Source organism: Balaenoptera borealis, assembly GCF_965194805.1.
Source record: "Balaenoptera borealis genome assembly, chromosome: 15".
Classification (NCBI taxonomy): Eukaryota; Metazoa; Chordata; class Mammalia; order Artiodactyla; family Balaenopteridae; genus Balaenoptera; species Balaenoptera borealis.
Genome location: NC_138871.1, coordinates 33660552 through 33804730, shown reverse-complemented (window position 1 = coordinate 33804730; position 144179 = coordinate 33660552). Strand labels below are relative to the sequence as shown.

The 144179-nt window shown below is 39.9% G+C and overlaps 3 protein-coding genes and 1 pseudogene across 6 annotated transcripts; 1 reads left to right on the top strand and 3 right to left on the bottom strand.

Moving 5' to 3' along the window:
• Positions 1 to 20240: 20240 nt before the first annotated feature.
• Positions 20241 to 25407, bottom strand: LOC309611662 (ADP-ribosylation factor 1 pseudogene; annotated as a pseudogene). The gene has a single exon. The product of its transcript is annotated as an ADP-ribosylation factor 1 pseudogene (transcript).
• A 17772-nt stretch (positions 25408 to 43179) lies between these two features.
• On the bottom strand, positions 43180 to 70294 carry DNAAF10 (dynein axonemal assembly factor 10). 2 transcript variants are annotated; one of them, XM_082356398.1, is made up of 8 exons: positions 69889 to 70194; positions 59459 to 59559; positions 56938 to 57068; positions 54650 to 54751; positions 51744 to 51859; positions 50898 to 51032; positions 48143 to 48240; positions 43180 to 44138 (listed from the first exon to the last, which is right to left on the bottom strand). In XM_082356398.1, exons 1-8 carry the CDS (start codon positions 70069 to 70071, stop codon positions 43931 to 43933), a joined length of 1074 nt encoding a protein of 357 aa, XP_082212524.1. In that variant the 5' UTR covers positions 70072 to 70194; the 3' UTR covers positions 43180 to 43930. The 2 variants fall into 2 exon arrangements, with proteins under 2 accessions (XP_082212524.1, XP_082212525.1); XM_082356399.1 differs by lacking the exon at positions 54650 to 54751 and having other exon boundaries at positions 69889 to 70294.
• Positions 70295 to 70505: 211 nt separating this feature from the next.
• On the top strand, positions 70506 to 80397 carry PNO1 (partner of NOB1 homolog). Of its 2 annotated transcripts, XM_082356411.1 has the most exons (7): positions 70511 to 70802; positions 71037 to 71186; positions 73764 to 73847; positions 74040 to 74100; positions 74330 to 74447; positions 78872 to 78942; positions 79632 to 80397. In XM_082356411.1, exons 1-7 carry the CDS (start codon positions 70596 to 70598, stop codon positions 79697 to 79699), a joined length of 759 nt encoding a protein of 252 aa, XP_082212537.1. In that variant the 5' UTR covers positions 70511 to 70595; the 3' UTR covers positions 79700 to 80397. The 2 variants fall into 2 exon arrangements, with proteins under 2 accessions (XP_082212538.1, XP_082212537.1); XM_082356412.1 differs by lacking the exon at positions 71037 to 71186 and having other exon boundaries at positions 70506 to 70802.
• A 3987-nt stretch (positions 80398 to 84384) lies between these two features.
• On the bottom strand, positions 84385 to 141533 carry PPP3R1 (protein phosphatase 3 regulatory subunit B, alpha). Its single transcript, XM_082356433.1, has 6 exons — positions 140992 to 141533; positions 112480 to 112519; positions 95551 to 95727; positions 94406 to 94465; positions 92630 to 92814; positions 84385 to 86518 (listed from the first exon to the last, which is right to left on the bottom strand). Exons 1-6 carry the CDS (start codon positions 140992 to 140994, stop codon positions 86471 to 86473), a joined length of 513 nt encoding a protein of 170 aa, XP_082212559.1. The 5' UTR covers positions 140995 to 141533; the 3' UTR covers positions 84385 to 86470.
• Between the last annotated feature and the right edge of the window lie 2646 nt (positions 141534 to 144179).

Sequence of the window (144179 nt, the reverse complement as noted above, 5' to 3'; positions counted from 1 at the left end):
CCTTCCCCTGGGTCCCGATGTGCACACTACTTTGTGTGCGCCCTCCAAGAGTGGAGTCTCTGTTTCTCCCAGTCCTGTCAAAGTCCTGCCATCTAATCCCACTAGCCTTCAAAGTCTGATTCTCTTGGAATTCCTCCTCCTGTTGATGAACCCCCAGGTTTGGAAGCCTGACATGAGGCTCAGAACCTTCACTCCAGTGGGTGGACTTCCATGGTATAAGTGTTCTCCAGTTTGTGAGTCACCCACCCAGCAGTTATGGGATTTGATTTTATTGTGATTGCACCCCTCCTACTGTCTCATTGTGGCTTCTCCTTTGTCTTTGGATGTGGGGTATCTTTTTTGATGAGCTCCAGTGTCCTCCTGTCAATGATTGTTCAGCAGTTAGTTGTGATTCCGGTGCTCTCACAAGAGGGAGTGAGCGCATGTCCTTCTACTCCACCATCTTGAACCAGTCCTCGACTTCCAACTTCTTGTATTGTCATTTGGGGAAGGCAGAAGGGAGCTCTCTTGGGCCTTGTTTATAAGGGAGCTAACTCCAACATGAGGGCTCCACCCTTACGACCAAATCAACTCACAAAGGCCCCACCCAGCTCCTAATAACTTCACCTTGGGCATTAGATTTTCAGTGTATGAATTTTGGGAGGGCATAAACATCCAGACCATAGTGCTCATCTGTACCTCACTGTGCTTTATTGTCCTAAATGATTTACATCAAAAAATGGAATAAAGGATTTGAATACCTTTCTAGAAGTAGCCATTTGAAAAAATAATTGTGATAAAGGCAATGTTTATTTTAAAAATTGATGCCTGTCATACTCCTTTAAACCTAGCTGTATAATAACATTCTTCAAAAAAAATCAATGTTTATAGACATAATGAAAATAAATATATGTATTTATTACTCAGAATAAACCCTTCCTGTGATTACATGTAGCTCTGTTCTCTAATATCAAAGCTGCCTCCTGCCATTCCCTCATGAAGAATAACCTGAGTTTTCTGGATTGATGATCAAGGATTCAGATATATATATTCATTTTCATATTCTTTTCCATGATAGGTTATTACAAGATATTGCATATAGTTCCCTGTGCTTGTTATTTACCTATTTTACATATATAGTAGTGTGTATCTGTTAATTCCAAACTCCCAGTTTATCCCTCTCCACCCTTCCCCTTTGGTAACCATAAGTCTGTTTTCTATGTCTGTGAGTCTCTCTCTGTTTTGTAAATAAGTTCATTTGTATCATTTTTTTTAGATGCCACATATAAGCGATATCATATGGTATTTGTCTTTCTCTGTCTTACTTCACTTAGTATGATAATCTCCAGGTCCATCCATGTTGCTGCAAATGGCATTATTTCATTTTTTGGGTTTTTTTTAATGGCTGAGTAGTAGTCCATTGTATATATGTACTACATCTTCTTTATCCATTCATTTGTCGATGGACATTTAGGTTGCTTCCAGGTCTTGGCTATTGTAAAGAGTATACACAGCCAGTCTTATGCTAAGGAGATGAAACTGATTAAAGAATCATAGGGCTAAGATTCCTTCCCACTGACAGCACTCATTTGCACTTACTGTACTTTGTTATTTTCTTCCTTAAAGGTTTAAAGGAGCTCCTGATGCCACTATTTGTTCTTTGTCTTCATGTAGTCGACAGCTCCCTTCCTACCCACACTATTCCTTAAATTCTTGACAGGAAGCTATGGTGTGTGCAGATAAGTGTCAATTCATTTCTGATTCAATTCCATCATAATCATATTGTCAACTTTATAAGATGTTAGTTAAGGAATAAGAGACAATTGGGTGTGTTTTACAAGGCCATTATGACAACCTCATGTGGCCAGCGAGAGAGCCAGCTGTGAGGGTGAAATGCAAGTGTTTCCAGCTGCTCCTCACTAAGTGTTAATAGCTCCCTTAAACGTATCATGATGGGGAGTTTCTTCATGTCCCATCATCAGTGTTTAATCATCTCTTTTGTTTGGGGATTTTGCCCCAGCAGGTCCTCTGAGGCTTCAGGAATTCTAACGCTCTATTTCCCAACTTATTCCCTGGTTCCTCTCTCTCACCCCCTCAAGGAAGGAGTATCTGGAAAAGCTTCCACTGCAGTCAGTGGCCTTGATTCCCAGGACCACTGAGAAGCCAGGGCCATTTTTAAAGGAGCTCCACAACTGCCTTCTGAAGGCTCTGGAGCACCATAAACTGATCTGGACAGCAGAGACACACTTGAAGAAATGCCAGAGTGTCTTATTTCTTCACGAAGGATATCTTTACCATTTCACTGAACATTTTTTTCATTAGTCTTTGCTTCGTAGGGCAACATTGGTTCTGTTCTCACAACTGAAATTCACCCAACTGCATGATGAGTACATGGGGATTCATCATACTATGCTTTTTAATATAAGCAACAGAAAAATACAGTTTCAGGTTGTTTCCAATATAAGTTCTTTTTTAAAATTAATAATTACATAATTAAATTGAAATGTCATTTTTAAGGAGAAAAAAAATAAAAGAATGATGTAAGTTCCTTCTGAACTTAAACGATGTGTTCGCCATCTAGTAAGTATTTGGATTGGAAAACTTTTGTCACCTATCACATTTGATAGTTGCCCTGTCTTAGCCCCAGCATCACACTCGCTACTCAGGATTCCTCACCGTTCTTCAAGGGGCAGGAGGAGACCTTTTCTGTAGAATAGACTGCTTGATTTTACCCCATATTCTCCACCCATCCAGATGGGGGCCATGTTGGAAGTGTCAGAACTTAAAGCACTAATTTGAAACAGAAAATATAAACACCTGTTTCAGAAGCATAATTTAGAAGCCACGACTTCTCACACTGCTTCTAGTTCCCTGTCTCTGAGCTGTCAGTCCTTGAAGCTTATTAAACTACATAAAGTACCCACTAGCAGGCAACCAGAATCTTACACATGGACTTGCATCCAGCCCTCACATAACCTTTAAGGGCCTTATTCATGGCATCTCATTTATTGAGCACCTACTATATGCAAAGTCTTCTGTTATAAGACTCCATGTGGTAAGAGACATGGAGATGCTTTGCCCTCCTCTCTCCTCCTCTGAAGTTCCCAAAACAAGTTGATGTGTCAACTTTGGTACCACCCTTACATCTTTGTCACTAGGAGACCTTCAGCAACATATCCGGTTTTTCTTGGTAGTTCTGTAGAATTCCCACCTCTTGGAGCTTTAGTGTCCAAGTCTTGCAAGTGGTTGTTTAAAAGACCTAATCATTTCATTTCTACTTCAGAACTAAAAGTAACCCAGCTGGTTATAGACCCCAAACTGCTGAAACAATGGCTGTATTAAATAACCCCATTAATAGAATATCATGCTGCATTTCAATATACTAAAACAACAAGAACAACAAAAAACCTGTTTTATTTGGACTTGAAAGTCTACTGTAAAAAAAAAAAAAAACTCAAGAAGAAAATTAATTGGACAATTGACCAGGTTATGCATTCTCATGTGTTCTTACGTATGCGTAAGAAATTCTTCAACTTCTGTTAAAAAAATTAAAGTAAGTTCCTCATTGCCTTGCAGTTTTGATACTAACTACGCAGAGTTAGGTCAAATTTTAGCTAAGGACACAGTAAGCAGACTCCTCTCACCTCAGACACAAGCCCAAGCTCCTGGGTTCTCTGGCCACGGCATTTCTGACAAACTGGCCACAAATTTGGAGGTTTCCACTACCCCCTCACACTCAATAATTCACTAAACTAAACTGACAGAAGTCAGGAAAGTGTTATGATTTCAGTTTTATTATAAAGGATCCAAATCAGGACCAGCCAAATGAAGAGACACATAGGGCAAGATCTGAGAGGCTCTCAAACACAAACCCTCCGTGTCCTCAGAACAGGTCACCCTCCCAGCACATCAATGAGTATAACCAACAAGGAAGCTCACCTGAGTTCCAGGTGTCCAAAGTTTTTTATTGGGGCTTCATTACCTAGACACGAATGATTGAATCACTGGCCACATGACTGAACTCAATCTCCAGTTCTCCTCCCATATGGCACTGAAAGGGCCTGGCTCAAAGCCCCAACCTTCTAATCACATGGTTGATCTTTCCAGCCTAGCCAACCCCCATCTTGAAACTATCCAGGTGCCCACCATGAGTCACCTCATTAGCATAAACTCAGGTAGGGTCTGAGGGGTTCACCAGGAACAACAAAGACTCTCCTACCACTTGGGAAATTCCAATAATTTAGAGGCTCTCTCCCAGTAACCAGAGACAAAAGCCAGCCAAATTCTTTGTTATATAGCACTAACAACAACTAATAAATAGTTCAAATAGCATTTGGAACCCAAGTTTCAAGCAAGGCTGGAACTGTGTACTGAAACTCTCTTCTGTTGACTTCGTATGACTACTTTTAGCAACAGTGATAGGACAACAATCCCAAGACCTGGCCTGGTGAATTAACTCATGATGAGAAAGTACTTTTGGCTCCCAAAGTGAATGGAAAAATAGGTATGCTGCTAATTATAATTGTGGTTCAGTAATTGGGCTGATTTAGACGGGAAGGTTGGGTTATCCAACAGTTTCCACAAGGAGGATGAATTTAGAGGAAAACTTCTGGACTGGCAAAGCTCACACATCCCATAACTTGGGCTTGGGGAATAACCAAGTGAAGACTGCTGGTCAATACAAGGGTCCTCAATATAATGGGAATTTGGAGTGTCCATGCCTGGAACTCAAGCCCCAGAAGCCCTTATCAAGCCAATTAACTTACAGGATTATAAATCACAATGACTACTTGAAGAAGTGCTGAGTCCTGCCCTTTCCCAAAGAAAGGCTGGGACCGCTACAGGCAAAAGGAACTTGGAAGGTGAAAAAATTATCCAGACAAACTCAAAAACCTGTTTATGCTAACAAAATAAACTAAAACATGGAAACAATTATCCTGACGCAAAAGAGACTGGAAATGTTTGAGCAGAGACATTTGTAGTAATTTGCACTATTTTGGACTTGCTCTATGCCATGACTTCTGCTAAATGGAAAATAAATAGCTCTCTGTGGAGAGGACCCTGCTTTTTGGTAAATCTTCTGTAAAACCCCTGTCCCTAGAATGAAATATTTGCATCTGGATACAAGAGATAATAAGCTTGAAAATCCAAATTACCAAAATTGGCTTAATCTCAACAATATAATAAATGTTCCACATTCAGAAATTAAGTACTTAATATAAAAGAAGGGTAGGGTGTTGCGAGGTTCTATTGCTTGTTTTCTTTGTTTTACAGGGTGGGTAGTAGAAATTTCTCATTTTCATTAGCAACCGCTCTTGATGTATGTTTCTTTCAATCCAAATGGGAGAGGAATCTCTGTTTTTATGTCTTATGTCAATAGCATATTTTTCCTTTCATATTAAATAATAAATGATATCTCACTACCTTATTATTATCATTCCCCCAACCACCTGTTAGCCTCACTGAGCAAAAAACTTGAAGAAATCAAGTCACACTGAATCTCTTCCCTTGGCAGCCGACACACAATGGCCCTGGGGGAGCTTCCCCAGGCATAGAAGTATAATGTGCACATCAACATAGTAAGGAATTTGATCTGCGTTCAGATCTGGCACCTCTTTTGTAAATTCATCGGCTAGATTTCCAGTTCTTAAGGACACTGACCTCTTTTCTCCCTCCCTAACCTCTTTTTCAGTGCCTGGAACATTACTATAACCCTGTCTAGTCATTGATTAGCTAGTTGGTATTAGGTTCATCTTTTTACCTATTACATAAAGAAAAGGCTAGGAAATGTGTAAACTGGTTAGTATAAAGAAAGAAATCTGACATTGTTTTCCTCTCAATGAACAAAAATACAGTGGAAATGTTATACTAACAAAGTTATTAGCAGGAAGAAGCACATCTATATTTTGAAGGGAAAAAAAATATGTTCTGTTCAATCGGTACATCTAAATGTAATGTGTATAGAATTTCAGGAAAAAATATATAGCTATATAAGGTAATGGCATTTGGGTGAATTTTTTATTCTATTTTCCAATAGAATTATTCTTTTCTGTGAAAATTTTATATTATGCTGAAACTAAGAAATACAAAGAAAAAACCAGACAGATACAGTTTTGTCCATTAAAAATGTCTTAACTCTTTAATTAGAAAATTTTAGAATAAAGTATTCCATTTAAAAATAAATGGACGGGGCTTCCCTGGTGGCACAGTGGTTAAGAATCCTCCTGCCAATGCAGGGGACACGGGTTCAAGCCCTGGTCTGGGAAGATCCCACATGCCGTGGAGCAACTAAGCCCGTGTGCCATAACTACTGAGGCTGAGCTCTGGAGCCCGTGAGCCACAGCGACTGAGCCCACGTGCCATAACTACTGAAGCCCGTGTGCCTAGAGCCCGTGCTCCGCAACAAGAGAAGCCACCGCAAGGAGAAGCCCGCGCACCCCAACGAACAGTAGCCCCCACTCGCCGCAACTAGAAAAAGCCCTCACGCAGCATCGAAGACCCAACGCAGCCAAAAATTTAAAAAATAAATAAATTTTAGAAAAATAAATAAATAAATGGATGGGGAAAGAGTCAGCCTTTAGAAATTTTACACTCTGAAAAGGGAAGTAAAATTTTATTAATAAAAATAATTTTTACCTTTGGTTTATTGGTAGCACTTATGGCTCTGACAGCTTCAGAAGTCTCAAAAATAGACTTTGTAAAGGCAACTGCGGCTGCAGCCATACTATTTTAGATAAAGTAACTTTTCTAAGTAGGTAATATTTACTTTAAGGCCTTAACGTAAATCAGTGAGTGAATAGTTTAGCTGAATATTGAGTACATGTGTTTGTCTTTTCTCTGTTTAAATGTTTGCCTCAAACCAAATCAATTCAATTATGCTTACCCTGTAGAACTTGACCTAGATCAAGATAACATGATAGACAGGAAAGACAGGCAAAGATTCCAAAGACTCATGGCCTAAGGAAGAGAGGAATTTGTTGAGATGACCATGTTCATGAGGCCAAGTCCTACACCTCTATATTAATTTGTGAACAACTGTTATAGGTTGACTTATGTCCCCCCCAAAAAGATGTTACAATCCTAACCCCCAGTACCTATGAATGTGACCTTATTTGATAATAGGATCTTTGCAGATGATCAAGCAAATGTGAGATCATTAGGGTGGGTCCTAATCCAGTAGGACTGATGTCCTTATAAAATGGGGGAAATTGGGACACAGAGTCAGAAACATACACAGGGAGAAGGCAGAAATCAGACTGATGTATCTAAAGTCAAGGAACACCAAAGACTGCCAGCAAACCACCATAGGTTAGGAGGGAGGCATGGGACAGATTCTCCCCAAAACCCTCAGAAGGAACTAACCCTGACAACACCTTGACCTTGGACTCCTGACCTCCAAAACTATGAGACAAATTTCTGTTGTTTAAGTCACCCAGGGACTTCCCTGGCGGTCCAGTGGTTAGGACTCCGCACTTCCACTGCAGGGGGCACGGATTCCATCCCTGGTCAGGAACTGAGATCCCACATGCCCACAGCACTGCCAAAAAAAAAAAAAAAAAATTCCTTGGGCAGTTCACTCAAGCCCCTTTTCAGTCAACCCCCCAGACTGGCCTCCCAGGCAACTAGTACTTTTTTTGTCTCTAGGTCGACATTGCTGGTTCTAGAACCTCATATAAATGGAATGGAATCATGCAATATGTACTCTTCCTTCTCTGCCTTCTTTCACTTGGCATTTTTTTTTTTTTACATTTATCCATGTTGTTGGGTATCAGTGGTTAATTCCCTTTTATTTTATGGATGTATAACAATTTGTCTATCCATCCAGCTGTTAATGGGCCTTTGTGTTGTTTGATTTTTTGGTTATTATGAATTAAAAAGCTATGAACATTCAGGTACAAGTCTTTGTACAGACATGTATTTTCATTTCTCTTCAGTAAATATGTAGGAGCAGGACTTCTGGGCCATATGATAAATTTATGTTTATGCTTTTAAGAGACTGCCAAACTGTTTAAAAAGTAGCCATAGCATTTTACACTCCTACTTTTCCTACAAAGGTCAGCAAACTTTCTGTAATGGGCCAGAGAGTAAATATTTTCAGCCTTGTGGGACACGTATGGTCTCTGTCACACATTCTTTGTTTTATTTTACAACCCTCTAAAAACATAAAAACCATCTTGGCTCAGGAGTCATACAAAAGCAGGCCTTGGGTTTGATCTGGCACCACTGCCAATTTGTATTAGTCAGGGTTCAAGCAGAAGCCCTGGGTGATACAACCATATATAGATGGCCCTTCATATCTGCAGGTTCCATATCCAAGGATTCAATAGAAAAGAAGAAATTTTTTTTTAATTCTGGAAATTTCCAAAAAGCAAAACTTGACTTTGCTCCCCACTAGCACCTGTTTACATAGCACTTACATTGTATTTACAACTATTTACATAGTATTTACATTGTATGTCATATTATAAGTAAATTCAGATGATTTAAAATATAAGGAAGAATGTGTGTAGGTTACATGCAATGTTATATGTCACTTATATCAAAAAATTTTGAAATTAAACAAGAAAAAAGTAAGTAAGGATTTTAATAATGATTGAAAATATGACCCATATGCTAGAACTATTCTGCAGGTTGCATCAGGCAAGGTGTGATCAATCACACCTTGAGGCAGAGACAGCATCAGGCAAGGTGTGATCAATCTTTGAAGAATGAGTGAACTTTTTAGAATATAGTACAACTGGCCTGGTTGGTAAAGCCTATCCATGTGATAAAACAAGATGGTTAGGAAATAAAGCCACCACTGTGGATACACAAATGCAGTGATTCTCAAACTTGTGTGTGCATCAGAATTACCGGGAAGGCTTGCTACAATACAGATTGCTGCTCCCTCTTCCCTCCCCCCAGAATTTATGATTCATCACGTCTGGAGTGGGGAGCTGAGAATTTTCATTTCTGGCAGGTTCCCAGGGGACACTGATACTGCTGGTTCCAGCCGGCATTCTGAGACTCACACAACTCATGGTATTTAAGTGAACTCTGGCAATATATGCCAATCGTATTTTAACAGATATAAGTTCATTTTGGTTTCAGGATGTAAATAACTTCTCTCCCTGATATTGATTACTATTAAAAATAATGGGGGAGATGTTCTCCGAAAGACAAATTTTTTTGCCTATCTGAAAAGTTATTTAAAACCAGTCGAAAGACTTGAAGATCAAACTGCTATTTGGGGACTCCCAGAGCATAATATATAAGCAGTCATGAAGAAAATGATACACACATCTAATGTTGAATGAGTTCCTATTAAAAATCAACTTGTCTTGGGGCTTCCCTGGTGGTCACTGGTTAGTACCCTACCCTTCCACTGCAGGGGGACCCAGGTTCGATCCCTGGTGGCAGAACTAAGATCCCACAAGCCTCATGGCGTGGCCAAAAAAAAAAAATTTTTTTTTTAAATCAGCCTGTCTTTACCATTTAGCCTTGTCTGGACTAAATATTCCTGGGCTACAATATAACTCAGGCCTGAAATAGATTTTAAAAAGATGAATTACAAATCTAAACTGAAACTTGTTTTATTTCCCCATTTCCATCCCTGTTTTTTCCTTTCTCATCCTGACGGATCTTTCTTTTTCTACCCTTTCTTTTTTTTGTTGTTGTTCAATGACTCCACTTTACTAAATACCTACAAATACTTTTTCTCTTTTTGTAGGGCTGCTAAGTACTTCATGTCAAGTGTAACAAGCAGAATAGACTGTACAAAGGAATCTATTATAAATAGCCAGACTTAGTGGATTTGAACTAAATCCAGTGTGTTCTCTACGTGGCTCCAGATAATTTTCCCAAGCTAATGCTATTATGATGTCAAGTGGAAATGGTTCCCCTGACCCCACCTCATCTTATGAAATTATCATCCTCTGTCCTTATCTAATAATGGGTGTAACACAGTTAAGTTTTCTGTGTTTAGCCTACCCACTCATTCAAACAGCAATAGTGAAAAGTCATTGGGGCAGGGCTGAGCTATGAAAGAAATATCAATTCCTCGTGTGTAGAGGAGCCCAGAAATTATGTTGATTTGCCAGCGTGAGCTGTAGTGACTGCATTTTACCATTATCAAAGCCAACTCACAGAAGCTTAGTCTCTCCTGGGGGAGAGGAGTCACTGAAAATATAATACTTTATTGCTTTTACATATTTGATGTCTATACAGTGACTTGGTGGATTTTATGAGACTCACATCAATGTGATTTGTCAGACTCCAAACAACTAACTCTTACAGAGCCATGTTGAAACCTCAGTTTGCTGGAGACGGACGGGGTTCTCGGGATGCAGGACTTTGACTTTTTTTTTTTTTTTTAATTATTTATTTATTTTATTTATTTTTATTTATGGCTGTGTTGGGTCTTCGTTTCTGTACGAGGGCTTTCTCTAGTTGCGGCGAGCGGGGGCCACTCTTCATCGCGGTGCGCGGACCTCTCACTGTCGCGGCCTCTCTTGTTGCGGAGCACAGGCTCCAGACGCGCAGGCTCAGTAATTGTGGTTCACGGGCCCAGTTGCTCCGCGGCATGTGGGATCTTCCCAGACCAGGGCTCGAACCTGTGTCCCCTGCATTGGCAGGCAGATTCTCAACCACTGCGCCACCAGGGAAGCCCTCTTTTTTTTTTTTTTAAGTTTTTTTTTTTTAACATCTTTATTGGAGTATAATTGCTTTACAATGTTGTGTTAGTTTCTGCTGTATAACAAAGTGAATCAGCTATACATATACATATATCCCCATATCTCCTCTCTCTTGCGTCTCCCTCTCACCCTCCCTATCCCACCCCTCTAGGTGGTCACAAAGCACCAAGCTGATCTCCCTGTGCTACACGAGGCTGCTTCCCACTAGCTATCTATTTTACGTTTGGTAGTGTATATATGTCCATGCCACTCTCTCACTTTGTCCCAGCTTACCCTTCCCCCTCCCCGTGTCCTCAAGTCCATTCTCTATGTCAGCCTCTTTCAATGGAAACATTCTGTGAGAATATTGTAACTGAACTTGTATATTGAAAAGGTGCTGGTTTACTATGGTAACGGATTTTTTTCCATCCTACAGACATAATCTGAAACAGACCTGAACAGAAGATACAACTTAGGGCACAGAAACCTTGAGATCACTGAGATGACCCAGATTGCATTTAAAGGGTTTGCCTCAAAGCATTAGACATAAGAGACACTCCCTGACTTATTTACTATGAACAATAAATTGGTGCAGTGGGTGGGAAGTTTTTAAAACCTTTTTTTCTATGAAAAATTTCAAACATGCACAAAAACACAATAGTACAATGGAGGGAGTTGTTTTAACATAGCTGAAGTTATATTGCAACACAGGAAGCAGAGTGATTAAAGGAAAATTTTTGAACCCTAAGCTTATGCCTCCAGTAATGAAGTGATAATTTATTTAGTAGTCGTAGGATTCTGTTTAAAGTGTCATATGATACTCTCTCTCTCTTTCCTTTTTTTTTTTTGTTTTTTTTTGGGTGGGGGTGGTGGTGTTTTTTGTATGATACTCTCTTATCAGCAGTGATTAGCACAAACCACAGTAAAAAAAAAAAAAAAAAAAAAAAAAAATTTTACCTCGTGACTCATACTTTATGTATGACCAAGAGAAAAGTTTTCTAAAAGAATCCTTACCATTTGCAATGAACTCTGATTCATTCACTTATTCCTCCATTTGTTCAGTATATGTTTGCAAGATTATATAAAATAGGTGGATAACAACTGTTTAGAGAACAGGGATGTAGAAAAGAGAACAAATACCCCATTTGTCTCACTTGATCTCCTTTCTGAAGATCTAACTAAAATTATGCAGGAGACATAATTTCTTTTCTGCCATAGGAAGCCCACAAACCTGATGTTCATGTAGCCTGATTATTATCAAGGAAACTTTAAGCATTTTTCTTGAGAATTGGAGAAACTAGGCACATATGTGTCATTTAGATCCTGAGTCAAAATGCATAATCCTAAAGAGACTGCAGAACTTCTGCCCGAGTCCCAAATCCTAGACAATTAAACATATCCTTTGCTTAAGCAGTGGGCAGACTACTTGAACTTTCGTTCACCCTGGACCCAGAAGAAAAAAGAAAATGAAAAGAATAAGGAAAAAAGAGAAGAAAACATTTGGCTATGTCTAGCTTTGGTAATTCCAATTAAATTAGAATTATTTCTCCTCTACCCATCTACCACTTAGTTTCTTTTTCTTTTCTTTTCCTTTTGTTCTTTTTTTCAAGAAATAAACACAAAATAGCTCATCAGAATAGCAATGACTAAGGGGTTGGGAAGAAGGAGCCCAAGTTTGATGTTGCTTTGTCTCTAACAGAATGAAAAAAAATTCTAAACCCAAACCCTATAATTCAACCCAACTTGTCGTGACCCTCTGATTAAAGCATTTTTTAAAAATAACAGATAGAACTAGAGATCTGCACTGAGATAAGGATGGTTAGCATAGATCAAAAGGAATTGTACATATGTCAGTTAGATTAAGTGACAGGATGTGGGGAAGTGGTGAGTTCCATATCCAGTTACTTCATGCAAAAGTACATTTGCTGAATGCAGGTACTCTAACGGGAGCTGCACATAGACGGAAACCGGGGAAATTAAGGGAAGACCTATAACGGTTAGAATGTTTGTTCTATACGGATCCAGGACCACATTTCTCCTAATTGGTAATACTACTGTAATTTTTTATAACTGTCTATCTTGCCCTGCCCAGGATAGTAAATTATCTTTGAAGCTTTCATCTGGCATGTCTGAGAGGTCAGCATTATGTGGTAAGTACTCTATAGCCCACGTATATAAACTTAGTCATCAGATATAGACAGACTACTTCCCCAAGCCTATGAGAAGGAAAAATATTTAAAATCCTCCCCCTCTCCACACACACACAAAGATTCCATCTATGGCATTTTAGAGAACAAAAGGGGCAAGTAATGTAGAAGAATGTCAATATCAATGGATCCTGAAAAAGAATAGTCAGGAGGCTTTGTGGTGAGGTGGGGCTGGGAGACGAGAGGATGAGACGGAGAAATAGTAAAATGGGAAAGTCACGCAATGTTTATTTTTCTGACAGGGAAATTTGCAATAGCAGAGTGTTGCTAAAGAGTATAGTTAATGCCACGTATTTCTTTGGGATGCCATTCATACATTACATTTTATAATGAAGATGATCTTGGCTAACTGAGGCCAGGCTATAAATCAGAGAAGTTAGAAAGCCATGTTACAGAAATTCTGTGCAGCTTAACATAGGGGCTGCTTCCTTATTTAACTTAGTCACCAAAATCTAAAATTCTAGAGCTGGAAAAGACCTTCTCATTTACCTCCACCAGGCTTAACTATTCCCCAGCTTAGTAATACTCAAATCAAATCACCTTTTAGCTGAAACGATTCCACACCCTTGATAATCCAACAGGTCAGGACTAGAGTGAGGGGACTGAGGTCCTTGCCTGGGGCACAAAATTTAAGCGAGATGCCCCAAACCTCAGTAATCAAGATAAAAAAGATTTTAACTTCCTCTACCCAAATCCCATCTCTGTTGGATCCTGTCTTTATTTAAATTTTTGATACACTGTTCATCATAGATTTTTTGCACTGATTTTTAAAAAATATTATTTATCTTGATTACTGAGGCTTTTGACCCTCAAATTATGCACCCAGAGGCCAGTGCTTTACTCACCCCACAGTAGTCCTGGACCTGTAAACCCATTCCGATACTTATATAACTTCAAGTTCAGAAATTTCTTTCTTACATCAAACCCAGGGTTTCTCAACTTCAACACTCCTGACATTTCTGGCCCAGATAATTCTTCGTTGTGGGATTTTGTCCTGTGCATTGTAGGATGTTTAGTGGCATTCTGGGCCTCCGCCCATTAGATGCTAGTAGCACCCTCCCTTTTCCCTCTCCCTACCATCATTGCCAAATCACCCCTGGTTGAAAGCCACTGATCTAAGCAAAGTCACCTCATTTCTTCCCGTCGTGTTCTCAGGAGAGACAGAAAGCAGCTTTTCATCATCCTCTAAATAACAACCCCATGAAAGTCTTTGCTTTGTAGAGTGTGTGTTTAATTTACAATCTGATTAAAGTGATGATAATCATATTAGTGTGTCTAGACTTACCAAGGTCAAACCCCTGGCCTCTGTAAGGTTTATTCCTATCTTATATCTGACATCTCGGTAGACCACTTGGCCATCTGAAGCAGTAGCTTCTTCCAGAAGTTCAGAGATGCCTTGTAATTATAAACCCCTTTGTCAAACGGCAAATTCAACTCTCTCATTGCATTAGGCCAGAGAGATTCGTTACCCACCAACCACATTTCACTCTCTTCAAAGTGAATTCCATCTTGGAATTTATCAGTAACTTTTTTGTAAGCTATCGTATCTTCTTCCATCTCAGAAGCTAAGCCTCTAATGAGTCAGATTACTCTGAGTTAAATAATTCGGCAGTTCAACTTCCCCTGTGATCTTAGTTTTGTAAGTACTACAATTTGAGGAAGCCATTCCTGCCTATAATAGCAGGAAGGATATGTAGTAATTTTCTTTCATATTATTCAAAGGCCAAATTCATCACAAATTTTTTAAAGCACAGAGTTAGACTTGGAAGTCAAATTACACTTGGAAGGTAAAAGTCCACTTCTGGACACCGGTTTTGTAACAACATGCTGAAAAATCCCATAATCATCCTTGCAAACTGCAACATGAATCATAAATAGTCACATCAATGAGCTAGAAATTGTTCCCAATGATCCACCATCTTCCACCTTCACCCTCTACTCTGTTGAACTTTCATAAAACTCTGGGTCCATGTGTGTTTTTTCTTCCAGGTAGGGATGATGTATGTTGGAGTCAACCTACATTAAAGATAACGAGTCTATATATTATACCAGTCAGGGTTGTTGGCTGCAAGCAACAGAAACTAATTCTGGTTGATTAAGCAGAAAAAAAAAAGCATGCGTTGGTGAGTTGTGAAATAGTTCCAGGACTTTCCAACATGATTGGAACCAGGCAAGAAAAGGAAACCAGATGAGGGAAGCTTTGCCGCAGGTGGACCCCAGTCAAAACACATCACCTAACCCACCTAGTAGGGAAACCACCGCCACTGACCCCCCATTGAAAAATGGAAGCCACAGATTGCCTGGCAACCACAGACACCGGACTTTGGACGCTGCTGCTTCTGCTACCACCCCCTTGGTGCCTCTGGATTCTCCACTGTCTCTGCCTCTTTATGTCACCAGCTCCCAATTCAGAGTCTCTAGCAGAGGCATCTGTTTAGTCAAGCCTGGGTCACCTGCCTGCATTCTAGCTGCAAGAGAGGATGGGACAATGTCTGGGCTTTTCAGCTTCTAAAATAAGAGGCAGGTCGCCAAGGAAATGACAGGTGTCCATTAGAGGTGTGATAAAGGGAGGTCGTTAATAATAACAGATGAAGTCTTGGGCTCTGGAGTCAAGACTATCTGAATTTGAATTTATGCTCTATTACTAGTTATGTGACCTTCGGCAAATTACTTAAACCTTTAATCATTTCTCTTTCCTTATGAGGATTAAATTAAAATATCCATGTATGTACAGTATATGGTACATAGTAAGTAGTTCTATCTATCTGTATATGTATGTGTGTGTATAGACACATATGTGTGTGTATGTGTGTGTGTGTGTATATGCCAGCATGCAACATTGATAACAGAGATAGAGTTTCTCCACCCCCATTCCCTTCCCTCTTTTATAAACACCTACCAGATACTGAGACCGTACTTGTTTATCTTAGACTTTTCATTTAGTTTAATGCAGGACAAGGCAATTCAGTTTAACTTTGGTCTCCCCAGTTAAAGCATACGTGATCTAGCAGAGTGACACCAATGAAGGAATAATTATAATTCAACATATGCTATAGTAGCATGAAAATGAAATTTCAGAGAAGGATAGGGTCAATTTTATCTGGGGAGCTAGAAAAATCATGATAGAAGGAAATTGCCTGGGAACATAATGAATGGGTAATAAGACTTTTCCAAAGAGTTGAGAGAGAAGGATTTCTACCAGGCAGTGAGAATACCCTCAGCACAGCTGTTAAGTGCAGGATGTGCCTGGGAATTGGGAAGAGTTCAGAAGGACAAAAGCAAGGAATTGATGGGAAGGTGGGGAAAGGTGAACTGGGAAAGACAGACTGGGGCCAGATGGTCAAAACCCTCAGGGTCACACCAGAGTGGTATCTTTTCTTCTGCTAACACACATGCCAGCAAGACCGCTAAGAACTGATCAAAAGCCCCAGCAATGTGTCTCATCACTGCTATCAGTATGTTAGGTCAATATTTATTCCTGGTAAGATTTTTAATTCATTATTCAGAAGTTCAACCTATCAACTGAAAAAAGATGCACAACCTAAAAGTTGAGAATTATATTTTATTCAGCAGACTTGCTGAGGACTCAAGCTTAGGATACAGCCTCTCAGATAGCTCTGAGGGAATGTTCCAAAGAGGTAATGGAGGGGCCAGGATATACTGGAGGTTTTGCAACAAAAAACGGGTGGTCAAAATTAATCAAAAATTAATTACTGTTAATTAAAGAAAAAGCAGATATCTCAAAGTAATGAACTTAGCACTTTTCTCTGTATGGGAAGATGCGAGAGTCTGGGCTCATTGAAATCATTCCTTTGATATGCACCTTAACTACCTAGGACCATTGTCCTGCTTTTCTCCATCCTGAATCCCCTCAGGGTGCAGTGGGGGGGGGGCAGCTGCAGTGGCTGATAGTTTGATGGCTGCCCCATCCTTTGTTTACTGATATGGCAGGTGACATTTTTCGTCCACAAACCCCAGGGATTAAGGTTGGCTTAAGGGAGACAGGGGAACAGGCAAAGCTTGTCCCAGTCCTTCATTTTGTTGAGTCCCCCTGTCCCTCCTAACCTAGGTCCCCAAGGCCACCTGGAAGCCTCTGCCTGTACAGGACACCCAATGCTATACTGCCAGAGGCTTCAGGCCCTCACTTGTGCTCCCAGCTCCATGCCCTGCCATTCTTCTTCCCCCACCACTCATCAGAGCCCCAATTTCTGTTCAGGACGAGACTGAAAATGGGCCAAACAGATAAACCAGCCTCCACGGCACCCCTGGTCCACAGCCATTCTTAGTAACACATTGTGCTAATCGCACAGGACTCCCCAGAAACACCACGAACAGTTCTCCAACCTCAATTTCTGTTTGCTCCTAGACGTACATTTTTCCCAACCTCTCTTCCGCCCACCACTGCCACAGTTAGAACAGATGCTCTCATCAGATAGAATAACTTCTATCCACCACTAAATAAGGGTGTTCAAAAGAGGATTGCTCCAGAAAGTCTGAAGAGAGTGGTTGTTTCTTCGTTTCTTCTCAGGAAATAGAAGCAGCTTTGGGCTGGGTCTGAATCTGCTCTTTCCTTCTGGACCTAGAGTTTGGTCTCAACTTCTCCAACCCTATTAACCAACAGATCTGAGCCCAGTGGCTCTAGCCTCCGCAGGACTGGAAATGGGAGGGTTTGGCCCCTTGCTATGGACGGGGGCTTCAGCACACTGATTGCAGAGCTGAGTGGGTTTCTTTCAGCTTTTGTTTCAGCTGCCGAGAGCCCGGGGGCTCATGACCTGGGAGAAGCTCAAGAATGTCAGGGAGGAGGGGTCAGCCCAGCAAAGGCAAGGAGGCCTGGGGATGAGGGCCATCCGCAGAGCCCAGGCTGAGAGACCTCTGTGCTGCGGGGCCCGCCTCCTTAGTAACCTATTCTGGTAAGACACGAGGGATGGATAAAAATGAGCCATTATGCGTAAGACAGATCTGTTCCTCCAGTGGCAATATATTTTCCTCACATGCTTTTCTCTTCACAGCAAGTAAATGCATGAGAAGCCAGTGACTCTGAAGTCGGTCATATTGAATTTACTCAGTTTTCTTCAAGTCTTCAAGCGTGAAGTGTTGCAAACCTTCATATGTACACTGGGGAAAGAAAGGATGAAAAAAAAAGCTCCAAGGCAAGGCCTAAGGAAAAGCCTGTGAAAGGAAACGGTAAGATAAAGCAACACAATTTCAAATCTTAATCTCTTGAAATGGTGCCTCGAAAGCCGCACTTTCCACATTTCTGAGTGGAGCCTTCAAAACTCCGTGTCAAATCACGTTATAACCTTGCTTCTTATCTGTTTGTGAGAGATTTCAAGGGCCAGTAATTCCCCCAGATGTGGCAGAAAAGTTCACAGTAGAGATTTGCACACTTGACTAAGCTTCCTGCATTGCTTTTTGTGAGGGCTGGTGAAGGAGAGAGATTTGTTCTCCCTTTCAGAACTAAATCATGCCACTGCCAAAGACACAGTCTCGAAGCCAACTCCCTTGGTCAGATAATCTCCAGGACAATGACTTAATATTATATACTCTCTGCTTTGGTCCAGCAAAACACATAGCCTGGGAGAATGTCTCTGCATTTTTTTCTACCAGTAAAAACTAAGAGACAAGACCCCTCCTATGAGGGACGCCTTTGGGTGCCCTCTCCCCAGACACTCTCCTGTGGTACCCCATCCCATAACCAGTATCCAGATGGCCAAATATCCAGATGGCCTGGATATTTGGGCGCTGGCTGGAGGCTGAGGTGATAACAGTGCAGGGGGGCTCAGGAGAGAAGAGTCACGAAAACACTAATAGCTGTGGAGAGAGGGTGTCACCTGCCATAGGAAGGGTGGGAGACAACTTATTTTGTCTTCTCCCCTACCTGCCTGGTGGCACTCTGACCGGCCTGAGGCTTCCACAGGAAGAGGCAGGCGTGATGAGCTCTCAACAGCCTCCTCAGGACCAGCGGTCCCAACACAAGCATCGACTGGGGTCAGGCAGGTAATGTCAGTGAGTGACTCACCTCAGTCGGTGAGGTGTAAGGCTGTAAAGATGGCTGGGGTCTAAGAAGAGAAAAGAAAAAAAAAGACAACATCTACTGTGTTATTTGTTTGTTTGTTAAAATAAAGACAACTTTCTGAAACAAAACCAAAATTAGTGCTTCTTGGCAAGCTAATATACTTTCTTGTAGACATGACATTCGTCATTCCCTTTTCCTCTTGACTAGAGGCTCAAAGCTATATTTTGTGCTTCTCTTTGATTTTTTGATTTTCCCTTTGATTTTTTCCCTCTCCTTCCCATCCTTTTCCTCTCCCATACACACACACACACACACACACACACACACACACACACCTGCTTGGTAGTCTGTAAAGATGTGACATAGATAACATAGGAGTAATACTGGTTAAGTATTTTAGCAGAGTTCTTAATTCCTTTTTATTAAGCATTAATATATGCCAAGGTCCTGTTTTTTATTTTCATCTGTTTTATGTATTTTCATGTAAAACTCTCTACTGAATGTCCAGACTCAGTAGAAAAGACTGTTAGGTTAATTCTAAATTCTGGCTCTGCCAGTGAACTCCAAGGGATTCTAATTTTAAAAACATCCTGTTATCTTCATTTTCAGGACTTAAAGTATCTCCCTTTGGAAGTTTTCTCATTTTGTTGTTTTTGTTGTTGTTGTTGTTTTCTTTCACTCACTATCGTCTCTGTCTGCAAGCCAAGACTATGAATAGAGATAATATATTTTAGGGAGGGGCCATAGATCAAAAATTAATCTCTACCAAAGTTAATTCCTGCATAAATTAAGCTGAATGTGTTTTTCAACACCATAAATCCTGTGTAATAGGTATAAATAAAACATGAACGTGGGTTTCCTTATTTATAACTTCATATCTATGACGCTCCAGTGTAGAAAGGGCAAATTTGTTTTTTCTTTTTTAGAGCTGTTGGGCTAGCCATCTCAAAGGTGGTAGCAGACAGTGTAAAATTAGATTTCCTCTCTATGGCTGGAGCAGCTAATAATCAGAAGCTCACAGAAAAATTTCCTGTGTGTACTTGTGCAATACCTCATGACCCTCCTCTTGGGACCAGCAAACCAGTAGAGCTGCCAGGGATGATTTGAGAATGAGGTGGGACAGAAACCAACAGCTCTGGGGACTGGGAAGTTTGTTCTGCTGCATGAAGTCAGTGGCCAGTTGTTGGCTTCACGTTATTCTAGGACTGTAATTCAGTTCTCAGAGAATCTGTGAGGTGGGATGAAAATAGGGCGTCAGGATGACCCAGTTGATCATCCTGTGACCTGCAGGGGGCGCGCTAGTGCCTCATCCGCTTTACTTGGCCGGAACGCACACCCCACACCCCTCAACTGTCTGAATGTCCACTGCTAACAGGTTTTTAAAAAAATTTTTATAGAAATAGAGTTGATTTACAATGTTGTGGTAGTTTCAGATGTACAGCAAAGTGATTCGGTTATACATATATATAGATATACATATTCTTTTTTTACATTCTATTCCATTGTAGATTATTACAAGATATTGAATATAGTTCCCTGTGCTATACAGTAGCTCTTTGTTAGTTACCTATTTGATATATAGCAGTGTGTATATTTGAATCCCAAACTCCTAATATATCCCTCTTCCCCTTCCCTCTTGGTAACCATAAGTTTGTTTTCTATAACTTATTTACAAAACATAAATAGACTCACGGACATAGAAAGGCATCTGTTGATTAAGAAGAGAAATGTGGAGTGAAAAGCACTGCTAACAGTTTTGCCTGGGAAATTATGCTCTACCCACCCTCCCACCAAAGCCAGGGCAGCCCATAGCCAATGAGAGCATGAGATGCTCACCCCTTCTTCTCAATTCTGACTTGAGGTTTATACTCCAGGACTGCGTTGTCCAACAGTAGCCATGACTCTTATGTAACTATTTACATTTTAATTTAATTTAATTAAAAATTGTATGTCAGTTACACCAGCCATATTTCAAATGCTCGATGGTCCTATGTAGACAGTGGTAACTGTACTGGATTGTGCCAATTACATAGAACATTCCCCTTCAGTGCAGTAACTTCTGCTGGACAGTACCGCTCCAGAAGCTACCCCTATGGATCACACAAAGGCCTGTCCTGCTTCCATATCTGACTTCCCTGACTCCCTTGTATTTTTTTATTTATTTTCTTTTTTTTTTAATAGCTAAGAGATTTTATTCTAATAGCTGTAATTATAGTGCTTGTTTGTCGAAATGAAAACTGAAAATAAGTATACGAAACAGTTGATTACTAACTGTGTATTGAAAGCCGTAAGAGGTTCCACGACGCCAAATCAACCAGTTGGGAGGTTTTCCCCAAGATAAAGTTTAACAGCTCCAGCTTCTTCGGTGTTTATCCAAATACAAAAGAAAAAAGTAGAGGTTACCGTTTTCGATGGCAAATCTGACGCTTGCAGCCTGAGGCAGTGAAAGCACATGTAGACAGGGGGTCCCAAGGGCTGGGGCTTAAGGATGACCACCCGCGCTCCTGCTGGTAAGACCCCAGAGAGCCCGGAGCAGGCCAGCAAGGGGACTGCAGGGCCCCCGCTCCAACCAGAGCGTTCCAACCAAAGTGCCCATGCTGACCCCAGAAAAGGCTGGGGTTCCTCCAAGGGGTCTGAGAGCGGTGGCTGCAGCCTCCAGCCCATCTCCTGGGCGGCCATGTCAGCACAGGTACAAGCACAAACGCTGCGGTGTGTGGGATGACCCGAGACAGAGCAAATCACAGGGACCCTATTGTGACCATGCAGAACGGATCATGGCTGGTTCTGCCCCGTTTCACGTTCCCAGCGGGAAGCAGACCACTGGTGGACCGGACTCAGGCCATTACTGCAGAACCTACACTAGGCACATTTCTCCCTTCTGTGTGTTCAAGTCTTCTCCTTATCTTGTATTTGTAACTGTTTTTAAAAATGCACTGAGTGTGGGTTAAAAACCAACCACCAGAAAAGATCTCAACACAGACCTAAACCCCAGAGGAGGAGCATTGGGTTCGTCTGACACAGCAATTCCCAGATGACCCGTGTGCCTAAAATCCCTTCTCAGTACTAAACAGTGGGTCGATTTTCTTTTGACAATAAAAAAAGCTGAGTAATATTGCATAGGAGTACCAGAAACTGCCTCACTGGAAACAAAAACTATTTACATTAGATAAAAACCCAGTTGCGGGCTGCGTCTGCACGTTTACAGCATGGTGAAGCACCCTGTGACCGACCATGGAGACAGCTTCTGGCACTCACACCCCAGGGGCACGTTTGCCACATGAGAATAACGTGAGGGTAGAAGGAGGGAGTGAGAGGGGAGGAGAGAGGAGTCCAGCTCACTTCTGGTTCCGGAGCTGATTGGACAGCCAGTCTGGTCCCTCATAGAGCCCGTCCCCACTGGTGGCACAGGTGGCCTGAATGCACCAGTTCCTGTGGCGCAGAGAGTGTAGGCCCAGCTTGTCGGTGATCTCGGCCGCATTCACAGCATTGGGGAGGTCCTGTTGGTTAGCAAACACGAGCAGAACGGCGTCCCTGAGCGCGTCTTCTGCCAGCACCCTCATAAGCTCCTCTCGGGCCTCATTCACACGCTCTCTGTCATTGCTGTCAACCACGAAGATGAGAGCTTGTGTGCTCTGGAAGTAGTGGCGCCACAGAGGCCGGATCGTGTCCTGGCCGCCCACACAGTGAGGCTGATGTTTCTGTATTCCACGGTCTCCACGTTGAAGCCTGTAGTGGGAACGGTGGTCATGATTTCTCCCAGCTTGTCTGTACAGGATGGTGGTCCTTCCCGCAGCACCTAAGCCCACCATGAGAATGCACATTTCTTTTTTGCCAAAAAGGCCCTTGAAGAGGTTTGCAAAGATATTCCCCACGTCGTAGAAGGATGGCAGCCACAATGGCCGGAGAAACCCTCGGCAGCCGCGGTGCAGCTGCTGCTCTGAGGCAGGTGTTGGTTTCGCTCCCACGAGATGCTTTATTTATTTTCTGAAGAGCGCTCCCTCAATGAGTCATATGCACCCAAATCCCTGTGTCAAGCTCTGCTTCCAGGGAATTCTATCCAAGACGCCATCTCTATTGCTTTCAGCTCTAGGCTCACCGTAAACCAACAGCTAAACATGAACATTTGGAAGCCTTAGATGTCCTTACCCTAAAAGATACTCATGCGTGCTTGCTTTCTAAAGCACAGGCCCATAAGGTCAATGGGCCAGGCTTTTGTAAAAGCAAAAGCTTTCTGGGGCCACAGTGAAGTAGTTTTTTTTGCTGGTTTGTTTGTTTGTTTTTGAATTTTATTTTATTTATTTTTTATACATCAGGTTCTTATTAGTTATCCATTTTATACATATGAGTGTACACAGGTCAATCCCAATCTCCCAATTCATCACACCACCATCTCCCCACCCCACTTTCCCCCCTTGGTGTCCATACGTTTGTTCTCTACATCTGTGTCTCTATTTCTGCCCTGCAAACCGGTTGACCTGTACCATTTTTCTAGGTTCCACATACATGCGTTAATATACGGTATTTGTTTTTCTCTTTCTGACTTACTCACGGTGAAGTAGTTTTAAATTGCCCAAGATTGTGACTGAGGAGTGTGCGTCTGCAGGAGGCATGCGATGCCCGGATGCGGGAGATGCGAGGCCTAGCCGAGCAGCGCCGGTGGAGAACAGTAAGTGCCCTGGGTGTGAGAGCACATGCCTGACTGATGGTTGAAGACGAGCCATCCTCTCGATGTCAACGTTTTCATCCTTAACAGGAACTAAATATCCAACAGAGGAAATCCAGTTGTCCCCTGCGCTTTACCGGGAGCTTCCTTGCTGTTGTTTGGCGTGACTTTTGCCTCCGCTTTCTGTACCTAAGTCTTCCCTGTGAGTGTACCAATGAGTGGTTTCCTCTTCCTGAATATTTCAACACGGAGCTGTCCGATAGAAACATAGTGCAAGCCACGTATGTGATTCAACATTTTTTGGTAGTCACATTTTTAAAAAATAAAACGAAACAGGTGAATTTAATTTTCATAGTGGATTTTAATTAACCCAATATATCCAAAATATTATCACTTCGACATGTAATCACTATAAAAAATTATTAATGAGACATGTTACATTGTTTTTATCATATTAGACCTGCACAATCCAGTGTGTGATTTACATTAAGAATACAGCTTAGGGCTTCCCTGGTGGCGCAGTGGTTGAGAATCTGCCTGCCAATGCAGGGGACACGGGTTCGAGCCCTGGTCTGGGAAGATCCCACATGCCGCAGAACAACTGGGCCCGTGAGCCACAACTACTGAGCCTGCGCGTCTGGAGCCTGTGCTCCGCTACAAGAGAGGCCGCGATAATGAGAGGCCTGCGCACCGCGATGAAGAGTGGCCCCCACTTGCCGCAACTAGAGAAAGCCCTCGCACAGAAACGAAGACCCAACACAGCCATAAATAAATAAATAAATAAATAAATAAATAAATAAATAAATAAATAGAAAAGAATACAGCTCAATTCAGAGTAGCCACATTTTTTTAAATCAAAGTGTAGTTGATTTACAATGTTGTGTTAGTTTCAGCTGTACAACAAAGTGATTCAGTTATACGTACATACATATCTTTTCTTCTTCTTCAGATTTTTTTCCCTTATAGGTTACTACAAAACATTAAGTATAGTTCCCCAGACTAGCCACTTTTCAAGTGCTTGCTGTCACCGTATTGGGTATTGCAGTTCCAACCATGGCCTTAACTTAAAATCTGTCCATCTGTCAGTGTATCAGGAATTAGTTCCGTGAACAAGGACAAATAAGTTTGTCTTCTGGGGCCTCATCTAGAACTACTTGATCTCTAAAAACCCCTCAAGCTCTAAAATTCTTAAGCTCTGTGATGTCTATTTCCAAAATATCCTCCAGCTGATTTAACCAGTGTGACCTACTGCCTATCAAACCAGCAAGATTTGAGGTAGTGAGCTATCCATTCGTGTGTGTTTGGGCCTGTGCGCAAAAGTCGGCCCGTTTTCAGATGGCGTAGGCTGTCTGCAACTGGGAAAGGAGACTGGCCCGTGAAAAGAGTACAGTTTGGTTCATGGCTTTTAAAGATAATTAAATTAATTTTAAAATCATTTTTTAATTTAGTTTAAAAGCAGTGAGCTTTACCCATCTATGTGTAAAATTTAATTGTATATCCACACAAATATTAAGTAAATATATACATACACACAGGGGTATTCATTGCAATATTTTTTAATATAGCAAAATATTGGAAATTAATTTTGTCTACCCAAAGGTAGCTATTAAAAAAAATAATAAGAGGCAGTTCTACAAACTAGTGGTTACCAGTGGGGAAGTGGGGAGGGGTAATATAGGGGTGGGGCAGTAAGAGGTACAAACTATTGGGTGTAAGATAAGCTATAAGGATGTATTGGACAACACAGAGACGATAGCCAATATTTTGTAATAACTGTAAATGGAGTGCAAACTTTAAAAATTGTATTAAAAATTGAACATGCATGAAAATAAAGCCATAAAGCAACTAAAAAAAAAAATGAGGCAGTTCTAGACTGAAGTGGAAAGATCCCCAAGACCATTTCCAATATCTGCTACCGTAAATCAAGAAATCCATTTATTCAAGGTTACTTAAGGAGAATTAGTCACAAAAAATTTTAACAACTTCATTTTCAAAAATTAAAGTATTTTACTGTACTTGGCATTCCTATACATAATGATGTGTGAAAAAAACCAGATGCAGTACAATGTATACTATCACGTATAAGGGGAAAAGAAAATACACACACGTGTTGCAAATGCATGGAACAGTTCTGGAAGGTTGCAAAATCAACTGATAACAGTGAACAGGTGGGTGTCTCTGAGGAGGGCAACTATGTAGTTTCCTAAGGAATAGAAGAGGGGAGAGATTGACTCTTACTCTTGCTGTATACTTTTTCATACACTGAAATTTTGTGCATATATTATCTACACAAAATAAAGTGCAAATGATTAATTTTAAGTGAGACTAGAAACAAAATAATTTAGAACAAATGTTTCCAAACAATTAAACGTGTCCGCCTTACAGAGGATTTTAAGTTCAAATAATATTGTTCACATGAATGCCCTACACAGCCTGCCATGGAGTAGGTGTGAAATAGATCATCAATAAGCGTGAATTAAAACAAGAAAAATTACAGCTACCCTCATTAACATTAAATAGTGAATTGGTTTAAAACCTATGGTTTTCCAACTGTCATGACACTAGTTCTTTGGAAGGAGCATGATGGGCTGGAAAAAAAGAAGCCGGTGGGATTAGGCGGGCTAGACTGGAACCCCCCTCAGCCACTTCCTAGATGGGTCACTTTTGACAAGGTATTTCACTTCCCTTTAAGCTCCACTCCACATTTGGGAGTGGGGCGGGGAGGTGGGTGGGAAGTCTGCCGATCTGTAGATTAACCGATTCTGTGCATGCGTTTAAAAAGACAGAGCCACATACAGAAAATCTCACCCTCTCTTAGGAAAGCCAAATGGGATACACTTAAAATGTTTTCAACGTTGCCCAGATATATGCTGCATTCACTTCTCCCTCTTGCTCTCCCTTACTCTTCTCCAGTGGAGCTCCTTTGCCATCAATCAGGCATCCAGCCTGGGGATTTGTATCAGAACAGGACACTCCATCTGTATGATAACGGCTAGGTTTGTCCATGGAAAGAAGGAAGAAATAGATAAAGCAAGTGGAGTGAGACAAGGAGGGCAGTGTAGAACCACCAATTATCTGGACAAAGAAACTTCCTAGTCACCAGCCCAGGAGAAAAGAAATCTGGATAGGTGGATAGGACAGTAATGAACTCTCCTCCTACAAAAAAGGGTAAAGGAAAGCCTCTGGATTCTCTTTTGCAATGCAGTGAACAGCATTTCATCTGGTTCCGGAGTATCTCCCTTGGGATTTACGATGGCCCTGGGTGTGGCCCCAGGTGTCAGGGCAACCTCACTGCAGAGGCTCTGCCTGTAGACTGGTCCATAAGGTCATGGAAATAAACATATTCTTCAAAGGCTGAGGTCTGAGACCACACAAAATGCAAGGTGTTCAAAAATTGGAAATAACAGGATAAACTTTAAACAGTCATATTAGTTACTTTTTTAAGCATCAGCTCAATATGTTTTCAGGTGAAATATCTCTAAATTTAAAGCAATGGGCCCAATTTTTAAAAATCCGGGGCCCAATTTTGAAAACATTGCAGTAAGAACTCCATTTTTAATGTGTTTCTCAGACTTGTGAACACCCTTTGGAATTTCTGGAATGTATTCACAGTAGTCCCCCGCCTTATCCATGGTTTCTCTTTTTGAGGTTTCAGTTACCTCAGTCACCTGAGGTCTGGAAACGTTAAATGGAAAATCCCAGAAATAAACAATTCCGAAGTTTTAAATTGCATGCCATTCTGAGCAGCATGATGAAATCTCACACCATCCCTCCCCGTCCTGCCCAGGGGTCCCCAATCACCAACGTCATCTGCTCCTGATATGTAACTATCAACAGCATCATGCCTTAATGATCCAGGATCAGCCAAAGTCCATGATCCTCCTTGTGATGTATTTTTAGAAGGTCAATAGTAGCCTAACGCTCCATCACAATGCCTACATCATTCACCTCACTTTATCTCATCAAGTAAGCATTTTGTCATCTCACATCATCATGAAGTACAGTGAGTCCAGTACAATAAGATATTTTGAGAGACCACATTCACATAACTTTTATTACAGTATATTGTTATAATTGTCCTATTTTATTACTCATTACTGTTTTAATCTCTAACTGTGCCTAATTTATAAATTAAACTTTATCATAGGTAGGCATGTATGGGAAAAAACATGGTATAATATACATAGGGTTTGGTACTATCCACGGTCTCAAGCATCCACCAGATAAGGGGGCACTACTATATTACTTTTTTTTTTTTTTTTTAGAATTGTGTTGAATGGTCAGGACACCCAGCTGGTGTCTGGAGCATTGCTTGGTGGTGTGGAGGAAAACCCCCTTCTCATGTTGGAATCGGTAACAATCCTTTTAGTAAATTAACAGTAAGTTTATCCTATAATTCCCAACTTTGCAGATATCCTATTGAACCACTTGGTTAAAAATGCAGACTCCTGTGCCGACTCCAGACCTACTGCAAGCCGAGTTTCTGGGAGGGTAAAACTTTGCATCAGTAGCTGTCCTTCTCCCCCAGGGGATTCTTACATGTACCCAGGTCTGAGAAAAGGACCACTCTGGACGGGCTACACAGGCTATTGCACAGCTGTCAGCTAAGACAGATTCCGAGGGCCGGCCGCAGTCCTTCACCTTTGATGGGCCTCACAGCAGAACGGGCCGAGAGCACTAGCTCTGAAGTCAGATATGCTGGCTTGAATCTTGGCTCTACTGAAACCACAAAACTCAGATGGCATTCGAACGCAGCCAGAACTCAGATTGGGACTTGAACCCACAGGCTGGGACTCAAACCCACTGTCTTTTTTTTTTTTCTTAATTTATTTATTTTTGGCTGTGTTGGGTCTTCGTTTCTGTGCCAGGGCTTTCTCTAGTTGCGGCGAGCGGGGGCCACTCTTCATCGCGGTGCACAGACCTCTCACTATCGCGGCCTCTCTTGTTGCGGAGCACAGGCTCCAGACGCGCAGGCTCAGTAGTTGTGGCTCACGGGCCCAGTTGTTCTGCGGCATGTGGGATCTTCCCAGACCAGGGCTCGAACCCGTGTCCCCTGTATTGGCAGGTGGATTCTCAACCACTGCACCACCAGGGAAGCCCAAACCCACTGTCTTTTAATTCAGCCCCCAAACTTTTTGGCATCAGGGTCTGGTTTCGTGGAAGACAGTTTTTCCACAGATTGGGGGGGGCGGGTGGGTTGGGAATAATGTGAGTGGTAATGCAAGCGATGGTTCAGGCGGTAATGCAAGCGATGGGGAACGATGGGGAGCGGTGGGGAGCGACAGATGAAGCTTCGCTTGCTCGCCCGCCGCTCACCTCCCGCTCTGCGGCCAGATCCCTAACAGGCCTTGGACCAGCACCTGTCCTCGGGCCTGGGGTTGGGGACCCCTGTTTTAATTGAAATCACACACCTGGTCTTAGGACTTAAGAAGTTCAGGTTCTTTATGTCTCAGCACAGAAAGAATTCAGCAAGAGACAAAGTGATAGGTAAGAAGTAGATTTATTGAGAGAGAAACAATCCATAGACAGAGTGTGGACCATCTCAAAAGGAGAGAGTGGCCCTGAAACGTGGGGTGGTTAGTTTTTTTATGGGCTGGTTAATTTCATAGGCTAATAAGTGGGAGGATTATTCCAACTATTTTGGAGAAGGGGCAGAAATTTCCAGGAATTGGGCCACTGCCCACTTTTAGGCCTTTTATGGTCTGCCTCGGAACCTTCATGGCACCTGTTGATGTGGCATTTAACTAATGTATTACAATGAGCATATAATGAAGCCAAAGGTCTATTGGAAGTCGAATCTTCTGCATCTTGTGCCTAATCAGTTCCAACCAGATTTTGTCGTGTTGTCAATGGCTATGTCATTCTTTTCAAGTTTGTGCCCTGCCCCCTTCCCTCCTGTCTCACTACAGTGAGTCCACTACATAAGAACCTTCAAGTTGCAAACTTTCAAAGATGTTAACGTGCATTCTCATGTCCAATCATGTAAGTTAGTTCACGTATCTGGCGTACATTGTCATTTGTGTGCATCCTCTACAAGTGGTTGTGTTTTTGTGTACTTTCCTGTACAGTATTGTATAGAGTACAGTAGTACAGTGTCTTTATTTCAAGCCCAGGATGTCAGGAAACAAGCATAAAAGCAGCAGTGATGTAGCTGGTACTGCTAAGAAGTGCCAGCTGTTGTACCACACTACTGTACTTTTTAAGGTACTGTACTGTAAGATTAAAAATGTTTTCTTTACATTTTGTGTTTGTTTTTTATGTAGTATTTGTGTGAAAAGTACTATAAACCTATTACAGTACAGTACTATATAGCCGATTGTGTTTGTTGGGTACCTAGGCTAACATTGTTGGACATACGAACAAATTGGACTTATGAACTCGCTCTCGGAACAGAACTCGTTCATATGTAGGGGACTTACTGTACCACTTTATAGCTGGGTGACCAAGAGCAAGCTACTTAAACCCTTAACCTTTGTTTCCTCATCTACCAAGTAGGGTTAATGATTGCACCTAACTTGTAGGGTTGTAAGGATGCCATCAAGGGGAGAGATGGTTAATTCTATGTGTCAACTTGACTGGGTGACAGGATGTCCAAATAGCTGGTAAAACATTTTTTCTGGATGTGTCTGTGAGACTGTTTCTGGAAGAATTGGTAGGCTGAGTAAAAAAGGTCATCCTCACCAGTGCAGGTGGGCGTCATCCAATCTGTTGACAGCCTGAATAGAACCAAAGGGTGGAGGGAAGGTGAACTTGCTTTTTCTGCTTGAGCTGGGATGTCCATCTTCTCCTGCCTTTGGACATCAGTGCTCTTGGCTCTTGGGCCTTTGGACTTAGACTGGGACTTTCACCATTGTCTCCCCTCGTTCTCAGGCCTTCGGGTTGGAACTGGAACTACCCCACCAGCTCTTCTGGGCTTCCAGCTTGCAGAGGGTAGATGGTGGGATTTTTCAGTCTCCATAATCATGTGACCCAACCCCTCATACTAAATCTCTCTCTATCTCTATAGATCCTATTAGTTCTGTTCCTCTGGAGAACCCTGACTAATACAGACTTCAACATATCTTTTTTAGGGGGGCACAACTCAATCATTCATTACATGACACATGGCAACAGCCAGAGAAGATAAAAATCTGAGGAAGAGTTGGGAGCTGGAATCCATGGACAGAGGACCACATCAGGCATCAGGCATCAGGCCATGGATCGTATTTCCTGAAGTTAAGGGTTTGAAGGAGAGTGAAGGAGGCTAGATATGAGCTTCTATTTCTGTCTGTCTCCAGCCGAGGAAGCCAACTGCAATTCCAAAGAACACAAAGGGAAGCGCTCTAAAATGTGCCGCAAAATGCCCAGTTCCTGAGCCAGACGCTGTACTGGAGCTAAAAAAAGAAAAAGTGGGGGCAGAGGGTGGCTTTGTACTTATTTTCCTCCAGTCCCAAGGGCACAGACAGTTTTAGCTGGAGACTTTTACTGCCGAGATTCTAGCAAGGTTTTTCAAAATGCCCCAGTCATCGGCACATCCATTATTGCTTGGGAATCCCAATTTCTTAGGCATTTTCCACAACCCATTCAGACCCCATCAGCAACCAAATCCTCCTACAGGGATGTCTCTTGATTTAATTTCATCAGACCTGAATGACTTGGCTGGAGCCCTCAGGATGCTTCACTTAGACATTACGCATTCAGAGTGAACCATCCAAAAACATTCTGACGCACAAGCCACATCTGCTGGGCATTAACACAAAGATTCTGGCCCTTCATACTTAGAATTCCCTTCTTGGCATCCATATATGTGCTTTTAAATGCTTTGTCGGACAAGCCCTGGCTATCGCTCATGCTGATATTTGTGAGGGGGGCGTGGAGAGGAGAGGGTCTGGATGCTGGCATTAAAGCTGAGATGCACTGGGGACCTAGAGGTGAAAATGAGTGGATTACACCCTGACACATGACCATCGATGAACTTGATTGCACACAGTGACCAGAGGGAGGGAATATCCAGAAATAAAAGTAATAATAATAATTGCTCCTTACATTTTCTGAGCATTTACTAAGTGCTCTACAAGTATTATATAAACCTCTAAGAGATAGGAACTTATTGCCCCCATTTTAAGGGTGAGAATACTGAGGCTTGAAGGAGCTAAGTGATTTACCCAAGGTCATACAACCAGTTAAGTACCAGTGGCAGGACTGAAACACAGGCAATCTGACTTTGAAGCCAGCCCTGCTCTATTTTTTATTTTATTCTATAATAATTGATACTTGCAACATATATATATATATATATATATATATATATATATATATATATATGTAAGGCACATATGTTACAAAGTGTAATAGTAACATAAATACTCATAAACCCACCATGCAACTTAAAAGATGTGTCATTACCAATATCTTTGAAGTGAGCCACATATTTCCTTACGTCCCATCTCCTGCCTACCCCCAGCAGAAACCACCATTCTGGGATTTTGTGTTTATCACTCTCTTTGTGTTGTAAAACAGCTTTTATCTAATAGGTATATATCCTTAAAATTAAGTTTAGTTTGGTTTTGAGCTTCAAAACTGGGGTTATACTATATACAATCTTCCGTGACTTGCCTTTTTTTTACTCAACATTGTGTTTCTAAAATTCATCCACATTGTACTGGTTAGCTGCCCTTTCATCATTTCCACTGTTGGGCTCCGTTTGTTTAAATAGACCACACTTTTTTTTGGATGAATAAGTGTTTTATTCACATTTGAAATTATAATTCACATTTAATTGCATGGAGAAACAAGGATCTTATATTGAGAAAGATAATTCAGGATAACCTGCTTGAAACTAATTTACTAAGTTCAACCTATAATCTCTATGCAATTTCTTTTTTTATTGAAGTATAGTTGATTTACAATGTTACTGCTATGCAGCAAAGTGACTCAGTTATACACATATATACATTCTTTTTTATATTCTTTTCCATTATGGTTTATGCCAGGATATTGAATATAGTTCCCTGTGCTATACAGTAGGCTCTTGTTGTTTAGACCACAATTTATTTATACATTCTCCTATTAAGGAACATTTGCACTGTTTCCAGTTTTTGCTGTTACAAACTATGCTGTTATGAACATTTTTGAACTTGTCATCAGGTACACATGTACAAGGATTTCTCTAGGTATTGTAGGGCCAAATTATTTTCCAAAATATTTGCATCAATTTACACTCTTCAGATGTGTATAGGAGTCCTTGTTTGTCCACATTTTCGCCAACGCTAGGTATTGTCAGTCTTCTTCTTAGTGTTTGCTAAGTTGGTGGGTGTGTAAAATGGTGTCTCATTTGGTTTCAATTTGCATTTGTATCTTATTATTATTATAAATCATATTCAGACAATGTTTGTTTACATTTACCTCAATTTAGCCTTCATGTTTAGTAGGTATTTTTGCAATACTATTCCATCATATTAGCACAGTGTTTGAACAATTGGACAATCAATGGACGTTTAGGTTGTTTCCAATTTTTTGATATCATAAATAGTGCTGTGCTGTAATAAACATATGTGTGTGTGCATACATATGTGAGAGTCATCTGCAGAAAGGATTTCTAAGAATAAAATTTTTGGTTCAAAGAGTATGAATACTTCACATTTTGAGGGATGTCACCAATTTGTCTCCCTCCAAAACCGTGCTAATGTAATGGTGCTTGTGACAGAAACTACGAATGCCAACGCAGTATCCATTTTCCCCTAATTCCTTAGTAAGAGATTCCCTTTTTCGTTTCAGCGTGGTGTTTTGCCTAACTAAAAACTGCATTTCACAGCCTCACTTTCGGTTAAGCGTGACCACGTGACTACCTTCTGGCCACGGAACTGTGAGTGCAAGTGTTTGTGTGGAACATTCTGGAATACTGCTTACTGGAAGTTATGCCACTTTTGGCCCTTCTGCCTTTATTCCTCCTTCCAACATGCATGGTGGTTGGATGGTTAGCATCCCCCTAGCCATCTTGGACCATGAAGTGATGAGAACAGAAACCGTGCACTAGGCATTGTGGAGAAGAAAGAAAGGAGGCAGAACCACAGAGCGCCATCCTACCACCCTACACTGCCTACATCTTGACTGCCATTGTACTGAGAATAAACCCAGGATTTTCTGGGTCTGTGTTACATGCAACTGAATGCAATTCCTAAATGACACCTTTCCTTCCAAACATTTAACCAAGAAGCCCGTCTTTACTGACTACTTGCTCTGATGAGCCCAGGCATGTGCTGTGGATTATTATCATCACAGTGCCCTTGCCCATCCCCAAATTGGGCTGTCATTCTTGGAGGGGTAAGTGCCACCAGGTATGTGACCTTGTACATTGACTCCCCATCCTCTCTCCCTCAAAGGTGATCTCAATCCACAGGACTAACCGAGCAAACTTGACATTCTCATCTTTGGCTCAGGTCACCTAAGGAAATCAGTCTATGGACATGCACACACAGATACAGACACACAGACACACACACACACGCACACCAGTGCATACAGAAAACCAAACAGCTTCTCGCAGGATCCACAAAACTTCCTTATCTTCCAGTCTCAGGAATTTTCCAGAATAACCCTTCAGCACTCTTTAAGACATGGGTCCCCAAGCCCCAGTACCGGTCTGCGGTCTGTTAGGAACAGGGCCGCACAGCAGGAGGTGAGCGGCGGGCGAGCGAAGCTTCATCTGCTGCTCTCCATCACTCCCCATCACTCGCGTTACCACCTGAACAAACCCTACCCTTCCACCACACACCCTACCCCAGTCCGTGGAAAGATTGTCTTCCACGAAACCGGTCCCTGGTGCCAAGAAACGTCGGGGACCGCTGCTTTAAGAGACGTCCTGCCTGATGACAAATGTGACGCTCTACGGAATAAAAATGTGCAGAGTTAATAATTCAAAACTACTATTACATCAATGCAATTCTTGTTGGTTTGTCAATGTGGACTTTTTCAATTAGACAATTTTATTACAGTGATGAATATCAACAGCGCAATTAAGAGACTACTGTCCTAACTTATGGTTGGCTTTGCCTAACAATCCGTATTTGCTATTGAATAAATGTGGTGTCTGTGGCCTTCCAAAGATTGACGGGCCTTTATCAGCAGCTGAGCCTCTCCTGTCCCTGGTGAGGATCGGGCAGGAGTGACCTTCCCGGCAGGATTCCTTCCTGACCGTTGTAGTGGCCCATCACATACCCTCCCTCCCTGGGGTCATCTCTACTCCACGTCAGGACCCCCACCCTGCTGGCGACAGGTGTCACAGAGAGCACTGGACAAGTAAGCTCCTAGTCCCAAACCAAATCTCACTTTTCCTGGTAAATAAAGACAGCAAATAAAATTCCTTTTCAATCTCCATGGGGTCCTACAGAACTTGTCAAATGGGGATCACGTGTGGCAAAAGCTCAATCAAACCAAGGGGATCTCTGTTCTGAGTAATGATTCATTGCCACCTGCGTCATTTAGCCTGTTTGTAGGGAAAGGAATGGAGGTCTGGAGACCAAAGCTCACCGGCCTGGCTGGGCCTGGGCCCTCCTGAGCTAATCGGGATGGTCAGAGAGAAGGAGTGCTTCCATCTCATGAGCCAGGCTGATAAAAGAAATGATCACATACTGAGGTCTGGGAAAGTCATTCTGGCTTAGCCATGAGTTAACTTGAATTTTATGTCAACTAAAACAGCCCGTTTGTGGCCTATCAAGCATACGGTGTACATGTGCTTTAATTATTAAAGAAAAGGGCACATTGACCAGAAGTAAAGATTGTCCATGTTAAAGATAAAGATTAAATGCCTCCCTTTCTGGGACACCAATGCTGGTACTCCTTCCATGATAAGACTTCCTTTCCAGGTGCCAAGGTCATACTGACCCACTGTGTACGTGCTGATCTGTTTTTTTTTTTGTTCTGTTTTGTTCTGTTTTTTTGAAACCTTGAAGGAATATATCCCTGACTTGTTTAATGTTCTTTGTTCTGACAACATAGAAAACTGTGCTGGAAACCACGCCTCTCCAGAGCACGTCCTCAGTTACCTGAGAGTTTGTCTCCCAGGCTATTGTCCTCAATTGGCTCAAATAAAACTCCTTCTATTCCTATTATAGATTGTTTATTGATTATTTTCATCAACAAGGCCCAATCATGGGCCCACAAATTCTAAGCAATGTGAAGGTTGGGGTGGTTCCCACAGGAAAGTCAGGCTACACCCGCAGAGAAGCAGGCCGGCAGCTGGACGGTCAAGACCGCAGATGCATGTAGAAGGCTGGGTCACAGTCTGCCCTGTGGACACCAAGCTCCAGCATCAGACCTGAGGACGGCAGCCTTACAGAGACCGCTTAACCAGCTTCCACAATTGCGCATGGTCAAATCCCTAAAACAAGCCCTAGTGACTTTGCTTCTCTGATTGAACACCAACTGATACCCACCCCCAATCCTCCTAATAGAGTCCTCTTTAATATAAGTTATCTAGAGTCTATTTCTGTTGCTTGCAGCCCCCAAATCCCAAACCATACACATTGCATAATACATGTGAAAATGTTTTCAAATTATAAAGCACTACATACACGCATGTTCCTGTTCCTTTTGCTAGTAAAGACTGTGCTAGAAAGACGAAAACTCTAGGGTCAGATGGACAGATGCAAATCTGAACTCTGCCAGGTAATACTTGTACGACTTTGGATAAAGATACTTACTCTTTCTGAGCCTGAGTCCCCCTTTGTAAAAAGTGGGTGAAAGTCAGTAGTTAGCACTAGTATCCATGCATACAAGAAATTCCCAAGCTGTCACTGGCTTAAAAAAGAAACAAGTTCATTTGTCTTCAGGCAGCAGTCAAAGTAAACAGGCTGGGGCAGGCCTGGGGTCTCCCCGGGCATCAGGCCCCAGGGTCCTCACGTTCTAGGCTCTCCCATCTTCCTCAGGGTCCCCCCCTCCCCATGGTAGCCACACCTACCTGAAAGGGAGGCCAGCAAGTGTAATCGTCATCATGTGTTGTAATAAAGACCGGGCTCCTGTTACTGAGGAAGGGGGAAATCGTGGGCACGGGCTGTCGTTAGGTGTGGTGGAAACTGGTGCCAGCGCACCCGTGAGGGGTAGTTTTCCTTCTCCCCTCCTCCCCTTACTGTGCTCCCTGCTCCCTCCTGCTCCCACCAGAATCCCTCCCAAAGTCTCCCTTCACTCTGATAACTGAGGCATCTGAGCAGGCGTGAACATAATTGAGGATGTGTAGCCAGGAGGAGAGAAGAAAGGACCAGAAGGAGGCAGGGGACATGGGTTCAAGCCCTGGTCTGGGAAGATCCCACATGCCGCGGAGCAACTAAGCCCGTGCGCCACAACTACTGAGCCTGCGCTCTAGAGCCCACAAGCCACAACTACTGAGCCCACGCGCTGCAACTACTGAAGCCCGCGTGCCTAGAGCCCGTGCTCCGCAACAAGAGAAGCCACTGCAATGAGAAGCCTGTGCCAGAATCCCTCCCAAAGTCTCCCTTCACTCTGATAACACTTTTTAATAGGACTTATATCCTTAAGTTGAAGTGGCAAAATTGATGGGAAAAAAAAAATGCACCAACAGCTTCCACCAATGTATCAAAGAGGTGAGGTTCAGTTTGGGTTCTAGAGATGGACAAACCATGTTTCTACTTCCTGCTTCCTGGCCGTGGGGCTTTGGGCAAACCTCCTAGCCTCCTGAAGACTGTTCCTCAATTGCCAATGTCCACAACGATAGTGCTGACCTCAAAGTTCTGTGGTGAGGACTGAAGAATCTAATGCAGAAGGGGAGACACTTAGTATAGTGCACAGTAAATACCAGCTGTGTTATTGTCAATATTATTATCTTTATATATGTTATCTCGGTCAAGTCTCTCCAGAAGCAAGCTAATGGTTTCCCCTCTGTGTTCACCCTTTACGGGCTTCTTCAGTTTCAGTAGCCTGAACAGTGAGAAAGAGAACGAGGCTTCTGACGTTTCTCCTAAGAAGCTTTACTGAGCAGATCTGGGAAATCCGGAGCAAGCCTGATGGCCCTTTGCAGATGAGTAGGGACTGTGGCCGCAAGCACTGCCCTCCTGAGACTTCTGGGTATGTCCTCTTAGCCTGTGACCACCCCCCAGGAGCTCAGCACCCCCTGGGCGGGTGTTAACATTTCCCCTCATCTATTGTTCCCAAGTCCATTGTGCAGAGCCATTGTTCTGTGGCTGTGAGGACCAGGCCAGCTCCATTCTTACTGCAGGCACAGGCTTCCTCGAGTGTGAATGTTATCTGTCACCAGATAAGGGATGAGCTCAGCCCAGGTCAAACACTTGCTTATCTGCAGGCTGCTGAGCGCCAAGTCTCTGCTTCCGTTCTTCCAGGTCGTTTATTTGCTACCCTTATCGCCTCTGACCGCGGTGTGGTTTGCACACCGGATCTCAGATGCTGGTCTGCGGCCTGAGAGGTGCCCTGCTTCTAGGGGACTGGAGTGTGGAGCGGCCTCCTCGGGCAGTGCAGGGAGAAGAGCCCTGGGCCAGGGGTCAGGACACGCAGCACCCAGTCTGCCTCTAAATGATCGGATTGGGCTCAGCGGTCTCTGACGCTTCTTCCAGAGCCAACAACGTTCTGATTTACTACAAAAGGCCCAGTGTGAGCATTCTTAGGGCCTGTGGATGAGGAGTGTCGCCTGCCGTATCAGTGAACAACGGATGGTGCAGCCATCAAGCCCTCAGCCACTGCAGCGGCCCAGACTGTGCACCCTGAGGGGATCCAGGATGGAGAAGAGCAGAATACCGGCCCTGGATACTTAAGGTGCATGTCAAAGGAATGAGTTCAGTGAGCCCAGACTCTTGCACCTTCCCGTACAAAAAAAAGCGCTAACTTCATTAATTTGACACGTCTGGTTTTCTTGAATTATCAGCAGCCTTTTGATGCTTCAACAACCGGTCTTTGTTGCAGAACTCCTGTGCATCCGGCTACTCCCTTACCTCTCGGGGCAGAGTCCCTCAGAGCGCGTGAGAGGCTGCCTCCTGGGCTTGAGTCCTCAGAAAGTCCACCAAATAAAACATCATTCTCAAATTTTAGGCGGTGGGCTTTCTTTCAGTCGACAGGTCAAAGAGGAAAAGTTGAAGAAGATTTAAAATGAGGAGCAGGAAGTGTGAGTGCCTTCACCCTCCTAGTGAGGGAAAACCGTGAGTCCCTCTTGACCGCACTGTGGATTTGATGTTGCTTGTTTTAGCTTGTGTGGTCCACGGCACCGAAAGTGGGCAGGTGGAGGCCTCCCGCTCATTGACTTGTTCATTCTGAAATAGCTTGTAGGGAAATTCCCTGGCGGTCCAGTGGTTAGGACTCGGCGCTTTCACTGCCATGGGCCCGTGTTCAATCCCCGGTTGGGGAACTAAGATCCCGTAAGCCACAAGATGTGGCAAAAAAAAAAAAAAAAGAAAGAAATAGCTTGTAAAAACAATGACTATATCCCATGCAAATCCCAAACAAGGTGGGGGAAAATTCTAGAACGATTGCAGGAAGTTAAGTAATGGCATAAAGAACTCCTTAAGAAATACTTCACGTTACAAACAGAACTTACAGAATGAACTGGTGGTGGGTGGCGGAGGCATATACTATTTATTTACTTTATAAGATGATTCCTCACTTTATAAAAAGCCAGATGTCTCCTCTTGGAAGTCAGCTCTCATGGTGCACTAAAAGTAAGGTTGACACTATAATAAAGCTAATTAGATAATTTCTGAGTAATAAACCCATTGTGTAAAACAAACATAGCCATGTTATGCAGTGTTATATACAAAGTGTTTTGGTTTTTTTTTGTAATAAACACACTCACATTTGGGGGATAAATTTCTGTAAGATAATGTCTTTCTCAAGGTCCAATGTGACTTGTGTGCCTACTGTGAATTGAACAGTGAAGATTTTTCCGGTGCATTTGAAGGCAAAATCCATTTTCTTCTATGATGAAAGGTCTGCAATGCCCACCTTTTTCCACAAGGCGGAAGCATGCCACAGGGTAGTTAGTTATAGCAAAGGCCTGGGGCTGGGAATGCACAGCCTTGGGCGAGAGTGCCTCCTTCCTAGGAGAAGACAATTCACTAAAAGTTGAGCAGAGGCAGATCTGATGGTGCCTTGGCAAACCGAAAGCCCAAAGTACAATATTTGCCAGAAAACTTTTGGCTGTTCTCCTGCAGAGAAAGGATGAAATCATTTTGTGTGATGGACATTCCTCAGACAGAAACAAATTATTCTTCCTATATAAATACAAAATTTGTTCACCTAAATCATCAACAAATGTGATTTTAGGTAGATAACCAATACACACTGAATCATAAACATATTGTTTATGTTATTTAAATTAAATTAAATTATTTAATTATTTAATTTAACAAACATATTGTTCAAGTTTCTTCTGTGAATTTATAGAAATGCATGAGTTAAAATAATTCATTCATGTTCTAGTGCTTGTGTCTCTGGACGAGCCCTGGATGGAAAGAGTGCTCAAGACTTGAATTGTTATTGAGTAAAAATAAATTCCCAAGAAAAGAAATTTAGGGTAGAAAATTAGAGTTTTGCTTTCTGGTTTTTTTTTAGGGGGAATTGCCCTTTCATATTTTTGTACTGGGCTGTACTTCCACTGAATGTATGTAAAGGATAATAAAATGATTCAACAGGTCAGGAAAACAAGTGATTCTACTGTGTCTTGTCTTTACCAGCTGAAGGAGAAACCAAAGGGCCTATTAGGTGCCAAGACCCAGATCTGGCCTAGAGCAACATGAATTGATCACTCCATAGTTTTCACTTCATGGGAGAACTTAGCCAGGGGGACTTTACGCTTGACTATGTGGCAGAATCCACTTATGTCTCCTAATGCCCATTTCCCTGTCTTCCTCGGTACCAGAGCTCCCAGCTGTCAGCTGAGTATATCACTGCAGAGAATTAAGTCTATGTTTCTCAGACTTACTCTGTAGGTGTAACCAAACCATGGCCAGTGGGATGAAAGCAGAAGTGGTGTTCTTTAAAGTGGCAGGGCATTACTTTCCTGATGGTTGAAATGTGGATGTGATGGTTGGAGCCGGAGCAGCCACACTGAGTGTTGAGGAGAAAGGTGGATCATGAGGAGGGTGGAGAAACAACAGAGAGAGACCCAGGTCTCTCATCATTACGGAGCCATCATAGCAGCCTGGACTGCCTACCTAGATTTTTATAAAGAAGAAAAATACAAATATTTTGTGTTCTTAGTTACCTGCAGCTGAACCTCTACATCAATAGAGGTATCTTGAGAAAACAGGTCAGAGGTAAGATGGAATTTTTACTCATTTTGTCGTTATTTCATAATTTTTATCACCAATCAACGCTTAATTGAACATTGTGTGAAGGACAATGCTGGGTGACCTGGTGTTATCCTTAAGGATGGAGCTGGATCAGGACACCATAAGCAAAGGTCAGTTGTTAAAAAAAAATCCTTCAAGAAAATTGCTCCAGCACTACTGTATAAATGCAGCTATATGTGGTCACAGCCATAGCTGTGTTTTCCCTGGGAGCAGAGGTTGTGCTTATCCTGAATTTCTCTTTGTGATTTAAGAACACAAAGTCAAAAGCCTGTTCCTCCCTTCAAGGCTGATGTTTGATGCAAAACATGCAAAACCCATGCATACTGCATTAACGGCTGTGGCACTGTGAGGCCAAGATGCATCTGCTCCCTCTGTGCTGTTCTGATTAAGAACCACTTTTCTGGTTCTAGGTTGAGGACAGGCAGGTTGTTTTCCCTCTAGATCCCTACACAGTGTCACAGATTCTAAATAAATGAGTTCTCGTGCTGTCCCTTGTCCACGCTAGCCCCATAGGGAAGATGGAGGGGGGAGTCCACGGGCCAAAGGATTTCTCACCACTCCAGGGGTGTGAGGTCAAGTGAGGCAGGGCACATCTTCTAGCAGCCTTGAGTCCTTAGCAGGCTGGATGAGGGACAGGACTTCTGTCAGCAAGTCCCAACGGATCTGAGAGCAGCATGTGCCCAATGCCCAGGCTCTCTCAGGAGCAGGAGCAGGTCCTTATGGGGACTTAATATACGCCTTACAGGGCCTGCTGGGTCCAGCCTAGCTCTAAGAGAGAGCTCCGTGCAAACAGGGGCCTAGCAGCCTCATCTCATCCAGAGTAACAAGGTGGGGCAGCACAACACGATGACATTCCGGGAGGAGGCTTCCTGGGCAAAAAGAAGCAACCAGTCCCTTTTAGACAGAGCTAAAAGCCAATGGCCCACTTATTTTCCAAACTAGCCACAGCATCTGAATGCAGATGGTGGTATTATACTCATGTTGCACAAGCCAGCTTTATAAAATCCAAAGCCTACATGCTTCACCTACTTCAGGGGACAATCTGGTGACCAAAGGAAAAATATCTCTCTATGAAGCAGCCCTTGCCTGGAAGGGCCTGGGCCCCATGATGAGAATTATTCCTGGGGTTCCTTATCAAAACATTCCATAATTTACCACCACACCTAGCAAAGTGCCACATGTTAACACAAAAGAAGAGTGGAGACAAACTTGCAGTAAAAATGTGCCCGATGTCCAAGGGACTCCCTGAAGACAACAGAGAAGCATGTTTTAAAGAAGTGTTCCATCCCCAACAATTTGACAATATTATAAGAAAAAACACGAACATTAATAACTCAATTCAAAAATTTCTTCCTCTGAATAGGAAGAAATTTGAGGAATACCATATGCAATTTATTGTGTATATATTTTCCTTTTAAAGGACGTACAATATAATGAAAAACACCTACACCTAAATAAGTTTAAAAGAACACTCAATGAATATTAAAGAAATGCTAAGCAATAAGAAAGCTTTGTATCAGTTTCATTGGCAATATTTTTCTCAGTGGTATAACCTCACAATCAATGACATCTTAGATTTAATGAAATTCAAGTGTTTGTTTTTGACTTAAGCTTCTCTAATTATATCAACAAATGTAAGTGTTCTAAAAGAATTTCACAAATTTTTCTTTGAAAATTAAAAACAAAAACAAAATCCATCAGGGATAGGCTTTTTTAAAGTTCCATTTAATTTTTACTTTCATAATTATGTCCATAGTATTGCTCTATAAACACTTTGGGAATTTTTTTTAAAGTTTAATTTTCTGAATTTAATATTCCAAACAAGTGACTTTCCAAGAACCCCCAAAATCACATGAATTTTATGAATGTTTTAGGTGGTTCTGTCTCTTGAAAGGGGGGCGGTGCTTAATTAAAGGGTGATGAATTCAATTCCTCTGAGCTTAGCTATTGACATGGTGGGCACTGGAGAAACAAAGTGACTTAAGAGGTACCTATTAAGCATTTATAAAGCAAAAGAAGGGATTGTGTTGGCTTTATTACTCCTGTTAAAAGAATCAAAACTTCTAGGGCTTCCCTGATGGTGCAGTGGTTAAGAATCCACCTGCTAATGCAGGGAACACAGGTTCAAGCCCTGGTCCAGGAAGACCCCACATGCCGCGGAGCAACTAAGCCCACGAGCCACAACTACTGAGCCTGCGCTCTAGAGCCCGTGCTCCGCAACAAGAGAAGACACGGCAATGAGAAGCCTGTGCACTGCAACAGAGTAGCCCCCATTCTCCGCAACTAGAGAAAGCCCACGCGCAGCAACGAAAACCCAATGCAGCCAAAAATAAAATAAATAAATAAATTTATTAAAAAAAAAAAGAATCAAAACTTCTACAGATTTCAAAAACAAAATTTATTCACAAAATATATCAAAAAGTTTGACAAAAAACAAGGCTACAAAAGCCCCACAATCTTATACATCTCAAACAACATAACCACAGTCAACCACCAGAAAGTCTCAGGAATTCAACTCCTGTTTTTTAAGTTAAAAAAGAGGTCTTTGTCAATCATAGTATTTCATTTTATGAGTTAAACGGTCGAAAACAACGGCCTAAATCTCGGCTGATCATGCCATTTTGGTATTTTATAAAGTAATGTTCTTTACAGAGATTTACTGACACTGAAATGTCTCCAAGTGTATTTATTTATGAAGGTTAGTTCACAATAGTCTTACCAAGGCAAACTATTTTAAACCAAATTAAGTCACTGCTACAAAATTGTAAACTCTAAAATGCAACACAAGTATTATTATAGAATATGGAACTTTGGGGATGCAAAACGAATTTAAAATAATTAAATATAGAAAACTTTCAACTTTTTACTAGAAATGGAGGGGAGAGGAACAGAGTTGGCGCTGGAGACTGTGGTGCCCGCATGTGCAACAGCAAACCACCATCCAGTCAGGTCGCTGGACACACGTGTGGCCTTTTACCCGGAGGGATGCTGGCCAGAGGTTTGCATCTGGGGCCTTTTTTCCTCAGTCAAATCCCACTTTGTTCAATGAGAATCAGAGGATCCCAGAACGTAGTCTAAATTCTCTGAGTGTTGCTTTGGGAGGTTTCAAGTCCAAAGTCTTCAGATCAAATTTTGTTGAGTTTTGTAACAATCAGTACTCTTACCATTTGATCAAATGAACTACAGATGCACAGACCCCTCTTATCTGGACTCCAGTCCAAACTTGAAATGGGCTGGGTAGACAATGTAACATTCTGCAGAAGGCTGACCGAACCCGCAACTCCCATCTCTACACCCTCGGAATCTTTCTTTGACCGCTGAATTGGGTATTCGCTGAAAACAAGATCAAAGTGGTAAGAAGAGATAAATCTTAGCATTCGTCATTTTATTCTTATACATATACTCCAATAACTATTTTTATTTCTCACTTGACTACTGGAACTGATAAATACTTAAGGCATCTTTCTAATATTGAGTTGTATGGAAATAAGGAGACAATATTTCAACCTCAATCCCAACCCCCCAAAGTCTCATAAAGAAGCATTCGATCTACTAAAAACGTTTAAACATCATTTCTGTTCAGCATGAGTAGGTATCTTTTCTTTTACTATGAAAGTTCTAGGTTGATCTAGCATTCTTTAATAAATTGACTTGGTGCTCTAGACGTCACTGCCTCAAAAAAGAAAACAGTGATTCCTAGAACATTTGATTTTCTATCAGCTGAAAATATAAACTTATAAAATAAGAAGGGCTGAAGGTTAACAGCTCATAACTATGACTTGGTCTAGATTTGAGAGAGGGAAAAATGAAACACCCCTCCCCCATGGAGGGATACAGGGGTATTCCTCCTCAGAAGGTCTTTTAAAGCCTGTTAGGTATCAACTATGATACCACCTTTATTTCAAAAGTGCTAATAAAGACCAAGACTTTAAAAGGCATGAAGCAACTCAGAAGGAGAACAGAAACAGAAGTTGTGATAAGCAGATAACATTCTATTCTTTCTTCCTCACAGACCCTACACCTTCTTTTGATTTTTAAAAGGAATAAAACATTCAGATGGATACAGGTTACAGAACATTTTTCATGTCTCTTGGCAAAGGCTGCACTTATTTAGTATTTATAAGATAACATAAAGATTTTTTTTCTAATCCTCCATATCATCTATTAAAGTTTTAAGAGCTCACTGAAAACTAACTGGAAACTGGCAGAAGGGCTCCTGTACAACCAGGGCTGCAAGAGAGATACACAGGTAAGTGGGAAGGGAAGAAAAGCGATCAGGTCAGGACCTGTGCCCCTGGGAGGGGACTCAGGAAAAGGGAGAATACACAGGCGGACGCCCGCCCTGGGGAGTGACTGATGAGAGCTACAGATTGGGCGCCCTCAGTCCCCAGATCCTACGCTGGGGAGACCAGCCCCCTTGGCTGGTTGGAGGGCCGCCGGGACCAACAGGAAGGCTGTCAGAAGCCTAGGCTCTGTTCCTGAGGAGTGTCCACACGCTGGCTTGCCCCCAAGGCAGGGCGGAAAGGTCTGCCCTAGCAGCTGCTGGATTTCCCACAACTGCCTTGGCGTGCGCCCCAGCCCGAGACAAGCGAACACGCCAGCCCCACTGACTCCACAGGACAACACAGCACAGGATCTGGGGCAGCTGTGATCAGGGAAAAGACTGCATCTTGGAACTCAGAGGCGAGCAGCCCCAGGGCGGAGGCCGGTGAGGCAGCACTGCCCCTGGCTGGCTCTTCACTCAAGCAGCACACCAGCAGCGGCCTGTACCTCTGACGGCGGCCGCTGCCCCACACAGCTCACCCCTCCCGACACAGGCCAAGAGTCTACACAGGCCCCTCCTGCCCTGCAGTGCGGCCCCACAACAGCGCGGGGCAGAGGGGCTGGGGACAGTGCTCAGCTGTGAGGGACCAAGGGGACTTGCACCCATGCATACATCTGAACAGAGCACGGGAAAACAACTGTGGGCGCCCACACAGGCAGCGCATGACAGACAGCTTGGACCTTGGTCCGGGGCCAACACAAGCCGAGAGCCCGCACGGGCCGCACTTGCTTCAGCACCTTCCCGCTCCAGGGCAAGGGTGCCGGTGGAGGAAAAAACACACTTAAAGAGAATAAAGCTAGCTCGGGCCGACCCTGCTGGCTTCTGTTCCAGCAACTTGGGATCAGACCCCTCCCCTGATAGGGCAATAATGGCCACTGGACAGAGGGGACATCCGACCTCATACCTGGCTCCAGCTCTAGCCCCTCCATCTCCAGCTACATCTCCGACCAGGGTGACAGCTGCCAGCACACCCCAAAGATGGAACTTCTGTCCACGTCAAATCCAGCTCTCTCACCAAAGAGTCTCCCATATAAGAACACCCCTTTAAGACTTAAATAAGTAACTATTTCAACTAAATTCATAGAGGCAGACAAAGTTAAGCAAAATGAAAAGGCGGAGGAACTGCACTCAACTGAAAAGGCAAGAGAAAACCCCTGAAAAAATAAATAATGAAACAAATAATTTACCAGATAAAGAATTCAAAGCACTAGTAATAAAAATGTTAACTGAATTAGGGAAAAGAATAGATGTACACGTGAAAATTTTAACAAAGAACTAGAAAATATAAAAAGACCCAATCAGGGACTTCCCTGGTGGCGCAGTGGTTAAGAATCCGCCTGCCAATGCAGGGGACACGGGTTTGATCCCTGGTCCGGGAAGATCCCACATGCCACACAGCAACTAAGCCCATGAGCCACAATTACTGAGCCTGCGCTCCAGAGCCTGTGCTCCGCAACAAGAGAAGCCACCGCAATGAGAAGCCCGCGCACCGCAATGAACAGTAGCCCTCGCTTGCGACAACTAGAGAAAGCCTGCGTGCAGCAGCAAAGGCCCAATGCAGCAAAAAAAAGAAAAAGACCCAATCAGAAATTATGAACTCAATAGGTGAAAAAAAAAAAAATACGAGAAGGAATGAATAGCAGTAAGTGATACAAAAGAACACATAAATGATCTGGAAAATAGGATAATGAAAATCACCCAATCAGAAGAGCAAAAAGAAAAACAAATTTTAAAAAATGAAAACAGGGGCTTCCCTGATGGCACAGTGGTTAAGAATCTGCTTGCCAATGCAGGAGACACGGGTTCGAGCCCTGGTCCGGGAAGATCCCACATGCCACGGAGCAACTAAGCCCGTGCACCACAACTACTGAGCCTGCGCTCTAGAGCCCATGAGCCACAACTACTGAAGCCCGTGTGCCTAGAGCCCATGCTGCGCAACAAGAGAAGCCACCGCAATGAGAAGCCGCACACCACAACGAAGAGTAGCCCCGACTCGCTGCAACTAGAGAAAGCTGTGCACAGCAACGAAGACCCAACACAGCCAAAAATATATAAATAAAATAAATAAATTTATTTTAAAAAAATGAAAACAGTTTAAGAGATCTCTGGGATAACATTAAGTGTACAAACATTCTAAAGGCAGCAAGAGAAAAACAAAAAGTCATATATAAGGGAATCCCCATAAGGCTATCAGCTAATTTTTCTGCAGAAACCTTGCAGGTCAGAAGGGAGTGGCATGATATATTCAAAGTTCTGCAAGGGAAGAATCTGTAACCTAGGATACTCTACCCAGCAAGATTATCATTTAGAATAGAAGGAGAGATAAAAAACTTCTCAGACAAGCAAAAACTAAAAGAGTTCATCAATACTAAATCTACCTTAGAAGAAATGTTAAAGGGTCTTTTCTAAGTGGAAAAGAAGAAAGAATCTATAGGAAAGAGAAAATCCCACTGGAAAAGGCAAATATATAGTAAGGGCTGACGCTCAAACGCAATGACAAGGCTTTTCCTGGAGACCAATCAGGGCCCTCATGCTCTGTGTCTGTTCTATCATAGCGATGTTACCTGAACTTGGGCAAGTCAATTAGCAGGAACCAAAACTAAGAATTTCAACCCTTCTCCTTTCTTCTAGAGGTACTGTTCTAATGGCTGAATTATAATATTTCACAAAAGCCTTTGGTCAAAGTTTTCCTATTTTTTAAAAAAAACTAGCAAAAACCATGATTTCAAATCTATAAAAGGAATTGTTCATGAGCTACTCTAATATATGGAAGATGTCACTAAAAAACATATTTGGTGTGTCAAAAGAAGGTTAATATTTACAAAGTATAAAATAAGTATATTAGTAAAAAAAAAAGCCTTCGAGAATAATGCTTACGTAATACCATGAAATTTAAAATCATATCAAAATGAACCAAGTCAAAGGAGGAAACACAGACAAAAAGTTCAGTCGAATCCTACTTTACGCCCACAAGTAACTTAAAAAGGAGTGCTGTGCACTGGTAGGGACTTACTACTTCCAGAGGTGCAGGCTGCCGGCGCCTCCCGCTGTCAGGAAGAGCTCTCTGCTCTGTGGCAGGTGTCGGACCTGCCACACGGTAGATTTATGAGCCTGAACAGAATGAGAGGCACACAAGTGGTTTATAAGTTTATATGATAAAGAAAGACTATCCTACACAGAGAACAGATTTGTGGTTGCCAAGGGAGAAGAGGGGTGAGGGAGGGAAGGATTGGGAGCTTGGGATTAGCAGATGCAAACTATTATATACAGGATGGTAAACAACAAGGTCCTACTGTATAGCGCAGGGAACTATATTCAATATCCTGTGACAAACCATAACGGAAAAGAATGTGAAAAAGAATGTATATATATGTTAACTGAATCACCTTGCTGTACAGCAGAAATTAACACAACGTTGTAAATCAACTACACTTTAATAAAATAGAGGGAAAAAAAAAAGACTGTCCTAGAAGAGAAACCTGTAAAAAAAAAAGATTTTTACCTCTATCACTTCAACAACAATTTCAACAGCTTCTATCACTTCAATTATAGTTGCTATTATAAAAGTAACTATTTTCTGGCACTTCTCTTTATAATGGCTACAGAGAGTTACAGGGGCCCATCAGGAATTAGGAAAAGAACAATTCCTCTTTACTGTCTTACAAGACAAAGTTCTGCTGGATTAAAAAAAAAATTATCAGATGAAAAGTCTTAACATTTAACCTTATAGTATCATACAAATTACACAAATAGATTTTATAAATTTAAATATCTCTAGCTCACTCTAAGGAGGAAAAAGCCTCAAAATATAAAGAAATACTTCTTCCTAAAGGGAAAAAAAGGATAGATTGAACTTCTTTTTAATAGACTTTATTTTTTTAGAGCAGTTTTATGTTCACAGCAAAACTGAGTGGAAAGTACTGAGTGGAGTTCCCATAAACAGAATGAATTTTATTGTAAAGCTCTCAGAGTCTTCTCTTCAATTTACACTATTTGACTTGTCTAGTCTTCAAAATAAGTACCAGGAGGACTTATAGACGGTGTTTACGGTTATAATAAGCCCAGGCCTTTATCAGTCATATTAAACAAAAAGACAGAAATGGCAACTGGATGAAGGTTAACAGCTTGTAAATCAATCCTAATAATGCTACATTCACTGTGGGGAATTTAACAAGACAGGGAGAGGGAGAGAGAGAGAGGGAGGGAGGGAGGAAAGACTTCTGCTTTATAGAAGCAATGAGACCAGCCAACTTGAGCTAAGCCACACATAAGACACTTTGCAATTTAGTTGATGATCAGTCTTGACATTTGATTTTAATAGTCTTTTAAGAGAATTACCATTAGCAGAGAAAAACACATATCTCAAAATGCACACTTTAAGTGTGCGACAGTCCTCAAGCGATTAGGTTCAAGCTGTTAAACCTTAATTTGTTTTGTAACTTAAACTTCTCTTTTTCTCCTGGAAGTTGATAAAAAGCAAAAAGAGGGGAAATGACTTGTTAAAATACACCAGTCATTTATTTGACAGATTTAGCAATTACTGGATTAACTAAACGTAACAAAAAAAATTTGGAGACACACTGTAATTTCCAGTTAATGAGAAATGTGTTGCACTTGTATTTGGAACAATTTAGTAAGTGCTTTATGTTGTGGATAGATACTTCTGAAATGACAAAGGCACAACAATATTATAGTGTATAGTTAGTTACCTTAAGAATACAGTTCATCAGGCAGTAACAGTAATTTACATGCAATAATAATTATTTTAAAAATGAAATAAGACAAAATAGGAAGGTTTGGGAAGTACTACTGACTCCATGACATAGGGAAAGGGAGCAAGGGAGTGAATTTTTATTTCCTGAGCAAATTACATATTTTAGTCTTATGGAAACTGCAAATCTATAACGGATTTTTCTTTATTTTTATATTCAAGAAAGCTCAGAGTGACATTTCCAACCCATCTCTTGCAAATGACAGGATGTTTCAGCATGAATTTTATGCAATCCCCTTACTCCAGACATCAACTTCAGTTTTTTAAACCAGTGTTTTCCATTTGTGCGGCTTTCTTCATCAATTTTTCTAATGTTGTAATACCAAATGTTTCCCTCTAAGCTACCTAAAATACTATTTGGAACAAGGCAAAGTATGCATATATGTATGTATGTATGTATGAATAAATAAATTTATATTTACATTGTTACTATGTACCAATCACAGTGATCAGCACTTTAAATAATCTCATTTAATATATCAAACTGGAATATAAAATAAAATGTGATGAAATGACATAATGTATATATGTTGATATACTTTGCAAAGTATATAATTAGTGTTCAATATATATTGGCATATACCTAAAAGTATATAATTAGGTATTAATACAAATATATATTTATTAGGAAACACCAGGCTAGGTTTTGTTGACCGAATTCCTAAACCAGCTTGTTTTCTTGTGATTGCTCCTAAACTACAAAATAAGAGTCATTACCAACTGAGGCCTTTATTATAATCAAGAAGTCTAGCAGAGAGTGGCACAACATTGTAAATCAACTACACTTCAATAAAAAAAAAAAAAGTCTAAAATTGACAAACTTTAGAAAAGTACTCTTTGCACAGAAAAACTTGTCAAGATCCTACAAGAATATATTAAAAATAGCTCCCTTCATGTAAAAATCTGGAAGGAACTTGGTGACTCATTCTATTTATCAGTCTAAAACAAGCTATAGCGAATATTCCTCTTCATAGAAAGACATTTCCCTCATATTTACCTTTTCTGAAACAGAAGCAAAACCTTTGGTTGGATGCTGTGTTCTCATGTCAAAAACATGAAACTTTCCTTCCAGAGACGTAGCTACTAACTTATTCATACTTATGTCTTTTCTGTCAAACTCCAAGCTACATACCTGAAAATAGAGAATATTTATTAGTGATCATTCATTTAATAATGATTATTATTCAAGAGGTTCTTTCAAACTAAGTAAAACAACTTTAACATTATCAGCTCATGTGAAAGCATTTTAAATAATCACTTTATCTTTGAGTCCATATATCAAATACTTGTAACTATAAAAATTTCTTCTTGGTTAATAAGATCCACAAAATCATCTAGGATACCCTGATCTCGTGGGTACATTTGGAAAGCCATAATTTAACTTTTTACTGTTATTATGTAATTATTTTATAAAGTTAAGTCAAGGCTGACTAGAGAAAACAGGAGGGAACCACATTCTTCACTAAAGATGTACAACCTGGGAACCAAAAACCTGAAAGTACTTGGGAGGCTATTACAAGTTCAAGCTTCCTGATATTAGCAGAAGAAGGCCTCTTACTAGGTCATTTTAATACCACACTGCATGGCCCACAGGAGTCCACAGATGGGCCACAGGCGTAGTGACTCACCTGGTACATCACACCACACCTGGGTGTGTGTTCACTTTCTGAAGAGAGCATCCCTGATTTCTGTCACACCCTCCAAGGTTAAGCCCCAAAAGGTTAAAACCATGCACAGAGGGGTTTTACTGAAGTGAGTTATTAGAGGAGCTTTCCTTTTGTAGTAGTTCAGGGTGGGTGAAAACACATTCAGAGAATCTGGAAAGAATCCAAATGTACGTTACCCCATTTTTTATATTTGCCTCCCACCGTAAAGACATATTTCTGAGATCAAACAGCTTGATATCTCCGTTGTCATAGCCAGCACACACTACACGTTCCTCTTGATTGTAAGCACTGCCTGGAAATCAAAACATGACATTTCAGACCTTCATAAATGCTCATATGGAGACTGCTAAAAAAAAAAAACTTACGAAACTACACAGATAACTTGTACCAAATCAGGTGAAGAAATCACATTAGGTAGAATCTCAGCTCATTTTATTAACCCTGACAGGACATCAAGATTATTAATTTGGTATCTAATACTGTTTACAAGAAAAAGCTCATTCACTGAGATTCTATACTCAAGGGATATATGAAAGTGTTTATTGGATTTCAAATTCTCTCTATTCTCTATTTGCAAAGACTAACAGTTCAAATGGTAGTAGGATTTGGTAGAATAAATACAGCTAGGCTTCCATTGCTTTCTTTGGCAGTAACTATATTTGAATGCCAATAGAAACTACTTTAAACTCATTTATATTTTGCAAAATGTTGCTCTGGTGTTATCTCGCCTTTGCAAGGAAACCTCAGATAAGCTGTGGTGCACTGCGATGTATTTTTAGTTGTATGGATGATCGCACCCAAAGTAAATCTATAATCTGCAGTGAAACACATCCTGCTCGGATCCAGGGATTTTTTTTTCCAGAGTACCTCTTGCTGAGGAAAATGTGTTAGGTGAGAGGGAAGCCCCTGTTAACTGTGCCAGGCTCTGTGGGCATCTTAACCCAATGCCTTTGTTCTCTGCTGCCTGCAACTCCCTTTTTCTTATAAACTCCAGCCCTGCATTTCCACTGTAGGCTCCACCGAGATGACACGACAGCATCTGAAACTCATGATGTCTAAAACTGACCTCACCATCTTCCTTTACAAACCATCATATCCTCTGTGGCACTTCTTCAATTAATAACATCATTCACCCTACATTCAGCCTCAAAATTCAGTCACCTTGGACATAATCCTTTCCCTTGTTCCTCATCTCAAAAAACCTGCCAAATTTTATTTCTTTTGCCACAATATTATCTTCTGAATCGACCCGCTCTGCTCCCTTCTTATTGCATCTAACCTACGTGTTTCCTGGAATATTGCAAAGAGCTTCGGAACTCATATTCCCACTGCCACTCACCTCTCTCCCCTACATGACACCAGTTCAGTTTTCCTAAAGCTCTGATCATATCTCATCCTTGCAAAAGCCTCCAAAGGTTTACCACTACCTCCAGACCATCGAAACACCTGTGGCCATGGCCCTGTGCCAGCTTTAAGGCTATTCCTACCACCATTCCTTCTATGTACTTTCCTCCCAATGCTTGCAATCCCCTCCCAATTTCAGTGGTTCAAATGCTACATATCCTTGGTCTGAGGTTAGTATGTTCTTCCTCTCCAGTTATCACTCGCTTGGGATTCTTTCTGCATTTATCCATGCTTCCGTGACCTTTTCTCACTCCTACCTCGTACTATAATTAACGTAGATAGCATGCCCTCTTTATTAAAATTACAAGCTTCTTGAGGCAAGAATATGAGTCTGTTTCACCTTTGTATGACCATAGCTATGCACATACTTGGCATTTACAAAAACAAACAAACAAACAAAAAATGATCAGATCAATCGATAAATGTTCTTTCTTTAAATTTAATGTCCTATATTTAAAATGGCACTTATGTCCCTTAGATCAATGATAAAAAGCCTTTAATGGACCCAAAGTTAATTACTTTTTAATTATTACATAAATTTTTATATGATTCTAAACACTAACTCTGAAATTTCTGCACAAGTGTGCATATCTTCAGTTTATATTATTGCTTGTAACATATATATACACATAGTAATTATAATATACACACACAATGAAATCTCCTCTCAATTTCAGTGGTAATTTATTTTTAAAATCGGAAACCTAAAACTTTCCTCTGATTAAATAATAATTCAATTTAAAAATAACATAAAAAGCTAAACAGTTCACATATATCATTTAATCTCACTTTTATGTCTGTTATCTACACTGGATTATATAAGAAAAAGGGGAAAGAAAATAAAGGTTTAAAATGAAATATGGCCCATATTCTTTTCTTTTTTTTTTTTTAAATCTTTGCTGCAGTGCATGGCATGTGGGATCGTAGTTCCTGGACCAGGGGATCAAACCTGTGCCCCCTGCACTGGGAGGGCACAGTCTTAACCACGGGACCACCAGGGAAGTCCCGGCCCATATCCTTTATTAGCAAAAATGATTGTAATTTTGGTGCTCAGTAAGAGACACAAGGGCAAAAATCAATTAGTCCTACAAGATCAATATTCATTTTAAGTATATTACTAGAGGAACATGGTTAACAACTTTATAAGAAATAATTCTGTAATGGCATTACTATTTTCTAGAAAATAAACATACTCTGTATATAGTAAAATGTAGGATTTGTTAGGTTACCATTCGCATCTGAGGCTCTACTTAGTTTCACTAATGGCATTTGGTTCTAAACTAGGTCAATATTATCAAGTTAAACAGAAGTACACAATAATAGCAAATATTTTTGAGCACTTAATATCTAAGCACAATTCTAAGCACTTTACATGTATTAACTGAATCCTCATAACAACACTATTAAGTAAATTCTATTATTACTTCCATTTTATAAATGAAGCAAGCAAAAAACAGAGAAGCTTGATAACTTGCCCCAGGTCACACAACCAAGAAATAGCACAGTGAGGATTCAAACCTAGGCCCCAGGGGTTGCCATTAAACACCATGTCTATTTGCCTCAATAAACTGTCAGATAATCCACAAAGCAGACTATAAAGAGACTATTAGGACTTTCTCGAAGCACTGTCCTTTTTACAATCTGAAACTTCAAATGCAAGGGTACTTCAGTAATTTACCAAATGCCACCGTCCAACAGTCTCTCTTGTTTTCTCCTTGTACAGGTTCCATATTAGCAACAGGATCGTCTTTTTGCCTTGGGTCCCACACCTTCACGGTTCCTGACATTCAAAAAAGTGAGTTGGCAAAATTCAATAGTGAATGATGACATTTCTTTCTGCATTCTCTTCATATGGCTTCCTATGTACATGGACATATTACAGATGCTAAAATATCTGAAAAATATTCACCTTTTTCTGACTTCCAATTGGGCAAGTTGCACTTAATATCAGAGATATAACCCACATGTTACTGCCTGATTTGATTTACAATTAAGAGATACACACAAAAGCCAACAACTGTTCCTAAGCCATCATCAACAAGATATGATTGACAAGGCAAACACAAATGTTATGTAATTCAAATCATGCCTTACTTTCTTGAAGACTAGAACAAATGTAGTATTTATTTAAAATAAAGCCAGTGTCATTTTAATGTTTTTCCCTTACTACTCATATAATCATTGCCATTTTTCTTATGCAGATGAATAAAGTAATTTTTACGTCTATGATTTCTTATATGGAGTTTTAGAATACCATTCCATATACAATTAAGTTTAATTTCCCCGTGGCAATAAAGAAGAGAGAAGGAGTTAATAAAAGTAACAAATAATTCTTCTCAATTTAATTTCAACTCCCTCATTTTAATGCAAATTACAGGATAACTAACTAACTAGCGTCACTAACTTTGAGAAACACAAAGACGTAATAAAATGGCTAAAAGGCCTAAGTGAGAACAGGAAAAGGGTAAAAAAAATTATTAAAAAGGATAATAAAGCCAGGAAAAGGGAAGATATTCCACTAGACTTATCATCAGGGATAAAATAAAGTTGGTCATTAAAAAGGCTGCTTCAAGGAGAAATAAATTTCCTACAAATGTGACAAGAGTTACATCATTCTACAGGGTTCATACAAATTGATAACATTTATATTAAGTCTGTAACAGTTAAATGAGAAAAGAACACAAACAGACAATTCACAAAGCAAAATTAACTAATAAACAAATTTAGAAAGAAGTTAACACAAGTAGGAATGGAATACCATTTTATCTCTAAAATTAGGGGGGAAAAAAGGAAATCAATGCTGGTAGGGTAGACTGGAAACCTACCTCATCTACTGTAGCTGATAAGGTAAACAGGTACTTTGGAAAGTTTGACAATTTTTTTAAATCATAAAGTATGATTATTCCAAAAGAGCTATATACATGATACTCATTTCTTCATTATTTGAAAGTCGCTCTCCCAAAACAATAAACAAAAACTTAAAGCAAATTGAATGCTCATTAACAGGGGCATGGCTAAGGACACTGTGACACATCCATAGGATGGAATATTATAAAGTCACTAAAACGATAATTATGAAAACCACATGGAAACAGCAATATTTACATAAGGACAAAACATTAAATAAATAAAAAGGTTAAGATACAAAATCGTATTAACACTGATAATACATGTAAAATTGTATCTATGACTGGAAAGGAAAACAAATCTAATAGTTACGCTGGTGTAGCAGACTGTTATTTTTCCTTCTATATTCCACACTGTTCCTATGATTGGAAAAAAATACCTGATTTCTAAAACACAGCTGCTCTTGAGAAACTGTTAGAAAATTAAATTCCACTTTTCTTTGAAAACAATTTCCTCATGGTCTTGAGCAGCCACTAAAAAACTAGCTGAACCAACTAAGGTACCAAATCACTTACATACCCGTTGTGAAGCAACAAAAATTCTGACTCTGTTACATTCAGAACAGCTCAGGACACCGAAAGACCTGTCCCTTGTTCGTCACTGCAGGGGGAAAAAGGAGAGTTGGCGCTCTTGGAGCTTTCTACAATGCTCAGCAGAAAGACCACAGAACTGCAGTGTTCAACCAGCTGTCAATATGACCATTTTCACAAGTACTAATTCTGCTTTTCAAAAAAAGAAAAAAGCTGCCACCCACAGTATATCATCAGCTGCCTCAAAAACCTGTAGAGACATTTTAAATCCTCAAGGTTCAGAGGAAACTATGGTTGTTAATAGTTGAACTAGCTCAAAACTAAAATAGTAAGTGCTATGCCTCTAACTTGAAATACCCCCAAAGTCTGAAACAATTGAGGGATATGCAATCAAACCTGCCTATCAAAAAAGTAGAATGTTAGATTTAGGGGATCAAGGATTGAGGAAGATTTCCACATAGAATATACTGTTGCACAGAGACTTACCTAAAAATAAAAAAATGAAAATACACAGAATATTCTGACTTACCGTCTCGGCTGCCAGTCACAATTTCAGGTGCCCCTTCCCCGATTCCGAGTCCACCTACACCATCTATAGTATTTATAATTTCTTTATGGCCCTGTACAGAATATACTGGGATCTCTGGAGCTTCCAAATTCCTAAACAACAGAATACAGCTTCTTACTTACACATGCCCCAAATGTTTAGTACACTACTCAAATTTAAGAATGCATGCCATATTGGGATTTTTGTTTAAAAATAAGGGTTTTGCAGTTAAGGTAATTTACACACTTACTTCCAAATTTTCCTCTCCACTTTAGCTTCTTTCAAGGCCTCAATGAGAGTTGTCATCATTCAACTTGGAATTCTAAATCCTGAGCCCACTTTACTCAGTGGTCCTCAAAGATGATCGATCTAGGACCTCTGCACATGAATTACCACGTATGCTTGTTAATAAATGCAGATTCACGGGCTCCTCCCCAGATATAATGAATAAGTATCTCTGGGATGGGGCCCCAAATCTGCTGACTTTCTGGTACACTGAGGTCTGATAATCACTGCTTTAAATACAGAGTAAATGCAAAGTGATTCAGAATATTTCCAAAGTAGTCTCAGTAGTTTGATTTTGGGATCTTTTCAGTTTATCATCATGCTGGTCACAATAAATATTATAGTCAAACTGGATGAAGTTTGTCTAATTCTAGGTTAGTTAAGTGAAGGGAATGCAGAAAAGTACCCACTCCTATGTGTGTCTGAAGACTACACTACAGGGCTGGGTGAGTGGCTGAAGTAGGTTATGCTAATACACCCTTCTCTTGCCTCCCAGCCCTTCCCCGCCCTCTTCTGCTTTTCTGCTGGAGCCTCCTTCCACATTTCTTTTTAACAAGTCAGTTTTTAACAACTTATATTTCTTCTTTTTTAATGAATGTAGCTCTTCATGACACGTAATCCCAATCTATTACTGGGCCCAGGTTTATCAGTAAAATCTTGCAAATCAAAATTTGAGAAGTTCAACCTAGTTTAGAGATGATGTTCATCTTTGTGGTGTAATTGTGAAAGCATCAAGAGACTAAACAGGACTGAGGTTCTATTTAAAAGAACTGTTTTACTGTTTCCACAGACTTTGAAACATCACTTCTTTTAACATGAAATTATGACTTACCAATGAAAATAAAGCAGTAATACGTGCACTATACTAGGAAGCTCTATTAGGGAGATAGTCAACCGTTATATTTGTTGCATATTCTTGTGTTGAAATATATTTATTTTAAAAAATAACACTCAGACTGGTCTCTCTCCCAAGTTCTTTGAAAGTTTATGACACAGCAGGTAAAAACTAATGCATTCTAATAAATGCTAACTTAATTATTAAGTAGTTAAAGCAAGGGGAATTAAAATAGCTTCATTCTATGTTATATTATGACTCTAAGACAGATAAATATGTCAATGTAATTTAATTACAAATAGCAAATTCTAAGTTAGAATCAAGAAAGGTCACAATAGAAAACATAATGTAGGGAAGACAGTTCCCCTAGAACATTACTGTATGCTTTACATGATTAAGAGATATTGTTGAAAAGTAATTACAGAGGAATTTCAATTCATTCAACTCTAATTTAAATATTAGGAAATAACTCTAGGTAAAACACGAAAATTAAAAGCATTTGGGGGATTTCCCTGGTGACGCAGTGGTTGAGAATCCACCTGCCAATGCAGGGGACACGGGTTCGAGCCCTGGTCTGGGAAGATCCCACATGCCGCAGAGCAACTAAGCCCGAGTGCCGCAACTACTGGGCCTGCGCACCTAGAGCCAGTGCTCTGCAACAAGAGAAGCCACCGCAAAGAGAAGCCAACTTAATGAGAAGCCCAAGCACCACAACGAAGAGTAGCCCCCGCCTGCCACAACTAGAGAAAGCCTGCGCGCAGCAACAAAGACCCAATGCAGCCAAAAATAAATAAATTTATTTAAAAAAAATTATAAAAGCATTTGGCACAATTGTGATTTTGCTCATTCGAAACAGGTTTATCTTGATTTACTCAACAGATGTGTTCCTAAAAACTTGTGCTCAGCTAAAGCATTAAAAGAAAAACATTTAATGAATTGAGAGTTCTATGTTAAAAAATTAAAACATACAAAAATACAGTGTTTCATTCTGTAATGTCAAGTATCTTTTCAAAATGTAAATGATATCTAATTTTTTAGTGTTATACACGAGCATTTTTATATACTGTATCCTTCATGGTGGAGGGGAAGAGCCCTTTATTTACAAATATGGATATTAAATGCTAGCACCAAATAGCAGGTGTGGAAATAAATATTAAAAACATTATTTGAAATAGCTAAAGAAAAATATGTTAGTATTTTAAAATGGATACTGAACATGAAATCTAAAAATATATATGAGGTAACTGTCATATTCTTATAAATAGTTAAAATTTAAAATTTAACAAAAAACATTTCAAAGTTAGAATTCTTTCAGAGGAAGAGTACCACGACTATCAAAAAAATTGCTTATCTCATGTCTTAACACTGATGCAATAATCTTACCATATATGAAGGTTCCCAGCAAAATCCCCAGTAGCTAAGTATCTCTGCTGTAAAGATGTGGCACCAAATGTTCCACATTTAATGGGTTTGGCCTTTTCAATCTTGATAGAAGGGAAAGAGAGAGGATACATTATTCATGTAAGCAGCTATTCATAATCCATGATATTTATGGCTCTATTATGGGAATTAAATAAGGCACACAATAAAAAAGGCAATTAAAACGTTTTCTGATTAAAAAAATAATCATGCTTTTCCTTTAGTCATTTTTGTATAGTTTAGAAGTACAGGCAGACCTCAGAGATATTTGCAAGTCCAGTTCCAGAACACCACAATGAAGCAAATGTTGCAATAAAGCAAGTCACATGACTTTTTTAGTTTCTCAGTGCATGTAAAAGTTATGTTTATACTATACTGTAGCCGAGTAAGCGTGCAACAGCATTATGTCTAAAAAGACAATGTACATACCTTAATTTAAAAATACTTTATTAAAAAAAAATACTTTATTGCTAAAAAATGCTAACCACTTTCTTTGCTCATCCATAAGAAGCAACTCCTTATCCATTAATGTTCTCTCGTAAGATTGCAGCAATTCAGTCACATCTTCAGGCTCCATTTCTAATTCTAGCTCTCTTGCTATTTCCACCACAACTGCAATTACTTCCTCCACTGAAGTCCTGAACCTCTCAAGGTCATCCATGAGGGTTGGAATCAACTTCTTTCAAACTCCTGTTCATGTTGATATTTTGACCTCCTTCCATGAATCACTAACGTTCTTAATGGCATTTAGAATGGTGAATTCTTTCCAGAAGGTTTTCAATTTACTTTGTCCAGATCCATCAGAGGAATCATTAGCTATGGCAGCTATAGCCTTACGAAATGTATTTCTTAAATAATAAGACTTGAAAGTTGGAATTACTCCTTAATCCATGGGCTGCAAAATGGATGTTGTGCTAGCAGGCATGAAAACAATGTTAACCTCATGGGTACATCTCTATCAGAGCTCTTGGGTGACCAGGTGAATTGTCAATGAGCAGTAATATTTTGAAAGGCATTTTTTTCCTGAGCAGTAGGTCTCAACAGTGGGCTTAAAATACTCAGTAAAATATATTGTAAACAGATGTGCTGTTATCCAGGCTTTATTGTCCCATTTATAGAGCACAGCCAGAATAGATTTAGCATAATTCTTAAAGGCACTAGGATTTTCAGAATGGTCAATGAGCACTGGCTTAAAATTAGAGTCACCAGCTGTATTAGCCCCTAACAAGAAAGTCAGCTTGTCCTCTGAAGCCAGGCATTGACTTCTCCTTCCTAGCTATGAGAGTCCTACATGGCATCTTCTTCCAATAGAATGCTATTTCATTCTAATGCTGAAAATCTGTTGTTTAGTGTACCCTCCTTCATGAATTATCTCAGCTAGATCTTCTGGATAACTTGCTGTGGCTTCTACATCAGCACTAGCTGCTTCATCTTGTACTTTTATGTTATGGAGACATTCATGTGTTCACCGGAGAACTTTTAATTTCCTTCGAGGACTTTTCCTTTGCGTTCACAACTTGCCTAACTATTTGGTGCAAGAGGCCCAGCTTTTGGGCTATTTCGGCTTTCAACATGCCTTCCTCCCTGAGCTTAAACATTCTTAGTTTTTGATTTAAAGTGAGAGACCTATGACTCTTCCTTTCACCTGAACACTTAGAGGCCATTGAGGGGCTAATTTCAATATTGTTGTGTCTCAGGGAATAAGGAGCCCAAGGAGAGGGAGAGGGACGGGGAAAGGCCGGTTAGTGGAGCAGTCAGAACACATACAACGTTTACCAATTATGTTTGCAGTCTTGTCGGGGTGTGATTCGTGGAGCCCCAAAACAATTACAACAGTAACATCAAAGATCACTGATCACAGATCACCATAACAAATATATTGTGAGAATTACCAAAATGTGACATAGAGACACAAAGTGAGCAAGTGCTATTGGAAAAATGGCGTCGATAGACTTGGTCAACACAGTGTTACCAAAAACCCTCAATTTGTAAAAAATGCAGTATCTGCGAATGCAATAAAGAGAAGTGCAATAAAAGGAGGTATGCCTGTATGTCCAAAGAATGAGTTTTGCCTTTTCTCTCATCTCGCTGATGAGACATTCAAATGCTGGCACCTCTAACATCTTCACTGGTTTGCAAATATGCAGATTTCAGCATTTAATGTGGTATTCTTCTTTAAGATCCTCAAAGAATAAGGACAAAATGAAGGTATTATTCTTTCCAAGTGACTAAAGAAACAAAAATGCTTATGTGTCTCTTATAGTTTTCCCTGCAGAACCCTAAAAACTGAGAATGGTTATGTCCTCTGAGACCCCTTCAGTACACAGAGATTTGTATACCTGTGTGCACCAAAGGCACTGCTATCAGCATGGATTAGCCAATCTTTTGAGGTTTCTTTAATTTGAAAGACTATTGGGAATTCCCTGGCAGTCCAAGGGTTAGGACTCTGCGCTTTCACTGCCGAGGGCACGGGTCCAAACCCTGGTGGAGGAAGTAAGATTCTACAAGCCACACAGTGTGGCCAAAAAACAAAAACAAAAACAAAAACAAAACTATTGCTCCAAGTATTATATATAACCGTTGACCCTTGAACAGCACAGGAGTTAATACGCATATAACTTATAGCCAGCCCTCTGTATCCGAGGTTCCTCTGCAACCGTGGATTCAACCAACCTTGAACTGTGTAGTACTGTAGTATTTACTCTTAAAAAATACCTGAGTATAAGTGACCCGTGCAGTTCAAACCCATGCTGTACAAGGATCAACTGTAATCACATCAGTAAAACAACCACGTGCAAACTCCACCTGCCCAAGTCACTGAAGTCTCTCTTGGAGTCTACCTGTCCGGCTGCCTTGGCCCCCGGAAACTCTAGGCAATATGGAGTTGAGGCGTGCCCCACACTGCACTCTAGATGTATAATAGCACCTTCCACTTACTGTCAGCCTCAACAGGGCAAAACGATTTCTCTTATTTAGTCTCTTACAATCGTTTTTTTTTTAATTTTTAATTAATTTATTTTAATTTTTTTTATTCCTAACGTTTACAAAAGTAACACGTGTTCCCTATAAAAATTCAAACAAAACTGTGGAATCTAGAAAAACAGTACAGATGAACCGGTTTGCAAGGCAGAAATAGAGACACAGATGTAGAGAACAAACATATGGACACCAAGGGGGGAAAGCGGGTGGGGGGGAATGGGAGACTGGGATTGACATATATACACTAATATGTATAAAATAGATAACTGATAAGAACCTGGTGTATAAAATAAATAAATAAAATAAAATAAAAAATTCAAACAAAACCAAAGACTGAAGGATGAAAAGTAAGTTTCCCTTCGACAGGCCTCATAAGTAATCCCCATTCTTCTAGACCCTTTTCTACACGTTGACAACCACATATAGATTTGTTTTAATATACAGAGGGTCATAATATATTGTTCGTTGACTTGATTTTTTTTCAATTAGCGGTATATCCGGATGAACTTTTTTCCCCTCCACAGAGTTCCCCAGTTTCTAGGGCACCTCCTCTTGTAACCCTTCCATTGCTGAGCCAATCTTCAACCCCCACCCCCGCCCCACTAAGGTCGGCCCGATTCACGTACTTTGTGAAAATAATTTCCCCGCCACTTTCAATGTTTGGTTGGGCATTTCCACATAGGATATACATAGCAATTTTCAAGGAAGAAAATAAAATTCACTTAACACAAACTATAACTGAACTTCTCTTTCATGATTCAAAAGACATCAACATATGCTCCAGGGCTTTGGAAACTCCCAGCTTGCTGAGCTTTCTCACTGTTTGGGATCTGGATAAATTAGCAGTTACTATGTAGCCTGTGGTCTAAAATAAAGCATTCACAGCCTCCTTGGAATTGTCCGGTAAACTTTAATTAAATTGTGTTTAATCAGTCGCCTATAATAACATGGTTGTAAAAGACCATATTGATGAGAAGCCCAGAACCACAGAATGTTATTTTTCTCCTTTTTAATACTGGTGGTCCAAGAGAGCATCAGTTATTCACTACACCAGAAAACTGATATTCATTTATTTCGCTATTTTTCCAATTTTATGAAAAACGTATCTCACAATGGGGCAGCATGGAGGATCAAAATTTTGTCAATTTAATAAAGCAGACAGTTTCCAACTCCAAATCACTTATGTTCTCCTCACCATCCCCTCCCCCCAAATAAAAGTACCTGAAATAACATATTAATAGTGATATAGCAGACTTCCCCAGTGGCGCAGTGGTTAAGAATCCGCCTGCCAATGCAGGGGACACGGGTTTGATCCCTGGTCTGGGAAGATCCCACATGCCGTGCAGCAACGAAGCCCGTGCGCCACAACTACTGAGCCTGCGCTATAGAGCCCATGAACCACAACTACTGAAGCCCGTGTGCCTAGAGCCCGTGCTCCGCCACAAGAGAAACCACCGCAATGAAAAGCCCACGCACCCCAACAAAGAGTAGCCCCCGCTCGCCGCAACTAGAGAAAGCCAGCACGTAGTAACGGAGACCCAACACAGCCAAAAATAAATTAATTTTTTTTAAAAAAGGAAAGCTTTGCTTAAAAAAAAAAAATAGTGATACAGCTAATCATTCTTAATTATCTAATTAATCACTTTAGCTAATCACCTAATCACACTATTAGAACACACTTTTTTTGGCTAAACTAATTCAGACTTCCAACTGAGGCCAACTGATAAAATAGCTACCCACCCCTTCCTCCCATTTGTCTCCCCCAGCTCCAAGTCACTGATAATGGCTCCCATGGTCTAAGGCAGAGGGTGAAGACAGGCCTCTCAGGCAAGAAACAGGTGGGTCCTGATGGACAGGAATATGCTTCCAGGGATTCGGGTATTAAGAGCTGCAGGGGGGCTTGCACCATACACTGATATAACTCTCTGGGAAAATTCTTCCCCAAGTAGCCCTGGGAAGACTGGTCACCCATTTTCTTCTCTTCCACCAGCTAGAGCATTCTGCTTCCTGTAATTCCACTGCTATCCCCAGGAGCCTCTGATGGGATCTCTATTCTTCCTAGGCCATGGAAGAGATAAACGCTGACCCCTACTATTCAGTCCCTACAGTAAGCACACAGTTCCAAGAGTTTATTGCTGCTAATAAAAAATTGGGAAGCAAAAGCTCTCCTCTCTGTTACGGCTTTACCTAACTTTTGCCTTTAGGGCCTTTGGAATAGAGAAACCATGCAACTGGAACCACTGATCTTCCAGCACCAACATAAATTCTCTTTCTCTCTCTCTCTCTCTCTCTCACACACACACAGCTAATGGATATGTTTTACTCAAATTTAAGTTTTCTTCAGTAATTTTTTTACCTTGTCTATTAGGAAATACTAGCTAATAAACACCAATAAGAAAACTTGGAAATGAGGATTAAAAATTTTATGTATGGTTACTTCTTGTGATCTAAAGATCAGAGTATGTATAATATAGTCAGATTTTTCTACTGGGAAAACCCTTCCTTGTGCAGAGGTGGAACTGATTATTGCAATATTTCATGGTGTTCCAAAAACAGCACCACAATGTCCAGATGTTCTGACACCTGAACACATCTGAGAATTCCTACCTTAGGAGAAACCAAACTGGGAACCACTCCATTACATGATGGGCCCTATACTAGTTTCACATTTGTCATCACAGATTCTAAAAGTGGGTTTTGTTGCAAATACAATGAATGAAATGAAACAACATGCATCTACATTTAGAGGCACAGACTCACAAGAGGAGCACCAAGGCCTGTGGTATATAAAATGTACAAAGCCCTTTGAGGTCTGGCCTTGCCTGTCTCTTTGACCTCATTTCCTGCTTCTTCCCTTCCACATTCCAGCCACACCTGCGGCTTTTTGTTCTTCAGATTCACTGACGTCATTTCTACCTCAGGGAATTTGCATTTACTGTTCCCATGGCCCAGACTGCTCTTCCCTCAGGTCATCATGTCTTCTCCCAACTCAGATTTCAGTTTAAATGTCACCACCTCTAAGAGGCCTTCTCTACCCTTCCAGTCTGAAGTGAAACCCCCAAATCACTATCACTTGCCCTCTTTAATCTTCTTTATTTCACTTATCAACAAAATTCTTTTATTCATTCAATTATCTATCTCCTCCCTTTCTAGAATGAGTACCAGGGGAACGGGGCCGTGTCCAACTTGTTCAACACGTAGATGGCGCTCACCATTGGTTAAATGAAAGTATAAATGAACATGGATTAATCCCTCAGTCCTAGTGCTGGGGAGAGAGAAACCACTGCCAGAGGTCATGTTCCTATTTCTCCCACCATGTTTTCACCTGGCAGACTGTACAGTTTCCGGTGTCGTTTATATGCAATAATGAAAATGGCCTCCATACGTGGAACACTAATGTATCAGACACTATTCTGGATGCTCTTCTGTACTAGACCATCCCTTCTCTTTCTAACACATGCAACTGCAAACTAAGTGTTTGGGACACCCCTTTTCCCGATGAGGAACAGGTCCGGAGGACTAAGTGACTTGCCCAAGGTCCCCAGAGCCAAGTAGATTCCAAGCTCTTTCTACTAAACTAGGCTGTCTCCAGGCCTGTATGTAAATCAATTAAATAAACATTTTCTTATGTAGCCCCCATTCTGTCAACCTGAGTCATTAGAAATACCAAAGAAATGTTCCAATCCTGAACTAGACTGGTGAAGTAAATGAGGCCTGACTTGAACCTACTTTCAGATTTGTGCCCTTTGGTTTTACCTTCATTCATGTCTTTATAAAATACAAATATATGGTATTCATGCTTCCCTGATGTTCTCTTTCATCCTTAAATCAAATCTCTTTTATCCTTGTATACGTATATCAAAGATTTATAGGTACTAGTGGTCTGTTCTGCAAGAATCAAATTAAACTCAAAATATAGAAACCTACTGAAAAATAAACTCAAATGTATAAGCATCTTGTCATCTGCACTGCAGCAAGGGCTGCACTTTGCTCAGAAAGGCTGAGCTACGCTGGCAAGTGGACTTAAAAAAGCAGAGGTGTTTACTCTTTCCTTAGACATTCATGGAAATCATAATAGTAGCTAAATTAAGAGGACATTGGAATGAAACTAATTTTTTTTATAGATCATAAAAGGGCCCCCTCCCTGTCCTTGTTAAATGTTTTACCTTTGGAAAAGGAAAGATGCAAAGAATTCAGCACTTAAAATTTTTCTTGCTGGAAAACTGGTTAAAAAAAATAAAGATCTATTTTGCGAAATTTGTCCCACAAAGAAATTTAGCATATGTTAACTTTTGCCATATGATACTGAAAATGACCATCAGTGATGAGCATATTTGACCTAGCTGTTGGTTCTCTTTGCTCTAATAAGTTAACCTGATTAAGGAAGCCCAGGATCCATAATTCCCAGCAGAGCTATTTTTGTTCTGTCTGTGGGTGGGTCTAGTACAGCTTGTCAGTGTCTCCTCCTCCACATCCTGGCACTACTTAATTAACGTTAAAAGGTTTAGTCACCCAAATGTTAACAAGCAGTGAACTCTGCGGCACAGGGGCTAAAAAAGCAGAACTTTATTAGCCTATCACTAATTTTTAAAGTGTAAACATCCCCAACTGTGATTCCACTTTGCAGCGCCACCCCTAGTCCTTTGGGCCAATTAGGAAAAAAGGTGCCCGCTATGGGCTGAGGGAAGTCTCACACACGCAAGGCTTGATGAGAGACAGAGATGGATTTCAGCTCTCTCTTGAACCCTTGGCCAGATACCTGTGTGCACTTCAACAAACTGCTTAACTATATATGAAGGCCCTGCCTTCACTCCCTATCTATCTGCTTAGTAACAAGATAAGGAGGCACCAACAAATACCCATTTGCTTCCTTCATTTTATCTTGGACAAGGCTTGAGTTCTACAAGGATATAATCAAGTATGTTTCCTAATATTTTAACAAATAATTCATCTAGCCCAATGACAGTCAACCCTAGTACTTATTAGAATCACCTGGTGGAAGTTTAAAAAATACCGATGTCCAGGACTCACTCTAGTCTAGAGGCAAGAGTCCCAGTGCATCAGAATTTCTAGGGGTGGGACCAAGGCACGAATATTTTAAAACACACACACACACATAGACACACATTACACACACACACACACACACACACACACACACACCCCACAACAGCAGCAATACACATTCGGGTGATCCTGATGCACAGTAAGAGTTGAGAATCACTGAGATTGTATTTAACCTGTATTCCTTCCACTGCATCATCGCAGCTAAATACAATGTAAGCTCTCAAATTTGTTTGTGCACTTGTTTTATCCTCTCTTTAGACAGTAGGTTCTTTAGGAGGAAGGACTCACCTTTCAAATATCTTTGGTCCTTCTTTAGCATAGTACCTTGAAATGATAGGTTCTCAATGGACAGTTTATGGCAGAAAAAGAGAAGAGCCAAAGGATACAGGCAAAAATATAAAAAGTGGTTACTCCTAGTGTTGAGATGGGTGACATTACTTTTCTCCTTTTTCCTATCTATATTTTTGGTATATTCTATCATGAACACACATTACTTTCATTAAAAAGCAAAGTTATTAAAAAAAAAAAAACCTGCTAGAATCTTCCAGAATCTCTAGAACAAAGAGCACTGTTTCTCTTTAGGGAACAAGTGTATTCCTGAAATGTACCCAAGTCATGCAGCCTTATAAAAAAAAGTCAGGAGTCTATACATACTCTCTGGTTAAGCTTTGACTAGTATTTGTTCTTAATAATTCACTTTTAAGTTTCTTTCTGCAATTCCAATGTTTCCTATTTGTTCCAACTCCTAACCCCAAGTGATTAATGATCAATAAACCAATGTTTAAATGTCCCAAGTTATATCTTTTTACAGACATAAATTTACTCATTCTTTTAACAAGTAATTTATTGAGCGGCTGCTCCTTACATAACACATTAAAGAAAAAACTACTGTCCTTACTCTCCGGGAGCTTACAATCTAATTAGAGATACATGGGACAGAATGATATATTTCTGGCACAGATAATAAGTACCATAGGAATGCAATGTAAAGAAAAGTTACTTTGTGTTGACTGGAGACTAAGTGATGAACAACATAAGGAAAGGTAGAAAAGAACAAGCCATGTTTAGGAGTAGAGTGCCTGGCTAGAGAAGATAAACTGAACAAGAAAAGCGGCATTCATAGAAATTTAAAGTGGGATGAGGCCTTATGTACCTTCTAATCTAATCCTTCCTATTGCAAGTGTATTCATCCTTTACCTACCAGTTTAAGCCCTAAAAGCCCTAACTCCTCCAAGCAGATTCTCTCCATAGCTTTTGGTCCCTGGAGTTACAGACTTCCCTGCAGTCTATTAGGACTCTAAACATCTGAGTATGACTGATCTTTTTGTTTTTCAGGCAACCCAAATAAAGGCATTTTAAAAACTGTAAACAGGTATAAAAGTGTTATTTAATATCGTTATTCTCCAATTCTTTCCAGTAATCTTTTACAAAACTTGTAAACCTGATCGTGCCACACCCCGCTTAAAGCCCTTCAGTGATGTCCCATTTTTCTTACAAAAAAAGGTATAAATCTTTAAAATGACCTACAGCTCTTGCAATGTCTGGTCCCTGCTTACTACTCTTTTTGTTTCTGAAGGAGATAAATGCGTCTCCCATCGCTGAGCTGCTTCCTCTGGAACTCCCTCTACTCCTAATTTGGCCTAGTTAGCTTCTACTCAACCCAAATCTGGTTTTTTGTTTTTGTTTTTGCTTACTCTCAAAGAACCGTGTTCCTTTAGGTTAGAGAATTCATCTCGGTTTGTGTTTTATACATCGTTGGTTTGATTCTTTAACTGATTCTCTCTCCCACTAGAAAATAAAGTCCATGATATCGAGGACATTGTCATTTACATGCCTGGGAATACCAGGCAATCAGCTGATACTTGTTGAATGAATAATTGTTGTTAGGTTGTCTCCTCCAATCACATAGCAGACATTCCAGTGCCTACTTTGGCTCTGCTTGCCTGAAAAAACATTCTACTAACTTGTGCCTATTAAGAGACTCTCCACAAACTACTGCGCACTGCCCAGAAGGGCCTCGAATTTAAACAGGAAGTCGTTACGTCACTTCCAGGGGCCTCGCGCTAGACTGGGAGAGTCGCTCGGGGGTGGCTGGAAAAAGGGACCCGCAGGGCGCGGATGAACTAGCCCGACGAGAATTTAAGTGTCCAACCAAAGCGTTTTACCTCCGAAGTATTCCTCAATCTCGGTCAGCTTAGCTACTCCCGCGCAGCTCGAGCGGAGCTCTGGGGGGCTGGGCAAACGCTTTGGCCAAAAGGAATGCAGACCCCGCAACCCCCGAGATCCGCACTCTCCCCACAACGGCAGTCCCAGTTCTTGGAACTGGGCAGTCTCGAGCCGGCACCTACCTCCCGAAGCAGCTTTAGGTCCCCCTGCTGGATCTCGTACAGCTGAATGACGCCGGTGCCGCGTGCGAAGTTGCCCATGGTTACAAATTTGGCGCTGCAGGGCACCCACTTACAGTCAAACACCGTGTAATTGAGGCCCTTCTGGATATGGGTGATGATCTGAGGCTTCTCGAAGGCCGACATGGTCCAGACGATTGATTTCGCCTCCGCCAACGGGCACACTGCCGACAAACCCTAACAAAACACTAACCCGGAAACCAGACTCCAAACGTCAAGGGTAGTTTGTCTCTCCCGCTTGCCGTACCCGCCCCCAGACGCCCTAGCAAGTTGGTTTTAGGTGTCTCAGATAATGCCGGATGCTCTACTGAAGGCACAGAAGAGTTTTCTTCACCAACAACAGACTTGTTTATGCCTTTACCTTTTACCTTTCGTACATATATAGGTTAGAGATTACAAAACGTTTTGGCTGCGAGCGGCGGGGCAGAGGGTGACCATAAGAATCAGTCATATTTTAGGACAGCCCTTCCCCCTCCCCAACAAACACATACAAACTCCTGCTTCAGGTCCCCTGAATGGGACTTCTTAGGGAAGGGGGCGGAGCCCTAGGGCTGGTTGGCGAAGGCTGGGTCCTGCGAGGCGCGCCTGCGCCGTACAGCCCCGCACGTGTTCGAGCCTCAAGCTTCCGCTGGCGCTGGAGTTTGTTGAGGATGCAATCCGAGATGGAGGCACAGAGTCCCTTGGCCGAGGCCGGCTTCACCCAGGTCACCCGAAAAGGTGGCCGGCGGGCGAAGAAACGGCAGGCTGAGCAGCTGTCCGCGGCGGAGGAGGGCGGGGACGCGTCCCGCATGGACACCGAGGAGGCCCGGCCCGCCAAGAGGCCTTTCTTCCCGCCCCTCTCCGGGGACGGGTTTCTGGTACTGGCGGGGACCGAGGGACAGGAACGGGGCAGGGGCCAGAGGCGGGTCAGGACGGTGGCCTCTGGGTGATGTTGAAGCTTCTTCTGGCGTGAAGCTCTTAGAGAGGTGATTCTCCTGATGTTTAATTTGTCCAGTTAAAGGAGGCTTTTTGATAATCAGCTGTTGTTTCATATCTCCACCCACCTCCTATTCCTCCAGACAACTCCTGAGTTGTGTTTTCTTGTATCATAGGGTGGGAAAGAAGAAACCAGAAAAATTCCAGTCCCAGCTAACAGATACACTCCCTTAAAAGAGAACTGGATGAAGATATTTACTCCTATTGTGGAGCATTTGGGACTTCAGATACGCTTTAACTTGAAATCGAGGAATATAGAAATCAGGGTGAGGATAATATTAACCATTTTCAAATATACTGCGGTTTCTCTTTTCTACGGGGATGAAAAGGCATGAATAGACTTTCCTTAATGAGGCTTATTTTGTTGAATGATTTTCTTCCAGTTTTCTAATATATTTTAGTGTTTGAACCTCTCAAATGCCTTCAAAATCTGCATACAACACAATTATTAGTTGAATTCATAAGTTCGGACTGAAATCATACTAAAATACCAGCTGTGTCTTAGAAGACTTTTAATAACGTTCTGTTTTAATTGAGAAAAGGCTTAGTAAAGAGGTTGCCATAAACAGAAGTATTTAAATAAGCAACAAAGTACTTGCTGCAGTACAGGTGCTATATATTTTAGTGGTATTTTTTTGAAAAAAGTATTATTTTAAGAATAAGTGTAAATTATGTATAAATGTGTTTACTTATTCATTTGTTCATTCCATGATGTCAGTCTAGGAGTTAGACAAATAAAATTAGTAAACTTAGGGTTTTTTAAAAATTATTTATTTATTTATTTTTGGCTGTGTTGGGTCTTCGTTGCTGCGTGCGGGCTTTCTCTAGTTGCAACGAGCGGGGCTACTCTTCGTTGAGGTGCGCGGGCTGCTCACTGTGGTGGCTTCTCTTGTTGGGGAGCATGGGCTCTAGGCACGCGGGCTTCAGTAGTTGTGGCGCACGGGCTCAGTAGTTATGGCTCGCGGGCTTAGTTGCTCCGCGGCATGTGGGATCTTCCCGGATCAGGGCTCGAACCCCTGTCCCTTGCACTGGCAGGCAGATTCCTAACCACTGCACCACCAGGGAAGCCAGGGGTTTTTTTTTCAGACTGCCAATTTTGTATCAAAATCAGTGACCAAAAGTAATTATGTCTTCCTTTTTAAGGATTCATTATCAGGACTGGTATAGACTCATCTCTCTTGAAAGACTAGAATAATGGAATAAAGCAAAGAGGCACTGGTTAAATAGTTGGCAAAGTTTAAAATACAGAACTTGACAGTAGAATTCCTCTTTGTTCCCATTGGCACTTTCATTCAGGTTTTTATGGCTTTCTGCCAAAACCTCTTGTTTGCTTATAAGTTTCCTTTACCTCATTGCTTTAAACCTCCTTTCACCACTCTGTCCTCTATGCCAGAGCCAGATTAATTTTCTCAGACCACACGGGTTTTATTGATATCTTGGTATCTTCAGTATTTCTGAAAGATAAAAGTTTTTGACTGAATTTGCCTTTCAAGTAGGAGTCTCATTCCCAAGTTCTCTCACCATCTCTTTGAACATTTTTCTGTCTGTCATTACGGATGGATTTGCTCTCTGAAGGCCCTCTCCTCCCTACTCCCTTTTTCTTCCTCAGTTTCATCATCTTTCAGGGTCTAGCTCAAGTTCTTTCTCCTTTACCATCAGTCCATTTTTCAATCTTGTCTTCAGGGCCTAAACGTTTATTGTGCTTAACTGTCTTATGAATTGCAGCACCATCAATTTGGATTCCACTGACATTTGTTGATACTGCTTTGTGCCAGACACATAGCGGTGTTTGGCAGGCACTACATCATTTTGGTCTTCAGGACAGCCCTGTGAGGTAGATGACATACCCCATCTAACAGATGTGAGGAAACTTGCCAAGGAGTTTCTTGGCCAAAGTCATTAATGCTAGTAGGGACTCTTCCATTCCAACCTCCTTATTTTACAGATGAGAAAACTTAAGACCTAGAGCATTCATGGGACTTGCCTAAAGTCACATATAGAATTGCGACTGGGGTTTAGTTTTAAATGTGCCATTACGCAGCCCTGTATGTTTCAAATTTGTCAAATACGTGGTCTCCTCAACTCGATTGTGAGTCTGTGTGGGGGAGGAGAAATGATGGTTTTGGAATCAGATCTGTGTTCAAATCTTATTTTTTCACTTTTTGGTACTTTAGTTTCCTCAAATATAAAGCTATTTATCTTACTTAAATTTAGGTTGACATGACGATTAGAGCTATAGCGTGTCAAGCACCTTTGTAGTACACATCATTTACAGAGATGGGCATTTTATGAATAGCACCTATATCTGTGATTATCGAATAAACTGTTTGAGGGCAGGATCCCTGCTTAAACCATTCTTGGTAATTAGTACTAGAGTTGTTGCTTTGGGAAAGAAACATCAGCACAGGAATGATGGCTGAAGTCAGGAGATTAGATCAGGACTCACAGGGAGACTGCATTGAAGGAGAAAAGAGGACCAGCTTGGGTGGAGATGGGCCGAGGATGGAGGTCCTTCAGAATGGGAGCCATTGGGGGAATCTTGCTGGTAACTCCAGAGTCAGATCAGCCTTGGAGTACAGTCAGTCATTTGACAGTCTTTAGGGGGCACTGCCCAGTTCTGGAGTTAGCAAAGTTTTGTTTTGAAAATTAAACACAATACTTACCTCACCAAAAACTGGGTCATAGAGAATATATTGGGGAAGGGTGGTGGTGAAGGAAATTATAATAATTGGAAAGGTCAACCCTAGTAGTTTGTTAGAATATTATCTTTTTCATTCCAAGCTATAATTTGTGCTCCCTACCACACCTTTTTTTTTTTTTTTTTTTTTTTTTTTTTTTAACAGACTTGTAAAGAAACCAAAGATGTTAGCGCTCTGACAAAAGCAGCTGATTTTGTGAAAGCCTTTCTTCTTGGGTTTCAGGTAGAGGTGAGTGATTTCATGATATCTGAAATGGGGGCTCGGAAAATACGCCATATGACAGTTTTGATGGATTTGGGCATTTTTTTGTTTGTTTTTTAATTTGAGTGTTGTAGTTCTACAATTTATGAGAGTTAGCTTAACACTCATTCGCAGGTGCGTGAATGGAAGAGCTTCACAGTATGTATTTCTGTATTGTAGGACGCACTTGCCCTCATTAGGTTGGATGACCTCTTCCTAGAGTCTTTTGAAATTACAGATGGTGAGTGTATGGTGGTTTTTTCACATGATCTACTGGGTGGTACTTTTGTATTGCTTTGTCTTGTACCTGAGTCTCAGCTTTCCAGTCACATCAGTTGAGTCGCATTATTAGCAGCTTTTTCAAAAATGCGTGTCTTTCAGTAGGGAAATTTGGCTAATGATTAAACTTCCCATGGAAGTGGGTGATGCTGGGATGGCTTCCCTCCTGAGGTCTTGCTTTTCTCATTTAGTTAAGCCCTTAAAGGGAGACCACCTGTCGAGGGCAATAGGAAGAATCGCTGGCAAAGGAGGAAAAACCAAATTCACCATCGAGAACGTGACACGGACGCGGATAGTTTTAGCTGATGTGTAAGTATGTGATCTTGAGAAAATTATTGTCATAATTTATAGTTGATCGTTTGCTGGTTTCAAGAAGTGATAAAGATTGTATTTAACGTATAACGTAGCCACTAAATCTTTGTCAGGATATGGTTCTGGATGAATAGTTACCTACTTTGAAAACAGATTTAGTTGAGAAAATCTTAGATATTATAGCTTTTTTCTCAATTAGTAATGAAGGAAATGTTTAGAATCACTGTTAAAAGAAATTATATGACAGGTGAAGATTGAAATAGTATCTCAGGAGAATCTATTAAATCAGTAGAGGAGAGCAAGGAGTGTGTTGAATGCCATCATGAGGCTTTCCTTTAAAAAAGAAAAACATAAATGTATATACACACACATGCACGTATATGTAAAGGCCTTTCATAAAAGGAAGGTGAGCATTGCACATTGTGGGAAAAACTAGAGAGCAGTTATATGTGAACATCAATAAGATGATACAGGCTTAAAATAAGGGTGCAGGAAGTCAAGCTGGGATTACCCTTCCCTGCTGGAGGTTGAAGCCGCTGTGTTGCCAGCTTGGGGTTACTGGCAGATGGCGCAGAGATTATTTAATGCCGTGAAGTTGGGAAACGAAGCAGTTGACTGAGAGGAGCAGGGACCTGCCTACTGCTAAATCCAGAAATAATTTTATTTAAAATCATCTCATCTTTGCTCTGAACCAAGGGGCTCACCATTATATTCGAATCTGAATTTTAGACTCTTTTTCATACTGTAAATAGAAAACTATTAACACTACGTTGGTGGCCCTGTTTACCTGAAGACAGGTGTGTTATAATTTTGACCTTTTATGACTTGAGCCTGGAGTTGGGACCACAGAGCCATGGGAAAAGCTCTTTTGAACTAGAAATTTCAAAAATTGAAATGTTTACCACACTTTAAAATATCATAAACAGCCCTAAAAGTTTTTGTTAGTTTAGAAATTTTAAAATGTAACTGATTTGCTAGTCCAATTATGGTTAACACATCATATTAAGTTTATAATTTATAAATGTATCAGTGTATTTCTAAGGGTTAACTTAAAATTTACTCATTGAACTAATTTTTTAAACAGCTGTATTACAGTATGGTTTACATACAATTAAAGTCACCTGTTTTAGGTATATAATTCCATGGGTTTTTGGCAAATACTCTGCAGTCCTGTGATCCCACCGCGCTCATTTCCATGACCCCAAAAGTTCCTTGTGCATCTTTTCAGCCCCTCCCAATTCCCAGGCAATCACTCATCTCCTTTCTGTCACTATGGTTTTGCCTTTTCTCGAAATTCATATATAGGTGGAAATACACAATATGTAGTCTTTGTTACATGGCTTCTTTTAATTAGCGTGTTGTTTCAAGTTTCTCCATTTTGTTGGGGGTTAGTAGTAGGTTTTTTTCAGTGCCAAGTACTGGCAAAGAAATGTACTGTCTTGCAGTTTTTGCTGTAAATAGGCTAATTGGAATCCACATGTTCAACAATTTATATTAGTTGTGATACAGCCATAAGATGGACTGTTATGCACCCATAAATGTTATTTTTGATGAGTTGCTGAAAACCTGGCAAAGATCACAGTAGAATGTGAACAAAATATAAAACTGAAAACCATTTGTTCCAGATACATTCAGGATATCGAATGGGAAAGAATGTTGCCTGTGTGTCCTGAGACCTGTATGCCATTCCAACTACTGCCCCATTGCTTTGGTTGTTTTAGCAGCAAAACTACTCACGCTGTATGTATCCTTGCTTCTGTACCTCCTCATCTTTCATGCTGTACTTCACAGAATTTTGTTTTTATCGAAGTTACACATATGCATACTTTAAAAAAATTCCTCCTGTCTGCTTCCATTTCCCCCTCCTCTGAGGGAGGAAATTTCAGGTCTTCAAGTTCAGCTAGCTAATTTGTAAAAGTTATTTTTCCTCTGTATTTCCAAATATCTTTGTACAGCAGCTTAATTTTTTCCCCTCAGATTCACTGTTGCTTTTCTCCTGTGAAAGATGAAGATTTCTCTTTTGGACTTCCCCACCTCCGCCCGCATGCTCACCCTTCCCAGCGGTCCCGTTTGCTTGCCCCTCCCTCTACACTGTGGGTTTGGTTCGACTCAAGCTCAGTGTTACCTGAGCATGAAATCGGTGCTCAGGGTATTAACAGCTGAGCCAGGTGGTGTACTGTGGTTACTTTATCTGTCCTCTGCAACTTTGTTGTCACGTGAAGAAATAATTCTTATGTTTCTGTGTGCTTTCTCAACATTTCAGCGTACTAACTGAATAGAAAGCCATACATTGTCTGTATCTCCGCTTGGTGGACTCAGATGCGTCAGACAGTTTAGAAATCTCTCCTGGAGCCTTCTGTTCCAGAAGCACTGCTACCCTCTGCCTGGCACACAGCTGCCATCCCGGCTCCTTCTTTCACCATTGCCCCTCTGGTGTTTGAATCCCTCGGTTCTTGGATTCTGTGTCCTGCGTCCTCCTTGTTTTGGTGGCGTAGGTAGTCCTGGAGCTCGCTTAGCACAGGAAGGACATTTTGTGAGACCTGGTTGGGAAGATGTCTTCTATTCTGGCCGAGCATACAAGTCTGTTGTAAATCATTCTCATTCAGAATTCCTTCCTGCAACTTCATCTTCTAATCCTTCTATTCAGTTTTCTTAACATCCTGTTGTTCATTCACGAGTGCCTGAAAATTGCTTTTCTCATCTCACTGGTTTTGGGGTTTCTTTGGTTTGTTTTTCTTCTTTTCTCCCTGCAGTTTCTGTTTCTGTACTGCTTTATTCCGCTTGCTGGTTGTGCCTTCTACTCTTTTGCACTGGATGCTTTCCTCGGATTCTGGTTCCTCAGTGTGGGCGTCACATGTTAAGAGTGGGGCCATAAGGAGCAGACTAGAAACCTGGGCTCGGGATGCTTGCGGGTGGGCTGGGGATGGGGGGCTGGTGGCCTGTCGGCTTCACTTAGGATGACTGCCAGGCTGTGTCTTTGGGGAAACCCTGATGTCGGTCTCTTTAGTCGCTCCCATTGAGCAGGCCAGGTTCCCCAGAGAAGTATTCTCCAGTCTCTCTGCTGACAGACTTCTGGAGCCCAGTTACGGAAGACAGTTGGAAGTCTCACCGCTCATTGTGCAGACGTTTGCTTGACAGTGCCCCCGTTTTCGTCATGGTGCTCCTGCTTCCACTGTGCCTGGTGCCCCTGGCCCAGACCCCAGGTCTTTCCCCTTCTGCAGTGAGCAGCCCCACCCCTTAATTTTACCAGAGTTACAGAGGGGTAGTAGGGCGGTTGGCTGGCTGCCCGGAGTGGGGAAGGAAACCTGGGGATCATCCGGAACAGACTTCAACTAATTCTCTTGTTTTTAGCCTCAGTTTCACCCCAATTTCAGAAATGCCTGAGCCTGTGGAAGGGAGACGGTTCTGTTTGACTTCCCCCCCTGAAGATTTTGGTGTCAGTTTACTAAGTTTACTGATATTTTGGAAGATGGGCTCAGAAAAGCAAAATGCTATATTGTCAGTCTAATTTGAACCATTCGGCAAGGAATGCCCATTAAAAAGGTCTGGATGATCTTCAGAGAGTAGTGAAGAAATTTAAAGAATCTTAAATCTTTTTTTTTTTTTAATGTATTTTTATTTATTTATATTTGGCTGTGTTGGGTCTTCGTTGCTGCATGCAGGCTTTCTCTAGTTGCAGCGAGTGGGCTTCTCATTGCGGTGGCTTCTCTTGTTGCGGAGCACGGGCTGTAGGCACGCGGGCTTCAGTAGTTGTGGCACGCGGGCTCTAGAGCGCAGACTCAGTAGTTGTGGCTCATGGACTTAGTTGCTCTGCGGCATGTGGGATCGTCCCGGGCCAGGGATCGAACCCATGTCCCCTGAATTGGCACGCGGATTCTTAACCACTGCGCCACCAGGGAAGTCCCTAAATAATCTTTAGAAAGCTTTGCAGTTAAAATACAAATATGTTTTAACTAAGTACAGTATTACCTGCATCTGGGTACTTTAATATTCCCAGCTCTGCCAGTGTGTCATCTCGGACAGGTGTTTTGATTTCTCACGAACTTGTTTCCTCATATGTAAAGTGGGAATAACTTCTGCCTGATAAAGCTCATGTGAGGATGAAATGAGAACATGTATGTAAAGCCCTAGCGTATTGGAGAGCACTCAGTGGATAGGAGCCATTGTTCACCAAGCGTCTTAAAGAACTGAGTTTTGTTTTTTAATTTTTCATGTCTTTCCCTCATAATTTTCTACTGGGATCTAATGCACTTATCATTCCCCTTCAGAGTGGTTTTCAGTATACTTACAGTTGTGCAACCATCACCACCACCTTTCTTTAGGCATCTGTATCTATCATGAGTTTCCAGAGTTTCTGGATCATGGGACTTAGTGAAGGAAATGCTTTTTGTTGCTGACCTGTCTCACTTTATCTCTTGCAGGAAAGTTCACATCCTCGGTTCTTTCCAAAACATCAAGATGGCAAGAACTGCCCTCTGCAACCTCATCCTGGGTAACAGCAGTTTCTTCCTATGGTGTTTTCTCTGAAAGAAAAGAACAGGGAATTGAGGAACTCAGATCACATTTGCAGATCACTTTAGGGTCAGGGTGATGATAAAGGTAGCAAGCAGAAACTTGCTTGGGGGTTGGCAAATGTGGGCCCAGAGAGAAAGCAGGAATATCTTTGCTTGGATTCCATCTGCAAGCCCGAGAGAAAGGGTTTATTGGATGACACTGCTTACATCGTCGCTGCGTCCCCTGATGAGGTGCAGTACGGAGCCCTTCCAGGACAGCAGCAGCGTTGTTGTAGGTTCAGCCAAAAGGGAGCCGCTGGGTAGCGTCAGTCATCTTAATCGACCTACTTAGTCCCATTTCCAAACCACGACGTACAGGCACTTGCGCTCAGAGCCGTGGGTTGTAGCGCTCGCTCGGGAAATGTGTGGGATTCACCACGGTGCCCAGGTCAGTTGTGCCCAGGTCTGACTGGCTGCTTTTCGAAACGTTTTGACAACTCAGTGTCTTTGGCTGTTAGGATTTAAAATGTTCTTTGGAGAATATTTATGTGGTTTCCTTTATGGTTCTTTTGTTAATTTAAGGTAGATCCAGTGGAACATGTCCCTGTCCTTTGTAGAGTTGCAGACCATTTTCCATGTAGCGTCTATATGTATACGTGTGGATAAGCTTTTTTATTTTCTCCTGCAGGAAATCCTCCATCAAAGGTTTATGGCAATATTCGTGCTGTGGCTAGCAGAGCGGCAGACCGATTCTGATTTCAAATCAGAGACTTCTTATCTTGTCTTTGAACTCTAGAGAAAAAGCCTTTCCCCTCTACAAGTGGTCACCAGACACCATGTGAAGACCTTTTCAGTCATGGATACCATTATTTATACTAGCACATTAAGTATAATTTATTTTTTCCATTTTAAATCACATGTAGATTTGCATAGTTTATAATCCTCTCATTTGGAGGGAAACTTATTTAAAAAAACATTTCTATATTAGCTTCTAATTTTTTGTTTATAAATTTATAAAAAGTTATTTCTTCTCTATGAGTTGTAATAAAAGAATTATCTCAGAAAACCTCTCTGACTTGTGACCCTTAATACTGGATGGTGTGTGAATATTTTAGATCCAGGTTATAAGCAGCAGTTTGGATATACTCTGTGAACCAAGGAAGGCTAATATTTGTACCTATTTTTGCAGTTTGTAAAATTAAAGACTACATCACAAGGTTGATGTGAGGAAAGAGTTTTATTTTTTAAATAAGTGTTTAATGAAAGCAGTCAGACCTTACCAGTGTTTGGGTATACTTCTTCTAAGTAGTAAAGGTGAAATATGATAAAAGAATATTTCTACCCCTAAGAAAACTACTATATTCTGCAAATGTAATAGATTGTTTTAACAGGTGTCTGCCTAAATGTTCTGATTTATATTATGCATTTAAATGAAAGGAACCCACTTCATTAAACTGTGTGATGTTATTCTCTTGTACATCTCTACAACCCTTGACCAGAACTTTAAACTTTAATGATAGTATTAGAAAGTACATGTAAGAACTAGAAAAAGTGTTGTTTTTAAGTATTGCTATTAAGCTTTCTATTAGTTACATGTGCCACTGTCCCAAACTAGTTTGTACATTGCATTGGGATTAGATATACTTAATATTACAGTGGGAATCCAGTGGGAAATTGCTGGAAATGTCCCAGCAGTAATTTTTTTATCCTTTGGCAACACAACAGCATGGAGAGTGTATGTGTATGTTGATATCATTTTACTCATATCCTTTTGAAAAGGAATTTGTTGGGACTGTCTTATTCTGGAGCCTGCAAAGGCTTCAGGAGGTACTCGCCTACCCCCCACGCTTTGTCCAGGAAGTTATATGCAAAATTATGAGTACTTAGGGTGTACTTTTCTAAGGAATGGGTCCACAATTTTAATCAGGTTTCCAAAGCGCTGTGCTGAGATGAACCATCACTACGTAACCATAAACGTTTTGTGTTGATTCTTAAAGAGCATAATTTTGATTGGAAAAACACGGGTTTTCTATGTTAAAGTGAAGTAATCTTTTGGTATTGTTTGCATTTACTTCCTTTTGAAGATTTTTTACATAGTTAGAACTATCAGTAATATAAGAGCAAATATATTTCTTTGGCAGTTGCTAAAATTTGGGATACTGAACTTTTACCGTCTTGAGTTTTGGGCCTCTCCCTGGGCAAACATCCCCACCCCCCAGGGAATCAGCACTGGCTTGGGGCTTGAAAGGGAAACAAAATGTTAGAGGAAACCCAGCTAATTCCTGGAATGGAATAATGAAGAAAAAATAGAGGTAATAAATCTGACTGCATCACAGTGGTAGTTGCAGTGGGAGTTGATCTTGACCTGGATCAAATCACTTCTTCAAATTCTCCTCTAAGGCCTGGACATGAAATCTAATACCGAAAACCTTAGCAATGCGTATCCATGTTTCTATGGCATCTGTCATGCTATCCTGTGATTATTTTAGTGTCTGCCTCCCACCCTAAAGCCTCTGATCTTTAGCTTCTCAGTATTTAGTACAATTTCGGATAATAAACAACAGTTTATTAACATATTAATTGCTACTTGGCTGGGGAACGGGCATGAAAGAGGAGTATTTTCTTAGATATTCAGTGGTCGGTAAGGGAAGAGACCTTGGTGTTTCCTCCTAGTCATGCCGGAAGATTTGGACTCCAATTCTCATCCTATCTACAGAAGAAAGCTCATGTTCATTGAGCATCTGAGAAAGAGACCTGATTTTCCTGATTCCAGAGCCATGGGACAGCATGCTTAATGTTAGATTATTGAGTACACGGTGACAGTGTACGTTACATAACCATCCTACAACTTGCAAAATGCTTGTATTATACAAATGTTAATTACTCATTTGGTGAAAGAAATCAGTAATCTTCAAAGACACCAGTAATCTGAAGGAGGTTTGGGAGAGCAAGGACTCTCTAATTTGATCTGGTTAGCTGATAAATTTATAATGCCCAAGGTTAGTAAAAGGTTGAAGTGGCAGTGGACTTTAGCTTAAAATGTGAGCTAATGTAATGAGCGATTTTTGAGCATGTGGGAATTTTTGAAAACTAAGAATTGTTTCAAGGACTTCCCTGGTGGCGCAGTGGTTAAGAATCCGCCTGCCAATGCAGGGGACACCGGTTCGAGCCCTGGTCCGGAAGGAGCCCACATGCCGTGCAGCAACTAAGCCCATGCCCCACAACTACTGAGCCTGCGCTCTGGAACATGCGAGCCACAACTACTGAAGCCCGCACGCCTAGAGCCCGTGCTCCGCAGTAAGAGAAGCCTGCGCACCGCAACGAAGAGTAGCCCCCGCTCGCCGCAACTAGAGAAAAACCCGCGTGCAGCAGCGAAGACCCAATGCAGCCAAAAAAAAAAAAAAAAAAATCCATTCTATAAAACAAAAAAAAATTGTTTCAAGACATATATGAGCTTGAACAGCATTTCTTTCTAAGTCCTGGAAAGTATCCAGAAAGATTTCTACCATCTTGTCTACTCTTTCCTTTTAAACTGTGGTAAAATATACATGATTCACCATTCTAGCTATCTCGAACTGTACAGCTCAGTGACACTAAGTACGTTCTCATGCAACCATCCACCATTTCCAGAACTTTGATCTTCCCCATCTGACAGTGTACCCATTCAACACTAACTCACTCCCTACTTCCCCCTCCTCCTGGCCCTTGGGAACCACCATTCTACTTTCTGTCTCTATGAGTTTGGCAACTCCAGGAACTTATATAAAAAATACAGTATTTGTTCTTTTGTGACTGGCTCTTTTTTCTTAGCATGTCTTCAAAGTTCATCCGTGTTACAGCATGTGTCAAAATTTCCTTCCTTTCATGGCTGAATAACATCCCATTGTATGTGTATACCACATTTTGATTATCCATCATCTGTCATGGGTGTTTTGGTTGCTTTCAAGTTTCGGCTACTGTGAATAATGCCGCTGTGAACATGCGTGTGCAAACACCTCTTTTAGTCCCTACTGCCACTTCTCTTGGGCAAGTGTCCTGAAGTGGAATTGCTGGGTCATATGGTAAATCTGTGTTTGAGGAACCATTATACCATTTTCCACAATGACTACACCATTTGATATCCACACCAGCAATGCACAAGCCTTCCAGTTGCTTCATATCCTTACCAACACTTTTATTTTGCTAATGGCAATGCGAATGGGTATGAAGTGGTATCTTGTTTTAATTTGCATCTCCATAATGACTAGTGATATTGAGCATCTTTTCATGTGGTGTTAGCCATTTGTGTATCTTTCTGGAGAAATATCTATTCACGTCCTTTTGCCCACTTTTTAATCAGGTGGTTTTTGAGTCGCAGCCTTTACATATTCTAGATAGCAATCTCTTAGCAGATACGTGATTTACAAATATTTTCTCCCATTCCGTGCATTGCTGTTTCACTTTGTCATCTTTTCTACTCTTAAGACCATTAGAACTAGGTAAAGAAAGGGAGACCTAGGGTTTAAAATGTTAACTATTGGTTTAGGCCTAACTAACTTATACTCCTAGTTCAAAGAGCCAAGGAATCCAGTGCATAGTATCTCATAACTAGTGCATGCCTGACGATATGGGTGTCTTGGGTATATATAGAACACCAAGAGCCCATCATTCATCTGGGCCAGGTACATCATTTCCTGTCACAAGAACCTCAAGTGCTTATTACAGCGCAGGCATGGCGTAGGAACCCTACAGAGCTGTTGAATGAATAAGTCTCAAAATTATACTAATGCTTACCTTTTATGAAGAGTGAGAAAGTAGTGGATAGAATTTAACATCACAACCTGTAGAAACAAGGTGTCTATTACCTAATTCATTGATTTCGTATTTATTAAACACTAAGAACTAGGCAGAATCTAGACAACCAGGTCTATCAGTGAACAAGGGACAGAAATCCCTGCCCTTGGGGAGCTTTCATTCATGTCATTTCCATAACTGGGGAAGACAAATACAAAATGCTTAAGTGAATCATGTCAGAAAAGGTTAAATGCTATGGAAGAAAACAGTGGGGTAAAGGAGAATCAGGTGTATTAGTGTGTTTAAATGGTGGCCAGGAGAGTTCCTGTTAAACCAGGACACGGCTGAAACCCTTGGAAGCATTCCCTGTGGGTAGCCGGGGGGGGGGGGGGGGGGAAGAGACGGTGCACAGGCCCACAGAGGAAGCATGCCAAAGTCTTCGGGAAGCACGGAGGCAAAGGAGGCTGGAAGCAGAGGAAGGGTGACACACCGGGTTCTGCAGGTCATTATGATGACTTGTGTTTTCACCCAGTGACAGAGCGGACTTACTTATGGCTCATAGTCAAAGATCAAATGTCAACTTACTAGAGTTTTTAAAAAATCTGAAAGAATGAAAAAAGACTATCCAATGGCTGGGAAAGCCTGAAGACCACTGTGAATACACTCAATCAAGTTTCAAATATTTTATTTTCTTATTCATACAGTATGAAGTTTTCTAAAGATCCCACAACATGATGTCTCATGCAGAAGAAAAACTAAACATTCAACATAAACCATCCCTCCCCACCGACCCACGCACGCTAAAAAAAAAAAAAAAAAGAAAGAAAGAAAAAACCCTCAGTCCCCAGTAAGGAAATAATGTTTGCACTATTTTTCTGTAATGCCAGCCAAGATATGCACAAGCAAGAGAAATAGAAAGCATTTGCTAAAATATTTGTAACAAATACTTATGTACAAAAAATTCACAAAAGACTAGTTCCCCCCTTGAAGCAGAGCACATGGCAGTTGACACTGGAACAGATCAAACCACTGGCTGGGATTATAAGCCACGTACTGATCCAGAGGAAGAAAGTTACATGTAGTGGAGATTTTCAGTTTGAACATTAACATTTCCAAAGTTTGGCAACATTATGTTTTAAAATTATGCAAATTATGTAAACAAGAGGTACATATTTTAAATCGATCTACATGCAAAACTCCATGTCATGCAAGGACACCAAGCACCGGGATTTCTCTCACAGACAGAGCCCATGGCGTGCAGCACTCAGTTGAAGGAACAGCGATGGCAGGCGGGTGTGCCCAAATTAAGATTCTTTCCTCTTGATTCAACCTGCCTTTTCCCACTCATGATTATAAAACCAGTTTTCTAGAAAAACTATATAGGGAAAGACTACAGTCCTACAAAGCTAACCAGAATGTCTTCTTCCAGCCAATAGTACCTTTGCAGAAAAGGGAAGGGATAATATCAAGTGGTGGAACATGGTACACTACTTTTATATCACACAAATTTATTAAGTTACCTGTTACATATGTGGGCAAATCAAGAACACCATCATGCACTCTCTATGCCTTGTGGTAAAGAAATTTAAGAGGTATAAATTTGGATATAATTTTGCTCTTCTGTGGCATATAGATTAGTAAGGTTTCTCCCATGTAAGTCATAAATAAGTATATGTGGGTGTATAGATACACACATGCACATTAAATATCACCAGTTTTAGATCAGCTGCAAGTCTTTTGAAACAGAGAAAGGAAATTTATGGTTTAAACATAAGTTTAATGACAATTTACCACCCATGTAATGAAACAAATAAACGGATATCCTAAGCAGTTAACATGATTATTTCAGGAACTCTTCAATAAGTCATGTCCGAGATAAATCAGGATTGCCTCAGATCGCTTCTGTCCTTTACGAATAAAATCACAACAAACTGACACTTACTCAGGGACATCTAATGAATGTAACGGCTCCTAGTTATGAAGTAACAGAGTGAGGTGGGCCGTAAGCTCTGTGCTGTTACTATGTGAACACAAGAGCAGCAGCCCTGAACTATACTTTCTGCTCAAGCACAGGTGTCGTCAAAGCTGCACAGCAACGAGACACAGTCCCTGGAAACATATCATAGGTATAAATAAAGTTACAAACTCCTGTTACAAAAATGTAATCAAGGTAGAGAATAAGATGTTAACAAATGCTTTGTCAATCTCTCAAAAGAGAAAGAGCAGGAAAAGGAAAATAGCTGGCCTAACACCCGGCTCAAATCGTACAATCTTCAATCTATATATAAAACTGTGTGAAATAAAAGTGAGGATGTCGAATGTTCTGCTTGGCACTTTTGTACTCTATCATTTTGTTTCTGAATCAAGTATATTAAATTAAAGCCAACCTACTACACATATAGAAAGCTACATATATCTATATATAAATATTTACATATGTATATATAGATACTTTCTTGTTATAAAAGATGAAGAAAAATAAATTAAAAAGCCAACCCCTTCCCTTTCTTCACCACATTGATATGCTCTTTTCATGCTGCTGTCCTTCAGCTTTAAAGTGCTACACTGAGTTATTGAGAGAATAAGAGTTCAATAACACTTAGTTGGCTTCATGAGGCTCATGTTGGAAAATGTGGCTTCACAGAGAAAAATACTTCCATTTAAATACACAGAGAGCATTGCTGGACGTCTTGAGCAGATCTTCAGAGATGGAGAAGAAAGCAAAAGTGTTGGGTGGTACTCTTTACAGAAGAGTCACACGTCTACCACCATCTTTTTGTGAATATCGAGGCCACCTACAACCTGCAACAGACAGAACAAATCAAACTTGACCAGGTTCAAGGGACTCCTTTGTACTAATCTAGCCACCTTACCAAAACTACAGCTTAAAAAGCATACTACTTCAGCCATTTCCAGAAGCTGTTGTTTTTAAAAACCTGCATTGCCTTTTGTTAGAACTTTCATGGCTTCTTTCTCCTAGGATAACATTTTCTTGTGTTCTAGCACTAGGGCTGGCAAATTTTTCTGTAAAGGGCTAGGCGGTAAATATTTCAAGCTCTGTAGGCCATGTATATAGTTTCTCTTGAATTTTCTTCTCCCATTTTTTTTTTTAAAACACCACTTTAAAATGAAAAAACTTTTTTTAGCTCAAAAACATACAAAACAGGCCACATGCAGGATTTGGCCCACTCTTTCGTCTGTCGTTTCGACATGGCCTTTAGTAATTTAATATTAAATGATAACCAGATGTTACCATAAAACCTGTCAGAAACCAAATGCAGGTTTCACTGTCAGTCTGTTCTAGAATATATCAAAAAGTAACAAATGAATAAAATTTTCTGCACATGACTTTCCCATGGAGTCAAATACTTGTAAAGTTGTTGCAGGCACCTCAGTGAATACTGACATGGCCACGTAAAGTGCAATTACCTGTCTTATTATTTGGGGGATAAGTTCTATTAAGTATAACCTACATAAAGAAAGTAAACCATAAATGTTCACAGCTTGACGCATTTTCAGAGTGAACACCCAAGGAAACAGCAGCCAGGGAGGGCATCACCGGGGCTCGTCCGTGGCCCGCTTCCCGCACTGGCCACCCCCCTCCTCCCAAGCCACCGCCCGCCAGAGGTGGGCACTACCATGATTTAACACCATAGGTTACTCTGGTCTGCTTTTATACATTTTATAAATGAAATCTTTTGTGTCCGGCTTGTTTCACTCAACGTTACGTTTGTGAGATTCATCCACGTTGTTGTGCATAGCTGCATCTGTATTATTTTTAAACCTTAAAAATTTTTTTTTGAAAAAGAAAGCGTAAACAGCCAGCTAGTTCTACAACTTCTGTTATGAAAACAGCAGTTTGCTATCCTGCCCTCAAGTTTCTTTTTACTTAGAGGCAATCATTTAGAATTTTCAGCTGATGCCCAGTATTCACCTACAGGTCTCCAAATAACACCCCTACATTGCTTTTTCTTGGATTCAAAGTTTTAGGCATCACCCGCTGACTTCCCACCACAGAAGATGAAGATTAGACTTTCACACACACCTCTCCCTTCTGTCTCCTACCCCATATACTTCCCACCTCTCCCACGCTTCAAACAGTTGTATCTTTTTTTTTTTGATTAGACAGAAATTCAGCATTTTATTTATGACTATATAGAATACTACTTACAGCAGAAGAGAACTGTGTACTATAGTTACCTTTTCTTTCCTGCACATTTGTTTTGCTACAGTTAATAACTGACCTTTTTCTTTGCCAGGTGTTCTATGTATTTATCATTAATTCAACCCTAAACTTTGCTCTAAACGCACTTAAATATATTATGTAATTCTATCAATTTTACTGTCTTGAAATCACTCCCAGAGCTCTCCAACCTGTTCCAATCCAGGCCTGTCATCTATGGGTCCTCCTTCACCATCATCCTAGAGATTTCCTTCTTTCATGTTGGACCTTCTGCTTCCTGGATCCCACATTGTCTTCTTTTTTTGATTTATAACCTTTTTATAGTGGGAGCACATCCTCCAGTAGTTTCCCAAAAAGGGAGGCCGTGCATACCTGAAAATGTCTTTATTTCTACCATCTAGTTTGAGTTTATTGAGAGTTCTCACTTGGAAATAACTGTCCCTCAAAATGGTGAAGGCAATGCTTCCGTTGTCTTCTAGTTCCCAACTCTGCTGAGAAATTTGCCACCATTATGATTCCTGAATCTTTGTATGACACCCTTCCCCTACCCCTCTACTTTAGCTCATTGGAGGTTTGTAGAACCATCTGTTTTTAAATTTCATGACAACGTGCCTAGGCCCACATTATTTTTATATACTATGCTGGGTACTTAGTAAGTCCTTTTGGTCAAAGAAGCTAACTACTTTTGATTCTGACATATTTTCTTGATTCATTTTTGACATTTCCTTCCCTGCATTTTCTTTCTGGAACCCTAGCATCTGGGTGTTAGACCTCCTAGAATGTATTTCAAAGTTTAAATGTCCGAGAGCTCTTTTATATATTCTCCAATTTTTGTTTCAAAGATCCAATATATTATATCCCTGAGGATAACCATGACAGATTTTTGTTCTACTCTGAAAGTTGTTACTGGCCTTGCATAGCCTGCTTCTCCAAGCTTCTTTTTCAGGTTTGATCTCATCTCTATAATCCATATTAGAGGCTTTCCTTGAATGTCTGGTGATCCGTGGCTCTCTGCTCCTGTGGAAAGGGCACTAGAGCCTCCACATACAAAATGGGGCTGTTGACTGTGGGCTGTGCTTTGAGTGATCAGGTAAGACCATTTCTGGAGATCAGACTTCCCAAAGAGGGCTGTCCCACCTCTTGCCTGGAGGGTACAAGTCTAGCTGCCAGGGAATCAGGTTAGGGAAGAAGAAGAAGGCTGGAGGTGTCACAATACAAATACGCTTATCTTCACTTGATTCCCCAATACATACACATACACACACACACACACACACACACACACACACACACACACACCCAGCCCTATTTCACTTTCTCCAATCTCGCACTAAAGTGCAGGAGAAGTTAAACAGAGTCGGAAGGAGATCTTGTGTTCTAATTGCTTCTTTTTATTTATTTATTTTGTTCTTTTACTTTTTGGCACACCGTGCAGCATGCGGGATCTTAATTCCCTGACCAGGGATCAAACCCATGCTCCCTGCAGTGGGAGCGCAGAGTCTTAACCACTGGACCACCAGGGAAGTTGCTCTAATTGCTTCTTAAACTTTTAAGCAATTCTCCTGTTAGCCTCACCTTCACACCCAGTTTCAGTTACAGTGTCTCACCACTTTCTGAGCCTTTCAGGGATTCCACCTTATAAACCAAGTTGCTTCTCAGCTTTCCAAGTTTCTAGCTTCGAATTTTTACTCCTGTCTGCTAAACCAATTAACCATTCAACTTTATAAGTTGCCAAATCTAGTTACTATCCTCTCTGCTATTCACTTGGTCCTTGTGGGTTTATAACCTTTTCTTTTTAACCCATTTAATTTTCAGTGGAGTTATGAGAGGAAGCAAAAGTAAATACATGTGTTCAATCCACCAACTTTAATCCTGTCACTAATCATTTATAATATTTGTGCATGGTTAAGTATTCTGAAAACTGTTAAAGTAGATATGTAGTATGTGATCTTTTAAAATAACTTCCTTGGGACTTCCCTGGTGGCTCAGTGGTTAAGAATCCACCTGCCAATGCAGGGTACACGAGTTCAAGCCCTGGTCCAGGAAGATCCCACGCCATGGAGCAATTAAGCCCATGTGCCACAACTACTGAGCCTGCGCTCTAGAGCCCATGAGCCACAACTACTGAGCCCACGCACCACAACTACTGAAGCCCATGCGCCTAGAACCCATGCTCCGCAACAAGAGAAGCTACCGCAATGAGAAGCCCGCGCACCACAACGAAGAGTAGACTCCGCTCGTCGCAACTAGAGAAAGCCCGTGCACAGCAATGAAGACCCAATGCAGCCATACATACATACATACATACATACATAAACTGTCCTTTCTCTTTCACTGTTATAGATTAAGAAATCAGAATAAAGAGAAATCAATGAAGCCAAAGTTAAGAGCTTGATAAATGTTCCAAAAAGTTGGCTTAATACACAAAACATTTTTCTTCATTCCTGAACTATGCCCTCCAAAAATACAAGTAAAGGCAATTTATCACAAAATGCTGAAAAACAAACTCAAAGATTAGCTTATATCTTCAGTGTAATTAGTATCATTTCTATACCTACGGATGTATTTTAATTTCCTTTCACTGGTAAGTGATTTACATGTAAGTTTTAGTTTATATTTACTAAATGCAAGTAGTCTTCACTTATATACATCCCTTCCATTAACACTCCAGTCAAGAGTTTCCCTTTCTTGTTTTGTTCCCTCAAGTCTTGGAATTAATTTTTTTTTCCTTCTTTTGAAAACTGGCTGCTACCTATGATGCCACTACCAGCATGGTCTCATGTCACACACAATGCGATGCCCGTCCACGGGAGTCCTTCAGCAAGTGCTGGCAACAGTGAAGGAGGAAGGACTTCCCTGGTGGTGCAGTGGTTAAGAATCCACCTGCCAATGCAGGGGACACGGGTTCGAGTCCTGATCCGGGAAGATCCCACATGCCGCGGAGCAACTAAGCCCGTGAACCACAACTACTCAGCCTTCGCTCTAGAGCCCACAAGGCACAACTACTGAACCCATGTGCCACAACTACTGAAGCCCACGTGCCTAGAGCCTGCGCTCTGCAACAAGAGAAGCCACCACAATGAGAAGCCCGCGCACCGCAACGAAGAGTAGCCCCCGCTCGCCACACCTAGAGAAAGCCCGCGCACAGCAACAAAGACCCAACGCAGCCAAAAATAAATAAATTAATTAATTTATTTATAAAAAAACAGTGAGGGAGGAGACACAACGGAGGGACAGGACACAGAGCAGTACCACCTGGCATGGGTTCCAAATCTCAAGGCTCAAGCCTATCTAACTCTCTTCCAAAAAGACTTAAGAGTGTTTTTTAATTTAATTTAATTTAATTTAATTTAATTTATTTATTTATTTATTTATTTATTTATTTATTTATTTATGGCTATGTTGGGTCTTCGTTTCTGTGTGAGGGCTTTCTCTAGTTGCGGCAAGCGGGGGCCACTCTTTTAATTTATTTATTTTTTATTTATTTATGGCTGTGTTGGGTCTTCGTTTCTGTGTGAGGGCTTTCTCTAGTTGTGGCAAGCGGGGACCACTCTTCATCGCGGTGCGCGGGCCTCTCACTATCGCGGCCTCTAGGGGGCCACTCTTCATCGCGGTGCGCGGGCCTCTCACTATCGCAGCCTGTCTTGTTGCGGAGCACAGGCTCCAGATGCGCAGGCTCAGCAATTGTGGCTCATGGGCCTAGTCGCTCCGCGGCATGTGGGATCTTCCCAGACCAGGGCTCGAACCCGTGTCCCCTGCACTGGCAGGCAGATTCTCAACCACTGCGCTACCAGGGAAGCCCCCTAGAGTGTTCTTTAAACTAGAGCACCACTCTACTTTTTGAAACAAAATGCAAAGATAGTATTCCCTTGAGATGAAGAAAGATCCTTAAAGGATCACGTGAACGTCTACTTAAATGCTGAAGTATATACTTAAGTCCTTATATAACACACAACCAAAGTAATTTGTTTTCCCTGGTGTCGTCTAAGTAAAAAATGAAAAGAAGAGGAGGAAAATCTTTTATACAAAGATTTCCCAGTCATGACTGAAATTTTTCAAACATTTTTCTTTGTCATCTTTGCCTTTCCTTTGCATTGTCCAGTATCTCTAGCTTACAGTTAAAACTGCTTTTAACACATCAAAAAGTTAGCATCTTTGCTTTAGGGGCAGGAGTAACGAAGAGAAGCAGTAAAATGGAAGCTGAGCCGTTGCCCCAGTTTCCACCTAGAGCTAGTTGTCTGGCCTTCCCACAACTGTAGTCCCCGCCTCTGTGGAGCCCTTGCCCCAGATTACAAGAACTACCTACCCATCAGTAGCTTAGAAAAATAAAATCACCTTTTTACAATGCCTAGCTGCTGAGTTTAAGACAGACAGGGACTCCATTTCTGTTGTTCTCGTGAAACCAAGCCTCTGGATTCCTAGCTGAAACTCATGAACTCATATTTCCCACAAAAGTATTTTCAAACAACCTAGTTGTTCATTTGGGAGGCTACCAATAATAAGTAAAAGTTACTAGTACCATTCTTGTGGCGTTTTATCAGACAATCACTGAGAATATTAATTATTGAGAATAAAATTAGTAACAATTACAACAAAGAACATTTCAAAACCTTGAATATGGGGCAATTAGGCAAAATCAAAAATAGAAATGTCTAGGGCAAAATAAAGGAATTCTCTATTAAGTGGTATTAAAAATGTTTTCATGAAACGTAACTAATGAAAGTACTTACAGCACAGAATTCTTCAAAGGATATTCTTCCATCTCCATCCTTATCTGCATTTATTATGGTTTTGTCCACGATTTGCTGTAACTGTGTATCTTTCAGATTGTTCCCCACCATCATCTTCAGCACCTGGAAGAGTTCCCCATTGGAAATATAGCCATCTTTATCCATGTCATAGATACGGAAAGCAACTAAAAAGAGAGTAAGGAAAATCAATGGCAAAATCAAAGGCAATCACAAACGAATACTTTCAATGAGAGAGAGAACAATAAGCTGCCAAACAATTAGAATTCTACTATGAGGACAGTTCCTTCCTACCCAGAGATGTCTTTAGGTGAAAATGGTTAAGAGTATATGGGCTATGGGACTTCTCTGGCAGTCCAGTGGTTAAGACTTCACCTTCCAATGCACGGGTGGGTTTGATCTCTGGTTGGGGAGCTAAGATCCCACATGCCTCACGGCCAAAAAACCAAAACATAAAACAGAAGCAACAATGTAACAAATTCAATAAAGACTTTAAAAATGGTCCACATTGGGCTTCCCTGAATCCGCCTGCCAGTGCAGGAGACACGGGTTCAAGCCATGGTCCTGGAAGATCCCACATGCCACGGAGCAGCTAAGCCCGTACGCCACAACTACTGAGCCTGCGCTCTAGAGCCCGCGAGCCACAACTACTGAGCCTGTGCGCCACAACTACTGAAGCCCACGTGCTAAAGCCCATGCTCTGCAACGAGAAGCCACCACAATGAGAAGCCCATGCACTGCAACAAAGAGTAGCCCCCGCTAGTCGCAACTAGAGAAAGCCCACGCACAGCAACAAAGACCCAATGCAGCCAAAAATTTTTTAAAAAAAAGGTCTACATAAAAAAAATCTTTAAAAAAAAAAGAGAGTATATGGGCTATGGAGTCAAGACTGCTTTGGCCAATTAGTGTAGCCTAGAGGTAAGTTATTTACCCTTCCTAAGCTTCATTTTCTGCACATATAAAATTGGGGCTAATAATAGTTCTAACCTCCCAGGTTCTTTACAGTACTGAATGAGATAATATACAATCAAAGACAGCAACTGTTATTGCTATTATTCTCATTTATATCAAAAAGAGTTCGTTTGCAAAGGATGTTTGCATATAGCCAGCACCTCAGAGAACTGTTATTAAATACAACATCTCTCTAGTTAAGAGCTGCAGAAACTAACACACCATTGTAAAGCAATTATACTCCAATAAAGATGTTTTTAAAAAAAAAAAAAAGAGCTGAATGCTTTAAAAAGATATCAGATGTTCCCTATGATAGAGGCAGCCTATGTAAACCAAAATAGTGGACTTCTGGCTAAATAATTCTGAATACGAGTGTAAATGAAGTTAACCTAATCACATTAGAGCATTTCTTCTCACTTTCATGCCAACATTTTATAATAACTATAAATGGAATATAATCTTTAAAATTGTGAATCACTATATTGTACACCTGTAACTTATAAAACACTGTACATCAACTATACTTCAATTAAAAATAAATCTCTTATCTAAGACATGTAATTCATATGGCTGTAGAAGGAAATTCTATTTTCCTTCTATCCAACTAAAAGCAACAATGACGCATCATTAAAAAATGCAAACTGCAAATGTCCAGAAAGGATTTTCTCCAGAATGTAAAATTTTTGTTATGTTTACTAAGGATCTAGAATAAAAGACATCTTTTAGAATATTTTAAAAGGAGGTCATAATGCAGTATGGGGTAGTGGTCTAAGAGGGAGAATGAACTCAGTGAAGAGAAATACTTACACCTCAACTTCTGTTCCTTATCTCCTTTGACACTGAACTGAGAGACTCCCTCAATGAACTCTAAATAAGAATAAAAGATGTTTACAAATCAGAAGTTTCAATTTTTTACAAAGAAAAACAATACGTACACACACACACACACACACACACACACACACACACACAAACCACTACATGCTCACAAAAAGATATTTTCTTGCTGCAAAAGAAAATATTACTAGCGGTGTTTAAAACTGAAAAAGCCAAATTTGAAACTTCGCAACAAATGAGGTTCTATATATATACATTTTAATCTGAACTTGGAGTTCTCTAAAGTCAAATCAATTTAAACAAATATTTACTTACACTACAGAGCATAACACTCAAAAACATATTCTTTAAGCTATTTAACTCTTTTTTCTTAGAATATGACAAAAGGGGGCTTTAAAAAAAATTTACGTTGTTTGGCAGAAAAAAAATAATTTTGGATTTCTGGTTCCAAAATTCAGAATCATTTAAATAAACTGTTGGAAGTTTCATAACAAATGGTCATTTTTCTTCACTGCCTGATAAACACTAAATCATAACCAGTTTTAAAGCCCTTCACTTATAATCCAATTCCTCAAACTAAAATAACAAAATCTGTTGATTCCCTGGTGAAATGAAATGTTTATTTACTTTAAAGTGCAGAATCAAATGGTTAATATTAGCAAAAGCACTACTGTCTTTGTAAAATCTAGATTAACTAAATTAATCCTTTCTATGATAATACTCATATCTTTATTACTTCAGCTTACTTTTTATTGCTGACTTAGTATTAAGTCTCATTCTTTTATAAAAGTTTTTAAAAATGTAGCTTCTAATATTATAAGTTTCCCTAAAGTGAGACTAATTTTCTAACAAAAGAAATACTAAATCTCATTTTTTTAGATTACCTTAAAGGGCAATTTGATCATTTATGACCCCAAAAGTAAAAGATCTTATTAGTCCATTAAGGTTCATATTTCACAGATTTTGAGGTTTGAACGTAATCTATCTTTATAAGAAAACCAGTAATACAAAGACATTGAAGAAAAACTAAATTTTTTAGACATTTTTGTACACAGAGCTGTAAGACTATTCATAGATTATCTAACTTGTAGTTTTAAAAAAAACTACTTCCTTACCTTTAAAGTCTACTTCTCCATTCCCATCTGTGTCAAATATATCTATTACTCGCTGTACTAAGGGATTCTGTTGTAACTCAGGCAGAGACATGAACTCTTCCACACTCAAAGAACCAGAATTGTCCAAATCGAGCTTCTTAAATCTCTTTCCTAGCCTTTTGATTTCATCAGCATCAACTAAAAGCAAACAAAAAGAGGCAGCAAGATTTACCAAACGATTTTGTGATAATTATAGGAAAAAAATTCACCACTTATCCAAGAGTTTAATTTCCAATTTAAAGAGTTGCATATACGATTGACTAATTTCTTATAACAAAGAAAATATATCATAAAATTTTTTTTGTTACCCTTTTGTTTGTCTGCACCTGCCATAACATACAACCAACTGTATGCTGAGTAAGATATTACACGATTAACAATGCTAAGCTGATCATGGAAGTCAGGTGGTTCTTACCAGGCAGACTAAATCAATCTCTATGTACCAGGCACTCTAATTTTCACTTATCTTGTAAAATTTTAATTTAGTTTATTTCTAGCAGTTCATGGTTCAAAATTTGAACATGGTTTGAACACAGTTCAATATTCAAAGCCTCCTTCCAACGTTGCCAGCTTCTTGAATATTCTTCTAAAGATATTCTTTGCAAGTATGAGCAAAGAAAACCCAGCATTTTTCAATTTTAATTCTTTAATTAAATTTTTAAGAAAAAATTTTATAAAGGTTAAATTTTTAAAGGTTATTTTCCATTTACAGTTATTACCAATATCCTAAAAATCAGGCACAGATCTTTAAAACAGATCAAACCCACCTTGGCAGCACCATTAAATGCTTCAGCTCTGCACTTCGTACAAGCTAAATATAAAGAATTCCAACTTTTGGCACCAACTTTCATCAAAGATTTTTTTCTGCTACTTGGGATCATACTCCCTTAAAACAGATGAACAAGGAAAAACAAACAAACCTCACCCTTTTGACTCATCTTGTGACTCAGAGATACTGTTTTTCATATGTTTTGCCAAGCTGACACACATGTTATTTTTCCACTTTTTGTAAGGATAGCTTTGGGAGGACTATCTTTTTTAGTAGTTGGAAGTGCCTACATATTCAATTTACATTATATTATACAAAGTATTATAATAGTTAATCTTATAGTCATACATATATGTATGTCTCTAAAATTTAAGATATTAAAAACTTAGATATTATAGCCTGAGTTTATAATATAGGTATATATTATAATAATATAGGTATTACTATGGAATGTTTACATGGAAAACAGCAAATTAAATTGTTGAGACCATACCCAGATCACTGCACCCTTGAATATACTCAGGAATAAATGTGAAATCTAGATGGTTACCTATTTTAACAAGTGATTTCAAGAATCTTATTAATATTACCACATAAAATAATTAAGAAGTTGCTTTTAGAGAGCTCATGTTGCTACAGTAAATTTAAATAAATATTTCCAACTGGACATATTAACGCTAGAGAGTATATAATATTAATAGCGATAGAAAGGTTGCTTATTCATTCATCATCTTCTCAGATGAAGAAACATTAACCATCTCTCTTTATTATACATATATTTTTCATCATTTAGAAAAAAAGAATGTAAGAGATTCCCAACAGTAGCAAAGAGATGTAGGCCTCTGGCTCGTCAAGCACTGTTATTACTGTACACACACACACCAAGCTGCTACTCCACTGTTACGTGATTTTGAGGTTTCTCAGAATGAAAAGGAAAAGAAATAAGCAGAGTGGTAGAAAAATAAACTTTCCTCAAATTTTAGCCAATTCTCCAAATTTGTAAAATAGTAATAAGTAGCAACAAGACTACTCCTTCAGGAAATTCTTTTAATAGCCACTTTATAAATAATTTATTACCTATTAGTCCATTAACAATTTAAAACAAAATAAAGCAAGTCTTATCAAATCCTCCTAGTGATAATAGTATCTTCAAAGAAACAACTAAATGCAATGTGGGATCCTGAATAGAATCCTGGAAAAGAAAAACTTTCCAGTGTCACAATTTCCTTTTTCACTAAAATATACAGTTTAACAGTATTGTAAGAATGTTAATTTCTTGATTTTGATAATGATAATTGCACTTTAAGTCTGTGAGATGTTAACATCAGAGGAAGCTTGGGTGAGTGATATTTGGGAACGCTATTATTTTTTCAACATTTTTGTAATTTTTCCTTAAGTCTCCTCCAATTTGTAACAACTCTCAATTTTTTCCTTGTGTTTCATGACTTTGAAACTTCTGATCCAGTATTCTGTAAAATATCCCTCAGAGTGAGTTGCTGATGTTTTTTCATGATTAGAATCCTTTGGGGCAAGAATACCATAGAAATGATATGTCCTTCTCAGTGCATCGTTATCAAGGGGTTCATGATGTCAACATGTCTTTTCACTAGTGATGCTAATTTTGATCACTTGGCCAAGGTGGTTTCTGCCAGATGTCTCCACTATAAATCTACTATCTTTCCCTCTGTATTAAAAAATATTGTGGGGGAATACTCTGAGACTATTCAAATATCCTACTTTCTCCTCAAACTCTAATTTGAGCATCATCTAGGTAGGTCTTGTTTGCAAAATTTTATTACTGTGGTATTGCCTAATAATGATTTTCTTTTTCCCTCATTATTAACTGGACTGTTCCTGTCAAAAAACAAAACAAAACAAACCTGTCCCCTTTCCCTATTTGTTTCTTTATTCAATTATTCGTATCAGCATGGATTCATGGGTACTTACTTTATCTTATGGGTTAAAATCCAATGTCATTACCTGTTAACCAAATTATTCCAGCTTTGTTCTTTAGGTACTACCTCAAGTTGGCTCCTGTGTGACTTTTCAACAATCCCCAATTTGAGCATTTCCTTATTTTCTGGCACCATAAAATGTTCCAGTCTCATCCTGACTATGTATTTCTAAGAAGATATGCCCCAATCTCGTTTGTATGGCAGGATATTTAGAACTATACTATAGAATGAAAACTATAGATCCCTAATAAGGGATCTTAGAGGTACTGTGGAAAGAGCCATCAGATATGATAAAATTACCTATGGAGAAACATATGGTTTTTTTTTTTTATTTATTTTTATTTCTGGCTGCATTGGGTCTTCGTTGCTGCACGTGTGGGCTTTCTCTAGTTGCGGCGAGCGGGGGCTACTCTTGTTGCAGTGCGCAGGCTTCCCGTTGCGGTGGCTTCTCTTGCTGCAGAGCATAGGCTCTAGGTGCGTGGGCTTCAGCATTTGTGGTGCGCGGGCTCAGTAGTCGTGGCTCGCGGGCTCTAGAGCGCAAGCTCAGTAGTTGTGGCGCACGGGCTTAGCTGCTGCACAGCATGTGGGATCTTCCCGGACCAGGGCTCGAACCCGTGTCCCCTGCATTAGCAGGCGGATTCTTAACCACTGTGCCACCAGAAGCCCCGAGAAACATGTACTGAATAACCTTGTAAAGACTACCGCAAGAGGGCTTCCCTGGTGGCGCAGTGGTTGAGAATCTGCCTGCTAATGCAGGCGACACGAGTTCGAGCCCTGGTCTGTGAAAATCCCACATGCCGCGGAGCAACTGGGCCCGTGAGCCACAACTGCTGAGCCTGCGCGTCTGGAGCCTGTGCCCCGCAACCGGAGGGGCCGCGATAGTGAGAGGCCCACGCACCGCGATGAAGAGTGGCCCCCGCTTGCCGCAACTAGGGAAAGCCCTCGCACGAAACGAAGACCCAACACAGCTAAAAATAAATAAATAAATAAATAAATAAATAAATAAATAAAGTAGCTATTAAAAAAAAAAAAAAAGACTACCCCAAGAATAAAGCCTTATAGTGTTGTCAATAGAAGCTATTGGGTAGTTTTTCAACATGAAGATTAATTTAAAAGGTTTAAAGTCTTCTGTAAAATTCATCTTCTACAAAAGTAATGACTGTATTTCCAATGTTACCCCAAATAAGAAATCAAAACCACCAGGGGGCGCAGATAAAACCTTCACAAGCAGCTCCAAAAAACCGCCTAATTTTATAACAACCTTGTGATTAGACTAGCAGTCTAATATTTATATTCTGCACAGAATACTTTAACAGAACAAAGCAAAGAAAGCTCCCTACTAATACTGAAAGAGAATCAAAAGGCATATTATGAAAAATGGACATTTGTGCTGTGTCTTTTCCTTACAAATGAAAAACTTTCATCCACTTTAAAAGGTCTAGATTCTAGAGGTATATCATTAATTTTCTAATGCAAGAGGCAACACATGCTTTTGGTGTTTCTAGATTAAAATTATTACACACTTAAAAAATTATTAATTATCAAATATACAAGAGCTACACATCAGCACCAATAAAAGAATTATCAAGTTGTAATCAAAACGCTAAAAAGAAATTTTAAACCAACTTTGGGAAATAGCTGATATTCCAAAACCGCATTATTAAATATATAGTTCTACAGGTTCTGACAAACGTATACACCTACGTAAGCAGCACTGCAATCAAGACAAAAGAAGCACATTTCACATCCCAAGATGTTTCCTCGGGTCCTTTCCAGTCAATCACAAACACACCGCACCCCCTCCCCACCACAACCCTAGGTAACCACTGTTCTGCTTTCTGTAACTAAATTCTGTCTAGAATTTCACATAAATGGGATCATAGATACGTACTCTTGTGTCCATCTTCCTTTTCTCATTAAGTTTTTGACATTAATCCAAGTTGTTTCATATGTCAGTAGTTTCTTCCTTTTTATGGCACAGTAGTATATATATATAGTCCATTGTATGGTATACTACAATCAGTTTATGCATTCATCTGTTAACAGACATTCCTATTGTTTCCTGTTTGGGACTATTAGGAATAAAGATTCTAAGAATATTATACTTATACTTAAGTCTTTTTGTAAGCAAATGTTTTCCTGGAATTGCTGGGTCATAGGGTAAGCATACATTTGACTTTCAGAAACTGTTAAAAAGTTTTCCAAAGTGGTGTACCATTTTACACTCCCACTGGCAATACCTGAGAATTCCAGGAGCTCTACCTCCTTGCCAACTCGTGAAATTGTGAGTCTTTCTAAGTTTAGCCACTCTGCTGGGTGGCGGCAGTATGCGATTATAGTTTTAACCTGCATTTCTCTGAGGATTAATTATCTTGAGCATCTTTTTCATGTGATTATTGGCAGCTGATATATCTTCATTTAAGTGACTTCAAATATTTTACCCTTTTAAAAGGTGGGCTGTCTTTAAAAAGTTGTGTGATTCTCTCTTTATACTGATTGGTGCAAGTCCTTTGTCAGGTGTAGGCATTTCAAGTATCTTCTCCCAGCGTATAAGCTGCCTTTAAGGAGCAAAAACCTTCAATTTTGATGAAACCCATTTTTTTCTTTTATGATTCATGTTTTACAAATAAACTAAAAATCCTTGCCTATGCTGGTCGTGAAGATTTTCTCTGATGTTTTCTTCTAGAAGTTCCATAGTTGTGGCTTTTACGTTTAAATTTATGACCCATGTTTTTTGTACATAAGTAAGGGTAAACTTTTATTCCAGCTATTTTGTTCAAAAGACTCCCCCCCTTACAATGGTATCTTTGATGTTTTTGTCAAAAATCAATTAACTGTATAAAGTAACACGTTGTACACCTTAAATTTACATAATGTTACATGTCAAATATCCAATTAAAAAAATTTTTTTAAATCAATCAATGGACTGCCCTGGTGGTGCAGTGGTTAAGAATCCGCCTGCCAATGCAGGGGACACGGGTTCGAGCCCTGGTCTGGGAAGATCCCACAAGCTGTGGAGCAACTAAGCCCGTGCGCCACAGCTACTGAGCCTGCGCTCTAGAGCCCGTGTGCCACAGCTACTGAAGCCCGCGCGCCTAGGGTCCGTGCTCCGCAACAAGAGAAGCCACCGCAGTGAGAAGCCTGTGCACTGCAACGAAGAGTAGCCCCCGCTCGCGACAACGAAGGCCCAACGCAGCCAAAAATAAATAATTAAATTTAAAAAAAAATTTTTTTTTTTAAAAGTATACCTGGGCTTCCCTGGTGGCGCAGTGGTTGAGAATCTGCCTGCCAATGCAGGCGACAAGGGTTCGAGCCCTGGTCTGGGAAGATCCCACATGCCGCGGAGCAACTGGGCCCGTGAGCCACAACTACTGAGCCTGCGCGTCTGGAGCCTGTGCTCCGCAACAAGAGAGGCCGCGATAGCGAGAGGCCCGCGCACTGCGATGAAGAGTGGCCCCCACCTGCCGCAATTAGAGAAAGCCCTCGCACAGAAACGAAGACCCAACACAGCCATAAATAAATAAACAAATAAAATAAAAAATTAAAAAAAAATATTAAAAAAAAAAAGTATACCTGAATAAAAGACTTGTTATTTAAAAAAAAATCAATCGAATACACACACATGGGTTTATACCCTCTACTCTGTTCCACTGATTTATTTATCTTATGCCAATACCACAGTTTTATGTTTTAGTCTTTAAACCAGGGAACACTGTCCTCACACTTTGTTGTTCTTTTTCAAAATTTTGCCAGCTCTTCTAAGACCTGGGTTTTCCCATATAGAATTAACAATTATTTGGTAATTTTTATTAAAACCCTGCTGAAAATGATTGGGATTGTCTTGAATCTACAGATCAATCTGAGTAGAACTGATACCTTAACAGTATCAAAGTCTTCCAATCTATGAATATGGTACCTCCCTCCATTTACTTAGGTCTTTTTAAGTTTCTCTCAGTGATGTTTCATAGTTCGGTGTATAGATCTTACATATATTTGGTTAAATTTACACTTGAATATCCCAATGTTTTTATTCTATTATAAATGGTATTTTTGTCAATTTCACTTTTTTTCAATTGTTCACCGCTGCTATAGAGAGATTCCACTGCTTTTTGTATATTGCCCTTGTATCCTACAATCTTGCTAATAAGTTCACTTCTTATTTCTAGGAACAGGATTTACTACATACACAACCATGTCATCTGAGAATAAAGACAACTTTACTCCTTCCTTTCCAATCTGAATGTATTACATTTCCTCTACTGGACTTAACGTACTGGCTAGAACTTCTAGTACAATTTTGACTACAATTGGTCAGAGTGAAAAACTACTTTTTTCCCCATGGAAAGCATTCAGTCTTTCATCATTAAATAAGTATGATGTTAGCTATAGGTTTTTGGTAGGTGCCCTTTATCAGGTTGATATAGTTCCCTTCTATTCCTAATTTGCCAGAACTATTTATCATGAATGGCTACTGAACTCTGTCAAACAAATACTTTGCTACAACTATTGAGATGTTTTTTCTCTTTTATTACGTCAATATAGTGAATTACATTAATTGATATTTCCAGATAAAATCATACTCCTGGGATAAACTCCACTTGACCATGCTTTATTGTCCTTTTTACATATTGCTGGATTTGACTTACAAATATTTAAGGATTTTTACACATATGTTCATGGTGAATACTGGTCTACAGTTTTCTGTGTCTTTGGTATTGCTATCAGTATAACACTAGCTTCTATTTTTTGAAGGATTCTTTATGTTTTTCCATTAAATGTCTGCTAGAATTTACCAGTAAAGCCATCTGGGCCCTGGAGTTTTCTTTGTGAGAAAGAATTCAATTTCATTAATAGATATAATGCTATTAAGATTTCCTATTTCCTTTTGAGTCAGTTTTAGGAACAGGCATACCTTGAAGATATCGCAGGTTTGGTTCTAGACCACTGCAAGATAGCAAGTCACATGAATTTTTTGGTTTCCCAATGTGTATAAAAGTTATGTTTACACTATACTGTAGTCTATTACGTATGCAACAGCATTGTCTAAAAAAAAAATGTACATACCTTAATTTAAAGGTAAATTAAATTATGCTAAATTTAATAAATTATGCTAAAAATGCTAACTATCATCTGAGCCTTCAGCAAGTCGTAACAGAAACATCAAAGATCACTGATCACAGATCACCATAACAAATATGATAACAATAGTGAAAAAGTTTGAAATATCGCGAGAATTACCAAAATGTGACAAACAGCCGCAAAGTGAGCAAGTGCTGCTGGAACAATGGTATCAATACACTTGCTTTATACAGGGTTGCCACAAACCTCCAGTTTGTTTAAAAATTTTAAAAAAGCCAAAAGACAAAAAACAGTATCTGTGAAGCACGATAAAATGAAGTACAATGAAAAGAGGTCTGCCTGTATTCGTTTTTTCAAGGAATTTGTCTTGTTTCATCCAACGTGTAGAACTTATTTGGAATAAAACTGTTTATAAAATTCCCTAGTTATTCTTTTAACATCTGTAGGATCTGTAAGTGATTTCAGTTGTTTCGTTACTAATATTGTTAACTGTGTTTTCTTTCTTTCTTCTAGAATGCTCCTTCAAAATGTGAATGCTATGTACCACTAACTTCCTCCTACCTTATGTAAAAGATAAAGTCAAAAATGATTCACCACCTCAAAACTCACAAAGGCAAATGAATATTGTCCAAAGATGTCACAAAAGAAGCTACACACTTAATCCTAAAAATACATTCTTAGAATTGTCTTCAAAGCTCACTGTGTTTCAGAAGAAAATCTGTAATAGAAAAGCCTTGCAATGTGAAAAGTTGGAAGAAAGCTTGGAGATGAAAAACTCCAGATGAGGATAAAGACCCAGAGAGTTAAGTAAGTTGCTCAGTCTGTAAAGCTTGATGGCAAAAGCTGGGTGATGGGATTTCTTGAAATACTTTCCGATCTAATTTCTTTCCTTGTTAGTTACATCAGAAGAGTCAACATAGAAGGTTAGGCTAAGTGATACTAAACACTGTTGTTCCTCAACCTGCACTCTTGGGCCAAGTATGGAGAAAAGGGAGAAAATATAAGAATATTTCCACTTCAGGTAGATAAAAATCAAACAACATATTTTTAAGATGTTCTCCTACTGGTTTTCCTGCTGAAGGTGTTTGTGTTGCTGTTGTTCTTCTCCTTTTGGTTTATTTACATTGTGGTTCAAATGAGAATATGCAATAAGCATATATTTATAAGATCATAAAAACACATCTTCAAGTTTTCTCACTAAGTTATTAATAACCCTGGCTTGAAAGTCACACTCTTTTTTTCTTTTAACCTAAGTATACTGCATAGGTCAGTAACACATCTTAATCAAAAGATGTGGCTCTCAAAGAGTTCCACTGTTTTTGTACGTCAAATCCAACCCTAACCCATTATATCACATTCTCCAAGCTTTTCTTTTATCTTTTCCTATGATATGCTGCAGTTAAACATATTAGTTGACTTTTCTTTAGCTTTGTATCAGTCCCCACCACCAACTCCCCCCCAGATATGGTATTTTCACAAAAGCATGCATATTCAAGAGTCTTCTTTTACTTTCAGCACCGTTTAGTCAAAAGACTTATTTATGGCTTCTCGAGAGCTCAATCTGGTTTATCGCCAAGAATGTAATACTGCATCCCCAGTCTCTGCTTTTTTTTCTTACTGCCTTGCCTTTTACCTTAACATTACGAAATTCTAGCATACAATTTATATAATGACTTTTACTTTCTTCTTGATGACATTTTCCACAGACAATTCTGGCTTCTTGCTCTAATTTGAAGCACCTGCTTTCCAGGTCCCTGGCATAGTTGTTATACCGGGATCTTCAATGGTGTCTTAAGAGATTTCGTTTCTTGGATCTTGTTTCATTTTTTTTCTCTAACTTCTCCTTCATTTTTCTGGGTACATATTCAAGAACGTATGAAAGGTAAATTTCCCAAGTCGTTATATTTCTGGAAATGTCTTTAATTTGGCCTCTCACCTGAGTAATCATTTGGTTGCTATCAAATTCTAGATTTAGGAACTCAGAACGAACTTTGAATTAACCGCCCTATTGCTTTCTAATATCTATTGCTGCTGCTAAGAAATCCAATGCCAGTGGACTCTTATTCTTTTTGAGGCCAACCTTTTCCCTGTCTAGCAGCTTTTAGGGTTTTCTTTTTGCTCTTGGACTTTTAAAACTACAAAAGAGGTTGACACCAAATGGAGATCTTTTTTCATCTAAACTTCCCGAGTATCAGAATGCTCTTTCAATCAGAAGATACGATTTTTTAGGTGAAGAAAATTTTCTCCTACTATTTCACTGATTATTTTTGCTTTTATTTCATGTAATATAACTTTTGAGATGTCTTTTAGACAGATGCTATTACACTCTGTATTTGTTCTCCAAGTTCCTCTTTTCTTGCATATTTTTCCATCTCTTTTGCTCTAACATTCTGAGGGAGATCCAAGAATTTATACTTTTGCTAAATGGCTAGCTAGGCTTTCTTAAACCAGCTGAAGTAACTGTCTTCTACATACCAGCTACAAAATTACTCAATTTTGTGGTAGACTATGAAATTACTACATGCCATGGATTTCACTGCTGAAACTACAAATTTGTTAAGTGCTACCATGATGCCAAAATTTGACAGTATGGATAAAGAAAACAGAGCTAGCACTTCACTTTTCTTAAGACTACTCATCTAAAAACCTGAAATATTTAGAATATAGTAAATAATCCAGGCATTGTTTTTTAAAAAGGTACTGTGATGGCAAAACAAGGTAGCAACTTCAAGCCTAGGCGTTCAAGTTTGTGCACTATACTTCATTACTCAGCAATAAAGCTTTACTGAAAGAAAACAGAATGTAAGTAATTCTCAGTGGACTAGGTGAAATAAATTAGAGTTCAGGATCACTAACTGCTAAGTAAATGATAAATCATGGCTGGTAGATTAAAAAGCATGAATTATTTGATACATTTATGAAGATTTAAATCTAAAGTAACAAGTGTACAAGTCAATTTCAAAGTCAGTGACATAAAGTTTTTATGGATATTAAAAAGTTTCCTCCAAAGATTTCTGAGATGATAAATAAAGATTTGGGAGTAAACCAGAAATTACTCTTTAGAACACACATCACTGAAAAATTAAAGTGAACTGGAGGGCGGGAGGCGCTGGCGGGACGTGGGCCTGCAAAACCATGAGCAAAGCGGGTTCTGGCCCTCGACGGTGGGCGCGGGTGTCCCGCCTGCTCTCCTTCAGCGCGACCCATCAGCTCCACAGGAGGCAATTATGAAGCCCCTTGATCATAAGAATCTGGATCTGGATGTGCCGTATTTTGCAGATGTCGTAAGACGACAGAAAATGTAGCTGTTTATATCTGGGAAGACCTTCAGAAATTTCTTCCTGCGGGAGTTCTTCATAAAGTAAAAGTATATGAAACTGACAATAATATTGTAGTCTATAAAAGAGAAGAACTCTTGGAGGTTAGTACTATAGAATGATTTAATTTCTTTCCATATTTGAAGAAGATCTTTACCCCCTTGGACATTTAAGAAGTCATCACATACTTGTTACATCTCTGAATTGTGTTCTGGAGCACCTGATTTACTGGAATCACTGTAAGACCTGTTTTAAACTCAAATCTATCTTAAAACCAAATTGTAATGTATTCTGAGTATCATTTAAAGAGTGTTTCACCTATAGATTAAAATCATTTCAGCAACAACAAAAAAAATTAAAGTGAGTTAAGCTAGTACATATAAGAAAGGAAACAAAAGAATGCAGAAATGAAGGAGGAAATCAAATTAACTTTAGATTAACCTTTTCTGTGAAAAAGTCTTCTGTTTTCAAAACAAAGAAAAACCCTAGTCTAAGCAAAGCATATGAACATGTAAACCTTGCTGAGACAACTGATTGTGAGCAGGAATTAACAGCACAAATTGAAGTCAATATCTCAATATCTCTCTGTTTTCAAGTCACTTGTAAGTATTTAAACCAGAAACAAAACTGACTGAATATGAGATTGTTTACTCAAAATGAGAGCCGTGTCCTAATGGCTAAAGGTGTCTTCAAGGTTTCTACAGACAGTTCATTATGCAAAGCGAAACGTTCCTTCAGAGGCTGCCAAGCTCCTCTTGGGTCACCTTCTAACGAAAGAAAATTGAGAAAGCTCTTCAGATAAAAGACTGTTTTAGTCTTTCATCTACATTCAATCTACAAAATAGGCCCTCTGTTCACCAATTTTATCAAACTTATTCAGAATTATACTGGTTTCATCAACAGTAAAAACATATTAGTTGAATCTGACTTTCCACTCACACTTCGTCCCGTGCTCCAATCTAGCCCTCTGCTGAACTATCTAACCTAGTATCTTGCACTCAGCCACTTTTCCAAATTATCATGCCAAGTTACAACCACAGTCTCAACTTTGAGCGAATCACCCCAACAGAGTATACATTTCCTACTCCAGACAGGTCAGCCAACAGACAGAAACAAAGTCACAATGGCCTAGAATAATTTAACTCAACAAAAAGCAAACACTCAATTAAGAGACGAAAAAAAAAAATCAGAGAATACCTAACTATGTCTTAGACAAGTCCAGTTTTGCCTAAAATCGTTCACGTAGACAAACATAACATTAATCTTGTAAGAGTTACTATAAGAGAGGCGGTACAGTATTGTGATTAAAAATATAACTCTAGAGCATGACTGCTTGAGATCAAATCATGGCTTTGTTACTCTACCTGCTGCTGTGTGATCTTAGGCCAGTTATTGATGCCTGTTTTCTCATCTATACAATGGGGAAAGTAACAATACCTCTTTCGTGAGGCTGCTGTGAGGATTAAGAAGGTAAATAAATGTATGTGAAATGCTTAGAACAGTGCCTGGCATGTGCTAATGCCATGTAAGTACTTGTTATTATTTATGAAAACAAATGGGGTGATTGGTAACTACTGGGTTTTTCTAAAGATACAGCCTTTAAAATTATCCAACTAGCTGTCTCTACAGTCCAGCTCTGAGCTCTCACTAGCTTATTCAGTCAACAGATACTTACTGAGTATCTGCTCTGTGCCAGGCGTCGCACTTCCACTTCCACTGTCAATACCTCAATTCTTTTACGGGTGAAAATGAGCTCAACCGCCTCTTATTATTAAGGCTTGCTGTGCTGCATGCCATACTTAACTATAATTAAATAATTACTTCTCCTTGATATTACTCTTAGTTATTTCCCGCCTCCTTTTTCCACTCATGAAAAAAAAAAAAAAAAACTTTATAAAGGAAACTTTCAAACATATACAAAGGTTGAGAGACTCATAATGAATCCCACATATCTATTACCCAGTTTCAACCACTGACACATTAGAAATCTTACTTATACACCCACTTCAATTATTTTAGAGCGAATCCCAGACGTACCATGTCCTTGTAACTGTTCAGTATTTATCATCTATCTCTAAGGTATTCTTTTAAACCACAATATTATTACAACTAAAACATTAATTATTAATAATTAATTCCTTGATATTAAATAATCAGTGCTCAAATTTTCCCAAATAGCACAAATGATTTTACAGGTTTTTTCACTCCATCAGATTTAGCAATTAGGCAATGTGCCAATAAAATGAAGGTGACCATGGGAATTCCCTGGCGGTCCAGTGGTGAGGACTCTGTGTTCTCACTGCCGAGGGCCCAGGTTCAATCCCTGGTTGGGGAACTAAGATCCCACAAGCCACACGGTGTGGCCAAAAAATAAATAAATAAATACAATGAAGGTGACCTTAATAATAACAGTTTCAGCAAAGTAGTAGGAGATGAAAGCCAGATTTGAGCAGGCAGAAATAAGGAAATGGAGATCACTGTATATGCTCAGGCAAAGCTCAAATATGAGAAAGGAGAAGAACTGGGAGGTACACGCAGGATCAGGACCAAAGGGGAGTTGATTATGTTTGTAAACTGAAGAAAAATGAAGAAGCTGAGACACAGGTAAAAACAAAGAGAAACTAAAAACGTAAGGTCCTAGAGATGAGAGGGGATGAGATCAAAAGCATAAGTGCCAAGGCTGACCTTGAATAAGAGAGGTATAACCTAAACTCTGATATTGAAAGGAAGGAGTTATTAAGCATGAGTACGAAAATGGGGAAATTTGTGTGTGGCAGGCAGGGGGTGATGGGGTGGGGAGGTAATGAGGCTAACACTTAAAAATGTTCTCGGTTTTCTTCAGCATTAGGAGACGAAAATCACTGATTAAAAGTAGGGCACTGGAAAGAATTATGCAAGGGGGTTAGATAAAATATTGAAGATCTGGATGGAATTTAAGGAAACTGAAAGGGACAAATGACCAGACAGGGGAAAGAATTAATCAGTATTCAAATCTTATGTAGACTTCAAAAAACAATTTCAAACAGCACCCCTTCCATGAAGCTTTTCTTAATTTTCTTAACCAAAGGTAATTTTCCCTCCTGGAACCTTTGCTTTTATTGCTCATAATGGTTTGTTCCCACTGTAAAAATTAATGCATTTCTTCTTTTTCCCCAGTAGCTAGACTGTAAGCATTCTGTGGGTACTTATCTGTGTGTCACAGGGTTAAAAACAGTACTTTACAGCATACAATTTAGAATCTTACTACCTTTTTAAAAAATAGCATAATTTAAATACTAAAAGAACAAAAGAGACAGTAACTACTAAAGAGGTGAGAGGACTACTGAAGGCCTCACAGAGAACACAGACCTGAGCTAGGTCTGGAAGGGAAGAGAAGGCACAACTGGAACAGGGAAAGTGTAAAAAGTAAAGTGCCTCAAGGATTGGTTTTAACATTTTAAACACGGTAACAGCTGTTTACAAATAACACTAAGCTCTCCCATTAATAAAGAAGTTTTGCAAATGAGCAAAAAAAGACTTACTACACTGTGTGGGTGGGGAAAAAAGTGGTGGTTTTAATGTGAATAAGTTCAAATTCATCCAAATCATGTATAAAATATATTATATTCTAGTGAACCAATTAGAAAATAGAGGAAAACTACATTTTTACTGGATGACAGAAGAATTCAGACAGATTCATATCTAGTTGAACAATCACTGACAAGTACAGATCTTTAGTGACAAGCCTCAAGTTTCATCAAAGCACAGATGAAGTCATAAGAAAGAAGACTTACTAAGTTCTGAAGATAAAACTGAAAGAGATAGCTTTTAACAGTGTATGAAACCTATTTCAAATACTTACTATTTAAAAAAACTTGGCTTTCACCATCCTGGATGTACCGACGGGAACATCCATCTCGCCTTTTGCCCTGGGACATTTTTCTCTGCAATCAGGTAAATGACCCTCAGTCCCAGATTTTAAAGGAGTGCAGAAGGTAACAACCTGGGACGTCTTGCCCCCTTAGGACCTCTGTTCCCTGACCAAGAAACAAAAACTAACCTCCTAGTACCTCATACTTACTTTTCAGAGCTGTACTCCCAACAGCCTACCCCAACTCTATTTGCAGCCTGAATCCTAGCTAATTACAGGCTTCTACACCTCCTTCTTGCCCACTAGCAACGGGAGGAAAACACCACAGGCTCAAGCTGAACAGTAAGTGGCAAGGCACAATTCTGAGCAGAACTCTTTCAATTCTAAAGAAACTATACAACTGACATGTCAATTATGGCACAGACAAGAATTATAGATCTAGATAACACTCGGAGCACTAGTCTGTAAGTACTCTATCTTGACCACATTTCAGAGGTCAAACAAAAACAGCCATAGACAATGTGAGCAAATGGGCATGGCTGTGTTCCAATAAAACTTTATTAAAAAAACTGTTGGTAGGCAGTAGTTTACCAACCTCTGGTCTAGAGAGTCATAATTAGATCTGGTTTTGGTCAATTCTAACAATACACTGGATACAACATTTTATCTTCATGTTTAAAACAGAAATACACACCTACATATGATCAAAATTATATAAGAAATTCATAAAGGAAAGCCTGGGAGGAAACAGTAAAATAAAATGTAAATAGTAGTAGGGATGGCCAAACTATGGGTCATTGGTCATAGAGTATCACCATAAAAAAAAAGTTTAAAAAATTGTAGAAATTACAAAATGGAAAATAAAATGGATTAATAAACAAGTAATTTAAGCTTATGGTAACTGCTCTAAAGAAAATAAACAGGGTACTGCCCATGTTAGAGAGAATCTGAAGAGAGCAGAGAAAGAGAAAACATCTCCAAAGAGGGGACATTTTATAGGGGACATTTATGCTGAGATCTGAAAGACGATGAAGTCGCTCAAGAAAAGAGCTGATGGAAGAGCATTTATCCAGAGCTCATAAGCAAGCAAAGGTGTTGATGAGAATGAAAGAAACTGACAAGTGTTCTGGGAAAAGAAAGGAGACTAATGAAACAATGAGCAATGGGGAAATGGTTTTAATAAGACAAAAAAAAGAAGAGACATCTCATTGCAAAGTAAGATGTCTCCCAACAAGGCAGGACCAGCTTCATCAAACAGGGATGGCAGAAAGGGCAAGGAAGGTTCAGAAGAGTTTGGGAATTCTGGGACTTCAGGATGGTATCTAAATTTACCAGTGTCCCCATTCCAATTCTCATGATCTCCCTCTTCCCCAATCATTGTACTTCCACACAAGAGACCTTTTGATTTTTATTTAAGCTCCCTGGTCCTCTGATCCTTGAATCAAGAATTTCTAAGATTGTCATTTTCTTTCTTTATGTTCTCCAGTATAGTCAGAAATAGCCAGCCCACCCACACCTCTTATACTCCTCATCCTCCCCAGAAATGTCTTGTACGATATAGCCCCTTAGTCTATCAGTTTTGCCTTCAATAAGCACTTTATTTTACATAACCACAAGTTAAGTAAGTTAACTGTTTACTTGCAGCTTTGTTAATCTGAAAAACTTCAGTTGGGTTAAGCCACTCAGATTTGAGGGTCGATTTGTAATTACAACATAGTGCAGACACTAATAATAAAGAGGTCTATAAAAAAATCTTTCCCTATGCTGGTAACTCAGAAAGACTCTTAGTCAAATTCACTGCCATTTAAAATGGTTAAGGGCTAACTTTGCTATATAAATTTATAGAGGCGTTAGATTTACATACATACATGTATAGAATGTGAAAATAAAAGAAGTTCTTGATAAGAATATTTGACTTACAGTGTGAGCACATTTCCAAAGGATAACTTGCCTCATTTCCCTGGAGGAAAAAAATAATAATAATTAGTCACAAAATTGGCACAAATGTCTTTAAAAGATTAAACTTAAATATTCTGAGTCACAAAACAATGGGAAATAAGCCATAAACGAATGTGTCTAGATCTATAAATTTTTTTGATAAAAAAATTATACAGTATGATAGAAAGAGCTCTTGCATCAAACAGGCCTGAGTTGTGGCCCTGTCACTTAAGACTTATGCAAAGATTTGATTAAAATTTATTTTAAATATTTTTAACACCCTAAACATACTGTATATCAAATTTTAACACACTACACACTGTCAGTGCTCTAACTTGTCTTGCTGGATGAACTCATTTTTGGGTAGAGCTCAGAATAAAGCTTCTCCTGCCATTTCTATTTAATTGAAGAGTTTACTGAGACTGCAAAGCTGTTAAGAAAACAAAAATCCTTTTACACCTGCATTGAAACAGAATTTTCTGTACGCTATGCAACAAAAATAAGAAAAATATTAATAGGAAGGTAGGTCCAATGGAAGACAGCCAGCCACTTGAACTCCAAATTTTTCTTTTCATGAGAAGTCTTACCTCATGGATAAACTCCAATATAATTCACCTGAACTCCTAATTTACAAGAAGTTTATTTAAGGAAAAAAGTGCTCTAGAAAAACTACAGACCTGACCCAATGCCTACATTTAAAATTCTTGATGACTGGGTCCAGGGAGGTCAAGTAAGCTGGTGAAAGATCACACCATTTGATTAGCAATGGAACCAGAAGTAGTTCTAAATCTAAAACTGTAAAAATTCCAAGTATAACAGACTCACACGAAGTAAAAATCATGAAGAAAATCTTTTTAAAAGTCTACAGAATTTAAAGTAATACAAATTGAATTTTTAAAGTTCAGCAATAAATTGAGTATACCATGCATCCTATATCCCATCTATCTAATCTTGACCCTGTCTAGCAGCAAGTGTACAATGGGATTAACATTTAAATATTGATATTTGAATATACCTATGTATCCTAAGAAGTTATTGAGCGCAGCCTGAAATAAGAAGTACCATTTTAGTGTGGCTGGCTAGCTTTTAAACTCTTAGAAGTATCTCTTATTCTGAGTAAACTTAAGGTCTGAGAAAAGTTTATCAGTAAATTAGCATCTTTAATTCTTATCTTGCTGACAATAATTAGTCTTTTCCTTGAAAATTATAGCAGATAATTTAACTGGTTAATCTAGTTTTAGGTCACTTTAAATATCAAATATATATTAAAATAGAGACAGGAGTAGCAAACATTAATAAAAATGACATTATTAATTAGCAGAGATGGAGTTCTACTTATTTTGCACCTTACTTAATTGACCTTAAGAATCTTACCATGATTCCTATCTTTTACTGTCTCACATATTCTTTCATGTCTAAATTTTTTAAATACCCTTTAAAAAATATTATTCCAGTCTACCTTACAATTAAGTATGTTTCTTATGAGGCTCTCAAAAAAGTATAATGATCCCTAAATTGTCACTGTGAGGTTTGTTTGTTTGTTTTTTAATAATGTTGTAATTGTTTCATAAGTGAGGGCAAAAGGGTTATGTGGTACTTTTAGGGAGGACTTTGAAACCAGGTCCTTCTTTCTTCAGCCCACTGACCTTTACAGTGTTATCAGTTCTTTATAAATGATACCATCCATCCTCTACCTGTATCACTCCCTGCTAGCTAACATCCACAAGACCCAAGAACCAATCTGGCTAGGGCTTTAGGGCTTTTCCGTCAACAATGAATACCTCATCTCTCTCCTAAACTTATTTCAACCTTAACCTGTCTAATTTTATACCCAGAAAAGATATCTTTCAAATATTAAGGTAAAATGTTTTTCCCAGATAACCAAAAACCAAAAAAATTAGGCTGTAATACACATGCACTATAAGAATGTCAGAAGAAAATTCTTCAGGCAGAAGAAAAATGATACTAGATGGAAATCTGGATCTAGACCAAGGGATGAAGATTACCAGAAATGGTAAATATGTAGATAAATATAAAAGACATTTTCCTCATTTTAAAATATCTTTAAAATATAATCGACTATTTAACACAAACATAACAAACTGTAGGGTATATAATGTGTAGAAGTAAAAGGTTTGACAAAAACAGCACAAATGTAAGACAGAAATATTGATATATTTGTCAAGATCTTACAATGTGAGGGAAACATTACAACATTATTTGAAAGTGGAGCATGATGTTGAAGATGCATATTGTAAACCCTAGAGCAGTCCATACTAATAAAAAAATAAAAATGAATCATAAAAATAATCCAAAGAAAGGCAGATAAATAGGAGGCAAGGATCAAAAATCCAATGAGAAAAAAAATACAAAGTAACTAGCAAGATGGTAGATTTAAATCCAAGCATTTTGAGAATTATATTAATTACGTTCAATGTAAATGGCCTAATAACTCCAATTCAAAGAAGATACAACTATATACTATCTACACGAAGTCTACTTTACAGATAGGCTGAAAGAGCTCCTTAGAAAGTCTCAAGTGACGAGAGCTATAAAGATTTCTTTAGTTATATTAATGAGGTGACTATGGGAAAGGACTAAAGGTAGGGGTTGGTGGCCAGGAGAACCAATCATGTGATTAGAGGTTGGACCTTCCAGTCCCACCTTCCAATCTCTAGGGAAGAGAGATAGGCTGGGGGTTAAACCATTGGCCAATGATTTAAGCTGGGCTGGAGATTGAGCTCAATCACCACTGGTAAGTGATTTAATCAATCATGCCTATCTAATGAAGCCTCCAGAAAAACCAAAAGGATGGGTTGGAGAGCTTCTCAGTTGGGGGGCATGTGGAGATGCAGGGAGACTGGAGCACCTGGAGAGGGCATGGAAGCTCCACACCCCTTCCCATGTACCTTGCCCTAGACATCTCTTCCATCTGGCTGTTCCTGAGTTACATCCTTTTATAATATGTCAGTGATCTAGGAAGTAAAATGTTTCTCTGAGTTCTGAGTGGCACTAGCAAATTACTCAAACTCAAGGTGGGGGTTGTTGGAACCTCCAATCTATAACCGGTTGGTCAGAACTTCAGGTAACAACCTGGACTTGCAATTCGCATCTAAAGGACGGGGGGAGGGGGCAGTCTTGTAGGACTGAGCCCTTAACCCGCGGAAGCTAATGCTATCTCTAGATAGTGTCAGAATTGAGTTGAATTGTAGGACACCCAGCTGCTATCTGAGAAGTCTGTGGATGTGTAGGGAAAAATACATTGTAACTGGGTCCCAGAACCCTTTCATATATAGTTATCCCTCAGTATCTACAGGGGATGGGTTCCAGGACCCTGGCAGATACCCAAATCCATGGATTCACTTGGATCATGTAGTATCAATACTACAGTATTTATTGAAAAAAATCCCTGTATTAGTGGACTCACACAGTTCAAACATCTGTTGCTCAAGGGCCAACTGTATATACTTAATAACAAGGCTTCAAAATTAAATGTGTCAAATACAGAGAACTGAAAGTTAAATAGACAGTCATATTTTGAGATTTTAACATTTCTCTCACAGTAAATAACAAAAAATAAGTAGACCAAAGGAAAAAATAAGTTGTGGAAGATCAGAACAACACACTATCAACCAAGATGTCCTAAAACAACAAAATATTCTTTTCTACTGCACAAGAACATTCACAAAGACAGACATTATTCTGAGCCTCAAAAAAAGTCTCAATAAACTTTAAAGGTTTGAAATCATACAGAATATATTTTTTCATTACAATGGAATTAAGCAAGAGAGGTATTTAGAAACATCCAAATATCTGAAAATGAACAACGCAATTCTAAATAACCCATGAGTCACAGAAGAAATGATGAGAGAAATCAGAAAATATTTTGAACAGAGTAAAAACTGAAGCTATCAGAATTTAAAGGATGCAGGTTAAGCAGTCTTTTGAGGAAAACGCTATTACAAGGGAAGTCCAAAACACAATGATCTGTTCCCACCTTAAAAAGCTAGAAAAAGAATAAATTAAACCCAAGGCAAGGGGAGAAAGAGAAAAAAAGCAGAAATTAATGAACTAGAAAATGGACAAACAGAAAGAAAAATCAGTAAAACCAAAACTCATTTTTTGGAAAAGGTCAATAACTAACACCCCAGGCAAATCACTAGAGACTCTACAGACATTAAAAGAAAAATAAATGGATATTTTTAAAAAGTATGAAAATAAATTTTATAACTTAGATGAAATGGACAAGTTTCTTGAAAAATAAAATCTACCAAAACTGACTCAAGAAAAAAATAAAGTTGAACAGCTCTACTGATATTAAAATAAACTGAATTTGAGTTAAAAAAAAAAAACACACAAAACCTTCTTAACAAAGAAAATTAAAGACTTGATGGCTTCACTGGTCAATTCTATCATATATTCAAAGTCTGAAAAACATACCAATCCTATACAAATTCATTCAGAAAGCAGAAGGGGAAGGAATAGTTCTTAAACTCATTTTATGAGGCCAGTTTACCCTGACAGCAAAATCAGACAGTGACATTACAAAAAAGAAAACTATAGTATTTCTTCATGACCATGGACGGAAAAATCCTTAACAATATTTGATCAAATTAAATCCAGAAAAAAATTTTAAAGAATAAAAATCATGACCAACTGAGGATTATCCCAGTAATACAAGGTTGGTTTAATATTCAAAATTAACATGGTTCACTATACTAACAATAAAAAATACCATACCTATGGTCACCTCAACAGATAGAATAAAAGCATCTGACAAATTTAAATACCCCTTCGCAACAAAACAAGAACAACTCAGTAAACTAAGAATCTTCCTCAGTCTATAAAGGCTATCTACAAAAAGCCTACAGCTAACATCATACTTAATATCGTGAAGGAATGCCTTCTCCCCAAGATCAGGAACAACATAAAGTTATCTGCACCAGTGCAATAAGGCAAGACAAAAGAAATAAAAGACATACAGATGGGAAAGAGGGAGTTAAACTGCCTTTACTTGCAAATGACATCATTGTACATGTAGGCAAATCCTAGACAAACTACAAAAAAGCTATCAGAACTAATAAATGAATGAAACAAGGTCACAGGATACAAAGTCAATATATAAAATCCAACGTATTTCTACATTCTGCAAGCAATGAAAAATGAAATTAGGATCATGTTCACTTAGAAAATCATCAAAAATACAAAATATTTAGCAAAATATGTGCAAGGATTGTACAATGAAGACCATGAAACATAACTGAGAGAAATTCAAGATGATCTAAAAAAACAGAAAGCTATATCATGTGCATAGATCAGAAGACTCATTAAGATGGCAATTCTTCCCATACTGATTAACAGATAAAAAACAATCCCAATTAAAATCCCAGTAAAATATTTTATAGAAGTCAGTGCACTGATTCTAAAATGTACATGGAAATGCAAAGGATATAAACAGCAAATAATCTGAAAAAGAAGAACAATGTTGAAGGACTTAAAACTCTCTGACTTGAAGAATTATTATAAATCTAAAGTCATCAACAGAGTGACAGTGGTATAAGAGTAGACATAAAGTTCAATGGAGCAGAATAAAATGAAAAAAAAAAAATAAACACACACAGAGTCAAGTGATATCTGACAAAGATGTCCAGGTAATTCAATGGGTGAAAACCTCTGCAACAAGTGATGCTAAAACAAATGGATAGCGGTATACAAAAGAAAAAAAACCTCAAAGATCTGAATAGGTATTTTACAACACAAGATATATACATAACAAATAAGCACATGAAAAGATGTTTCACACCATGAGATATTAGAGAAATGCAAATTTAAACTACAGTGCGATACCACTATATGTGCAACTAGCGTGTGTGTGTGGCTAAAATTTAAAAACAGAGATACCAAGTGTTACTGAAAATGTAGAACAAATGGTTGTTTGCTGTGCAGAATCCCAGGATGTCCTGAAATTTCCAGCCTTTGGTATATAAACATCTCCCAGTTATTCAAACACTAATCTAGGTACCGCTGCAAAGTGATTTTGTATATGTAATTAAGATGCCAAAACAATTGACCTTAGGATAAGATGATTCAGGTGGATCTGTTCTAGTCATAAGAGCCTTTTAAAAAGAGAGAGGGGAGGAGCTTCCCTGGTGGCGCAGTGGTTGAGAATCTGCCTGCCAATGCAGGCGACACGGGTTCGAGCCCTGGTCTGGGAAGATCCCACATGCCACGGAGCAACTGGGCCCGTGAGCCACAACTACTGAGCCTGCGCGTCTGGAGCCTGTGCTCCGCAACAAGAGAGGCCGCGACAGTGAGAGGCCCGCGCACCGCGATGAAGAGTGGCCCCCGCTCGCTGCAACTAGAGAAAGCCCTCGCACAGAAACGAAGATCCAACACAGCCAAAAATTAAAAAACTAATTAATTTAAAAAAAAAAAAAAGAGAGAGGGGAAGTCAGAGATTCAAAGCCTAAGAATTCAACACCAGGGAGATGGAGTGAGCCTCTAAGAGCTGAGAGTGGCCTCCAGCTGACAGCAAGGAAACAAAGATCTCAATCCTACAGCGGCAAAGAACTGAATTCTGCCAATAACGTAAATAAGCTTGGAAACAGAATCTTCCTCAAAACCCCCAGATGAGAATTCAGTCTGGTGGATATCTGGATTTCAGCCCTGTGATCCCTGAAGACCCCATGCTAAATTTCTGACCTACAGAACTATGAAACAATAAATAGGTGCTGTTTTAAGCTACTGGGTTTTTGGTAATTTGTTACTCAGCAATAGAAAACTAACACCCAGACATACAATACATGTAGCTAAAAGGAAAATGTTGACATATCAAGTGTCAACTAAAAATGAAACTCTTATACATTGCTGGTGGGAACTAAAATGAAAACATGGCCACACAAAGACTTGTACTCATATGTCCATAGAAGCTTTATTATTAATAGCCTAAACAAGACACAACTTAAATGTCCATCAGCTGTCAAATAGATAATACTGCGGTGTATCCAAACAATGGAGTGCTACTCCCTAATGAACAGGCAAAGACTACTGATACACGTAACATAGATAATTCTCAAAAGTTATGTTCAAAGAACCCAGATACAAAAGGTTACATGCAGCATGATTCCATTTATAAAGCCTAGAAAAGGCAAACTATAGTTACTGAAAGATCAGGGGTTGCCACGGATCGGAGGGTGAATGCAATGGGGTACCAAGTAACATTTGAGGGTAACGGAAATGTTCTACATCTTGATTGTGGTGATGCTTAAAAAACTATAGGACACATTAACTGTACACATGAAATTGGTTAACTTTATTATATGGCAAGTTATACCTCAATAAAGCTGATTTTTAAAACTTAATAAGGAGTCCCAGGTATAATGGAATTGCTTCGTAACACATAAATTTAAGTCTCTAGTTAAGATAAAAATCTTATCACTTCTTAAAAAATAATAATATAGTTTCCTATCATGCTATTATTCCAAAACCATATGGGATCTTTATTTTTATAAGACACATATGCATTTCAAGATAGCAAATTATATATTTTTCAGATTATGTTGTAGTATCATGAGGAACCAGAAACTATTTATTAGTAATCTTGACCCTTATAATTTTTTTCATCCTTTACTTAGTCCCTTTCTCAGATTATAAAGTCCAGGATGGCAACAATCTCTTACTATCTTTTTATATCCCTAGCCAGATTTAATATTATCCTAAATTTATTGAAGGAAGAGTTTTACAGGTGCATGTAAAAATCTACATAGCCTTAAGGAACTTGGTTTAAGTGGAATTTTAAGCATCAATGTGTTGAACAGTGAGCCTGTCACTTTGAGGAAAATAACTGACACATGAAACATGAAATATAGAAAACCTCAGCAAAGAAATTAAAAAGAACCAAATAGCAATTTTAGAACTGAAACACAATAACTGATACAGTAACGCAGTGAGTAAACTCAACAGAATAGAGCTGACAGAGGAAAGAGTCAGTAAGCTGGCAGATGGAGGAAAACAAATTACCCAGTCTGAACAACAGAAAGAAAAAAGACTGAAAAAAAGAATCTACAGAGCCTCAGGGAACTGTGGGACTATAAAAAAGATTTAACGCTTGTCTTATACTTCTGAGAATAAAGAATATCTGTTTTAGAAGTTACTAAGATGGTCTGATTTTATCCTAGAAAAAAACTGATGTGTGGTAAATTGGCAAGCTTTGTCTTTCAGCAAATAAAGACATTTGGACTGATTCTAACTTCTTCCTCAAGTCCATATTATTCAGCATTTTAAAAATAAATTTATTATGTTTATCAATTTTGGTATACATAAAAATCAGTAAGAATATGAAAATAATGTTCTAAAGAAATTTTCTGGCAAAGAAATGAAAAAAATATTTTTGGATCTCTTTTATCTCATTTTGTTTGGCGTTTCTTTGATCTTAAAGTGTCAAGATGTGAGAAAACAAAAATAAATTTTATAGATGCATACTGTAAAGTTTAGAATATTTTCAAAGGGCATGCTGTCAGAATATTTAGACATTCATCTTTATCTAGCAGACTTTAAGAAGTGACAGCATTGTCTTATTTGGTTAGAGACTCTCCTTGCGAACTATAAATATTATTTCAGTAATAAGAGTAACTGCTTGCTTATCTGAAGTGCATATAAATGCTTAAAAGATAAAAGTGAGCATCAAGGAAAGTAAAAATCTAAAGTTTTTTAGTAACTGAAATTTTAAGAATTTGATTCTCCCAATATACCATTAAGGACAAGGTAGGTTTTTATAAATGTTCCTTATCCAACTGAGTTAGTTCCCCCTAAGTATCTTTTTCCTAAATGTTTTTTTTTTCAAATTATGAATGGGTCCTGAATTTTATCAAATGCTTTTTCTTCATCAACTGATATGATCATGTAATTTTTCTTCTTTAGCATGTTAATACGGTGTATTAGTTGATTTTCAAATAGTGAAGCAGCCCTGCTCCATCCCTGCAATGAGCCATAAATTCTATTTGCTTATATTTTGTTAAGGACTTTTGCATCTACACTGATATAGTAATACTGACCTACAATTTTCTTCTTAGGATTTTTTTTTTTTTTGTATCAAGGCAATAGGGCTAGTTAAACTACCTAATTCATATTGGGTGAGATGCGGTGGTCTGTATTTTTCAAGAAACTGGTCCATACATCAAAGTTGTCAAATTTAGGTTTGTAGAGTTGTTCATAGTATTCCCTTTATTATCTTTTTCATATCTGCAGGGTCTATGGTGATACCTTTCTTTTTTTTTAAATTTATTTATTGTTATTACTTTTTGGCTGCATTGGGTGTTCGTTGCTGCGCGCAGGCTTTCCCTAGCTCTGTCGAGCGGGGGCTACTCTTCATTGCGGTGCACAGGCTTCTCATGGTGGTGGCTTCTCTAGTTGCGGAGCTCAGGGTCTAGGCACGCAGGCTTCAGTAATTGTGGCTCACGGGCTCTAGAATGCAGGCTCAGTAGTTGGGGTGCACAGGCTTAGCTGCTCCACAGCATGTGGGATCTTCCTGGACCAGGGCTCAAACCCATGTCCCCTGCATTGGCAGGCAGATTCTTTTTTTTTTTTTTCCTTTAGAATTATTTTACTAAATCATAAATGTACAACTGCTTCTTAACTCTACACACACACAAAGTTTTTCAAGGAATAACATTCTATCTTATTGCACTATGATCCTGGCTAATATAGTGTTTCAAAACTTTGAGAAAAACTGTTAAAAATGTTTCACATGTTACAAGTTACACATTTAACATTATCGAAGAAGGAATGCTCCTGTTGCAACAAAAAATAGAAATGAGGTTTCTCCTCTCCTGGTAACAAGGAAAATAAAGGGGGTAGTGAACAGGCTAGGGAAGCAGCATAAACTGGCCTGAAAGAGTTAATCAATCCTAGTTATCTTGTAACTGTTACTAATCTGTATTATCTGTAACTAGATTTGTCCTTCACAAAGCTAACCTCTAACACTCTGACTCTGTGTGAATTACATCCTGCACCTAACTCCACGCGGATTCTTAACCACTGCACCACCAGGGAGGTCCCTGCAATTGGGATTGACATGTACACACTGCTAATAAAATGTCTTTCCATGAAAACAAACAAACAAACTAAACATGCAATACAATAAATGTTGTTACTCTGTCGAGTTCTAATGGATTTTTTTAAAGGTAAAAACTGATGGATCTAGAAAACAATCTTTAAAAGTTAGCTTTGTGAACATAAACATGGATGGAAAAAGGAAAGTTAACATTACAGAATACAAGAAAAAAAAGAAGTATTATGTGCTGGGTACTCTGTTAGAGACTTTATATACCTTCTCATTTATCCTCCGAACAATCTTCTGGGTAAATGGGATGTCAAGGTTTAACAGTTTGCACAAGGTCACATGGTTTGGTAGTAGTAGAGATCAAATTTGAACTCAAGCTAATATAATTCCCATAGTATTCTTACCAATATATCATAAAGCCACACCCTTTCTGTATTATACAAGAGAAGAAGTAAGTTAGTGAAACTGTTTTCATCGCTACTTAGAACACTTAAATTCAAGTGGCTTGCTGCTGACAACTCACACATAGCCATTTAAAAATGTGTTGTTCATATATCAAACACAGTAGTAACAATCACAGAAACATGACAATGAGAGGGTGTGAGATAGGTGGAGACAGCTGAGAAGAGGAGGAGTAAAGGGATGGAATACTTGACATGGAAACAAACTGTCCAACAACTTCTTGTAGAGAACAATACTAATTTGGTACTATATTTTAATTTAAAAACACACACAATCCCAAAACAGAAAACTCTGAAGTCATAGCATTCTCAATAATTATAATTGAGAAAATAATCTCAAAACAGAGGAAATAAAGTCCTAGCTGTGGAAGAGTTCTGGATTATGGTAAGAGACCACCCTGCCTATGGCCATAAGATATAGTTTTAGTAGAGAGAAAGTATATGGGGTTATGGAGAAGGTTAATGTTGCTAAAGCAAGGGTGTACATGAAGACAAAGTGATAGTGGAACCTAGAGGGACAATATGACACAGGTACTTAAATTCTGAATGAAAAACTGTAGTATCCAGAAAGATGTTAGATGATAAAAATGAGAAGAAATAAGGAAGGTTCAGATAGAAGAAATGACTTTGCAGGAGAAATCAGAAGTAATAATCTGTTAGGTAGCCAAATCAGGCCTACCATCTCAAGTATTTTTTTAAATTGAGATATAATTGACATATAACATTATATTAGTTTCAGGTGTATAACACAATGATTCGATATTTGTATACGTTGCAAAATGATCACCACAATAAGTCTAGTTAACACCCAACACCATACATAGTTAATAATTTTTTTTTCTTACAATGGGAACTTTTAAGATCTACTCTCCCAGCAACTTTTAAATATGCAACACAGTATTAACTATAGTTGCCATGCTGTACATTACATCCCCATGAGTTATTTTATACCTGGAAGTTTGTACCTTTTGACACCTTTACCCATTTCCCCCACCCACCACCCCTTGCCTCTGGCAAACACCAACTGTTACCTGTTATGGGTAAGTTTGGTTTTGGGGTTTTGTTTCTGTTTCTAAGATTCCAATATGGTATTTGTTTTTCTCTGACTTATTTCACTTAGCAAAATGCCCTCAGGGTCTGTCCATAATGTTGCAAATGGCAAGACTTTCTTCTTTTTTATGGTTAATATTCCATTGCATATATGAATATACATACCACAATTTCTTCATCCATCCATCCATGGACACTTAGATTGCTTCCATGTCTTGACTACTGCAATGCTACAATGGATGGGGATGCATATATCTTTTTGAGTTAGTTTTTTCATTTCTTTTGAGTAAATACCCAGAAGTGGGATTGCTGGATCATACAGTAGTTCCATTTTTAATTTATTAAGGAAACTCCATACTGTTTTCCATAGTGGCTGTAACAATTTACATTCCTACCAACAGTGCACAAGGGTCCCTTTTTCTCCATATCCTTGTCAACACTTGGCATCTCTTGTCTTTTTGCTAATAGTCATTCTAACAAGTGTAAGGTGATATCTCGTTATGGTTTTGATTTGCACTTCCCTGATGATTAGTGATGCTGAGCATATTTTCATGTACCTGTTGTTTATCTGTACGTCTTCTTTGGGAAAATGTCTATTTAGATTCTCTGCCCATTTTTCAATCGGACTGTTTTTATGCTATTGAGTTGTATGAGTTCTTTATATATTTTGGATATTAACTCCTTATTGGATACATAATTTGCAAACATTTTTTCCCGTTTGGTAGGTTTCTTTCATTTTGTTGATGGTTTCCTTTGCTGTGCAGAAGCTTTTTAGTAGTCCCACTTGTTTATTTTTGTTTTTGTTGCCTTTGCTTTTGGTGTCATATCCAAAAAAATCATGGCCAAGACTGATGTCAAGGAGCTTATTGCCTATGTTTTCTTCTAGGAATTTTATGGTTTCAGGCTTTATGTTCAAGTCTTTAAACAATTTTGAGTTGATTTTTGTGTATGGTGTAAGATAGTGGTCCAGTTTTCCCAACACCATTTATTGAAGAGACTGTCCTTTCCCCCATTTTATATTCTTGGTTCCTCTGCCATAAATTTATTGACCATGGATGCATAGGTTTATTTTTGGGCTCTCTATTCTGTTCCATTGATCTATGTGTCTGTTTTTATGCCAACACCATACTGTTTTGATTACTACAGCTTTGTAAGGGTTTTTTTTTAAGTAATAGCTTTATTGAGATATAATTCATATACCATACAATTCAACCATCTAAAGTGTACAATTCAGTGGTTTTTAGTACATTGACAGAGCTCTGCAGCCATTACCACAATTAAATTTAGAGCATTTTCATCACCCCAAAAAGAAAGTCCATATCCACTGGCAGTCACTCCCGTTTCCCAGCTTCACCCCAGCCATAGACAACCACTAATCTAACTTTCTGTCTCTTCTACATATTTGCCTATTTTGGATATTACATATTAATGGACTCATACAATATGTGTTCTTTTGTAACTGGTTTCTTTTACTCAGCAGAGTATTTTCAAGATTCATCCATGTTGAAGCAAAGATCAATACATTTCTTTTTACGGCCAAATAATGCTTCATTGTATGGATATACCACATTTTATTTATCCATTCATCAGTTAATGGACATTTGAACTGTTCCCACTTTGGGGGCTATTCTGGAACAGTTGTGTACGTGTTTTTCATTTTACGTCTTATGAGTATATACCTAGGAATGGAATTACCAGGTCTTACGGCAACTCCGTGTTTAACATTTTGAGGAACTGTTTTCTAAAGCATCTACAACCATTTACATTCCCACCAGCAATGTTATGAGGGTTCCAATTTCTCCACATCTTCAACACTTACCTGGTCTTTTTGATTACAGCCATGCTAGTGGGGTGTTAAGCGGTATCTCACTGTGGTTTCGATTTGTATTTCCCTAATGACTAATGATGTTGCACATCTTTTCATGTGTTTACTGGACATTTGTTTGTCTTCTCTGGAGAAATGTCTATTCAGACCCTTTACCCATTTTTCAGTTGGGCTGTCTTTTTATTGTTTAGTTTTAAGAATTTGTTATATATTCTGGGTAGAAGTATCTTATCAGATCTACGATTTTGGTTATGGTAAACTTGGTACAGAAAATATCTGTGTTAACGAGGCTGACAACATGGGGTGACAGCTATGTATTGGTGAGGGAAGAGGTACAGTATAACATCAGAAGCCAGATATAATTCTCACTGCCAATGTTCCCATCAAAAATCTGCGACTTTTGTTCAGAGTACCAAATAAAATATTGACGAGGCTGTTTTCAGTACTATAAGGTCTTATATCCTCTGGTGATGTAAAGTAAGCTAGCCAGCTAATAAAAGCTCAGCTGCCTGAATAAGGAATTCGGTCTTTTTTGTGGTATGCAAGAAACATGAAAAACACAACGAGACCTAAGAAAGAACTTGCTATGAGACTTGCAAGAAAGTTTTTCCTCTCTAATAAAGAGAACTTGAGGAAGTGTTCCCTGCTCTTCTTCAGCCAGATGGTAGTGTCAAATTATGACAGCCCTCTCCTGACATGCAGAGCTTTAAAGTACACTGGGCCTATGTCTCTGATGAAACTGATGAACTGCTAAACCACCTGTAACTGTCTGGCTCTGGACTTCTTATTCTGTGAAATAATACATTCCTTATTATTTAGGCCGCTTTTAGATGGGAGGATACTGTTACTTGTAATCCAAAACATTCTGATACATTTTCTACTTTGTCAGTAAGCACACTACTGGACAGAGCTATACAGAAATTAGAATGAAGTGATTATGAAAGCTAGATCTGCCTAGAACACTACATACTAGTTTTCAGTAATTTGATTTTTAAAAATGTAAACAGTATTTTGCACTTTATCAAGCATCTTAGGTACTAACTTACCCAATACCCACCGGAACTCTAAATCAGGCAGTCTTGTGGCTATTTTACAGATATATATACATATAATCCTCCAGTATAGGTCTTTCAATTCTATATCCCATGTGTGTTCCACCACATCATAGTATGTCTCATAGTATCAAATATAATGCATTAAAAGCAATATAATCGATAAACCATAATGGAAAAGAATATTAAAAAAGAACGTCTGTATGAGTAGTATAACTGAGTCACTTTGTTGTGCAGCAGAGTGGCACAACACTGTAAATCAACTACACTTCAAAAAAAAGCAACATAATCAACAACAAAATGATTACAGTATTCTTTCAGCACTTAAATAACTGCTTGACATTATACAACTCTATGAGTAATGTGACTAAAATGAATAATAAAATGTCCAAAGAGCTGTTATATGTTAAGTTTAAATTGGGCAAGCAGAGTGACCAGAAGAAATCTAGCACCTTCTAATAGCTCTACTGAAGCACTTACATTGTATTAAAACTTTTCCCTCTACATGCCTGACTCAATCTATGCTGTGAAGTCTTTGGGGCTATTTATTTTTTCCTGACATCTCTGCACCTAACACTGTGTTTGATATGTGTAGTATGTTTGCTAAATTAAGAAATCAAAGATTTAGAGTCTCAGTCCCCCTTTACCAGCTGTTTTAGAATACATCTAGAAAATGTTAAGATAAATCAGTTTAAGTAAACAAAATTAAATGTTCTTTATAAATTTTGAGTGTTATTTATGAAAAAGTTTGCTTACCATTTAACAAATGAAAGTAACACTCTCACATATAACTGACACTTTACTCAGATATGTAAGAAGAATCTTAAAGCATAAAAGAGTCCGTCCTATAGCTTTTAGAATCAACAGCAGTTTCCTTTGTGGTAGCTTTCCCGTTGTGCCTAACACACTTGTGCTTTCTAACTGTTTATTCACAGGACTTTGAAAGACCTCCCTATCCCTAGACGACGTAATTCAGTTGCACCTCAGTTAGCTTCCCAAGCCACCAGGACAAGTGCCTACCTACCCATCCTGCATTATCATTTACATTCCATGAGAGATACTACACAGGGAACTGGCTTTACCAAGATGAATAAAAATGCATGCTCTGCCCATGGCTTGGGAGAGGAGGCAATGAAACACAATGAAATATGGGGTGTACTGTAACGACAGTTACTTACAAACGGCCACTGATTGCCTGGAGGAGCTGGGAAATGCAACTGGGACAGGATCTTGATGTTTGCCAGACAGAGAAAGCAAGCGGAAGGACATTGCAGATGGAAAAAAAAGTACATACAAAGGCACCAATAAGTGAAAAATGATGAGGCATTTGAGAAACAAGTAGTTTGACTTGGTTATAGCATAAGCCTGGCTAGAAATAAGGATCAGAACATGAGTGCCATGAAAAGGAGTTTAAATGTTTAATTCTAAAGATGTGTCACTGACTTTTAAATAAGGTAGTGACACTAGATTTCCTTTTCAGAAGAAAAACTAGTGGCAGTATGGAAGACAGAATGAAGAAGAACTTGGAGGTAAAAAGAGCAAAGCCTCAAGTAGGCTATAGAAATAGTCCAGGTGAGAAATAAATGAAACTGCAATGATGCCAGTGGCAGCGGGGATAAAGAAGAGTTTGATTCAAGAGATATTTGGGGATCTAAATGACAGGACACACTTACCATAACATGATACTTATGTTCCTGAAAAATCTCCATGTTCTTAAAACTACACATTAAAACAAACAATCGCACATTAAAAATAACATGACTTAAGGAAAAAGAGTTGGAAGCAAGACACTCGAAACCTGTGCAACTCTGTAACCAGAGTATTAACAAAACCAACAAGAATCCTAATAAGCATATTAACATAGTTAAAGATGTGCTAAGTAACTAATAAGCCTGGCACTTTCTAAAGGCACAGCTCAAACAAAGTACAGCTGTCCCTCAGTATTCACAGGGATTGCTTCCAGGACCTGCCACAGACACCAAAGTCCGCAGATGCTCCAGCCCCATAGTCGGCCCTCGGTATCCATGGTTCGCATCAGCAGGTTCAACCAACCGCCACATTCGCAGTACTGTGGTTATTGAAAACAATTCGCGTGTTAAGTAAGTAGACACACGTAGTTCAAGCCCACGTTGTTCGAGGATCAAATGTAATAGAAAAAAGTGTAAAGGGTATTTGAAGCTAAGTTACAGAAACAAAGAAAAAATGCACAAACATCTGGGGGAAATGTGCAATAAATTCTTTCAACACAGATAAATGGCCAAAATCAGTCAAGAGGAAGAATGTGGTATATGGATAGAGTATACAGAACTCTGTTCTTCAGTAGCTTGCTGCTTTCAGCTGTGTTAGTGTATTTTAGATTCAGCTGCCACTGCTTACGGCAGGAAGCATTAATATGCTGGGAACGTTAAGTACATTTTCTTCTTTATGGACAGTATGTGAGCCAGACTGGAATGCCTCAAAAGTCCCTCGAGTGAGTGACTAAGCCTCCCACCTCCAAACCAGGTCAGGAGGTGTTCTGTGTCATAATTTTAGTACAGACTGTAACTGATGATTGCTTTAGGTAGTAGTGAAGGGGAGTAAAACGTACATACCAGGTTTCCAGATAGGGGTGAATGGACAGATACTGTTTCCGTTAAGAAAAATTAGGGAATAATGAAGCGTGAATATGAGGATAATATAATGCATGTGGTTTTCGTTACGCTGAGTTTGAGGCGTCTTACAGACATCCTTATTTAGATAAATATCAAGTAAGCAGTTAGAACTCTGGACTAGAGAAGAAGAGAATGATGTGGGCTGAAAATATGAATCATCAGTACACAGGAGATGATGAACCTTTGAGAATAAACAAAGAATTCATGCATTTACTCAATTCACTCATTCAATAACTATGTAATATATACACATATACACATCTACACTGGCAGTTAGGGGTGCATAAAAGGGAAGAACAAGCCCACCATGATGCCCACTCCCACAGAACTCACACTATATCATGGGGAGACAGAAAACAGCCAAACACCCATAGAGCTAATTAATCATGTGCTACAAAGACATAAAAGGTACTAAAAGAGTATAACACAGGAACACGGCCTGACCTGGCACGGGGGCGGGAGGCTCAGTCACTTACTTGAGGGACTTTCGAGGCATTCCAAACATAGTCCATGCAAAAGGCTCTCAGAGTAGAATAAACAGATGGAAGAACAAACATAGCATAAAATACTGCATAAATGTAAGGTTTAAGTGGCTATAGTATAGAGAGAAAGCAGAACATGGTGAAAGAAGCTGAAGTAAACAGCAAGTAGAACGAATGAAGTCTACAGGCTATGCTAAGGATTTAGTCTCTACAATGTATGAGATTTTAAATGGGAAAGTGATACAATCATATTAAGGATTTAGTCTCTACAATGTAAGAGATTTTAAATGGGAAAGTGATACAATCATATTAAGGATTTAGTCTCTACAATGTATGAGATTTTAAATGGGAAAGTGATACAATCATATTTAAGAGGGCCCTGGACCAAAGCCAGATGAGAGGCAAGCAACAAAGATCAAAAATGGTCAGAGAGGTAGAGGAGCCACTAGCAGAAAACATTACAAGCCAAAAGAGGAGAGAATTTGAAGAGTTCCCTACAAGGCCCAACATAACAAAGAAGTCAAGTAAGAAGAATGAAGAACCAAATACATTTAATGAGTGATTTCCAGACACTCTCTATTGTCACCACTATCTCAGGTGCTGTGATTCCCATTTTACACATGTACTAAACAAGGTCTAGAGAGTTTATAGCATTTGTTCAAGGTCACTTAGCTAGAAAATGGCAGAACCAGAAAATAAAGTCAAATCTTCCCAACTCCCAACTTCATGCTGATAATTAGAAGAGTACTGCCAACATCGAAAGTTTCAGTGAAATGCAGATGCGTAATCATTCTGGACCAGCGCTATCTAACAGACATTCATGCAATGCTGGAAATCTTCTATATCTGCGCTAATGCAGTAACTACTAGCCACAAGCAGCTACTGAGCACTTGGAACGTAGATACTGTGAAGAACTGAATTCACAATTTTATTTCATTTTAATTCATTTTAATTAAAGTTTAAATAGCCACACGTAGCTAGCAGCTACTGAACTGGACATCACAGATCTAGGCTGTAGCAGACTGAAAAACAAGAAAATAAGCAAATACAGATGAGTCAAAAGTATGATGGTAAAGAAAGAATGACAGCTAGACAGGAAGGCAGAGCTGAAGTATACCTGGTCATTCATAAATTCACTATTTGAGAAAGATTACTATGAGCTAGTTTATAATTCATGAAATTCTATTTATTAGGAAAACAGTTGCAACGTGAGCACACATAAAATCACAGCTTTCCCTTATTTACCTATTAGCCCTTGTTTTTCCTGACATTCTAATTTTTATTAAAGATTACCTTATAAGCAAATAATTAAAGATGCCTTACAAGCTGGCATGCAATAAGCTGGATGCCAGCTTACTGCATGCCTATAATAGGAGGTTGCTTGTGGCACTGCACTCAGGAGCATATGAAAGAAAACCATCCCTGAAACTAGATAAAGTATAAATAAATAAAAGTGCTAACAGACAGCTCTAACAATGCCAATGGTAAAGGCTTGACTCTTTTTGTAGGTGCCTGTGCTTCACACTCTCATCCCTAGGTTTTAAACTGCATACTTCTTTTTTTTTTAATTAATAAAATTATGTATGTATGTATGTATGTATATACGTTTGGCTGCATTGGGCCTTCGCTGCTGCACGCGGGCTTTCTCTAGCTACGGCGAGCGCAGGCTTCTCATTGCAGTGGCTTCTCTTGTTGAGGAGCACAGGCTCTAGGTGTGCGGGCTCTAGGCGCACGGGCTTCAGTAGTTGTGGCATGCAGGCTCAGTAGTTGTGGCTTGCGGGCTCTAGAGCACAGGCTCCGTAGTTGTGGCGCACGGGCTTAGATGCTCCGTGGCATGTGGGATCTTCCCGGACCAGGGCTTGAACCTGTGTCCCCTGCAATGGCAGGCAGATTCTTAACCACTGCGTCACCAGGGAAGTCCTGCATACCTAATTCTAACATACAAGTAAAAATGAATTCTCTGTATTGTTCACAAAAGTCAAGAGAGACCTGGCTAGAGCACAGATGAATTTAATAATGCTCCCAGAACACAAGTCAAAGTGCTATCTCATTTACAGAAATGTTTTCTGGGATAGCAATGGGGCTACCACGTGGCCCTCCTGATGATACTGGTAAGAAAGGGCTTTAACTAACAAAACAATACTCTGAGAAAGTAACCTATAAGAACCTATGACTTGCTGAATTACCTGTGCTAAACTTTAAAGGATTTCCTAGAGAAATCTTCAAATGTTTTAAATATTTTTACAGTACAAGACTATAAAAACCAAAGACAAACCCAGAAACATTAGTCACATTTCATTTCAAAATTTCATTCCTGCACCAGATCTATACATTAGCTACAAGTACTGTGACCACAAAGTGGACATGGGAGTCCGAGGAAAAATCAGGAAAGGGAGAAAGTGAATACGGACTGTTGAATAAAAAGTTTAGTTGGAAGGGCAAAAGTGAGGAAGAAATTTTAATCTGACAAGCTTGAAATAAAATAGATGCTTTCTCCACTACACTTCAGAGATCATTTTCTCTTTTTAATTTAAAAAGTCATTACCCATGTTGTTAATAAGGTGCTAAGTGGGAAAATAAGTACAAAAAATGTTCTAGTAAAATAGTATTTTCCCTAGAGTAATTTCATAAGAATACTGACATAGTTCAGACCCTAGCTGAAGTACCAACCTCAACCATTATGAAATTGCTAACTAATTTAAAAAATTATGCTGAATTGTTTTTGACTCAATGCTTACATTTCAAAGATGGTTCAAAACCTTGGAATAAAACTGACTGTAATTTGTAAACTAGAGCATGACATCATTAAAAATCTCTTTAAGTCTGACCTTTGTAATCTTACTTAACAAAAGCAAAATTATAAAAAATTAATAAATCCACACACTGGCATAGCTTACAAAAAAAGGATGGAGGGAACCCACTAAAAAAAACTTGGAAGAATATACAAGAAACTTAACAATGATCAACACAAGGAGAATGGATGGCCAGGAAAGACATTCCATTGTATACCTTTCAGTGTGGTATTATTTTTTAAGCAAATGTATTGTGTGTTTAGAAGTTTTGTGTGTTTAGAACTTTAAAAAAGTTTTAAGAGTATTAATCTTCAACTAGATGTTCCCCTTACCATAAAACCTGAACTCAGAAAACAGTTCCTTTTAGAACTATGTAATTTGATCAGAAATTACTAACGCAAAGACTGACAAAGTATTAAGCTCTTTTCTTGTTAAAACTCCTGTTTCCTAGATTAATTTCCTAGGTCCTGGGTCCACCTACTATTTAATAAGGTTTACTTAATACCCTGTTAACTGCCTATCAAATCTTTCAATATCTATATTATAATCGTTTTCCATACTCCTCACCCTCAACCTCACCTCATTCACCTCAGCCTCAGTCTCAACTTCAGCAGATGATCTTGCCTCAAACTATCCCCAGTTGCTGAGGTGATTTTAGGTCACCTAGTTTGAACTCCATTATTAAAACATACCTGTCGTCATGGCCTACTCTCCTCACCTTGTTTTTTTCCCTCTTTTTTGATGTCCCTCCTTTCCTTTTATCCATCTTCTTTCTACCACTTCTAGGGCTCGTTCCACTAATCATCCTCTTCCTCACAGCTCCCTCTCCCGGCTTCTCTTCTAACTCTAAAGAATACTGACATTGGGACTTCCCTGGTGGCGCAGTGGTTAAGAATCCACCTGCCAATGCAGGGGACACGGGTTCGAGCCCTGGTCCGGGAAGATCCCACATGCCACGGAGCAACAAAGCCCATGGGCCACAACTACTGAGCCTGCGCTCTAGAGCCCGCGAGCCACAACTACTGAGCTTGCGTGCCACAGCTACTGAAGCCTGTGTGCCTAGAGCCCGTGCACCACAATGAAGAGTAGCCCCCGCTCGCCGCAACTAGAGGAGAGCCCGTGCACAGCAACGAAGACCCAACGCAGCCAAAAAATAAAAATAAAAATACTGACATCTCCTATCCTGCAGAGAATTACCCCAACTGTAAACCACTAGAGTTAACTTTTCTTTGTCCATTTTTCCATAAATGTCTCAAAACTGATGCTCACTGCCTCCACTGTCTCATCAGCACTTACTCCTTTATTCTACTTATTTGTCCACATATTCCTTCTTCAAACGCTGCTTAATTATCTATCATATATCAAGTATTTGGAATATAACAATAAAAAGACAAAGACAAGGCCTCTGCATTCTCAGTTTACATTTCTTTGCAATTTTATTTTCATTACCTAGGGCTTAATTGAAGTTGCTGTCTCAAAGACTATGACCTCTATAATAGTTTTCATTTTTATCTCCTTCTCTCCCATGTTAATGGATGAGAAAAATCTCTCTTCTTGTCTAAGGAGACTCATATACCCTCCTACCTCCCTGGGGCCCTCAAACTATTAAGAATTCCATCTTTTCTCTTTGAGTCTTCAACTGCTCCCTCCTTCCTGGCTTGTTCCCTTAACCCCCAAAATAAATTCTTCCTCAAACCTAAATTTTCTAACTTTCATCATCTCTCCTTAAGTCAAAGCATTAAAGAACAGTCTATACTCAATCTCTGGCCACCCATTTGTTACTCAACTCACAGCATCCTGGCTTTCCTTGCTCCCAGTACAAAATGGTGTTTTTCTGTACTATTGCCAAAGTCACCAGAACTCTCCTGATCCCTCCAAAAGACACTTTTTTTTTTAAGGGAACCCTAGTATACTGTTAGTGGGAATGTAAATTAGTACAGTCACTATGAATTTATTTATTTATTTATTTATTTATTTATTTGGCTGTGTTGGGTCTTTGTTGCTGCCCACGGGCTTTCTCTAACTGCCGCGAGCAGGGGCTACTCTTCGTTGCGGTGCATGGGCTTTTCATTGTGATGGCTTCTCTTGTTGTGGAGCACGGGCTCTAGGCACACGGGCTTCAGTAGTTATGGCTCGCGGGCTCTAGAGTGCAGGCTTCAGTAGTTGTGGCGCACGGGCTTAGTTGCTCCGCGGCATGTGGGATCTTCCCAGACCAGGGCTCGAATCCGTGTCCCCTGCATTGGCAGGCGGATTCTTAACCACTGCGCCACCAGGGAAGTCCCCAAAAGATACTTTTAAGTTCTTCTCTTTCTTGATCTCTGCAAAATCCAGACACTGCTGACTCCTTCAAATATGACATCACTCTGCTAATTTTCCAACTACCTATTTATTCTCAGACAACACTGACGGGTTCCTCATCTTCTACCTGCCTCTTAAATGCAGGGTTCTTTAGGGTTTGTCCTCTTCTCTTATCGTTTTATGTTCTTTCTCTATGGGATTTCATTCAGTTTCATGGCTTCAACTACTACCTTGAACAAATACACACAACACTCAAATCTTTAATATAAGCCCAGATTTCTCTTCCAGATCCAGATATAGCCAATTACCTGTTGGTCATATCCACCTAGGTGACCCATGACTACTTTATTTATTTATTTTAAATAAATTTATTTTTATTTTTGGCTGCGTCGGGTCTCCGCTGGTGCACGCGGGCTTTCTCCAGCTGCGGCGAGCGGTGCGCGGGTCTCCCACCGCGGCGGCCTCTCCTGCTGCGGAGCACGGGCTCCAGGCGCGCGGGCCTCAGCAGTCGTGGCGCACCAGCCTAGCCGCTCCACCGCACGTGGGACCCTCCCGGACCAGGGCCCGAACCCGTGTCCCCCGCATTGGCAGGCGGACTCCCAATCACTGCGCAACCAGGGAAGCCCCCCCATGACTACTTTAAATTCACCATGTGCGAGGTAGAAATCATCACCACTCCTCCAAATCTACTTCTCCTGTATCCCCTAGACAGAGAATGTGCATTTCCAACAAGGTTCCAGATGATGCTGCCGCTGCTACTTCAGGACCCATATTCTGAGAATCACTGCTCAAACATATGCTGCCTCTTCCTACCTCCAGGCTGTCAGGTTCCTTCTGCTACCTCCTAGACCATGATATCTATGCAGCAGGCACTGTTCATATTTCACAACACTCTATCTTATTGAACTGAGACTCTTGCAACATAGCATTCTAAGCATTAATTACCAAATGATAAGAGAAGACTAGAGATGAAACAACAGTCATCCCAGAAAGCTGGATGTTTCTTGAGGGTGGAATAGCATTCTAGTGTATCCCTCGAATCAAATCTTACCCAAATACATAGGCTCTTGATAAATATTTGCTGAGTGGATGGCAGTATTATCTATCCAGTCACCCAAGCCAGAAGCCACAGCAAGATTCACCCCTTCCTTCCCCATAATCCAAGTCACCAAGTCCTATCTTCTACCTCCTAAATGTGTCACATACCTGGTCCCTCCTCTCCATCTGCACTATTATTACGTTCTTTCAGGTCCTTAATATCTCACTTTACGGTAATAATTTTTTAATTGGTCTCCATGTCTACAATCAGCTATCCTATTTTATCCACATGACCATAAGACTGATCTCTCTAAAACAGTAAATGAGATGATGTCATTCTCCTGCTTAAAAACAATAACTTCCCACAGGCTTCAAGGAAAAAAAATTAATTCCTTCATGTAATATGCAAACTCTTCTAGGATCCTGCATCAATCTACCTGACCACCCTCTCTCTCCATTCCACCCTACCCCCTACCCTCCAGCCATGCTGAACTGGCTTATATATTCGTGCCTCAGTGGCTTTAAACATAAAGCTTTCTACCTAGAGTGTCTTTCCCACTGGCTAAATATTCATCCTTTTAAGCCTCAGCTCAGGCACCATCTCTTCCATGAAGCTTTCTTTGAGTGACATTCATTCATCTCTCCATCCAATCCCCACCTCAGTTTGGATTACACCTCTCCCCTGCCATGTGCTCTTACAGCACCCCATGTTTAGTCTGTTAATAGCACATATCACACTGCATAATAATTGTCTTGTTCACCTAGTTGATTAAGTTCCTTGGAAACTATAATTATGTCTTCTGTTTGTATAGTCAATGCTAGGTATATTAACAGACACTCAACTAAAATTTAAATAAATACATTCCATGCTATTCTCTAAACAGTGGCTCTCAAAATTTACCATAGATCAGAATTACCCAGAGGTATATAAATCTAGACTGCTTGGCCCCAGCCCCGGAGTTATAGATTCAGCTGGCTCAGGGTGGGACCTAACAGGTTCCCAGATGATGCAGATGCTGTCCAGGCATCCCATTTTGAGTGTCAGTGCTCCAAATCTGTGTTGTCTCTTCCTAGCTCCAGGATTTAGAGTCTTTTCCTAGCTACCTCCAACTCTGCCTACTGCAATGCTAATCTTTTTAGACCCAGCTCAATTGTCACCTCCTTCATAAAACTTCCCCTAATCCCAAAAGAAACTGATTTTGCGCTTTCCTCAATTTCTGTCCAGCTTTGTACATATTATTCATATGGTAACATGCTAACTTTCTTTCACACCTATTGGCAGTTGTCTTATGTTCTCTACTTAAATGAAGGGAGGAAACCTGCCTTAATCATTTTGATATCCTCCACAACCTGGCAGGGTAACCAGGGAAATGCAAACAAAATCTACAAGTATTTGTTCATCTGAATGAATCCCTGCAGACTGCCCCGAGTCTGGGCCCAGGGTCTGTCTGACTCACTTAATCCTCCTGGCCCAAGCTGACTTCTTACACTGCCTTGTACTTTTGCTTGCCTTACAACCTGTGACAGATGCCTGATCCTCCCACACTTGTCTGTCCCTCTCTCACTGCTGACTGACCCTTAGTCAGCTTCTTTACCTTGTACTCTGAACCCTTTTATTTTCTTAACCACTATGGGACATAGTAAATGGAGAAATTTTCTCTTTATGACTGACGTGAATTTTAATTCTGCTGGCCACAAGACAGGTTGCTTGCTTTTTTCTCAAGTAGCCTTTCTTGGTCAGAGAATCCAAACTAAAATATGCTGTGTACAACTCCAAGTGCAGTTACTGTAGACAGCAATAAATGTGTTTTAGGTTCTATTTACAGATGGTGGAGATAATTGTAATACAAAGTTTAAAAACACAAAAACATAAAAAAGGTCACTTATGAAATGTAAGGTTGGCCTAAGAAACAAAACTTAAAAGAACAGCTAACTATTTATGCACTATGTTCATATATGCATCTAAAACAAAATTTATATTACCTATTCCAACGAAAAAAAGATACCAAAAAACCTGGTCATATTTCTGAGTTACACTAATGACATAGTAAAAACTACATCTGATACATAAAAAGTTAACTGTTTCTAAAAATGCCCCTACAAAATTTACTCCTTCAAAAATTACTGAGAGACTGTTTTCAATCACACCGATCTAAACATTCTACTCGATTATTTTATTCTTATTTTACCTCTGTGTGTCAGTAACACTGAAGGACTCTATCTAAAACTATACATACCTACCTAGAGAAAATATTGTGATGATATATTTATTTCAATACATAAACATCCATTTATTTATTTAATCACAGACAACTGACCATTAATGGTTCAAGAAAAATTCTTTGGAGCTCAGTACTCACATTTTTATATGCATACGCATAATTTTCAACCCACCTGCTCAACAGTTTAATAAGACCCAAATAGAGATGAAGGGATATAACAGGAAAAAAAAGAAGTAGGCTACTTTTAAGGTAGCAAGTAAAATTAATACCTGTCAAAAAAGATTCTTGATAGGCTCAATTCAATCTCTAAGCCTTTTTACTTTCCCCTTACTTGAATTAATCACTGATATTCATAAATTAAAATCTGTTGACAAAAATGTATGCCCATAATACTCAGTAAAAGTTATAAAGATTTTCCAAAGGGAATGAAAGTTTTCAGAACTGTATGCCCAATTAACAAGATAAATGGACCAGATCACTCCAAAGTCCAATTTATTTGAATTAATCAATATTCCATATGGCAGAGTTGAGCTACGGTCCTGACACTTTCGAACCAGTGCTATATTCAGCAGACCAACATAATCCTGAAAGTTGAGGGGCCACTGTCACAACAAATTATGTCCTGAAATGTTATTGAGAGGACAGTAGGAAAAAAAAGCCAAGAGTGAATCAGAAAATAAATACTAAAAAGGAAACTGTAAAGAAGAGAGAAATAATGACCTGGAAGAAAAAAATCTCATACAGTGATTTTAAAATATTTTTGAAAAATAAGGAAACACTGAGTATCAGGAAGACAAATTTAAGACCTAAAAGAGAATTTTCAAAATTCAGCCTGTTGTTCAAGAAAAAAAAACCATTTGGAAAGCAGATCATTCTGCTATACACTGCATAAACAACACGACTAGGTCACTGTTCCTCAAAATGTATCATTTATAAATAAAGGTAAAAACACTGGACAAAGATCTTCAATATCTGGACCTTCAGGTAAAATACGTGTATAAAGAAGTTGCATTAAAGCACTAAAGTTCAATTCATAACTCCAAAAGATTATGCAAAAAAAAAAAAAAAAGGTTGCACTATGAATGGCTCCGCTCTAACTTGTTTTCTGTAAGTCTCGAAAAGCCTAAGTTTTGACTCTGAAGGCCAGATCGTCTCTGAGCTGCCTCCAAAGTTGGCAGGGTAAAACTTCCTCCACATATCAAAACCACTAATCAAGTCTGCTCCTAATCTGAATTTTAAGGACACTAATAGGTGCACTTAATCATTTGTCCTGTTTTAAAATAAAAGCTGACTTACTTGACTAATGTCACTTTCTTCCCCCCCAATCACACAAACTGATCCCAAGTTGAAGTCCACAGAATTTCTCTCTTCACTCACCCACCGCTCTATTTTGAAATGCTTAAATTCTACATACAAGGTGAAATAAATGCAATTACAAGGTGCAAGACATTACTCTACGCCAAGCAATCCGTCGAAAAATCTTCGGACAACTGTTTAAAGACTTATAGAAAAAGCCTAACGACCAAATCACCTGTTTGGATATCTGATATAGATGAAAAAGCACTGCAAACTTTTTCTACTATGCATGCAATTCTTGATTACAAAGAGGAAACTGCACCGGCTAGCCAGAGCGAGAAAACCGGTAGGGTAACAGGCTAAAAGAGTGTCGTTGATTTCTTGGCTACAGTGACAGAGGCGGGAGACACACCCCTAGCGTCGGTCGGAAACACTACAGCAGTGAATTCTACCTAGGGATTAATGTGAGGCTAAGGAAAGACAAATTTAAATCGCCATGATTCAAAAACAACCAGCACAGGAGAGACTTACGAAGGTAACAAAGAAAACGAAAAACCCTTGGCAGTAAGTAAGCACTAAAAAACAAGTATCTCCGTTTATCACAAACCGAGTTTAGACTTGTTTTCATGAATCTACACCTTAGACCTCTCCGGTTCGCCACTGCAGAGTAAAGCAGCAGCGAAAAACAACCAAAAAACAAAAAACCTCGTACGTTTGCAAACAGCAGTGAAATAAACACGACCTGGAGAGGGGGAAGTAAGGCAGGATTCCTTCCAAGGCTCGTTGCTTGAAAACAGAGTATGAGTGCGAGAAAGAGCAGCCCTGGAGAGAAAGTGGGTCTTATATAAAGGGCCATTTGCCACACATGATTTCCATATGATTCCGGAATCTCCCCGAACTTGAGAGAGTGAGTCTGGGGGTGAGGGGGGCTCCACGTGGAAGAGGATCCGGAGAAACGGAAGGCAGGCCGATCTGAGGACTGTCCGGAGCGGATGGCCCAGGCAGCGGGGGGTCAAGGCCGGGGCGGAATCCCGGGGGCGTGGGGGGGGGTGCGGAGGGGCGCCCCGCGGAGGCCCGGGGGCGGGCGGCGGGGGCTCCGCCGTGCTGTCAATAGGCCGCCCGCCGCCCCCGGGCCGCTGGGGCTCTTTCGGGTCTCTCGAATTTTCCACTGGGGGAAGCCGCCCCGGGGCGTCCGGACTCGCCCCCGCCCCCGCCCCTGGAAGCGGCGGGCGGGGAGCGATGGTGCGTGGGGAAGCCAAAGGCTCACCATTTTGCTGGGCGGTCGGCGGCTCGCTCGCGCGGAGGAGTGTCGGCGCTCAGACTGGCTCCCGCAGGAAGCTGCGGCGGCGGCGGCGGCGGCGGCGGCGGCGGCCCAACTACGGTCGGCTGGGGCGGCTGCGGCCCTCGGGACGCCCGCGGGGGAGGGGGTGCGGGCTGGGGGAGGGGAGGCGGCGCCGCGGGGACCGCGCCGGCCGGGTGACTGGGCACGCGGGATCGGGCAGGGAGAAGAGAAATTAAGGTCGAGATTCAGAAACGGAGAGCGCGGGAGGAGAGACGGCGAGAAGGGGGAGAGACAGAAACGGGGGGGAAAGGGGGCCAGGAGGCTTGGGGGCTGCAGCCTCGCGCTCGTGCTCGCGCCCGCGCAGGAGCCGTAACGGACTCACTGCAGTGGCTCGCGCTGACCCGCAACCTCAAGGCACGAAAAAGGGGGAGGGCGGGACAGGGAGGGGAAAGCGGAGCGCAGCGGCGCGCTGGGCGGAGGGCGGGGGCGCGCGCGGAGCCGGCAGCGGGGGCGGGGCTTCTGCGAGCGCCGCACATCCGGGAACCCGCGCGCCGGCTCGGCGGCGGCCGCCGCGGCGGCGCTCTGGCGAGCTCTGGTTGGGGAGCTCGGAGCGCGCCGACCACGTTCGCCCCTCCGCCGGTCGCCCCCTGCGTGCGGGGCGGGGGGAGCGCGGGGGCGGGGGCGCGGACGTTGGTGACGTCGTGTGGCGGAGCCCTTCCTGTCATGTGGCTGCAGGCGGGCGGGGTGGGAGGGTGAAGAGGGGAGAGGCAGGGCCGGGAGGGGAAGGAGGAAATACGAGGGTGCCCCGTGAGGGAGGAAATGCGAGGGGTGCGCGAGCACCGGGCGTAGGGAGCCCTGGACCCTGGAGTGGGAGCTTCGTCGGGGAGGAGGAGCAGATGAGCGGCCTTAAGGTCGGAACCACCCAGGTTCCTCACCAAGGGAAAAAAAAAAAAAAAAAAAAAAGGACAATCCCGGCTCTGGGGCTAGAGGGAATCAGTTTGCACTCGAAGACAGGTATCTTTGCACCAATGTGATGGCTTGGACCCCCTACAGAATGCATGTCGCATCTAGACAGTTGTCACCCCGGTGCAGCACCCGCAGGCCCACACTCCAATATGGGTTGGCAGTCAGGAGCCGGATTGGAAAGACAGGAGAAGAGCCAGAGTTGGCCGCAGCTTGAGGCGCGGGGAGTCACAGGGCAACCGAGTAGAGGGGCTGCTTCCCACTGCCGCAAAGCCCTTGTCACCCAGCGCTGGATTTTCCTTAAACCCTCCAGGCTACCTTTTGACGCGGGGAGGCAGTGTTTGTTTGTTTTGGAAAAACGTTATAAAACAGATTGACCACTTGTCCCTTTAGTCGGGCTGTATCCACTTTGGTGGCAATTACCGTTCCCGGAAAATTCAGACAGCGGTGGGAAATGGAGTCCAGAAAAGCATAAGGAGGAAAGTTATGAAAAAGCTGCCAGGAGAGGTGTGATAAAGATAACGAAGAAAACATTTTGCAGCAGTTTTAACCGCTTAACTCCTTTTCAAGTCTGGATAATCTCGTGCGTGTGTGTGAGTGAGTGAAAGAGAGCAAGAGATGTTTACTGAGTGGTCAGAAATTCCTTATCGACAAATCCTTTTGAGTAGTTTTGTAAAAAGCTATAGTGTTTTTAAAGGCAGTCTGTTAAAGCTCCTTACGTGAGAGTTTATTCTTATGCGCTGTGATAAGCACTCATCTTTTGTAACAGAAGCTCAGTGATGTGCGCTAGGTCTCCCCACCACCCCCACCCCGTTTCTTTAAGAACTACTTTGTTTCCCTGTCAGAATAAATAAGGAAAAGTAACTTTGATGACAAGCTGTATCACACAGTGAATGTATCAAGGAAAGGCCAAGAAATGACCCTGTTTCTTCCACCGTTTAAGAGTCTTGACTTAGATATATTACTATTTAGATTCTGAAATGTATTCCAAAACAGGGGGAAATCCCTAAGGCAAATTGTCGTTTACGTTTTCTAGGTATATTATTTTTAATTAGTTTTTCATCATATAATTAAGACAGGCTCATTTTTTTTAAGTGCAATATTTTGAGCATGCCTCCCCCTCAGCTCCACATCTCAGAGATAATATAATCACTGTAACTGCGTTTGTGTGTGTGTGTCCCTCGGACATATTCAGTGAAAATCAAATTTATCATTTTAACTGAGGATTAAATACTAAGAAGGAATTTGAGCTATACGAGATGCAGTAGGTTTAGAGTAACCCATAATTTTGTCATGATTTGAGCCAATTCAGAGTATAATCATTTAACAGATATCTATTGTGAACCTAAATCAGGAATTCAGGAGCTCAGCACTGTGAAAGGTTGGTTAGCCTCTGTGCCTGATGAAAGCAAGGGACACAAGGCCAGTTCACTTGTTTATTCCATCCTGCAAATGTACCAGAGTTCACCACTTACATTCTCCCGGCTTTGTGTATACTGCATAAAATACAGACACATAGCAGGTAACATCTCTGACACTGAAACAAATTATTCAGAATCCTTTAAGAGAGGTAAATCCAAAATGCACCTTTAATATCCATGTTTTTCCCCTGAGGTCAAAAAAGGAAGTATGATAAATAATCATTCTCCTTTTTGTCATTTTCCACTGAGGCAACAGGTACCAAATAGCCCTGCCAAAAACGCACATGTTTTTAAATAATTAGAAAAGTGAAGAGGCAAAGGACATATCTAATAAGTGGATTGTTATTCCTAGAAAGCTTAGCAACCAAAAGATGATTCTTGGGAAGTATTACGGAGGTGAGTTGGAAGGAGAGACACTTAAGATAGAGATACCAGTTACAAGAATGGTAACAGCTAGGCATGCAGTAATGAGAGGTACCAATGGTGGACAAAGGAAGGGGTCAATAGGAAAGACATGGAGTAAAAATGGACTGACTATGCAACTTTTAGCGGATGTAGGAAACAAGAAGAGGGAGAAATATAAGATGACTAGTTTTAGTTTGGATGACAGAAAATAGTGTTACCATTGAGAGAAATAGAGAAGTCAGGAGGAGTTTGATTGCTGAGTGAAAGAGATGAGATTGGATTTTAAAATGCTAAATTTGTGTTGCTGGCGAGATATCTTTGTGGAAGCACCCAAGTAGAAAGAAGCCAGAGGTGCAGGGTAGAAAGGGAGAGAGATGTGGGAAT

Excerpts from the sequence above, each read along its gene's own strand:
- DNAAF10 (XM_082356398.1), bottom strand. The coding sequence starts at position 70,071 with ATGTCGGCCTTCGAGAAGCCTCAGATCATCACCCATATCCAGAAGGGC. Across the intron at positions 57,069-59,458 it reads GCTGGGAACCTTCATATATG|GAATTTGGAAGCTCCAGAGA; the intron begins GTAAGATTATTG and ends TCTGTTGTTTAG. Across the intron at positions 48,241-50,897 it reads TTGCTTCTGTTTCAGAAAAG|GCTCATAAATCTACCGTGTG; the intron begins GTAAATATGAGG and ends CATTCTGTTCAG.
- PNO1 (XM_082356411.1), top strand. The coding sequence starts at position 70,596 with ATGCAATCCGAGATGGAGGCACAGAGTCCCTTGGCCGAGGCCGGCTTC. Across the intron at positions 70,803-71,036 it reads TCTCCGGGGACGGGTTTCTG|GGTGGGAAAGAAGAAACCAG; the intron begins GTACTGGCGGGG and ends CTTGTATCATAG. Across the intron at positions 74,101-74,329 it reads GTCTTTTGAAATTACAGATG|TTAAGCCCTTAAAGGGAGAC; the intron begins GTGAGTGTATGG and ends TTTCTCATTTAG.
- PPP3R1 (XM_082356433.1), bottom strand. Across the intron at positions 94,466-95,550 it reads TGGAGAAGTAGACTTTAAAG|AGTTCATTGAGGGAGTCTCT; the intron begins GTAAGGAAGTAG and ends ATTCTTATTTAG. Across the intron at positions 92,815-94,405 it reads TAAGGAACAGAAGTTGAGGT|TTGCTTTCCGTATCTATGAC; the intron begins GTAAGTATTTCT and ends CTCTCTTTTTAG.